This window comes from Megalops cyprinoides, chromosome 7, assembly GCF_013368585.1.
Source record: "Megalops cyprinoides isolate fMegCyp1 chromosome 7, fMegCyp1.pri, whole genome shotgun sequence".
Lineage (NCBI taxonomy): Eukaryota > Metazoa > Chordata > Actinopteri > Elopiformes > Megalopidae > Megalops > Megalops cyprinoides.
The window spans coordinates 17,496,087-17,640,265 of NC_050589.1; the positions used below are offsets into that span (position 1 = coordinate 17,496,087).

General features: G+C 44.3%; 1 protein-coding gene across 3 annotated transcripts; it reads right to left on the reverse strand.

The window, feature by feature from the left end:
• Nucleotides 1-3,782: 3,782 nt before the first annotated feature.
• sulf2b (sulfatase 2b) lies at nt 3,783-117,362 on the reverse strand. Of its 3 annotated transcripts, XM_036533485.1 has the most exons (23): nt 117,066-117,362; nt 96,020-96,100; nt 75,456-75,504; nt 31,255-31,491; nt 28,006-28,245; nt 26,232-26,383; nt 24,510-24,679; nt 18,240-18,390; nt 16,955-17,130; nt 14,501-14,629; nt 13,511-13,567; nt 12,868-12,997; nt 10,361-10,568; nt 9,202-9,460; nt 8,865-8,961; nt 8,213-8,307; nt 7,508-7,567; nt 7,214-7,383; nt 6,875-7,017; nt 6,103-6,226; nt 4,878-4,911; nt 4,466-4,519; nt 3,783-3,892 (listed from the first exon to the last, which is right to left on the reverse strand). In XM_036533485.1, the coding sequence occupies exons 4-23, from the start codon at nt 31,430-31,432 to the stop codon at nt 3,862-3,864; spliced, it is 2,658 nt and encodes an 885-aa protein (XP_036389378.1). In that variant the 5' UTR covers nt 31,433-31,491; nt 75,456-75,504; nt 96,020-96,100; nt 117,066-117,362; the 3' UTR covers nt 3,783-3,861. The 3 variants fall into 3 exon arrangements, with proteins under 3 accessions (XP_036389378.1, XP_036389380.1, XP_036389379.1); XM_036533487.1 differs by lacking the exon at nt 4,466-4,519; XM_036533486.1 differs by lacking the exons at nt 75,456-75,504; nt 96,020-96,100; nt 117,066-117,362 and adding an exon at nt 37,268-37,426.
• Nucleotides 117,363-144,179: the final 26,817 nt, after the last annotated feature.

A 144,179-nucleotide genomic window follows, 5' to 3' on the forward strand; every position in this document is an offset into this window, starting at 1 on the left:
TGAATATGTACTTGTGATCTCGGCATGGTTTGTCACTGACATGTTCAAATATGGTTAGTAGTGTCTTTGATTGTACAACATTTCATTTTATGAGATGCACTTTGGAGGTCGCTTGGGAGTGTCTGCTAAATGACAAAAATGTGAATGTAAATGAAAAACACGAGGCCCAGCTACTCTGTGGCATTGTATTGCTGCCAACTGGGTCAAAGCTATTAGACTATTCTTCCTTACCTAATAATAGACCCGTGCAGTAGGTGGGCAGCTCCTGCCCTGCTGGTGGAACGGAGGTTGGAGTCACATTCAATGCTACAGCACTATGCCTGACAATGAAACAACAAAGTAGGGGAGCTTGCCCCCGGACCTGCCATAGTTCTAGGTAGAATGAAGACAGTATTATTTTATGATGCAGTATGAGCCCCCTCAGCGATTTCTTTCTAAACCAGAAACTGGTTAATACCTTCACTGTCAACACATCTCATTCTGTTTTGCATGTTTGCAATACAGTCAACAACTATAGTAGAAAATCATCTACAGTTCCCTGTTAAAGTACACATTTTCACACATTCCAGTCAGGACTCCTCCAAATAAAATATACCATCAATGATGGTAACGACAAGCAACTTTGGTGCTTATGCAGGCACTGGAGGAATAGATACCTTCCACGGAAGGTGAGTCAACACTAACCTTTGTCTTATAGAAACATCAGCTGTTGAGACTGTAATGTGGGCCACCCATCTCCAATCAGCCCTGAATCTCTGTGGAAGGACTGTCATTGTTCCTCTGTGTGGGCACTTAAAGCAGCCATTACAGGCTGCAGTTAACCAGCTATTATGATTTATACCAAAATTGCTTTAACATGTTTTGATGGTATTGTGCACATACATCTAAATTCTCTGTCGTTTGTATCTTGATTTTTATTTGCGTATGCTCTTCAAGATACACCTTGTTTCTGCACAAAAAGTGTTTTTGTGTGTAGACCCCTAGTCAAAATGCCTGATTACCTGGAACTAACAACTTCAGAATGCTGTCGCAGAACATGACATGGGTTTGGGAGAGGTAACTTTTCTTTGACTTCTCTGACTAGACTGCTTCCTCAGCTTCAGGCTGAGATTCAGCCAAATGGATCCCTGGGAAGTGACTCTTAAAAATCACCGGGAACACAACTGAGTCACTGGGGCAGAGTGTAACACAGAAGTGGAGGTGGAGGCAATGGTCACAGTTTGCACAGACACACCAAATAACACCAAAGACCAGCTGTAGGAAGGGATACCTGGGCATTCAACACTTTATTCACAAACTAATAACTGCTATCAAATGTTCACTGGTAAACCAAAGGAAACAAAAATATATGTATGATAGATCTATGTACTGTACATGGCATTGTTATTTAAACTGCCTATTTTTTTCACATACAGCAGTCCCGTTAAAAGTGCTAATGAAAAGTCTGTATTCCTTCCTTCTTCTATTGTCTTTTTTGAAGGAAAGTAGGGACGTAGTAGTTCATGTCACAATGTTGTACAAAATTCAGTGAGGGGAGTTCTGATTGACAGAAAAAGGCTGTTAATTTAGGAAGTGCCTTACGACCAAAGGGGAAGCTATAAAAATCATAAGGCAATGCTATAGTTGTAAAATATTGTAATATCCATGATACAGAACACATTGTTGGATAAGTCATTTAGCCTCTTTTGTGTATTATAAAATATACTTTAACATTTACATTAATTGCAAAACATACATTCAAATACATACAGCAATTTAATATATTTGTTCAGACTGTCATAGCACCATGTATAGCGAGAACAAATAACCAGGAACAGCAATCTAACGTTAAAAAGAATGTGACATTTGTTAAATACACTTTTTCTTCTTTTTTTCTACGGAAAAGACGCACATAATATGAAATTGACTAATGCAATTACAGCATGTTGTCCGTGGAAACAGAGGTCCTCTTTCTGAGAATGAACCGTAAAGAAACAAAAGTGTCCTGTGTGTTTGTGTGACAGAGTGAATCTGATGGAGATGCTCTCCTTGTGACCTGGGGGTCACAAGGCTGTGCTCGTAGAAAGGGAGCCCCTGGGGGCTGCGACAGGCCTCACTCCAGACGTCTGCTTCAACCTTTGGCATTGTCGGTGTGCTTAGGACAAGCTCGCAGATGAAACAGCGAGATCGGACCTGGCCAGGCTTGTTACTTGGCCTCAGCCAGCCTGCTCTGTGTTAAAAAGAACCAGACATGGTCTTCGAGTGCGTCACCCAGTCCGCTGTTGCTGCGTGAGTAGTGCCTACTGGCTGGGAAACTTGGATATGAGCACTTTTTATTCGGTTCATTGACAGACCATCAAACACACAGACAGTAAAAAAAGTAAAATCCCGACACGGTACTTTGAGAGAGTGAAAACCAAGTCTTTTACAAAAAAGGTGGTTGTGAAATAAATTGCAACACTGAAAACAGATGGCACAATGGCACAGTGAAAAGAATGTTTAAATATGTTGAACGACTTAATGCCACACCAGCCCAAACCCAGCATTAGGGATGGCATTGAAGGAGAAATGCTTCCCCTCAAGCTCTGATTGGGCCGTGTTTTAGGGAGTGTTGGTAGAGGATGCATGTACCACTGTATGGGTCGTGGGATTCATCATCATACAGTGGGATGAGCTTGTACTTTTACCAGTGTAGGGCAGCTTGCCATTAGTTTCAGGGCCTCAGCTCAAAGCCTGAGGCCAGACCAGAAATCTGTATAATCAATGTGCCAATTATACTACAGAGAGATGCTGAGGAAAACAGAGGTTGCCACACAGATAATAGAAAAAGGTGAAATCAAGTATGAACACGATACAAAAAATTTACCGCGTAATCTGACAAATATCAAAAACAAACTTGTGTTTTTTTTGTCCCCCCCTTCCCCAACCCCGACATGTCCTGTATAACAATAGCATGTGCTGCATTTGAAGCCTTGATGATCTCCTGGTGAAGTCTCTTTCACATTTCTCCAAATTATAGAGGGTGTTGCTAGCAGTAAAACGCTTCCCTGGGACAGTGGACATTGGTGGCTATGGGAGAGGAAACCGTGCTGTCACTGTGGAGCTCGGTCAGTTTCGAGAAGGGTGTTGTGATGAGGAGGATGAAGGTGCGAGTTCAGGGCAGTGATGTCCGATCTGTGTCACGTTGCCAGGTTGCAGAGCCACAGAGCTTACGGTGCTCTGTTTCCTCTGCTTTATTTGGGGATGAATTACCCATATGGGTGAGGAGTGGGGGTTCAAATGGCTGCCCCGAACGTCTCGTCCCGGGCAAAGTCGCTGCAGTCGCAGGGAATGCTGTTTGTCCTCCGGCGGGCCGGCTGTCCCCTCCGAGGGTCCGCCTCATCCTCCTCCTCGTCCTCCTCCAGGCTGAGCTGGCCGTCCTCCAGCAGCTCGTTGAGGAGGGAGAGGGAGAGGGCCCAGTCCCCGCTGCCCTCCTCACCGGGGAAGGCCGGGGAGGAGGGGGAAGGGGAGGGTGCCTCCTGGCTCAGCCCCAGAGCGTCTCGCAGGGCCTCCGCCCCGGCCTCCCGCAGCAGGAGGGCGGGCGTGGCCAGGGTGGTCAGGTAGATGGCGGAGGCCGACTGGCTGGTGGAGGACACCAGGGTGTGGCCCCCTCCTTCCCCTCCCTCCCCTCCCTGGTGGGCGCGCTGGCGCCTGTCGGGGTGGTTGAAGTTGCCCAGCAGTGCAAACATCCTGTCCACGGCCCCTCCAAAGTTGATCCAGTCCTCCAGGCTCACGTTGAAGTCGAGTTTGAGATCATAGGCGTGCTCGTCAAGTCTGTACAAGGTTTCAAGTTCTAACCAGTTGGTCTCCCCGGGAAGGTCCAGGTGGAGGGGCACCAGGGCCCTAGCCCTCCCATCCTTCCCAAATCTGTCCTCTGATGAGAAATAACCACAAAACACAGAGAAGGACATGATTCTCATGGGTTAGGAGTTTCCCAAGCTTTCACCTTCACACGCCCATAATGTCCTGTGCACATTGTCCTAAACCCCAATGGAAAATCCATTCCACTAAGGTTTTGTGAAACTGCCCTATTTAGAACACTGGACACTATATTGGCATTGTTCATCCTTTATATGGGTATAGAACTGATGGTGGAATATCTAACGCCAGCCAAAGTTAATGAAAGAAAAGTAAGTGATCTGAAAAAACACAAGGCACATGGAGAGAAGAGGAAAAGAAAAGTGATTTGAGGCAAAGGGGGGGGCTGGTTCCCCCCCCTTCGGCGCGTGAGAACTGAACAGAGAGGCATGGCTGAAATGTGAACGACAGCACTAATCCACATGATCCATTAGCTTCATGCAGAGGGGAAAACAACAGAGAATGGTTATTGTGAACTGGCCAGATGTAGCATGCAGCTAACCAACACCGCCGAGTAAAAAGAAAAGGCAAGTTAAAGGAACGGGTGGCTGGCAGCGGTGCGCGAGGAGTGGATGGAGTCCAAACTCACAGCGATTTGGAGGTGGGCTTCTTCACTTTTGGCCACTTTCGACGATGAAACTGCCTGATGTACAAGCAACAATAAGACAAACCGTTACGCCGCCCCCTCAAGCGAAAAAGAGAGAAGCTGCTCACAGGTAGAGTAACCCCCTGTTAAAAGCCCTGAGCAATATTTTCAACAGCGAGAAATCATGCAAGATGCAGAAAAGACAGGAAACAACTGCTTCCAAAGCAGCACATAGAAACTTTTTTGTGTTCAAGTAAGAGTTATGCTTGTAAATGCAGTGTGTTTGAATAAATACAAAATCTGTGAATTGATTTTTAAAATACATTTTCTAGTTCAGCCAATCAGTACCATTGGCAAGGGTTTAGTGGTAACACTGGCAGTGCAGAGTGAAGTTTAATTTAATGAGCAAAGATACCTGTATTCATCAAAGCTGCTTCGCTCTTTACCTCCTGAAGAAGAGACAATACCATCAGTTAGAAAATAGAAACACAAAGGTATTACATTAAGGCACAGTCCCAATTCCAGCCTTAGTGTCCTTATGGCCAGATGCAAACTCACTGCAATGCATGATGTTTATAATTCTGAGTAAATTTTAGTAAGCATTACATTCTTTCAATCCCTGTGTGACATTTTGCACAGATCAGGGCAATCACCTGATTGATGATACTGTGTGCGTACTGTGAAACAGATATGTCTGCTTTAATTCATTACTCAATTTTAAGGGCAAAGCTCATTGCAGTTAGATTGAAACTGGTCCTTACAAAAATGTCCTATGGGACAGGCCAATTTGCTCAGTTTGTATGGGATTCTGGCCAATTTGCATCTGATCCTTACTAGTCCTGTAGGACATTTTTGTAAAACTGTTCAAGAGTAAATGAAATTAAGTTTAAGTAACAATAAATCAATGATTAATACTATCATCAGTTATCAATTAATTTTAATTTAGACTAGAATTATTATTTGTCAAAGTGGTTCAGAACCTAATTACCATATTCTGCCATTATAAACCTGGAATATTTCACATTTTCCACACGTAAATAACATGTGTTATTTTCTATTTAATCTAATAAGGTAATGTATTTAAAGAGCTCATTAATCACAGGAAACGTAGTGACTGAAAAAACAAAGGGAACAGAAAGCGAGGCGGGGCTTTGGCCTGGTGACTCGTGAGGATGGCGATGATGGGATGCCGAACAGACTCAGACTTCAGACTTCCTACAGTACCACTGGACCTGTGACCACCTGCTGCATGCGTTTCAGTGTGTGAGTGTGTGTGTGATCACCAGTCTCCAGGTTGCAGCTGTGGATTTACTGTGGGGTGTATGAGTGTGTGCTTGTTTGAGTAAGAATGTGTGTTTATTTGGGCATTCGGATGTGTGAATCTGTGTATGTGTTATGTGCTTTCATGTGTAAGTGTGTGTGTATGATTGTGTTTGCGTACTTGGATGTGTGATTTTGTGTATGTAACTGTAAGTGATTGTCTGTTTGACTGTTTGCATGCTGTGACTATGTGTGCGTGTGCGTATGCGTGTGTGTTTGTGTGCTTCGATGTGTCATTTTGTGCATATATCTGTGTGTGTGTGTTTGTATGTGTGCGTGCGCATGTGTGTATGTATGTGTGTGTCAGATGTCAGACTCACCGATCTCCAGGTTGCGAATGCGGGGATTACACTGCTTGTGGCCCTTGCAGCTACGCAGCTCCATCAGCTGAACGTGCAGCTGGTTGAGAACATGGCGGTCCAGTGTGTTCACTGCATTCATCAGCTGCAAACAGAGAAGAGTCTCAGACACTGCTAGCAGAGACAGGGAACAGTGACCCTATCCTAAGTGATGGTTAGTGAGGAGAAAGAGATTTACCTCAAAGGTACCTCACTTTGAGCGTATCATTAAGATCCTAATATCTGAAATAATGGTCATGGTCAATCTCATCTGCCTTTAACATGAATGTATTAGGGCAGAGAACTGATGGATACTAACCATGAGTTGGACATGTTAATGTACATGTTTCAGGTAGACTACTGCAGAGAATTAGAGACATCAGCAATTATTGCCAGTGTCAGACTGGTGCTCTTTCCATATTTTAAAAAAGGTAATATGCTCACGAACAATCAACACATGCTCTGATATGTAAGGGCTAGTCTTGCAGGAAAAGTGGACTGATTAGGATTCAGTGTTACCAGAAAGTATATGATTATGGACTTTTAGATGGAACTCCATTCTCATCTGCAGTTATGTTTTTTGGGTACCCAACTCAAAGCTGTGCTGTGTACTTGAAAATTGTGTTTTGAATTTAAGTTGTGTTTTGTATTTTTTGCACTTGTGTTTGTGCTTGTATTATGTTCTGTAAATTTCCTTGGATATGAGAACTGAAAACACAAATAGATAACAGAGAAATAAGCAAACAGAATGTACCTGGTAGGGATCAGTGTTGAGGTCAAAATACTCCAGGAACCCAGTGGCAAACTCGCAGAACAGGAAGTTGTGCGTCTCATTGATGGTCCTCATGCACCAGTAAGTGTTGTTGTTGGCGCTGGTGCAGGCACAGAACGGACCCACTGGGGGGTGGAGGAGAGAAAACTGTGTGAGGAGCACACATAACTCTCCTGTCAGGCTGGCATGTCAGAGTACACGCTCCATCAGCGTTTACATCCACATTCAGATACTGAGCAGAGTGACTTACAAAGAGAGTGAGAGTACGAAAGAAACGTGAGCATGCAGGTGAAGGCTGGCCACAGAGCTGCAGTGCCTTACTTGTCCAGAAGGGGGCGGTCTGCCAGTGCTGGTTGTCGTGGGTGAAGCAGGTGAGGCCGGGCATGCTGCAGGTGTCATTGTTGCGCAGTCTCTTCAGCAGCTTGCGCAGCTTCTTCCTGCGTTTCTGCTCCTTCAGAAGCCACTGTTTCTTGTCCTTGTCCAGCATTTTCCTGTTCAGAAATGGACAGCTGGGCATTCATATTTCAGCATCACAGGCTGTTCATACACAGACACATTTAGATATATAAAGATGCATGTTCACACACACACACACACACACACACACACACCTACCTGAAAGGGTGGATACTGCTTCCTTTGTGTCTGAGCTTCCCCTTGTGTTTAGATTGGTACCTGAAACAAAGGAACACACAGTGTTGTGGCAAGTGATGTCATAACAGGATCAGGGGTGTGTTCACAGGGTGGAGGGTGTCCACAGTAGTCAGAGAAAGCTGAGTCATTGTGAGCCACTGATACACTGCTGACTGTCCACAATCTACATTGTCTGTGTGTTGATATATAAGTTTTGATGTAGTAAATCAAGAATCTTTTAATGCAATAAGCTTTGTTTTTCAAAAAGCTGGTGTTTGACTTTGAAACTGTACTACCATTGGAAGCCACAGGGAGGAGATGTAAGCTTTGCAATACCTTACCACTATGTTGATTGTTTCCCCACACTGGTGTTTACCCTTACTGAACATCTGAATAGTATGGTACACTGTTCCCCCGTTATTGAACTGGCATATGCTGTTCAATATTAAATTAAAGTTGAAATTTAGATCCAGACAAAAAACCACTATCCTGTCAGCCTTTTACGAGTTGTGGTACAACAGCAGAGTGACCTATTGAACATCAGTGTCTTGACGTGACAGTGTGGAGAGTTGACTTTTGAAGCTTCACAGACACAGTGTGGTAGAGTGAATTCCATCATTCCGTTAATGAGTGGGGTGGTTCTGAAAGTTCCACCACAGCTCTGGTGGTGTGGTACTGCACACTCACATGTATCTGTTACAGTCACACTCCTCAGGCCGCGCCCTCTTCAGGTGACCTCTGACCTCACGTAGGTTCTTTATCTTCGTCTGCAAGGTTTCGATCTACACAAACACACACGCATCATAGATTCATGGAAAAGTGCTATAATGAACCTGTAATACATGTAATAATAATATAAAATATAGGCAGTAAATGTCAATTTAGTAATGAATCTATGATAATATATGATAAAAACAATGAGAAAATGGAGAAAAATATATAGGAGTGGCACTTTTAATCATGATAACATTAATATAACTTAGCTGGTTTGCAGATGCCCATATCCATGATAACATAAAAGATATGCACAGCTAGATATAGTAAGTATAGTAAAATAATTCCGGCTTGTACACTGTTGAAGGGTAAAACACCTGTGCCACACCCAGAATTACGATCTTTATTCTTGTGTCAGGACTACCTTACTAAACACTACACCACACTGCTACTGCAATGACACATATTCTGGTAATATAAGCGAACATTATTAAATTAGGGATTAGGTTAGACCCCTGCAGAAGAAATATTAATGACATAAATCTCTTAAAAGTTGTAACTGTGCTCTTTGCAAGCATGAATACACTTTAGATATGCATGAGAAGTCCAGCAGTGAATCCCCCACCTCATGGTCAATGTGCAGTTTGTGGTCCTTCCACGCCTGCAGTGACTTGTACAGCCCCATATCACACTTGACCGTGTCATTGGCCAGGATGGAGCACCTGAGGAGAACAGAACAACAGCACTGCTCAGCAGCCGTGCTGCTAACGGATACATCAGTCATGTACTGCGCAAAGAGATCCCTCTTGAGGTGAGAGGGAGCATGATCTTGATACATATCTGTGTTACACTGGTAGAAATTCTCTGGGATAAGAGATACCACAGCCTCACTGTATAATTACACACACATATATTGCTGTGCATGCATGCAGACACACACCCGCACACACAATCTCTCTCACCTGTGGGTGACTTTGATGGAGGAGGGCACGATGAGGCTGTTAATACTGGTTTTGGGGCTGACGGTCACTCCCATGCCACTGAAGTCATCGTCCTCTTCATCCCTAGACCCCAGTACTGTTTCTCTGACCTGGCTAAGGTTCCTGGGGGCCACAGGCTGGTACCCATCCTCCAGGTCCACAGCATACAGGTCCCCGTCCATCTCCAGGGAGACCGAGCGGGATGAGCGGTTCCGTGAGTAGCTCTTACTGGACTTCAGCTCTGCCAGAGTTTCAGGGAGGAGAGTGTTAAGTCAACACTATCTACAAGAAAACGTATTCATAGCTTATGAGCTCCATTACTCTTTTACTACCTACTGCCATTACTTTTATGACAAGGATAGGTACTTTATTCGTAATATTCCAGTGTATTTTCCTTGTTCTCCACTAGGTGGTGATAAAGATTTGCACTTGTAGTTATTGGCTCTGGTACTTGTCCTCCATTCCAGGTGAAACAAATATCTTTAAATCTCTATAAATAAGATCTGAGATTCATGGTCACGGTCAGAGAGAACAGTGTTCAGATTATCCTTTTTCCTGAAGTGTGTTCTTAAGCAGTCTTTTCAGCAAGCCAATGAAAAGTGCGCAATGGACATTATGCTTTCCCTCCTGCCTGACTGCAACTCTGTCTGCTTGCGGCTGCCATTGGTTTAATTTGCTACCTGTAATTTGTTAAGTATCATGTTGCAGGAAGACAGAAAGACAGTGTTTGCAAGAGCAGCCCAGTCATATGATCTTGGCACAAATCAGACATGGGTTTGGAGATCAACAATACAAAGGAGACAGAGAACATTGAGAGCATTACTTTAACGTTGTTAGCGGGAGGATTAATCAGATTTATAAAAGAACAAAGACCACAAATCCTCAGCGACTGATCTGTACCGCTGACCTTGGAGCAGACGGTGGCTACAAGCAGTTTCCACAGAGGCCCTGTCTGATCCCCCCTGCATTATGATTATTTTCATTAAAAAATTGTGTACAGTATTGAAAAGATTTATGAATAGAAAAATGGGGCAGTGTAGATGGAACAGGGAGATAGCGGCCAGGGTCTGGACCAGAGAGGGTCGCGGCGGCTCTTTGCAGCTGGATGCCTACAGGGAGTGCAGGTGCTCCGCTCACTCACTCTTCTTGGAAAACAGCTTCTTCTTCTTGAAGGGGCTCATTCGGAAGCTGGGGTAGCTGCAGTCGCAGCCATCCGGGTCCGCGTTGCGCCCGTAGAACTTGGACTTGATGCTGGGCAGGCCCTGCTTGCGTGTGGCGGAGAGGCTGGCCATGCCCTTACACTTGTAGAGGCGCAGCTTCCCGGTTGCATCCTCCACACACTGCCACTTCTACGGGGAGAGAGGGCGGGGGGGAGGGGGGGGGGGAGCGAGATGGAGGGAGGGAGGGATAGGGACAATCAGAGAGAGAGAGAGAGAGAAAGGTCATTTCCACATATAGACATACAATACACACAGACATACACACACACACACTTGTTTGCATTACAACCCCCTAACCTTTTCTATAGAACGAAGCCTTCTGTAGGTGAGAATACTTGTTTACTAATGTTTTTATTTGAAAAGAAAACTGAATCTAAGAAGTATATAGGTGAGAATTTGAGTCTTTCACTGAGTTAACGCCTGAATCAACTCATTAGTCGTATTTCCTTGAACGGTTCAGCAAATTACCATGTGATAGAGGGTGCATCTGCAGAAGCTCTCTAATTACGCTTTTAACTACAGATCTTTTAATCACACCCGGAAAGACTTACATTGCCAGTAATTAATTCCGCATGTTTTGCCCTACAGTGAAGAAAGACTAATAGAGATCTGTAGAGCAAGAGTCTCCTGATTGTAAGTCACAAATCACTGTTCACTGCAAGAGCTAAGCGCTATTTGAGCCAGGCCAGCGACCAGGATGCCGTAGCAGGTGATGTTACTGGATCAGTAGGGGGCACTCTTTGATCTGGACCAAATCAATGCAAATCAATGGTAGCAGTGACACTGTGCTGTAGGTCCTTGGAATGACACATTGCGCTGTGATCTTGATGCCATGACAATTAATGTAAGTCTTAACCCCAGTGTTTAGGCTGTATTCAAATCATCCTCAGTGGTAATTGACTAGATCATTACTGCTTTGCCACAACTTATGGTGAGCCTTCCAGAGCAAAATACCACTTTGTGTCACTCATATGCATGGTGAATTGGATAAGTTACTTTTTTTCTGTGAAAAATGCAAGACATTATTATCCACCTCATCACAACCAACCATTTTATATTTTCAAAATGATATATTCTCATTAGTGTTCATTAGTGGTATCAACGGTATGGTGGTAAGCAGAAGATTAGATATCTTTACTTGAAAAGATCACATTCAGCATATTGTACAGAAATACATTTGTACTGTCACCGTGGCTGAAGTAAGTCACCTGGCAAAGGGAGGCCTTTGACTCAAATGCACTCAAGAGCTCAGCTCCAGGTTTTTCGAATCCCTCATCCCGCATCAGTCACAATGAGCGGTGACACCTGTTCGCCTCTCAGCCGACGGCTGAGGAGAGGAGAGCGGGCACCGCCTGGGTCGGGGAGCGGGTGAAACTAATTGCTGGAATCTCTGCGGGTCAGTGGGAACGAGGAGGCTCTCCGAAACACGCTTGGCCTGACTTCACAGTCTCCATCAGCCATGCTCGCTCACTCAACACCCGGCTCTCTTTCTCTCTGGCCCTCTCTCTCTCTCTCCCCTGCTCATCCCCTGCCAGACTTGCGTTCTAACTTTCTGTCTCCTTCTCTCCAATTGTCTGAAAATGATCTGCAGCCAGTACCAGACACTCTTTCCCTTTGCATCGATTCTGTCCTGTCTGGTAGAAGATTATTTTCTGACATCCTTTCTTTACTTTTGTTTACTGCATTAACGTGAAAGCCTCTGATTCTGAGGCTGATTTTCTTTCACAAAAGGAGTACAACTGTGATTAACAACAGAAAAAATAGGTAATTGATTAAAGCCGAGGATCAAAGAGGGGGAGAGAGAAAGGTCGATTTGCCTTCATTCTGACAGCCTTAAGAGGTCTAGGTGGTGGATTTTAGTTAAGAGAAATTTAAATGTTCAAGTTGATAGATGTTTGAACTCAAGGGAAAAGAGCTGTTTCTTGTTCCCCCTCATTAGTGAGAACAGTACTCTTCATGGGTTTGGCACAGAAGTTTCTGATTCTCTCTGCCATTAGAAAGAGTTCTGAGACACGGTGTACCTGCATACCTCCCCATACTCACCTCAAACATCTCTCTTATCAAACCTGCAAAGACACCTGAATGCATGTCCCGAATGCTAGAAACTCCCCTTGAAGCTACTGTCCCTGACTCCAATTAGAGAAAATCAATTTCCTTTTACCACCCAGTGATCATGCAAACAGAGAATATGGGTCGAATGTTGGATTTCAGTCCAATTCAGTGCTGATAGTGTGATATTTAAAGCATGCCAATTCCACTGGACTATATAATTCAATAACAGGCTGTTAAAATACGAAGAAGTGCATTTTATAATACAAGATAAAATGCTGAACAGATGCAGGGATAAGATGTGAATACACACACACACATATGTATGTAAGTGTTTGTGTATGTGTAAGCATGTGTAAGCATGTGTAAGCGTATGTACCTGTCCCAGCTGTTCGCAGGGTGTTTGGTACTCAGCACGCTGACACAAATCCTTCACACGCTGGTACTTGGGTAGGAAGTTCTCTTCCTGAGCCACCTCCTTCCCATCATCCCGCTTGTGCAGCAACTTCCTGCAAGACATGAGACATGCCACAATGACCCATTGTAATCTACAGGACATGTCCAGACACACTGATTTAACTGATAAAGGAGTAGTACCCCCCAATGCAGTAGTTCCAATAAAGTACCCATATTCCCAGATCCCAAATACCAGCGTACTGGTATTTCTTCTTTATTAGTGTATCTATCTCAGTACCTTCTGTATCTGATTGCCCAGTACCTGGGAGATCATGTATGTGTGTATGTGTTGTGCTGTATGTTCAGCAATATGTAGTCTGATGGCGGTTTTTCCAATCGATCTGAATGAGAAAACCTTTCGAACAGAGTGGGGTTCCTGGTATTGTGATGCAAACTATTTTTTGAGAAACTAGTGGTGGATGGGAACCACTCCCTGCTGTGCAAAACCGTTACAGGAGATAAAAGGCTTAGCCCTGCAATATAGTTAATGGACCATAATATTTCCTGTTTTTTCAAGCCTGACAAACAGACACATTGTAAATGCACAATTATTTTTTACGACTTACCCTCTCTCTACCAGGAAAGAGTCTCTCCATACTTTCCCCTTCTTGTTAAACTGGAACCTGCCATTAAAGGACAAAAGACGTCATGGTGCTTGACAAAGTTAATCACGCTGCAGTGCAGCACATCCAAACAGCACCGCTGGTGTTGCGCTATACCATTCCACAACAGCAACACAATGAGACTGCACACCCAAGTTCATTTCAAATGAACAGAAGCCAAAGTGCCAAGTGCATTAAATTGCAGAGGTTATAAAAAAAAAACAAACAAACAAAAAACTACCATGAGTCTGCTGACCTTTCCAGAGCGGCGTACGTATATGAGGTATTGATCGGCTAAGGCTCTGTCTCTCAAATCTCAGTTAGGAGCCGATAGCAGCGAGCATGCCGCCCATCAAGGAGACAGAGGGACAGAACCGCCAGGGAACAGACCCTCGCTTCCCTCAGACCATTGCCGCCTCTCTAACCCCCCCCCAACCACCTCCCCCCCCCCCCCCCCCCAGCCAATTTCACAGCCAGCCAAGACAATTTATTTCTTATTACATTCAAGAGTGCTAAGAGAGGTCTCCATATTGGAAAGTTTCCGTTTTCTCCAGCCTCCCGTTCACACGCTCACATCTCCGGTAAAATCCTCTGAGCGCTCTACAGTATTACTACGCGCGCCAATGTCGAGGCGTCTTGGGGAGATGGAGAGGATTATTCAATGTTTGTTCTTAATGAAAGCAATATCCAGGCAGGAGGAACAGTATTGCCGGGGAAGTAATTTCAGTAGGTGCCATGGCAACGCAAATCCAAGCCAATCTGATCTTTTATTCAGTGCCATAGTTCTCAAAGTATGAGGGAACAATATAAAGCCTTAAAAGCTTCAATGTTCATGTCCATGAATGTTAGGGCGAGCCCTTGTCATAACATCATCGGAGACTGGCCCCTACACATTGTCAGTATTGGCCCTGGATACAGCCAGATAATGTGTCATTTGGCCATTTGTGTTTGTACCTGTTGACAGGCTTCTCTGTGTCCAGCAGCTTCAGGATGGACTTGCCGTCCATGTCGGGGGGGATATCCATGCCAGCAATGTCCAGGATGGTGGGGGCCAGGTCGATATTCAGCACAATGTGGGGGTTGCTGTGGGGAACAAGGAAGTTTGGTTAAAAAAAAAAAAGAGGACAACCAAGGTCACTAAAAACTGCCCTATCTAATCCAAGATGTCAGCTCCTTTCATCAAAAGCAAGCCAGGAATGAACAGAACTGAATGGTAACGGAGCACCAAGTTGTGAGGCACTGAGAGAGAAATGCAGCTTTGCTGCTAAGGGGAGGGTTATCTGCAAAGGTGATATATGTCTCCAGGAACATAACTTTCAGGCTCCACTGCGAGGGAGATTACAGAGATTGACAGTGAGCACTGGCTGAAGGAGATTATTGAGATTGACAGGGACCTCTGGCCAACTTGTGGAAGGGTGGTGGTGGAGTGATGGTCTGAGAGTCAGCCATAGGACAGACCTCTGGCAAAAGTGCTGAATAATGGCCACAGATACAGAATCACTAGATTAGTCACAGGTTCTGTTTGGGCTCTCGAGTGTATTGGTTGGTAAAGGCACTCCCTCTAAACGCTGGCCCAAAACATTGCAAGTTAGAGTCTTGGCACTGTCATTTGCTGACAGTGACCTGAAGTCATAGGTCATAAGTCATAAGTAGCAGAACATAATTGGCTTTGGCCCTGCTGGGGTTGGGTGGGTTATGTTAACCAGAGTATTCTTGTTGGAGCACCTTCTTGTGACTGGTTAGACACCTATGAGTTAATCAAATGATATCAGTGAGTGATACACCTATCCTACAATCAGTGTTCACTGTCTTCTGGTGTACTGTGGGACTGTAATGTGAAAACAAGTTGGTTGCAAGTGAGTGCATCAGAAGATTGCATATGTCTCCCGTGTGAGTGTAGAGGATATTGCGGTGAGGCTATCTTAACGTACATTTGGTGATGCTAAAGACACAGTGAAAAAAAGTGAGAAAAACTTTAAAAAGTTTTATATGACTTCTGCAAATCCATAATGTCTAAAATGACATCCTGAATTTACATACAGACAGGGATTGGTTGCTTTGCCTAAAATTATAGAGCAGCTTCTCCAATAGAAAAAGTAATGCATTCTGGTATTTCTATTTCTAATTCAAATTGTGATGGCTTCCCTTTGCACAGACAGGCCTTAATAGTACTGGGAAAATAAACAGTGAAAGGGAGCCTAATGCAGAGCTGTCTCCAATGAACCAGAGATTACCAGGCCTGATCTACATTACTCCTCCTCTACATCCCGTTATTGCCGCCACGTATCAACACACAGCTTGGCGATCTGATGAGAGGGAGAAGGGAGAGAAACAGCTTACAAGGTTGTGTGGATTACTCTGGCCTTTTTCCAAGACAAGGGTGTTGTGTGTGTGTGTGTGGGGGGGGGGGGGGGGGTGGCAATGAGGTAGATTTATTTTACAGTCAGATAATCCCTTCACCAAACACCAAACACAACCCATTGACTTTACCCCACCCTCAGTTTGCCTTGCCTGGTGGGACAGACATTCTCCACTTGCCATTGGAGCCCTTTTCACACCAAACTGTAAATCACCTCACGAATAATCTAATCTTCTTAGCCAGTGAACGGTTAGCAGAAACACCCCGCTAACCAAAGGTTAATGTTATTACTGTACATAAAACCACACAGGGGGCCACCAGAATCTGTGCTCATGTGTCTCGCATGGTTCTGAGACCCCAGTCGGTGTAATTAGGTTCAGCGCCTGGAAAAGCTGTGGGGTCAGGGTACCGATTTAATCAGGCTGGATGACCAACCCTGATCCTGGGTCCCAGGAGAGGTCAGAGCTTACGTGCCCAATTGTGTGTTGCTAAATTAAATGTAAAAAATCATTAAATGTGGAAGAATAAAGCAAATTGAGAAAAAGTCCCTCCCCGAGCAACACGGCAGATGTGGATGTCCTTTGGTTTGACTATAAATAGACTGCGGCCTCTCTCTCTCTGTGGTGTGGTAATCCTGTGAGTGAACCCGTGGGACAGGCCTGTGACTGTTCGGAGGATTTGAGATAATGCTCCAGTTGTGCGCACGGACCCTGACATTGAGCAGACAAGAATGCAGTTTCTGGGAAAGGGGGGTGGCAGTTGCAGTGCAAAATTGCTGAACTCTCAACCGTTTCTGAAGCAGTAAATTTGGTAAAAAACAGACTCAGGAATGGACACAAGGAGATGATTTGTGCAGCTTTATGGGGGAAGGAGTGGAACAATTAGGCGGTGTTTAAAATGATCAAGTAGGAGGAAGAAAAAAGCTGCTTAGGCATTAATAGATAATAAATAACATACAGGATGGAATTTAGCATGAAACTCAAGCTGTAAATTCAAAAAGCTTCTCATCCTGTTTAAATGACCGTTTAGACTGAGGATTATACACTTACATGGTTCCTGCCTCTACATTGGGGCCTCGTATGTAGAATGGCACACGGATGTCAAACTCATAGGGCATGGACTTGCCCTTGACCAGGCCGAACTGGCCGATGTGGTAGCCGTGATCTGCCGTGTAGATGATGTACGTGTTGTCCAGCTCGCCAGTCTCCACCAGCATGTTATAAACCTGAGGCAACGACACATGTGTTATAGACCCGTAAAAAGACAGACATTATGGATATACAATCCATAACCCATGACCTTACACTAAGAAATTCTAGAATGCATATGAAAATTGGCTGTATACTTTTCATATGACACATCAGACCCATACACAGTATAGTAGTTCACTGAAAAATCGCAGAAACTTTCCAAAGGCTCTAATAATGGACTTATGAAATAAGTAGAAATATGCACTTTTACAGAAACATCTCAATTTAGAGAGACATGGATTTAGAGTGATAAATTCTTGTCCACCATAATCCTTTTACTTATTATGGATAAAATATACAGCACAGGGAAAAGTCAAGCCGAGACCTAATCATGAGGGTTCTGCATTTGTTTTCAGAGCAGTCTATGCCTTTACGAGTGGTTGAACTGTCATGACCCCCATTCCAGGCAGCAGAGTTATGACGCTGGAAAATTGAAGTTACTCAGACACAGTTTGAGTCCAAACTGCAGGAGCTGTGAGTGTAATTTGCAAAATACAGCTGACAAAATACAACGTACATGTATGTGCTTCCAGGTAAACAAAATCATCCGGTCCAGCGAGCAAAGAGTGAGTCATGGTCCATCATTTTGCTGTTGGTTCTCCAAACAATCGCGGCTACTGTGATGCTCTGATAAATATGTGTACTATTCCAATTTTTATTGCAAACATTTTATCTTTGTGAAGCTTGTTTTCCCCCCACCGGAAGTTAATTGAATCCGATTTACGGGCCCTGGGGTGTAGTCACAAACAGTGCAATAAAGGCCCGGGCACATCATTCAGCCCAAGTGGCACTTATAGCCGCAGTGACATCGGAGAGAGCCAAGTGTCCCCCTCACTCACAGACAGAGCGTGAAGCCCATCCGGAACGGCTCTGATTTACAGACACTTAGGGGTGAGGAAATGAATCTGCTCACAGTAGCTTGCCCCAGCCCCCACCCAATCAGGAGCCGAACATTTATTAGGGTAAGTAATCTTCACACTCGACTGCCTCTCTGGCATCGCCATGACAACGGCACCGCTTGTGCTGAGGGAAGGGGTGGTCGGCAGGGGTGGTGTGCGGGGTGAAGGGGTGCGACGGAACTCACCCTCTCCACACAGTCATCCACAGAGAGCAGGGTCTGCAGCCTCTTTCTCTGCAGCATGTTGGTGAACTCCATGTGGATGGGCTTCATGGGGCCCGTGTAGCGCATGATCCAGTGCTTGTCCGGGTTTGGGGCGTAGTTGTAGCTCGGGGTGCTGGGAAGGAAAATGGAGGGAATGGTGAGAAATTTGAGAAGCAGGCTTCCGAAAGGAGACAATTTTTTTTTTTTGACAAAAAAAATGTTAAACAGAAAGTGAAGCAGTCTCAGGACACATTTATCCCTTAACCTTGGCAGAGGGTTTAATGAACCCTCGCATGTCCACTGAATATGGTTTGTGCTTCCCCTGCCTCCTTCAGTTTTCATCCAGCATTAAAGTGTCATCGTGGTCAGGGAGGCAATTATATTGTTGCTGCACAAGAAGCTTATTCTTATGCGTGAAGCTAGAACTGTATACTGGCCTCCCTTTTAATGACTTCTGTGAGCATGACATCTTTTGCATCTCCTTGATATTCAAGAGGATATAACATCTTGTAGTCAGAGGAGTCATATTGCCAGAATACTTGAGGGATGGGAGTATAGAGAAAAAAGGGCATCTCTAAGGTGGTTCTACAGCATGCCCTCCCTAAATTAGGGTGTTTCTTAGGCACAGGAGAAAAACAGGCAAGGTGCCAAGCTCCTGCCGCCCTCCCCTCGTCTGGTGAGACTGGGGCCTCCGAGTGAGAGGTGAAAGTGAGGAGGTGAATGTGAACTGCAAATGACTGCTTTGCTTGCTGTGAGAGGCCTATCGATGCAGCGGGACACAGGTGACTGAGTGGACGCAGCTCTGTGCTAAACGCCGAGCTCATCGTCATTCAGATCAGGCCTGAGTGTCTGCGCGGTTCGATGCCTGCATTTGGCAAGCGCATTGTCACCCTGGCCGCCCACCCATCCACCCACCCCCTCGTCTCAGATTGCAGATTGTGGAGCAAATGTAGCCCGTGTGAGCACAAGGACAACCCGGCCACCATCCCCCCCCCCCCCCCCCCCCCCCCCGGTTCGAGGGAACACCCAGGGAACAGAAATCAAAGGCCAGACAAACACAACAAATTATCAGTAAAGTGACCGACACACAAACACAACATTTCTCTAATTGGGGTTTAACTGACAAAGTATGAGAGGTGTGGTTGCAGGCCAGACGAAGTGGTGATTTTTTTTTTGCTGTGGTGTTTGCTGCAGGGATATTGCATGAAGGTGATGAATGACTACTGGTCCTGACTGTTATTAGTTTGCCATGTATTTATTCAGTGCCGCACTGCTCCTTCATCTCTCAGGGCCGGTGGTGGTAGGAACAGTCCGTTCAAGAGGTGGCGTCACAGCCATCTGAATTATCTCCACCAAACAAATGACTCTCCTCTGTCTCTCTCTGTCTCACTCCCAGCTTTATTGCTGGAAGCACATTTTTATTAAAGATCATCCCCCAGTCGGGAGTGAATCACACTGGCAGTGTCGCTATAGAAGAGAGCAGCGTATAACTGACAGTCTCCATCTTAGGCTATTTTAATCACACACTCTACAGAGTGGGCATATACTGCAGGCACCCAATGCACAGGGCTAATACTGGAAGGAACAGGAACAGAAAATACAGGAAACAGTTTCACCACCTCAGCTAAGAACACAAAATGATTGCTGAAAGATATTAGGAAAAAGATTTGTATTCATAACTGCAGAAGACACAATCCTTAAAAATTCACCTGAGAGACTGCGCTGTATTGAACCATGCTCACGTTAATTTCAATCAATCTGAAGCAACCTCGCAGAAAAATTGCGAAGAAAACTGAATGTGACCTTACAGGTGATGTTTCCCATTAGGTACAGGCCTAAGGCAGTCTGACACATATTTAGAAGAAGGTACAGTATAATGATATGTATTCACTGTCATGAGACTTTAGTCAATTTCAGTCAATTTCATATTTCATTTGGACATTTTAGAGAAACTATGGAGAGCCAATAGAGAAAAATGCTATTCTAGCCTGGTAGCTCCAATGTAATACAGCCAATATTCTAACATAACTGTATCCTCATAGACATGAAATGTCATTCTGGTGAATGCATATGTGCACAGATGTTTAAATTGCATTTCTGTGTTTGGTTTTTAATGGTAAATAAAATAATTATCTTAGCCAGCATAGTAGCAATTCTATTACCCAACATCAACTCAATAAATGAAGACTACCTGCTGTTCACAGCTTTAAAATACAGTAAGTATGCAAGTGACTACACTGTTTGTCAAGCCAATCAATGTTAAATATAAATAAAGCCATAACAGCTAAGGAAAAATGGATACATCATTCATTAGTTGTTTCATGGCAGTGCTTTATGATTTGAAATACATATTTTCATTTAGAGGTAAAATATCAAAGGATGAATGGAGAAAGAGAGGACAGAAGAGGGAAATATATTTTTTAAGAAGCAAGGCTTTAGTATGCTGCTATATTTTAAAATTTTTATTAAAAAACATAACCACGCCAACAAGGATAATTTGACGCGTCAAATTACAGTGCCATAACTGTCATCCAAAAATATTTTGATATTTAATATTATAAGAAATCACAGTCATTTACTGAAATGTTAATTTCTGGTTTATTTGAGCACCCACTTTGGCTCATATTTCTCATAAGAAGATATTATTCTTTCTAATGATCATGTAACATCAAGTCTGAGACAGAATCGTAATGGATTTACACCACCTCCAACATTCCGATGTTAACCTCTGTATGCACAAAGAGGTGTGCACACTCTCTCACACATCCCTCCCTCCCTCTCCTTCGCTCTGTATCACAAACACACAGTTTATTTCTCTTTTGGTTGCTAGGGAGATGTGCTCTCATCTAGCTGAAGCATTAGCCTGGGTAATCCCTACGAGGGGGATGCGTCTTTTTATGTGTAACAGAACTTAACACTAAGGAACCCCCGCTGTGACCTTTGTAAAGGCTGCTGTGCGAGCATCATCAGGTAGGATCAAGGTAGAAACCCACTCTCCACTGACTGCCAGACACTTCTCCCATGATGGACACATAGAAGCTTCACTCCTGCTAAAAAGCATGGCCGCCACTAGAGGCCCTCATGGCTAAGCTGCTTTACCAGATCCCAAACAGCGATTAAGGATCAGTTCAATTTATTTATCTCAGGTTTTCACTGATTAAAGGCAGATTTAACAAGCTCCAAGCGCTGCCCGTGGTAGGTTTTAGGACTCCAGAGTGATTTCTTGGCAGAGCCTTACAGTCCAGCAGGTTAAATCTCCCTCTGTCTCTGCTGCCTGCTATTTATTGCACAATGCATAATCCTCTCAATCCAAACAGGTTTCCTCCAAGTCTCCAGATGCTCCAGACCTGGTAAGCCATCTTTGCTTAAAAGGAAAAAAAATCTGATTGTTTGGGTCAGGGGCAATCACTAGTTTCAGAAGCAATCATCTTTTTTCTCTTTCCTTCTCAGAAATAAAGTTGAAAAGAAAAAAGGAGAGTGGAACAGAAAAAGCAGAGTTTTCATGGTGGGTTAGGGACCATGATGAGAATGGATGGGAAGCAGCATGTTCAGGTTGGTCTGGGGGAATGTGTTTTTGAGGTTTTTTGGGGGAGTTGGAGAATAGAGGTTAACAATTTTCCTCATTGTATCTTGAGGGACGTCCTGGGTGTGCACAGATATGATGATTTTTAAGCTGGGTCAGGGACGGTGGTTGTTACTGGAGAGAGAGGAATTACTGGAGAGCTGGGGGAAATGTTGGGTGAAAATAGACAAGAAAAGCATGCAGACATAACAATGTATGGGGATAAAAAACACCCAAATATGATTTTCATCCTTTGTTTGTTTTAAAGGTGGAAAAAAGGATAAGTGGTGGAACTTGCCCTTATATTCTGTGGGGATAAACGTGTGCTACCTAAATGTAAGAAATGGAAGAAATGGAGATGGAAGGATGGTGGCAGTGAAGCAATTAAAAAAGCAAACACTGAAAAAGCACTGAAGACAGAGTCTTTGTGATGTTAATGGACCTTTACTATCATGGGAAGAAGCAGAGAGAAAAACAGCTAGGCTCTGTAGGCTTTTATGAATCTTTCTCAAGTGGCCATTTTGAGAGGTCCCATTAGCCAAGAACACTACATTACTGAAGCTATCAAAATGTGCAATTCTTTTCAAAGTTGGAATTAAAAGCACCATCTAACCCATTTAAAATGACAATTTAAAATATGCCTAAATTAATCCTTGGTGCAAACTAAACTTAGATTCCTTGTTTCCTTTGTTGCTTTTTGAAAAGTTCTACTCGACTTTAAACTGCACATTGATACTATGCTGTCAAACACAAGGTAAGATGCCTTTCTTGCAGGAGTAGAATACTATGCTAAGTGTTAAGTTCTGTATATTTTAATATTTGAATTTCCACAAGTGAGCAGACAAGCATATTTGTAGAGGTGGACAATCTGCCAACAACGTCTGCAGCTCACACTCCCATCTCCATCTACCAGAGGAAACCAATCCCTCTCTGATGTCTTAGTTACTGAACATGAGTAATGAATCTGCAGTTAAATTTCTTACTGCCCCGGCGATATGGAAGAAACAAAGGGACAGCAAGGGGATTGGGTAGGATGAGATCATTGGTCTGGTGGCTGGGCGAGAGATAAGAGGCAGGGGGTCTGAGAGGCAGAGAAAGAAAGGGAAGGGTGGGGGCCAAACTGAGATGCTGTTGGGGCTATGATGTAACACCCCTGTTTACAACCACAATGCATTCCGACAGCATTTCACATCAAATTACCATGCAGGCTGGCCACGCAATTTGACATGCGGAATTTCGCTTTGCATTGAAAAGTGACTGCTCAGGGTTAAATCTCCCACACAGTGCAGGCACTGGGCTCTGGAATGCCTCATTGAGATGCCTCTCGGCCGCACATCTGAAAATCATGCACAGTACAGACAATTAACCAGCATTTCTAAAATTATGGGCTGTTGGCCTAACAATGACCAATGGCCTGCCCTACCATCTTGAGGGTACATAGGAAGAGGTTCTATTTAAAAATTATCCCAGGGAAAGTGTTTGATGTGACATACCAAGGTATTGGACATGTTTTAACATTTAAAAAAGTAATCTATTCTATTTCCAGCCCCACTTTCACACATGACATAGACACATGGAAAGCCTTCACAGTGACCTTTCACTACGAGCCAGCCTACCTTCTCAAAGCCATGTACCAGGATTTTATATGTGCGTCTGTGTGTGTGCGCATGTCTGTGCTCGTACGTGTGTGTGTTTGTTTTTTTTCTGATTGTGTGTGCGGATAAATTCGCCAGTAAGCTCACAAACCCACAGCCTGACTGGGATTATCATGGAGTGTTGCCGCCGCAGCAGAGAATGGCAGTACTGGTCCCTGGGGATTTAGCTGGAGCATGGAGACGGTGGGTGTGGGTTGGGGTGGGGGAGGGGGGGGGTGGCTGCTTGACTCCGAATTCTGAACCCAGCTGGTCGGCAATTAGCAGCAAGCTGCAGCGAAGAGTCAGCTGACACTGCCAGTAAATGTGCTGCTGTACTATTACCAATTCTGCCAAGCAGCACATGAGCTGAGGGAAGGGGGGGGGGGGGTGGCAGGGCATAAGATGGGGAGAGACAGAGAGATGAAGCAGGAGAGAAGGAGGGAGAGAGGAGGGGAGAGGGAGTGGTGCTGTAGCAGAGAGTGGTGGAGAAAATGCCGCACATTTGCTTTCTTTTTTGTAATTGCTTTGGCAAAACCATCACCTGTTTGTCCTTTCTCAAAATCACCTCTGAACTGAACTGAATTGCAAGAGAGGGAGAAGAGAGAGAGAGAGCCAAAAGGAGAGAGGAGGAGAGGTTCAGTAGACAGATGAAGGGAAATTGCACATTAACCCTGAACATGGTACTGAGGAAGATCAAAATGCCTAGAAAAGATCTATTCAAATTCATATATACACCATGGACAACATTTTCTGTGGACATTACCTCCATTCCTTACAATATTGGTCCTGCTTACAGAATCAGTCCATAGCATAGTTTTTTTTTTCTTGCAGTGCCCCTTTAACTCATCTCATAACCATCATGCTTTAAATATAGTATCATGAATCACCTCACTGAAGACATACTCTCTTGGACATGTTCATTCAAATATTCTCTTGCTTATCATAATGTCCAATTTAAATCAGATGTGTATGTTTGTGTGCATGCTAGTATACCCTAACATGCACAAGGGGTGAGTCTTTGTGTATGCTGGGCTGTCCAAGGAAGCATGGACTCACATGTGCTGTGAGGCATTGGGGAAGGCATTGCTGTACTGGGGTGCTGAATCCTCCGGGCCATGGGGAGCAGCGTGACTCAGAACCATCATGACAGGCCGGTGGGGGTACATCTTCTTAGATGAGCGGAAGTAGCTGATGCTGTCATTGGTGATGATGTCAGTAAGGTAATCCTGCAAAGGACAGACGCATGCATCAAAATGAAAGAAAAACATACTCTCTTGGCTTCATTGCTGAGGGCAGTCTGGGAGAGTCTGAACTTCTCATGACTGCCTTGGTCAGCTGATCTGCTCTCTCAACTCTTTATTTCCCAGCTCATATTAAATTTTAAGGCTAACAAAAAAGCCGCATCTGGAAATCAAATGCTTGCAACTGTGAGGGTTTCTTAGAAATGACACAAATCCTCCCCGGTGATGGTGCCAGTTATGGACGGAAATCAATCTCTCCGTGACCAGGTTGAAAACATATGCACAAGGCCTTTTTGCTATGGAAACCCCTTCTTATTGGTTGAAGGAATGTCTGCCACTGCCCAGGCCTTGCAACAATTGGCAGACGGCACAAGGGACTAAATTGGTGCCAGGTGTTTCTGATCCCTTTTGGCGGTCAGGTCAAGAAAATGCAGGCATCACATCAGGGAGGGGCTCAAATCGCTTTGTGGCAGAGCGCAGGCGCAAACAAACAAAAAAAAAAGAGAGCAAAAAGAGTGAAGAGGAAGGCCTTGAAGGACATTGATTGTGTCCTGCGGTGTTGGCCCGGACCCTTGGACAGGTGTGAGTTGTGGCCGAGCATTGCGCCTGAGGGATGGAGCTGTAGTGATGTGTAGAAGCGCTGCCCAAGCCTCTGACATGAGCAAGACTTTTTCCCTGCAGCAGCAGCGGCGGCGGCGGCCACTAAAGCGGAGAACGGCACAGTACAGCAGTCCAAATCAGGAAATGAGACTCAATGATTCATTTGCATTTTTTTTTCCCCACTCTAGAGGGTGAGATGAGACGTGCGATAAATCTCAGTAACTGCGGCCCTCCCGGCTAGCTCTGGCTCAAATGACTGCACATTACGCTGCAATTAGCTTCAGTTACAGCGCAGGAGAGGAACCCGCCACCGTGGTGCACGCGGAGCCTTCTGAGCTGGAAATTGGGGATCTGTGGCGCTCCCGAGACGGGGGGTTCAACGAGCGCAACATCGGGGTGAACTAATGAGGCGAGCCCTGTGGCCGACCCGCCCTGAAATCTGTGGGTTAAAGGGCCCCTCTGTGTGGCTTTGATAGCCCAGATGCCGCAAAGCGGGGATCTGCTGAGAGTGTATCTGTGAGGTTGCCTCAGACTGGGGAAAGGCTGAGCTCTATGAGCGCTAAAGGTACCAATCACATGCCCTACTAATGCATTCATTAGATTCTGAATGTGGAGCAGGGACACTGCGTAACGCGTACACACACACACACACACAAACACACACTCCAATGCAACCTGCAGGGCATGTGATTGGGGTAAGCGGCAGGAGCAGCATTAACAAAGCACACAATCAGCGCGGCTTTAATAAAACAAACTGGCAGAAGAGCATTCATGAATTATACGAGCGGTGCGGTATTAACACAGCACACGATCAATGCCGTATTAACAAAACAAACGAGCAGCAGAACAGCACTGCGGAACCATATGTGCCTATTAAAACAAACAGACAGAGCGCTATCGACGAAGCCACCAGAGGAACAGGCGAAAGGGAGGAGACCTTGTGATAGTCGAAGCCGTGCTTCTCTCGAACGCCGTTCCTGCATAGGGTGTAGTTGTAGAAGCGGGAGTTCTTCACCAGCCCCACCCACTCCCTCCAACCAGGGGGCACGTATGAGCCGTTGTACTCATTCAGGTACTTCCCGAAGAAGGCTGCGAAAGAGACAAGTTGAACTCACTGAACAAGTTTGAACTGACCTTCACTCCATCAAAATGACATTCTTTGAAAAACAACCAAAGACACACAATGCACAAATGTTATCTGAAGTGAAATTAGCAGAGAACACCAGGGTACCCACTGGAAAGTGTTTTGGACAAGAATGTGACAATAATGGAAATACAATATTCTACAAAATGTTTGTCATCATATGGAATACATACGTTTTTTGTGTATAGACAAAGTGCTCCACAGCGTTCATTAAATCCCTAAAACAAAACATTTTATTTAAAAAAACAACTATTTCCATGGGATGCACTCCTGTTAGTATGTTTCCAGTTCGATTCTAAAGAGTCCTACAGGGTCGGCAGGTTGTAATTAGATTTGCTACTGAGTATCACAGCAGCTCTGTGTGCGTTTCAAACTCCTGAGAAAATGGGAAAACAAATTGGTTCCGTGAAGGATGGAAAAGATTCATTACATCCACAGCCATCATTCTTTGTCTTTATTGACAATATCTGCAAAATATCTCTGAAATGGTTTACAGAGACGAATTTAGTTTTACCATTGATCACACTTTTGAAAATAATGGAAAAACAGAGCATGTTGATGGGGATAGGTTTGTGTGTGTGCGAGTGCGTGCATGTGCGTGTTTGCGAAAATTCCAAAACAGCGCATTTTCTTTTCATCCACATTTTCCAATTGCTTCCAGTTCTTACTGCTCATGAAATGTAGCTTTGTATGATGGCTTGTCAGAAAGAATCAGTATCTACTTAGTATAAGGGCCAAAGAATGTCAATAACCGAAGGGCTGCATCCACTGCAACTTTAAAAGAACTTAAAAGAAAATGACAGACAGCAGAAACGTACAAAATGTGCATGAAAGGAAGAGATGTTTGAAAGCTGCATGTTTGTTTTACTTCTTAATCAAACAAGGTGCCCTTGCTAAAGCCCTGAGCAGGTTTGTGGTTTGTCCTGCCCATTAAAATCAACCGGGTGGAATAATCGGTGCTTTTTGGGGAGCGTGACGGCTTTACGGAGGTGGTAATTATTTCTCATGAGGTGCAGAGGCAACGAGAATGAGGAGGTGCTCCACTGAACATTTCCTGTGGGGAGTCTGAGGAAGCTAATACTTCAGAAAACGCATCAGTAAGAGCGTATGGAATATTAACAATAGGAAAGTGCTGGGGTCACTTCTGTTCAGTTGCACCACAGAATGCTAAGCCTGTCCTGCTGTCCACGGTGTTTGGGCCCTATTCTAAAAAAAAAGTGCCTGGCATAGATGCCCGTCCTGTGTAGGTTTATGTTTTACACCGTAAACTGCTGTGACAATCTCTCTGAGAGCACAAAAGACAGTTTCAGTATTGGGCTGTTCTGACCATTCTCTAGTTTCTGCAGGTCTATGGCCATGTTTTTAGTGTACTTACCGCATGCTTCTCATTCATCTTGGTGTTTGATGTATTATGCATAATTCTAACATAAACAATTATTTCACTGGAGCTGCATGCGTGAATGCCATATGTAACTGATGGTAAGTTGCCATCCTGAGAGAGAGGAGTAGAGAGTGAGACAGAGAGGTAGAGAAAGAGAGGGGGAGAGAGGGTGAAAGAGTGACTGACCTGTGCGGTAGCCGGTGCTGTTGAGGTAGACCCCAAAGGTACGGGGCTCGTGCTGGGCCTGCCAGGAAGGGGAGGAGCAGTTCTCATTGTTGGTGTAGGTGTTGTGGTTGTGCACGTACTTCCCCGTCAGCATGGAGGACCGCGAGGGGCAGCACATGGGCGTGGTGACGAAGGCGTTGGAGAAGTGGGTGCCGCCCTGCTCCATGATCCGCCGCGTCTTGTTCATGGCCTGCATGGAGCCTGAAGGGGGGCGAGAGGGTGGTGGTGGGCCGGAGTCAGTATTACGGAGCCAATGAGGAAGAGATATCCAAACAAATCACTCAATCCGAAAAATACCTTGTAATCTGTTCAGCTAATTATCTGGGAGGAGGGAAGAAAGAGGAAAAGCCCCTCTCCCTTGAGAACAAAGAGGATTACACAAACCAAAAAAACAGGATCTTGACTGATTAAGACTTCAATTCATTCATTTTGTCTGGCTTAGTGAGATCTCGGCCGCTCACGCAGAGCTCAGTACACCTGAGGACACATGCCCCTTGAGAAATGCAGTGTGGAGAAGTGCCTACGTGAGCCTCTATGTTTTTGACACAGCCCCCCCGCACAACTCATTTGAGGTAAAACTCTCAAAGGTGCAACATTACAGACTTCAATTAATACCCTGTTGAATTAAAAAAAAACAAACCGACACAAATAATCCACGATTCTGTTTGTGACTCATGCCGGCCTGAGAAACGCAGCAACCTTGTGGTGTTTGCTCATGTCAGCGAAAGGGCTTTTCACTTCGTTATGGTGCTTGTGTTGTCTTGTCCTTCCAGGTGATTTGCGATCTCATGCTGTTTGCTTGTGGGACAAGGGCAGTAGTCTCGCCTGAGTCCCACGGGAGCTTGGGAGGGGGGGTGAGGGAGCCGAGGGGGCATCTGCACTGTTTAAAATGCTGCCCAGCACGCGCGCCTCTCCCACCTCTACTCCTATAGAGAAAGACTCCAACAGCAAGCTGGCAGGAAGGGCAAGCTGAAGTTTACAGACTCAGGAGCCTGCCTCTGCCTGACCTTTTTCCAATGCATTCGCCGCATGTTTTGCCGCCGAGACAAAAGGTCAAAACCGAGGGCTTGGTTTCAAAAGGCATGTTCCAACAGCACACCAGGAGCTCCTGACAGGCAAAGTGGATTTTTTTTTTATATAAGCGTACGTGAGCCTATTTCAGATGCAAGCCCTCGTCGCTCAAACCTGGTGAATACGATTCTGTTTGATTGAACAAAATTTCTTTGCATTTTAGATGCAGTGTGATAATTGTCTGAAGGTGAGAAAAGAGAAACTGTTTTTATTTCAGGCATAAAACTGAATAACATAAATTCTTGTTACAATGTAATTGTAAATTGCTATGGAAATCATTCTAAGAAAGGTGTTATTGAATATGTCTACTTCACAACATTTTTTTCTTTCAGTGAAATTAAATTAAAAGGGATTTGCAATGACAGGTTGGAGAGTCACTGCAAAGTGTGTGTGTGTGTGTGTGTGTGTGTGGGTTTTATTATGTACTTATAGAGAAGGCAGAAAGAGAGGCCTTCCAGTTTCAGGGCAGCCGCCAATTGTCAGTCAGTCCTCTGAGGCCTATCACATTGCTGTGGGTTTAGGGGAACAGATGCCTGACCATAAATTCATTGCTTTCAAGGGTCTGCTAACGGCCAATGAAGGACAGAATCCATCTGTAAATCTTCACACAAGCCTACCCTCACAACACAATCAGTGTTGAAGAACTCCGAGACAATAGAGCGGGGTTGTGCCATAGAGCCAACCCAGTTTGGTGCTGACAACAAGGGCCTGAATTGTCCACTCAATGCAAATTGTGAAGGGAAAACACGTATCTCTCCAATTAAAACTGAGTGGGTCGTTTGCTTAGAGTGGCGAATATGCGTTTGCACTTCAGGATAATGGGTGAAAATGTTGTATAATTGCATGCACTCTACAACAGGCTTTGCAAATTGCAGTTGTAAATTTGTACCAGGAACTTAAAAACCCTGAGGTTTTAGGTGTAGCAGCTATGCTTACGAAGGTTATCTTTCTTTTTATTTAACTTTGAAGTGCTCCTTAAACTCACTCAGTTTCTTCGCATGTGGTCAGATATGTCAGACTCAAAATGAATTTCTACAACTTAACACTGAGCTTATTCGAAATCTTTGTGGTTCCCTTCCCTTAGCTACAAAAATGAGTGGCACTGACATCTTCCAAGTGTTTTTCTATGCGGTGCTGAAAAAGTCTTTTGAAGACTTATAGGAACCATGAAAAGGGATGAAAATAAGCAAGCATTCATAGGAAATTGAGATGATGTATTTGTAGCATAATGGCTGATGACACGCCAAAGGATCTTATTCTAAAAAGGCGTCACGAAATGGCTGGCTTGTGTCTTTGATAATCGCAGCTGTGTAAGTGACTGACAATAATTTCTCTGTCTGAGGGCTTGAAAGAGTTAGTGCTGGCGTCAAACTGTGCTGCAATGAAGAATCCTGGTGTCGCTGCTGCTATCTGTCACACCCGAGAAGAAAGCAAAACAAATGTATTCTGGTTTCCTACATATTTCATTAGTGGCTGTCTGCAGATATGAGTACTTTCACATTTCAAAATGGCATGCATCTCCAGACATGTCTACCGCATCAATTAGCACGCGGAGGGCAGTGAGCGTATGACATTGTGGTCTGTCTGTGAGTGTATGGTGCTAACAGACAGGAGACACTGGCTGCAGCCTGTCATGTAAAAAAGCCCGTTTCGGCTCACCTACCTGGCAGATTACCCACATTACCATTTCAAATTTAAACCTAATTAATTAACCAAAAGGTTACCCATGTCAGTGCCAAGCGTACCCTTGAGAAAGACAGAGGCTGAAATGTCAGGTGTTGATAGTAGTTGCAAACAAAACAGTTGGCAAGTACTGATAAGTGAATAAATCGTAAAAAATTCAAATGAAAGAAGAACCTAATGAATAAAGATTTAAAGCTGTGTACACCCTGTCTCATGATAACCAAGGCTAGGATGGGTACTTTTCCTTTGAACTGACCACCATTTTATACTACTCTGTTTAGCATCTTTGTTGTAAATCATATTTGGATCTTCACTGCAAGGATTATATTTGATGTCCACATTGTCATTCCAGGCACAGACAACTTGTGAGGTGAGATGTGCTCATGCGAGTTTGGTCTGGCCCTCTCTGTGTACGGTGGGGCGACGGGTTATACACTGCGGAGGCCCCGTGCTCACCTAACTCGAGGTCCTGGTCGTCAGTGAGGATGAGGATGATGTTTGGGCGGATGTTGCGGCGGTCCCTCTGGAAGCGGGCCTTCAGGCGCTGGCTGGACAAGAAGATGGAGCCGTGGGCAAGGGAGAGGACCCCCAGGAGCAGGAGGAGGAGGCCCGCGGACAAACCTTGCCCCGCCATCGCTCACCAAAACCCTGCTTTTGCTCGCTCAGACTGCCACTGCTCCCCTCTCACTGTTCCTGTGAACACAGCAGAATGGAACACGGGTTAGGTGTTCCATTCAGTATGCAGTCAACATGGGAACAGCTCTATTCTCCCACACATACAACTCCCATTCAACATGGCTCCAGCACACATTCTGCTGCTACATCCATACAAATTACAATTGAAGGGAATGTTAATATTGATGTAATAGTCAGAGAGATGGATAACAGTCATTCCAACAGCGTGTTTGGCACTCTGTTCCCTGCTGTGGTTTCTTATAATACAATGCAACTGTCATGCGCGGACATGCTGTTTGAAGTTGTGGTGACTCACTCTGACTGAGCACGTCTGTGCAATTTGCTTGGTAATATGAAATACACTCTTATTTCAGTCCCAGCCTCCCTGGATCATACCCTCCCACTGGGACAGGGAGGGGGCAATGGGACGAATTCTGCTAACTGCTCATCATTCACATGTCCTGTCACTATGAAACAGCCCACAGGGTCACAATGTTGGTGGCGCTCTACATGAACAGCATTCAGGCCACTAGCTTCTTTATCATTTCATGCCTCCCGTGAGTGGAGGATTGTGTTAAATATGCTGCGGTCCAGCAATGTGTCATTACAAGGGCCCCTAGAGCAGCACCGCCTGCCCTGACAGACCGCTGTCTGGCCCAGTGGTCAGCCCAGCAACGTGTCAGAGAACCAGCCCTTCAAATGATTGGCATCTATGAGCTCATTTCCCGCCTCTTTACACATACCCACAAACACTGTTTTTAGCCCTCAAGCATCATTGTGGTGGGAAGGTGATTACACCTCCTATGTACTGCAGGACCGCTCCTTGCTCTTTGTGCCTCTCACACACACACCCACACACACACACACACACACACACATATTGGAGAGAGCGGACTCAAATAACTAATAAAATTTCACAAAATAAGTGTAACAAACCTTTGGTCTTAATGCCATAATGACTGCTACAGTTTCTCTCTGCTCCCAAATGATTACTTATTCACTGAAAACAAATTCACCTGGCGACATCTAGACCTTCTAATGCGAAAATGTGAGATTCTGACAGAGGTTGCTTCAGCGGTGCTGCCGGCTGCGCTTGGCACTAGCTTCATTGTCGCATTATTATTCAGCGCGTTCCGCGGAGGGGAGGTGTCGAGGGGTGCACGCCAGAGACTGGCAGATGCGGCTGGCCTGCTGCTCAAAAAGGCGTCCGCATAAACGAGCCATTTTATGCACACCGGCCATTTATCAGCCATTAATAATGCATTAGGAGCCGTATCCTTTTCATTCCCGCATGTAATCGTCAGCTGAGCACGAACACATGGCGACCAGGCGGGCACCGACGGCGGCGGGGATTGCCGAGGAACGCCGCCGGAGCGGCCCGACCGGCGGAGACAATGGGATGCAGAGAGGAAGGCGGGAAACGACGGCGGGAGGGGCGGAAAGGAATACGAAAACCCTGCTTCAGCACAGGAGCTCCCATCGTCGCTGACGGAGCTTTATCTAATGGGTGATGTGGTGGGGTGGGGGCAGGGGGAACGAAAGCAGTCCTGCTTAGTTCATGGAACCTGGCGTGGTGATGGGGTCTTAAAAGGATTAAGGGGAGCTATGTGTGTCAGAGATGATTCAACTGAACTAACCTCTGTGTTTTCTTTTTTTTTTTTAACTCCTTTTCTTTCGTGAGGTTGTTTAGCTTATCCTTACAAAATGAGAGGTCTGTCCACTTCAGTGAGAAGCCAGACCACTGTCTTCCAGATCTGCGGGATTTAGAGTAAACTAAGTTGGTCTTCCCAGAATGCTGACAACTACAGTTTTATAAAACAATGTTTTTCTTTGACTTGAGAAATACAGACTTCAACTTTGCTATCGCACAGGATGTATTGTGTCCAAGAAAACAGCCATTCAGCCCATAAGCACTCACATCACACTTCAAAAGCTTAGACTGACTGAATTGATATTCATTAATGCTTCCTTGCGCAGACATTTGTGTGAGCACAGCATCTTGCATTTTGAAAGCCACATTTACATCACAACAGCGGCAAATATATATTTTTTGCACCATAAAAACTTATTTACTCCTAGTGAATATTTTCCTAGTGGATATGTTCCTTTATATATTCCTTTATATGTTCTTTTATGAATATTTTCCTTTTTTATTAAAAAGGATGCTTTCTCATGCAACTGTCATTATGTTATAATACAAGAGTGCTAGTAATTTTTTATCATTAAAAAATAAAATCTGAACCATCAGGAAAATTATTTTTAGCCATGAGATTGCAAGTACAAATTTCAGCAAATGCAGTGGGCAAAAATGTACACCCCCTGGACAGCACTTTCCAGTGATATGATTCTATTACACTGCACACCCTGTCCTGCATAATGATGACCCTTCAGCTCACTGCGAAAAAACCTAAAATCCCTCCAATGCATTACACTACTTGGCTATTTTGATACTTGGAACCAAAAAAAAATGTTCTCTATGGAAATGAAGCAGTATTTCAGCCCAGTTAAGCGTAACCAGGAGACACATACAAAAGAGCTTCCAAATGTATTTGCAAATATCTGAATCCTTAAGTATCCATCTGTCTATCTGTCCATTATGCATCTGTGTAATTATTCCCAGTTTCAGCGTGGATTCGGGACGGGGGTTAACGCGCTGTGACCCTCTCTTAGTCATCCACATGGATGGCTGTGGCAGATTTGATTATTGAAGTTTGCGGGCCTTTATAGTTACACATCAAAGCGTCCCAGCTGAGCTCCCCCCGCCTCGGCACCGCGCTCCATTGATCGTCACCCACATTACCTGCTCCTGAGGGAGCGTTCCACGGATACAGCTCTGTTTCTATTCACGGACAGCACCTATAAAACACCACTTTCAATGCAGCGCCCAAGGTCCCCTGTAACCTTTGCGCAGTGCTTTCTAAAGCGATGCCTATACGTTCAACGCAAAGAGCAAAGATTCAGCTTAGCTCTCAGCAACATACAAAGCGAGCCCTGGGGAGGTTGCAGAGTTTTAGTGCTTTCTTTAAATTGACATTAAAGCTGTAAGTAAGAGCAGGGCAAAGTGGGTCTTCAGAACTATAGCTGTTTGGTTACTTTCCTGAGTGTATTCGTTTTACATGTGCTGACATAAACAGAGGCGGAGGAGGAATGGGGCTTTATCGCTGTGCGAAGACAACGGAGGCATCACTGGGATCAGGGCATTTTTTTTTTACCCTTGTCTCAGAGCTCTCAGTCATAATGGAGGAGAAGAAAAGCCACGTGGAACAGAGACACCGAGACAAGGTGCTAATGCCTCTGTCACCGTTCCCGCCAGCTCCAGCGCAAGCGGCCCAAGACGGCACTGTTCACTTCTGTTCGCGCGTCACTTTCGCCTTCGGGTGAGACGGCTTTCGCGGGTGACCGTCGCACCTGCACCTATGCCGCGGGAGAAACACCTTCACCCCATGTCCAGTGCACTTAAATGACAGGAGCGACATGACAGATGCATGAAGCAAACAAACAGACAAAGATGTGGAGCCATTAAAAAATGACTGAGGGGAGACCCCATGAAAATATTGGCCCTCTCCACTGTGAAGTCACACAAGAGGAAGTTACAAGATGATTAAATGATTTTTAACAGGCTGATTTTGTGACACCCACAGGCCTGCCCATGGAAACAAATAGGTCTTCATTTCAATTCCACAGTTGCCTTTCCTAATAGTTACGTTTGGCCTTATAAATTGATATCTTATAATGAGGAAAACTGCAAGTACAAAAACTGCTCCCAAATTCTGAAATGGCATTGCATTTAAAATATTATAATTAAGCCGACATGTTCTCTGACTTATTTTTTAAATTTCACAGCAATGTTCATCACATTAAGATATAACAAATAATGATAATACTGTCCAATCCGGGATAATAAGGTGCAAAAGCTTTGCTTCTTTTATTGTTAACACAGCAGTAGATAACAACTCATCTCATCCAGTCAATTAATTTAAATCCCTGCTTTAAATTGCAAAATGGGGTTGTCATTTGCTTAACTGTTATTTTTGCACAACAGTCTTAAGCAGCGAAACCCGTCCTATTCTTTGATTCCTGTGCAATCTACATAAAGCTACTGGTAAGCAGCACGGCACCCCGCCGAGCACATTTACAAAAGACCAGTGAGGAAAAAACAAAACGCCACGGAATGATCCCACACAGCCCCGGGTAGAGCAGCAAAGGCTTGTTAAACCTTCACAGTCACTAATGCCAGTGTTTTACATCTATTCAATGTGCGTCTACTGACAAAAAAAATAATATGATCTCCCGCCAGTGCCCCTGCTATCTAAAATAACCTCCATTTAAATTGTTTTCCTTTTCGAATAAGACATTTCCCCAATTTTTATTTGTCAGGACTATTCAGAGAGGCTGTTTTTTTCCCAACAGTTCAGGCTTGTCCTCACTGTACTTCAGCAACTCAGTTATAGTTTTGCATTGTCAGTGCTGAATTTTAAATCACCTCTCTTCTCCTCTATTCTTTTTCCCCTTGTTCTCTCTTTTTCGACTGAAAATGGTGAGGACTTACCTGCATCTGTATAATCCTTTTAAATTTGTAAATTGACAAAATTCTGAAACCTCTTCCTGGAGCTAATTTACAGACACTGGCCAGATAATACAACCAAACCAAACCCAATGTTACCCGCACTATAAACTACATGAATATAAGTAGTGACCAACTTTTTCACATAAGTGAAACTAAAGTATTACACCAACACGTTGAGGTGGAAATTTAAAGACATTGCAATAATCACATTGCTGAGGAAAAAAATGCTTATACATTTAAAATTCTATTTCCAGTGATACTACTATAAAATCGGATCCGACTCAAGATTTCTAAACTGATCAACAAGGAAAATAAATTTTTGCAATTAAAAAACCTTAATGTAGCTCCTCCAACCAGTCACAGGTGTACTTACTTAAAGGAAACCACAGCTACCTTAAAAACGGCACCCAGTCATTTCATATCTTTGTAATAGGTATGCACAGATCTACATTATATTAGCACTAAAGTAGAAGCAATAATAATGGCAATATCTACTGAAGCAGAAAAACTAATTGTAAGAGGAAGAAACAGAAAGTAGTAATATAGGAAAATACTCCCATGTATAGATCACAGCAATAAAATAAAAAGTGAAAAGAAAGCCATTGATAAGATCAGATAAAATGTGAGTTAACAGCAGAAAGTGGTACACATGTTGATGTTATTTTGATTACGCACACCCATAAGTCAATGTAATGCTGAAAGGCGGTGTGTCCCCCCTGCAGGGCTACAGCGCTGGGTGGGAGGCAGCCACACTCCCGCGCTACGGGCAGCGGAGCAGAGCCTGGGTAGGCAAGGACAGCGAGCCGCTAAAGCGCACCGTGGCTCGGAGGCTGATCCCGGGGCTTTGCCACGCACCCACGCGCTCGCTTCCCCTCCCGGCTACCCCCAGCTTCGACAAGAGCTCCCGCGATTTCACGCAGCGGCAGCTTTTGTCCCACGTACAATACACATGCGAGGCAGTCCCGGGGCGGCAGAACCGCACCATTTAGAACTGCTGTGACCCTTAAAGCTGTTAAAGCCCCAGCAAAAAGAGGCTAACTTTTCTAACTACACAGAAGAGGAGGGAAAAAGAAAAAAAAACTTATCTGCAAAATGTCTAAAAATACATTGAGTGGTAAAAAAATACCCAAAGGAAATTTTCAGCTGCACAGTGTCCAGCCGCACAGTGCTCAGCTGCACTGCCACTCAGGTACGGCTCTCCCCACTGAAGCCTCCGGTAAGTCCTACCTCATTGCACTGATGCTCAGGTCCTTCCCAGCGCTCAGTCTCACACAGGGCTCTGCACGGCAGGAGCGGGAAATCATCCAGAGCAACTACAGCCGCATCGCAGCGTAATCCCCGATCACAAACTGATAGCAACTGTGTCCCTCCACTAGTCGTTGCTCTCTCTGCATCTCTCTCTTTCTGCCCCTCTCTCTCCCTCCCTCCCTCCCTTCCTCCCTCTCTCGCTCTCTCTCTCTCTCTCTCTCTCTCTCTCTCTCTCTTCCACAGCTGTGTTCTCTCCGCTTTAATTTCTGCTCCTCACTTCCAAGGCATCCAATCTCTGAGGATTGATGTGCTCTAACCTTGGGGTCTGCTGTTTTCAATTTACCGGCCTAATGTCTCCCGACTCCACGCCCGGGTGCCCCCCTTTCCCTGAGCTCAGTCCGCCAGTTGTGCCAGCACTGGAGGAGGCATATATTTTTTAAAACAAGGGTTAAAAGAAATCCTGCCAAAGTACCAAAGCTACTGGTTTTGTCTGGTCCGACAGGAGCAATGTATCCCACTGAGACAATAAGCCACTGCATGAATTAATAAGCCACTATTCATGCACCACCAGACTATTTATGTTTTCATTTTCCATTTAGTCTGCAAGAAGGTGCACCTCATGACAATATGATTTCCATTTTACTCTCTAGCAGGCAGCAGTTTATAAATAAATTTATTTTGCAAAACACAAACAGAAATAAAAGGAAACTTCCTCATAACTAAAATGAACTAAAAAAATCACACAAAAAAGAACAAGCTTTCTGAGCTTTTTACAAAATACAAATAACATTTTGAACAATGTACAAATACATTATTTTAATTAAATAAATTTAATTAATTTACATATGAATTTTTCTGCTGTATTTATCTTTCATGTTGTATGTATTATACGTACATATTTGTATGTGTTTGTATGTATTTCTCTCTCATGAAATGATGTTTCAATGATTTAAATATTTCCTACTTTTCAAAAGTGAAATTAAAAAGAAAATAATAGAATTAGAATAAAACAATGGCACTATATGTAAGACAAGCCTAACATTCTTGAACACAACACAGCTAAGCACTCACAACAGCTAATTTGACAGCTAATGTCAAATTAACCCTTGCTGACACTGACATATTGATCCAATAGCAAGCAATTGAAAAACAAAGCCTTCATAATGATTCAAACAAAACTATCCACAAACACTGAGACCTCTGACACCCAAACACAATGAGAATCATCACATTTCAGACCTGTCTCGAGAGGGAAAAGAAGAATAAGAAAAACAATACTTAAAAAAAATAATTCCTCCAAGATAGCTAAAAGTGTGTCCTTACTTCATACTGCAGGACACAAAAAACTCTTTCAAATTGGCGAGCCTATCTTTTTTAATTAACTTTGTGCCTTTGGTTGCTTTATCAGGGCATATTAAGAATTTCCACCCAGAAAGAAAGAAAAAAAGAAAGAGAGAGAGAGAAAAAAAGAGAGAGACCCTTAAGAGATGCTAGGACGTCTGTGGACAGATAAGCCAGCGACCTCGGTGTGGACCACGGTCCTCGGCAGCGCACTGCAGGGCTTTAGCAGCCAGTCAATAACCCTGGATGAATCATTTGTAACGGCGTCGGATAGATTAACATGTAAATTTTTATTACCGTGCCGAAATGGCCTGCGCTTGCCGAGATTAATGCATGTATAATTGAGTGTTTAAATGATGGATGTGTTTTGGGCTCAACACGGGCCGGGATCTATATGGAACGATGTGGATTTAATGAACCTTTGGTGGTCCAATGGACGTCTGGAGCAGAAAAGCCATTCGTTTGATTGATAAAGTGCCAGTTTGAAATGATCTTCTCCTGGCAGAAAAGCTCATTTTCCCGAGCTTTGCGGTGGGTTATGGCACCTACGGATGGAACAAAGGCACCCGCTCCTGTCCGCTTTAACATGCAGGGGCCGCCTTGCCTACACATGTCGAATGCTGGCCTCATTGAAATGGACCGGGGGACGTACATGGATCCTCTGATCAAGGTGCTGAGAGAGCAGTTTCTGTGGAAGGCGATGAACGTCTGATCTTTTTTCTTGTTATTTCTCCTGGAGGGCCCATTCCTCCGCTCACTAGAGCACACAGCTGACTGATCTCCCAGTTCTCTGCACCAACATAAATATAACATAAAGTATATCTGTATCTGCTGCGCATATATGATGTATATATTTGCACCAACATGCATATCATGTTTTACATACTGTTTTAACATTCATATGGCATACACATCAGCATCAATAAATCTATCACATATTTCTCACATTAGCTGTGAATTTCCCTTTCATCAATATAAAATGAACAAGTCTAATTACATAATGTGTATAATGCAAGACTTCTAGTCCTTATGTTCCCCACAGCATTGGTTGTTTTATAATATATGCTATATATCCTTACTTCAGTACAAATGGTATGGAGACAACCTGTTTTTCAGACTATTTCAACCTTTTTCTAGCATCTTTATGGCTATTAGGGCATATTTATGTCTTTTAGGTCCAGATAGTTGTGGGTTGTAATTCCAGGTGGAATGCTGCTGTTGTGTCCTTGAATAAGATGCATTGCCTCACTTGCTCCAGTTAAAATCCAGTCATATAAATGGGTTACAGAACGTGTAAGGTGCAAAGAAACTGCAAGCATCAAAAGTCCTCTGGCTGAGGGCGACTGCTAAGCAAATAAGTAAGGTTACATAGGCCTTAGAGGGATTAAATATAATCCTGATCTCTGGTGTAATGAATTGTAATAGCAGATATTGTACACTAAGCCGACATGGCTACAGAACATTACCTCATAGATATCATCTCATCTACTGACAATGTGCCCATGGCATTTTCTGTACAAACTGAGTACACTTGAAGAATATGCACACGGCAATCCCGATAAATAAACTAAAAACGACCCCACTGAGGAACAAAGGCAGCCCACTGATTATACATAGCAGATGTGACTGCTGTTGAGGCAGATGTTGAGCAGTTAGTCTATGCTACCCTCATACTGTGATCACAGTCTCAGAGTCAGATGCCAAATACATTGTGAGTTTTTTGTTTTTTTTTCCCCCAAAATGTCTTTTAATGTTTGCACAGAGGGGTAGGTATGAGGTTGTGGTTCTGTGAATCTTGACATAATTTCAGTTGGTTGAACAACTTAACAAATTAGTGAAAAATGTGATGTTTTTATTTTGTAGTTAACAAATGAATACCTTTTTGCATAATTTTGTGGTCTAACATTGCATTTTCATGTTAAAATTATTTTTGTTTTCAAAGACCTTTATATGACTGTGTAAATTAAGCATTAATAAATGGCTATTTTAACATATTTGTACACTCATCTTCAATTCACACACCCCACCTGCTTTGGAACCTTGACATCTCTGCCAAAAGTGATATCAGAGAGCTAATGAGCACATTAAGAAAACACTTGTAATTATAAGAGCAATTATTTCACGATGCGACCTTTGGCATACAAGGACACATAGCTGTTGTGAAAGATAGATTACTGTGTTGGCTTTTTCCCTGTTCAAAGGAAACTAAAGCTGTACAGCTACTGAACTTAACACACACAGCCTTCAGAACCCCAGAGATTTTGGGATCTCTTAAAACAAATGCACTTCTAAAAAAAAAAGATTTCAGTTTGGTTTTATTTTTGTGATAGCTCTGTTCTTCTGTTGCCATTTGCCTTAGGTTTACACTTTGACCCCAGATGTATTTTACTCTTCCCTTGCTGTTTGGATGTTGTGCATACGGGTGTGTGTGTGTGTGTCTGTGTATGTTGGTGCATGAGTGTGTGTTTCTGGGAAAGACTCAAAGCAACAACCCATGGCTCTCACAGAAGGTTCAAGAGCAGGCAGATTTGTTACATGTACTGTATGTTTAAGAAGCTTTTTTGTGCTGCAGTACAGGAGAAGGGTGGGGTTCGGGTATTCATCTGCTGTGCAAGGAGCCCATCGCAGGGCGACACCCGACCTCAGGGTGCACCTCACGTTTCTGCAGGAAACCAATTCCAGCACGCCCTCTCTGACAACCAGAGTCAGCACAGCGATTAAGAACAAATCACACAAGAAGAAAGCAATCAAAAACCACTCCACGAACAGAATGAATAACAGCTTGTTCATTTCTAAAAAAAAAACAAAAACAAATGAACAATGATAGAGGCCCCAAGATCGAAATAAATAAATAAATAAATAAATACCTTAATCAAAGTTTCACAGATATGAAATATGTTTTGGACTTTGGGCCTCTCAGCAAGATTACATTTTTAAACAGTATTTCACAGATGAAGATGAGAGAGATTTAGAACAGTATGGTAGCTCACAAGTATAGATTAATGGATCAAATGTAAAACATTTGATGGAACAAGTCAACTCACAAACACCAGGCATACAGCTGAGGACAATTCTGCCAGTTCTGAAGGAAGATATTTCTGGACACATTACAGGATGTGCAATTAATATCACAACACCATTGATGATCAAATTTATTCCACATGAGTCTTCATCTGGATTGCCACACATATCCCCAGCTTTATAATACTAATTTGTTAGCACTGTGGAGAACAAAAAGGTTCATATTTGCAATCCAAGCTAGGATTGTAATTACATGTTATCTTTTACCTTGAAGCTGGACTCCCTGCAGAATGTCACTTTGCCCTGGGCTTACTTCCATATAAATCAGGGCTTCAGTTTGTCTCCTGCCCTAAGAAACTCTGGTTTCTTTTTTAAGAGAATGCCTGCACATTACATAATGAAGTTCAGATATACCTGTATCTTAGCTTTCACACAGTTCCTTGGTCTGCACACGTCCTTGCTCCAGAGCTCCACCATTTCCTGGAAAACTGTCTCACAGCAGACATTGGAAATAGTGATGGAAAGCACAAGAGACATCGGGGTAAACATATAGCCATCACTGTCTCTGGTATTTGTCTGGAGAACACCTTTTTATTTATTTCCATCTTATCCGGGAGCTCTTTAGGATTAGGCTCTAAATGATGTGATGTCTGTGGTGTTCTTTTTTGTTGTTCCTCAGATCCCTTGTGCCTTCCACTCTTCGTGTTCCTGCTCAATGCTCGTCTTTCCTCGTATTTCACTCAAAACCCTGGACGATACACGGAGGAATTACACTATGTTGATTCCGCGAAGCAATATCTTTCAATATATTTTCTTTGGCCCAGTCATAAATGAAAAATATCTGCTATTATTTACCACTGCTAGCTATATAGGCAATATAATGAGTGCTTGGAGGGGAGCGTGCAAAGCTGCCAGAGCGTAACTACATACACCTCAGCTGTTGTACAACCGGTGGTTCCCAGAGTCCTCCTAGTGCAAAGACTGTGCAAGAGAAAGGAAGATGGTAAAGCATAAAGAGAGAGTGAGGGGTTCACTGGAGGGTTCACAACCACAGTGTTGCCTCATGTATCTCTTCCCAAGCCAGCAAATGAAATTTGACAAAGCTCCAGTGAGCACAGGCCCCGGGAGACTGGTGTGGGTGGTGTTGCTGCTCTCTGAGCCTGGCAGCCTCACCTCCTTTGGTCTGGATGACGCTGCCGATCCCAGCTGCCTAGCAGGCCAGAGACAGGGATGGAATGGGGGTGGGGTCAACACAACCAAGCATGACTGGAAGGCTGGATGGGCCTTCTTCTTCTAAACAAGCCTGACTGAGGAACTTAGTGCTCAGCCAAGAGCAAAGTGGCTCCCCAGTGAAACCAACTGAGGACTTGTAGAATGTTTCAGAAGTCAGCTATGAATAATTAAACTTATATACCTCAATTGGATGGTATTATATTCCATTTTTACCTAAAAAAAACAGACATGATCCACATACCTAGAACAAGAAAACAAAGGTCTTCTTTCAAGAGCAATGTGAGAAGTCTGAAGCTTAAAGCTACAACAGAGGGTCTTGGGTTTTGGATGCACTTATGAATAGTGATACGAAGGTGCAGGCTAGAAAACCAAATTCACCTGCAGTGGTCATTAAGAATCAAAGTTTCAGCTTTGTTTCTGAGGCTATAGTTTTTTTGGGAAACTTAAAAATGAGACAAATGTAAAATTCACATCATATGAAAAGGGAATTCAAACACATGCACTCCCACAAACTCTTCTGTAAACATTTGTAAAGATACAATGGGGAGTCCAGACTTTAATATTCTGTTTCTAAAGGGCCTTTCCTGAACCTTCAGGAATATTGTCTAATTTGAATGTGTGGAATATTAATGAAAAGTGAAAAATGCCCGAGAGTTAAACATGGGGTCTTTTTATGTACTGAAGAGCAGGGTACACTCCATACATTTCTCATTTTATAATCCGACCTCTACTTCAGAATGCGTATAAAATATGCAGGAGCCCGATTGAAACACTGCCTTTTTGACAAAGCTCCAGGTCTGAGAATCACCAGATACGGTGAACTCTGCCATGAGCCCAGATCCACCAGTTTGGTTAAGAAAAGAATGCAATGCAAATTTAATAAGAGTACAAAACAAATTTTGACATGCACAATGAATGACAGGAACACTTATTTATTTGCTCAGTTTTTTTTTCCCTTTTAAAGACATTTTCAAATTTTGTGAATCGATAATCATGCCAAGGGCAGCAGGGTAGACGGAGCACTTTGGCTTTAGTTTTACAGTTCTAGTGGGAATATGTAAACTCACTTGGGGTCCTTTCAATTTACCAACAAAAAAAGGCATTCAAATTCAAATGGTTCCACGACAAGCCTCTTTTGCCTAACAATTCGTTTTTTAAGGGGTGTGCATATGGCGGGGGGGAGAGCGGTGGATAAAACATTCAGGGTGGGGGGGTGGGATGCCTGCTTCTGGCTGAGTACAGTTCCCCATTCCTTTTTGTCGCGGCGCCAATCTGATCAGAGAAACATCCACTGAGGTCAATCCCAGCTCCTCTGCCACACGTCCCTCCCATTACAGAGCGGAACATACGCTGCATAAACTTATGACAACTGATTCCACACTCATATTAAAGCACGGTCCGGCCGGCTAATGGAGAGGAGGGCCGATTCAGGGGCACGCCATTGAGTGTAACTGACGCCCCATTCTGGGTTTTGTGCTAATGTATAAATATGCATAACTGTGTCCAAGCGCTTTGTCACCACGGCCTTGCGCTGCACAATCCCTCAAAATGCTGCGCTCCATCAGTAATCTACAGTAGCTAGCAGGTGAACATGATCGCCTCCGCTAAAAGAACGCTATTGACTGAAGGGCTCAATAAACACGGGTCCGTTTGACACCGATGATTTGTCAGACCAGGGGAACTATCTGTAAACACATTTACATTGATGGCTCTGACTGATGCTTTGTGTTACAATAACAATCGACGTCGCCCAATGTGTCAGTACGGGAAAATTGAAGTGTTTGTTGGCCATCACCCAGACAGACCACTTAGGTTTCCTGTAATGCCCTGCGCATTTCTAATGGGGCTCTTTCAGTAATTATGAGCTGGTCTCAGTGTCGGCCCTATTCCCTCTGGGAAAAGGGACAGCTCTGGGCTTTCCCTGAAGGCTATCTGGGCCATTTGCTTCAGTGGGTTTTTAAAACTGGAGTAATGTTTGGTGACAGGAGTGCACAACTGCTCTGATACAATGAGGTCACACACGCATCATATCCAGTTCAGACTTTGGACAGCCACCACCTCCCCTCCCCCCGATACACTCACTGACAACCTCTCAGATAAATGAATAGTATTATACATCTATGTATTTAATAATACATAAAAATACAATAAAAATACACAAGTCTCTTTAAGGCCTTATTGAAGTTACTCTGTCAGGGATGAACCCTGTGGGACCAGGCTGGTCTGTGTCACTATCATTACAGATACCAGAAAGGAGCGATGTGTCTGGGTTGCTCAATTCGTCTGAGTGTGTTATGGCTGGAACGTCACAATGAGCTGGTCTTCATCTCGCAGCAGAATGTTAATTTTTAAAAAATGGTAAACAGCAGTGAGGAAAAGGATAGTGGGTGGAGGCTGGCTATGCCCCAGACTCCATGACTGTGTGTGTGCCCCCCATCCTCTCAGGAACAGTACACTGAGGGAGCTGGCAAGAGGTGCTTTCAATGCCCCCCCCCCCCCCCCCACACACACACACACACACACATACCCACCAAACATCCACAAGGCTCAATATTTCTTCCTCCCTCGTTGTAGTCAGCAGAGTTTCGAGCTGGCAGGTGTTTATGGCACGTTTGCAAGGCCAGAGGGCTCCTGCGGGATGAAGTTAATCTTCAATTCGGGACAGAGGCAGTCACTTACAATCAAGCCTATTGCCCGGGAAATGGAGCCGGCCTCTGGGTCTGACCTCACTGGGGTGAGCCCCACTGTGGATCCCACTCAATTGCAGCCCCTGACTGAGGGGGTCAGGGAGTTAAAATATAACCCTCTCACACATGGTGGGAGGGAAGGTCTCTGCGAGGACAAGGACAGGACAGGGAACATACTGAGAGTATGGCTGAGGACAGCTGAGGTCTTGGAAAACTACAGAACAAATTGTTCTCCAAGGGGATACAGCACTAGAGTGAAACAGAGAAGAGGACATACTTCTGTCCAGCTGGAATCCAGGCATCTACACACTAAAAATGTCCTGCACTCTGAGTTATTAAGGCTGGCTCATAGGCTATGCCATGTCAGACAAACTGGTCCTGGCTACTACTAACCATAATTCAACATGATGAATTCGGCTTGAAGCATTCAACGTGACAAATTCCTCGGATCTGACAAAACTCCACCCAGCAGGTGTACCACACAAACCCAATTTTCATCCACAACTCCCTCATGACCACCTAGTCAGAAACAATCTCCTCATTTGCCCGAGACTCCACACAGGTGTGTGTTAGCTACTGGAATTTGCGGGCAGAAAGGGGACATCAATGGTTGCTCCCTGCTGTGCCCCACATAAAACGGAACAGGGCCCTAACACTGGCTGTGCCAATCACAGCCAAATGAATGATCCTCTCACCCCTCATTGCAGCCATGTAACCATCGCACACAACAGTGCCTGTGAAAGCGATATTACGGACACCGCAGAAGGGTGGGAAATGAGTTGCCTCACCGATCGCGACCCAGCTGATGTCTCACTGACAAGCGTGCTGGAATCAGCAGCGCTCTTCCAGTGTTTGCTCTGTAAGCTGTCCAGTCATTAAAAAGGCTCGGTTACCACCAGAGGCGGATCTGTTCGCACAGAGGGGACAGGAGGAAGGCACGAGGTCAGAGCAGGCCTGAGGGAGACATGAGAACTGCAGGAAGCTTAGAGAGACAGACAATGAGAAGGACAGAGAAGGAGACAGATAGAGAAAGAAGAGGCTAGAGAGAGGGAGAGAAAGAGGGAGAGAGAGTGACAGACAGAGATAGCAATATGGACATGAATAGGCACGAAACTGAACAGAAATGCAGGGAATAAAGACCTGGGGATGGAAGGGGGATTTTTTCACACGCTTGCAGTGATTTATGTCTGAAAAGGCAGCAGAAGAAGTAGGACTGTTGCAGAGCTCTCGTTAGGAGGAGAGCTGATGAGAAATCCCCCAGGGAGACAGCAATCGCTCCAGTGCCATCCTGGACTCATCGCCCTTACACACTCTGACAGCTCTTTCTCCCCCCCCCCCCCCCCCAGGCCCCAAACACACTCTTTCTTCTCACCTGCAATCATTAGGCCAGATCCTGCACAGCTGACTTGAAAGGTTCCTGAGAGCACCGCTCAGACAACACAGCCTCACTGACCACTCCTCGCAATGTAGCACTGAGATCCATTATAATGATTGGAAAGATCATTCTTTTTCATTTGTATGTGTGTGCGCACATCTGTGTTTATTAGTATATATGTGTGTGTGTGCATTTCTATAAACATGCACACATGTGTGTGTGTGCGAGGCTGAGGAAAAGATTAAAAAGAAAAAGTTTCCCTAAGTCAGCTTATATAGGACATGCATTATAGATGAAATCTACATTCGCAGTGTATATCCTGTCTGTATCCATTTATTCTTTCCTGATAAAATCCAATTTATCTTTCTCAGTGAAAAGCCCACTGCTGTGCGTTTACTTCCTAACAATGGGCAGAAATTAGGAGCTGCTCACAACTATGCACTCAATTTTCATCAGGGCAGGGACAAGCAAATGGGATGGTGATTCACGCCACTGTTCTTGGAGCTGCACCAATTCAATGCATGATTACGGATGGCGGAAAAAGAGCAACAACAAATAAAAAAAAATCAGGGGCTCAATTTTGATTTCTTTCAGTTATTTCAATTCAGGGGGCCTGTCAGCTCTTGTTTAACATGGATTGCTGAATTGTTTGAGAGGATCTTCCATTACGATTTCTACGGACAAACAGTATTGAGTGGACTTTTCATTCTTTTTGTTAACGTTAAGTAGAGCCTCAATTTTTAATCTGACTGGAAAACTGGTGCAGCATCTGTATGGTTTTTGTAGACTACCGTAGCTGCATGTCTGAGGGGCTGCCTGTCCATGTGGCTCTCAGGGAGCATTTCCTCCTGCTGGCCGCGATGAAAAGAGCACTGTGCAACTTTCTCACAGCTTGGCTTGTGAGTCATACTCGCCCGAACCTGTTTTTTTCTGTGAAAGTGATTTTTTTTTGTATTTAAACTCTCTGACAGATCATTAATCCTCCTGAGTGTGTTTACAGAGAGAAACATAGGCTGAGGCGGTCCAGCTGTTGGGGGAAGCGGGGCAGCATCGTCAGGGAGCTGTTGCCTCACCCCACAGACATGCCTGGAAGATTCCACTCAGCCCACCTTATCTCTGCGCTTGGTTTACTTTTGCGCACTAATTATGTCTTAAATACTTCAGAGGGGCTCGAGGAGGATGAAAAACTGCAGGCTTGAGTACTACATAAATATGAAAGAGTGGCTGCTTCATACTAGAAAGTGCTCAGATCCCCTGAAAGCCAGGCTATTTGAGGGTGTTTTTTCCCTCTCTTTAAAAAGAGAATTTGATCCAGTGTGGTGCCTCAGATAGCACTGATTTGGGTATGTGGCTAAAAAGGAGCATCGATAAATGCAACTCTGTTTCAGGCTCCTTAGGGGGAAAAAGAAAGGGAAAAACAAAGGTGGGAGACCTTTTACGCGTGTGTCTCCATGGCATCTGTGACTGGGCTTTAATCATTTCTCTCCTGGGTCCGTTAGGCCTCACTAAACCCTACCATCACAGCCCGGTCTACGTGACTGCTTCTAATGGGCAGGTGCTTGAGCTGAACATGGCTAGTTTACTGGTCGGTGCCCCTGGGGAGCCTTCACTCACATAGAGGGCGCATGTGTGTGTATGTGTGTGTGTGAGAGAGTATGTGTGTGGTTATGGGGGGGGGGGGGGGGGCTCTTGTTTGTTCATCTTTTGGACTGACAGCTTCTGGCTCTGCTCAACTCAAACTGGTGTCTGAGCATTAATGAGGCCTTGCCTGTCACCTCCTGCTGCTAACAGTAACAGCACCTCAGAACCCACACCATCTCACTTCTTCGTCCCTGGTGCAGGGGGCTCGTGTGATTAACACCAGATGCATGGTCTCCAAACTCTGTCTCCAAGAGGGTGAGGTTTTAGGTGCACATGTACATTTTCTTTAAGCCACAGGGTTTCAAGACCACAGTACATGGCCTCAAAAGAGAGCATCCCAGAATCATCCCAGAGTATACAGGGCCTAACAGCACTGCAAAAAAGCCACAGCATTTTCTAGAATTTCACTTTCAATTTAAGGGAATTTCTTCCCGGGTAGTGAGACATCAGACTCAGTGACACCAAAAGAGCCTTCTCCCCCTGCTGCACGCTGGGAGTGAAATCTGGTGTCTGTGAAACCCCGCTACAATTTTTAAGGGAATATCTTTTTTCGTTCTGTTTAAGCACTTCATTCCCACACCCTTCCTCCTCTAGCTGTCCTCTGCACGGAGCCTGTAAATGCGAAAGAAGAATGACAACCTGCCACGTTTTTTTAAATGATCTTGCGGCAATGGCTTTGACATTTGTTACAAACGCCCCCAACTGTCGCTCCCTGTTACTCCTGCTGTGTTTGCACTTGAGGTATAATTGTGCTCCTCTCCACCTCCATGCACTTGATGCACAACGCAGCTGATACAACATAGCAGGGCTGTGTATGGTGGTCCTTTGGGGCTGGGGGTGGGTGGAGTACTCTGGGTAAATACCACCAATGGCAGCCTCTGCAGGGACCACAGATGGCCTTATCACCAGGGGAACAATTATCCTCTTGTTTCTGCTACATGTGATCAAAAAGAAGGTATAATGCCCTGACACACTCTTTCTCTGTTTCATTCTCCCTCTTACACACACACACACACACACACACACACAAAACAGTTTGACTGTGAGGGCAGCCCGGCAGGAGAAAAAAAAAGACATCTGCTGCTGTTTTGTAACAAAGTCATTAACAAGACGGTGCGAAAAAGACCCCGGCAACAACAGCAGAGGGAACGAGTCAGTGCTGGAAGATATGTGAACGTGAAGCACCAACAGACCTGCTCCCCTAACCTTGGCCCGCCGCTAGCAACAGCGCCTCCACGCCAGAGCGTCAGCCCCCACTCTGAAGGGGAAGAGACCCTTTTTTGTTTGCCTCTTTTCTCTTCGGCTCTGGTATCCACCGGCAACCAGCGGGAATGCGAGGCGGTGTGGTCTGTGAGCTGTGGTGGGACACGGGGAATCAGAGGCTGCTGCCTGGGGGGAGTGACCCCCGGGTCAGAGCGCTTTTCCCTCCCTCTGCCTGGGCCACGGCATGGGCCCTCAGTCCGGGTGAAAAAACGACAAGACCCCCCACTGGCCGCAAGATGTTTCAGCTTGGCCTCCGTGGCACAAATGAGAAGAGTAAATCTCCCACATACTGCGGTGGGGGGACAATGTTTGTTGCAGCTGTGAGGGGTTCTTAGCTCCACGATTCACCCAAGTGAAATCCGCTCATGTTCCCATTCATTAAAGACGGTATAAGACCATCAAATCAAGATGTCCTGCTATGACATGTTCAGTGACCTTGACAGCAGGAGGCTGTGAGCTTAATCCTCAGTTGAGCCATACCAGACCAGCCTCTCTGCTTGCCACTTAGCTCTGTGGAGATGGATAGTGAGGACCCTACAACAAACTGCGGGCTGGGTCAGTGGGTGTGCTTCTAGGTCAAGTTGCTTGCCACCATGGTCCAGTGTCCAGTGTGTTCAGTCTTGAACATATCTTCTACTCCACCATGCTACTAAGGTGGGGTATTTCTAAAGGTTGAAACCTTTCATTCAGGGTCCATCATGTTGGTCAGTGAACACAAAGCTCTACCAAGTCTTCTTTGAACTCCAGCTGCTGGATGGTAGCGTTAGGTGGACGACACCTGATCCAGTGCAAGTTTCTCTCCCCTCCTCTCCTCTCCCCTCCCTCCCTCTTTCTGATGCGCTGTACTTTGATATTTCATTACAGTCCAGTGCAATTGTCTTCCTGCATGAGCAGCACTTCTCTCTTCCCGAGGCTGTCAAACACAATTATGTTCTGTGTCCACAGCGACTGACAGCAACCCATCAGCAGCTCACCGGCTTCAGCTGGGGGAGGGGCTGTTTTAATGATCCGCCAAAAGCAAATCCTTTACACCGCAGCGTCATGCTGGATGCTGTGAACTAAACTAATTACGACAGTTTCTGCTCACTTCAGTCAGCAGCTGGTGAAATATTAATGACACTATAGAACAAAGTTGGCTTCTTGTTATTATTTCTCCACATCATCTTTCTGTAGTTCTTCAAAAAGCTATGCAAGCTGGAGTAGATAATGAAACAAACAGGCACGCACACACACACACACACACACACTCGCACACACACAGATGCTGCCCACAGTGACTGTGCTTCCACTTATGTATGTTATGCACCCTGTGACCCATTCATACTGCAGGATTTTTACTGGACCAACGGGGAAAAATACTGATGAAGGCCACAAAAATACTGTTCAGCTGTTTTATCTGTTAGTACTTCTTACATTTTTTCTTAACAGTACATCTCATGTTTAGGCTGGCAGACTAAACATTGAAGAAAGGTGCTGAGGTGGAGGAAGACATCCACTTATTTGCTGGTATTTAAGCTGCTTTACAAAATCAATAGCACCCCCCCCCCCCCTTCCCCCAATCCCTGCTCTGTATCCCTCACTTCCCTGGGACAGTCCCCTCAGGCTAGGACACGGCCCAGTGCCGGATCAGGACAAGCTTGTAGTACAAGGTTATGGCATGACAGCAAATACAGTAACAAAGCATCCGATTATTGTAATCATGCACTGTAATCTCGCTTCACATCAGCCCAATTTTGATCTAATACCTTTATCACAAACATTTGGAACATACAGTGCATTTTAAAATAGCACTTTGAATGGGTAAGTAATGCCACAGGCATTATAAAATGCATTTACAGGGTCCTCTAAAGGCAGAAAGATGGTAAACAGTAACACATATTTCAGTTGTTCTGGATAAATGATGCTTCCTGTCACTAAACCAGCCTCCCAGTGCTGTTCCTGTTAATTTCAAATACTCTGATTCACAGGACACCTGGTTGTTTAAGTTGTTATTGTCTCTTTCTGTCTATCACAGATGACACCGCACCCTTGTATTACTTGCCCATTTGTTTTGCTTTAAATACAGTGCATTTCTGTGTTCTAATCAAATTAACTCCAAGGGAATAAGAATCACTAATAGCCTATTCAATGACGATTACGGACAAGGCTGTTGTCTCCTTTCAGTAAACAGGCATGGTGAATAAATTAAGCGAAACAAAATCAATGGGCAGAAATAGCAATTACATACTGGAAAAAAGTCTATAGCTTCATTATCCGGCATCTACAAAAAATACCATGATGTCACCACTGGTCTCTGTATGGGGACATGTCTAACTGGAACTCAGCATCATCTGAAGCAGTCACCTGCATACAAAAAAGTGGACCTCAAAGCAAAATAAATTAATATACCATTGTCAATTAGAGTTAATAAATAACTCTAACTGTATGTCTACAGTCATGGGACACACAGTTTTTGTACTCATGTATGTTAGAATAAAAACTATGCAGAAAGGGCTGATTTGCACAGAATGCATTATATTTTCACGTTATTTCTGCATATGCATTGTACTAACAATTTTGAGAACACTGTGTGCTGGCTGGGACAAATCAGGGGATCATTCCACAAAACTTGCTGGAGTATGTGACCTACTATCTGCAATGCGCCAAGTCTTTGTAGTGCATTCCACAACAAAGTATTGCTGCTGAGTTTGTTGGTTTTCTGGTGAAGGACTGTAAGCAGCCATTTTCCAACTTAGTAGCTCCTCCCAGGTCCTAGATCCTATGATGGCATGTCACTGTACTGAACAGCGCGGCTTTTCTCACTCTTCTTGAAATTTCCTGGGTACACCATGGCATGCTAATGGTACAGGGTATATGCATTCATTCTATGCATGAAATCAGTGTCCATGCTATAGCTGTGGGCAGTCAGTCAGCATTCGAAGGAGGTCAAGAAGTAATTTATTTATGTTTTTGCCATTGCTCTACTCTGCTTGAATTTTCACGCTATTTGAATTTCAGTGCGCATGGTTCTCGTTGTGAATAACCCCCTAAATCCTGCATAAAAATATTTGGGGATTATTGTGTGACCCCCTGTGGGTCACTGGGGACTCTGCACCGCCACAAATCTCTACACATGTATCTTATGGTGTCACCAAAGTGGCACATGCGCTGAGCATGGAGTCCATGGCCTACATACTGCACACTTGGAAAATGCAGCGATTAACTCCCGCACTGAACAAACACCTAGTGGATTCCAGGGGTCCGGGAGGAATCACTCCCCTCTCATTCCTCTTCCATTTCTCCTCCTGCAGGCAAACAGCACAAATGCTGTATTTGCAAGCATTCAATGAGGCTGCAATAACTCTGCGCTGGTATCAAATGAATAGCCCATTCTCAAACTTGCATCTTTCGCAGTTTATATTTCCACAGGCACTTGACAGAACTTTGGTCACAGGTCATTTTTTTAAATGAGCCCACAGCAGTTACCACGGAAGAAGGAGGGCAGGTGCACCAGGACAGCTGGACTTATGGGGCTTGTTTCATACACCCTGTTACAGTATGATCTCTGCCTCTTTCGCTTTTCTCATTTGCATTTCAAAGTATCACGTATCACACTGTCTACTTCATGACAATTTCCTAATAACGCATATGTTTTTTCCAAATGAAACATGAAAATGAAAAATACATACTGTCTCCATGTATGTACATATTCAAGCAGCATAAGGATGAGTACTGAGTCCATGAGCCCACATATACTGTAATTTAGCAGCTACCTCCCTTTCTGAATATACATCTAGTGGATTTACACGGTCCCCCAAGACTCACTTCCCGTCTGCCACATGCAAGCAATGATGAGCCTGCGATTTCTTGCTGGTCATGATTTAATATCCCATTTGCAAGCCGGCATGTTGGGTGAACCGTGTTTCACCAGCCTGCATATGGCTTTTGAAGAGATGAGCCCCTTATTGACAGCGCTGGAGAGCAGGAGAGTAGGATGATGTCTCCTCGATGCTCCCTCCTCACTGATCATAATGGCTGTGCCGGGGTTCCGGTTCCTCACTCTTGGGGCCTTCTTTGGCTGTGGTGACGTGGCTGCCTTTTCTAAGTCCTTGAGAGATTGATGAATCCATTATTTATGGTACCGGGCAATAAATCTCAGTGTTGAGCCCTAAGTGAGCACTTCGCGCTACTTGGCTTCTCACATTACACTGTTATTCATCATGTTTAATCATTCATTTAGCCTGTTGTCCTGCGGTGGGGGGGGGGTGATTTTTTTGGGTGCACACACATCTGGGACACACACACTGTCAATTCCCCAGAGGTGTGCTGGCTGTTGGAGCCTCATGGGCAGTTAGCCCCCCCTGAGAGGCTCTTGAAGGCAGTGGCCGGACGTTCAGAAATGTCAACAGGCTGACAAAGAGCATTATGATAAATGGAGAGGAACTCTCAGTACGGAAACGATAGGATTATAAATGGCGTATCGGGCAGGGAGGGTCCCCTCGGACCACAGGACACAAAGCGATCATCTCTTTTCATTTGAGCGGTGGGGAGGACAAACCCAGAACTGTGAAAGGCTGGGCTTTCCTCCTTTGTCAGTTTTCGATGAAATCATGTCCTGCGAGGGACCATGATAGGAGATGACATTCACCACACCCATCCTTCAGGGAAACTCTGTAGAAGTGGGGATTGGAGCTCCTCATTCCAAAGAAAGTGGATATAATCTGCATTTTATGCTGTATGAGATACTGAAACACATCACTTGCTACCCTGGAACCATCTTTGTTCACTCCTCTCACTTCACTTCAGCATACTTCAACACTTGAATCTTGATAATAATTCAACCATAATAATAACTGTAATTCAACCGGATGGTACCTGTTATTATATGGAACTGCACTGTTGACTGCAGCTGTCCCAACTTAATGCATATACAAATAATAATCGGCTAAACTGAAAGTGCAAGAATGGCAGAATTATAATTGTTTCAGAAAAATCACTGTTTTTCAGTCTTTTCCTCTTAACTGTGTAGGAATTTAATGCACAGCACTGTAGAATGACTTCGTTGATGAAGTAGTGATGACACCACCTCGCATTTGTGCCACCAGTGCATTATAAATCATCAGCTTAATTACGCTTGCCTCCATCTCTTTTTAACCCTGTTACAGGGCAGGGTGACTCTCGGCCTTGGTTTCTCAGATTCCCCGCTTCACTGCAGAGACCCATTCACAGCATGGGTGGCACTATAGTGCATGCATGTACCCATATCGCTGCGTCTTGTCCTTGCAGATATGAACGGGGTGCAGATTTGTGTTATCTGCTGCTAAGCGTGCCCTGGGGTGCCAAGCCACTCGTTCTGCTCTATCGCAGCCTCCTCTCCACTTTAATCCTCTCCTCTCTTGGCCTATTGTGACTAGATTACCAGGCTCAATAACCAGGCCTTCCTCACAGTACGAAGATTACAAGAGGAAGAGGGACTAGGAGCACAAAGGAAAGAATTAGTGGAGCTTGAATGCTCATTCATCTGAACCCCTGATTTCAGAGCTGATTAGCCCTGATGGAGCAACCGGGTACTAACTCCATGCATTCTGTCATACTGATTTATTTACAGTATTGGTTTCACTGACCTTGGTGAATTGGAGTTGTTCCATTTATGTTGAGATAAAGCAATTGTATTTGTCTGATCTAAATTTAAAATCACTGAGCAGGAATGCAAGCGATGAGAAACAAACCAGGTTTTACAATGCCCAGAAGGAGTGAATAATAATAACAATAATAATAATAATAATAATAATAATAATAATAATAATTTCAACAACAGTGCACAAACACACACCAGCTACTCCATGTGTGATAATTTTGGTCCACCAAAAAAGTTCCACAGGTAATCATGCAAGCTAGACACAGAATCAAAGGTTACACCACAGACCCAAATATAGACTTTACTTCTGAGAGGGAGTTCAAAGCTGAATCATGTTTGCCTTCTTTGGCAAGCCCCCGAGCTAAAGTCCCTGTCCCTACCTTTCCTCTCCGCTGGACGTCACGGTGAATTAGGATGTCATGGCAAGAGTCCAAGTTAAGAAAGTCCTGCCCAGTGAGACCTCTGGCTAATTGCCTGCACAGTAACGACCCCCAGGCTGCAAATGCCATCTCCAACAGATTCCCTCCTTCTTCTCTGGCGCTGGAGTATCGATATTGTATCCCCTTTCAGATACCTAGCAGGCTTTTAATGACTGCGCCAATTAATAATGCATCGCTGGACCTCCTCAGGCTAATTCTAATTGCTATAATTTGTTTCTCCCAGCAGAGCTGAGGCTTTATATGTAATCTATACCTGCAACTTCAAATTAGCCAGTCGGGTAGGCACAAGCGCATGCATGCACACGCCTGTACATACACACATATTGGTTTGAAGACCTCAGCACATTCAAATGAATTGGTGTTCTAAAAAAGACCACAGCCACAGCCAGTGTCGCCTGATTAGAAGAATGATATTTCCGGTTGTTATGCCGACGGAAGCTGCAGGGTGGGGAGGGGGAGCCGGCATGCCTGGCAGCCCAGGGGAGAGGGAAAGACGGCTGGAGTCCTTGTTTGTGCCTGAGCCACCTGGGCGCCTGGGAAACCAGATCCACCTCCCAGGGAGAGAATGAGAGAGAGAGAGAGAGAGAGAGACAGAGAAAGAGAGAGACTGGAACAAGCTCCGCCTATCACCACATACACCCTACCCCTACCTGGACTGTCACCCCCTCCAAAACCCCAAAGTGACTACATATGTCCCCTCAGCTCACCCTGCCCAGCCAGCTTGCCTAATACGATTATTTATTCTTTTTTTGTTGTTTTTTCCTGTTCATGCACCCCTGTTTGTTCATTAGGCTCATTTCACCAAGACAGCTTCTGCAGTCATGCAAGAGCACTGGAGCAAGACGAATGCAATCCTCCGCTACACTCGCACACAGCCAACAGCTATTTTTCACACTAAAAGTCACACGGTGCACCACAATGAAGTGGGTGCCAAGTGGAGGATAGATGCAAGTCCACTGATGTCATGATGACTCTGCCAAGTGACAACTCACACGGAGTCTGAATGGGAGTCAGTTCTGACCTGAGGGGATACTGCATTTACAGCACATTACTGCTCATGCCTTTAAGCACGAAGCTGTGATGAGAAATCAATGTGTGTGTGTGTGTGTGTGTGTGTGTGTGTGTGTGTGTGTGTGTGTGTGTGTGTGTGTGTGTGTGTCCTGAAAATAGAGGACAAACATAAGGAGCTTAAATAAGGATGAGAAATTAAATAAGCCCCCTCATTAATTCCACCATGTCTCAGTTTCCAGACACTGAGCAGGATCTGGTGACGGCTCTGTTCACAATGTAAAAACATTCTGTACATTTCGAGCTGTGCGGTCACTGCATTTGCAGCTCTTATCTCCCCAACCTCCTCCGTTAGGCCACAGCTGGACTGAGGGAGATGTGGCTGTCACGTGCTGCGCTGGAAGCAGGTAGGAACAGACCGCGAGGCCTTCGGTAATTAACAGGACTGCGATGGCTCTCTGTGGTTCCTCCTCCTCCCCCTCGCATCCCCCTCCATGCCACGCCACTGCGAGTCTGCCGGGCGCCTGTGCTAATGAGTCCCCGTGAAAGGGCCGAGTGCTCCCCGGCGAGCCATCTCCGAACCCTGCCCTCCGCTCCCGCCTGGCAGCGCCCTATAAATCCTGCAGCACCTCCCCATTAGAGCGCCGCTTCCTCACTGCATCCTCTCCGACGCTCCTGTCATAAATCCCGGCCCGGGGGGGAGAGGGGGGCGTGATGCGAACACGGCCCCCGCTGCTCGCCCCCCGCTCATCAAGGCCGCGGTGTGTTTACTCCCAGCCGGGCGTCGACGGAGGGATCATTTCTCTCCAACCCACCCGTCCCCCCTCCCCCCCCCCACACCCCCGCCCTCCCTCCTCCCCACGCTGCTGATGAAGCAAAGCTCAGACACCAGGATGAATAGGTGCGCCGAGAGACCCGGCTAAAAGATGCTAAATCATTGATATTTCAGGACACTTCGGGTAGTTTATAAAAACGAGAGCTGCTCTCAGATGAAGCCGTGGAAAAATGATCTATTCGGCTCCATCAACATCCGAAAGTGCCACGCTCAACACAAGTGGCCTGCCGCATGGCGATTATCAGCTCGGCGGTGGCATTGGTCAAAGAAATACACTGCTCTGAAACTTTCCGGGCCTGTTTAACTTCAGAATGTTTCGGTTAACAGTTTCGAAGAACAGCAACTGCTGGCTTTGGATATGTGTGTGACTTTGGGTTTTTGTGGCTTCACTGCTTCCCGCTGAAACATTCTCAACCTGCAATTTAGTGGTTTGGAAACTGAATTCCCTCTCTGCGCCTTTGGCCGTGCTCAGAGATGGTGCTGCAGAAATGTTCCTTTGAATATTCAAAGGCAGTGGAATAGGTACAATGTGTAATACACACGAAAGAAGGGAGCAGTGCTTTGCTTATTGTTTTTCACGCAGTGTTGTTGGGCTTCTGGCCCAGATTTAAAAGGCTCCTTTGAACATGTCCCTGTGTGGTGGTGGTTCAGTATAGAATGCCGGAGGCAGTGGGCAGGCCATTAGAGAGAATGGGAAACAGTCATCCTGGAAGTGACCGGCTTTATGAACTCTCCTACAAAGCCCACCATTTGAAGTCACGGTTTCATTTTAATAGTGCTCGTAAATTCAGGGGCGGGGTGACAACCTCTTACCCTCCCCATGTAAGCCGCGCACACGTGATTCCACTTTCCACTACCGTGACTGATCCTTTTCATCAGCCAATCACTGCACTGGACACACAGTTGTGTACGTTTCAATCTTAGTGATTTTCTTTTTTTTATGGGGGCGGAGATGTGTAAAAGTAAAATAATAGTTGTATTAAATTGGCAGATGTTACTTGAGTGAACATGTAGCAGGGAGTTCAAGAAAGAGAGAGCAGGTGAGATAGCGAATGAGAGAATAACAGAAAAAAGCAGGTGAGAGAACAAGTGAGGGAGAGAGAAAGCAACAGTTTCTGAGGGAGAGTCTGAGGCGCTACATAACCTGAAGCTACCAGTGCAATACTTTGTTGGGTTGTAGCGAAGTTGAACTTGCAATAGAAGCCCCGTGCCCCCAGGGAGCGCTGCTGAGTAGCTGTCAGAGAGCTGCAGGTTACTTCTGTTCCCTGCCCAGCTGCCTCATTACAAGCAAGAAACAAGTCAAACAAGTCAGTGTGCACCAGGTGGATGATGGGAAGTGCTGTAGGCCTGAGTTGCATGGAACCGAGCCAACTGCACCGCAACCTCTGACCCCGCGCTCCCGTCTCTCCATGCCACCTTTCATGGCAGTGCACATCAACGCGTTGGGTAGCTGTCCTCGCCGTCACTTACAAGATGTAACAAAATGCCCACCTGGCCCGCTTTCCCAGAACCTCTTCAGCCAACGTCCCAATAACTCTGCTCGGTGTTCGGGAGAAGGGGAGGCACAGTAAATCTGCTGGATTTATGTTGCTCGCTCAGAGAGCGAGAAGAGAGGGCAAGAGCGGGAGCAGAACAGATTGGTTAGGGCTTTTCCCTCACGATACAATGAGCTGACTTTAATGCATGCTGACACAGGGAAGATTTTATTTGTGCTTGATTGTTGTCAGATAAATGAAATGCGCTCAAACTTGTTGGTAGCCGGGCCTTTGAAGAGGCTGTGGTAACCCTGTTCTGCGATGGGGGAAATGCCACGGTCCTCCGGCTATGGTTTATCCAGCTCTCAGTTGGAGCGAGGAAGGATGGTGTTGTGGAGGTGGGGGAGAACTACGGGATGGGGCTATTGTACTTTTCCACAGCTATGAACATTAATGTCCTGACATGGTCTTTCCCCTGCCATATACATACATAGGTGACTGCATGCATAGTGACTGCTCTGTCATAGCTTCATTACCCCTGAGATGGAGGTAATGAGGGTGAGCACATTATCTTCTGTGGTGCTTCTGCACTACTTGGTGCCAGGTGTGCCCTCTGGGCCAGATCTGGAGAGGAGAGCACTGAAAAGTGGCCCAGAGGACCAGCGTAACCACTCAAGCTCCAAGGCCAATCGCCACCCCTGAACACCAGCCTCACAGTCTGTTGCCCTCTAATGCTGCCGGGGAGATGGCTTGAGCCTGGGATAACACAGTGCTGAAACAGAGGCATGCCAGCATGCAGAATCTATCTGCAGTGAGTGGAATCTCCCATAGGAAATAATACAACAAACAGACATCCACACCTGCATGCAGGCATGCCTGCACACACATACATGCATGAATGGATGCACTCACGCATTCATGCACATTATTTTCCAAGGTGGTTTGCCTCTTCACTGCAGGAACATCTTATAAGAGCTTTTGACCGTAGACCGAGGCAGGTGGTACAGGGGGCTGGGGTTCGTCACTCCCGAACAGACACACAGCCTCTCCCTGCTCTCCTGGTACAGTCTAAGGTGTTGTCTCTTGGGCTCACCCCAAACCTTTGTAATGGGACACCTGGTGTGTTCCAGAGAGGAGGAGGAAAAGTACCGGTAACTTTGACACTGTGCTTCCTCTATCTAAATCCAGCAGGACCGGAAAGGGGTAGAAAAGGGGATGTGCTGGCCAAAAAACAGCTCCCTGAGTTAGAAATGTACTCATCCCTAGAGTCTTCTATTCTGTAAGTCTTCCACATAAAGGGATCTGAAGGTCACACAAATAAATGACAGGGTCACAGAGCTAGTGTGACAGCTAGGGTCACATGTGCCTACAGGACCTACCCTCCACAGACTAAGTGTGTGTGTGTGTGTGTGTGTGTGTGTCTGTGTGAGAGCCAGAGAATGTTTGTGAATACTGTATGTATGTGTGTAAAATGAGTGGAGAAAAAGAACGAGCCTGTGTGTGTGTGAGAAAGAGAGAATTTGCGTTTTCAGCCTGGAGAAAATCAGACCAAATAAAACAGAACTGACATGCATTACACATGCTGTATTGACTGGGCCCTGGAGATGTGTAGCATTGCGACGCGAGGGTGTTCAAGCATGCAATAACAATCACGCCTTCAAGGAGCCCCCTCACTCTGTAATACAAATGAATAAACAAGGCCATATAAATCATACTAGAACTGACATGTAGTTAAATGAGTGATATTGCCACCAGAATATTATGCATTTAATTTATTCATGCAGTTCAGCTGCACAGAGATTAAAAGGATTCGAGCACACTGTTTAAAATGTGTCCTCTTCTCTGAACTGAGGGCACTAATGCATGGACACAATTACCAAGCTCATGCAGTAATCCTGCATGCTATTTTGGGAAGGTTTGCAAGCAGAGGGTTAAGAGAAGAATCTTCCTTGTGACCAGGTCCCCCTGGGACTTATGATTTAGTCTGCATTGCAAAACAACACAGTTAGTATGGGCTGGCTTCCCTAACATTTGCTATAAATACTGCTGTCTGGTATCAGGTAGCTGTGCATTACCTGAAAAATAATGCTTGCACTAAAGGACAGCTCCTCTATAATTATACTGGTGCTGCGGTTGTTGGCCGAGAGGGGGAAGGAGGGAAGGAGGGAGGAGGCGGAGAGGGATGGAAAGTGACAGAGAGAAGGAGATGGAGAGAAGAAAAAGGTGGTGGAAACAGAAAGGGACAGACAGCAGGAGAAGAAACTATGGGGGAGAGGATGGTGGTGGAAATAAGGATGTAAAGAAAGCAAATAAATAGACTAATTTTAATCACATAGATGGGGGAAGAGAGAAAAATATGGAGGGGCTATTTTATGCCGTGCTCCATTTGCCCTTGTCATGTAAACCCCCCCCCCCCCCATTCCCTCCCCCAAACAAAACCACAAACAGTGTCAAACCCAGCACTGATGCATGACTCAAACATTTCAAATTAAGCTTACATTAGCTTCCTGTCAAAACAGGTTGGCCAGCAGTGTGGACTGTGCATATTAAATCCTCATGCAGCTTCAAGCAGCTGCACAGAGCCTCAGTCCATTGAAACAGATGACACATACCCCCCCACATAAACACACACCCACACCCACATACATACACCTGCACAGACCCCCCAAACATTCATATGTACATACACAGTCATCCACCTATCCACACACAAACACACTCGTGCACAAATATATACACTTGACTCTAGAAAGTGTCTCTCTCAGCTTGGCAGTGTAGTCCAAAAACAGGGCGGTAAGATGCACATCTCTCTGTATATCTGGGACAGGATATACCTGTACACAAGCTACTGGCATTTTACTGTTTAATAGCATCAGCTCTTATCTACTATGGGGAGCACAACTGTAAGTTATTACATTTACTAGAATCAATATATCACATTCCAGATTTATTATGATATTCTATAGTGAATCTTTACGAGTGAGGTATGAGATAGAGATTTATATACCTTGTGATTGATGTACTCCATTAGTCATCGCGACAAAACCGGCGAATTTGCCATTCAGCTTCAGAACACCACAATTGTGCTAAAGTAAATGAATACATAGCACAGCGGAGAGCAGCAACAATGACTGCAGTTCTTCTGAATTCCAGTGATCCAGGGTTTTCATAGGTTTTCACTGAGTTAATATGAACTTCAGAATCAGTTCTGACAGACCCCTGACAGCATGAGTGATGGAATCAGGGAGAGGACGAGCTTGTCTGCGTGTGCAGTAAAAGCCTGGGAGACTGAGAGCCTTCAGGCATGGCCCAGTAAAGTCACGCTGCAAGGGCAACCACGCTGACGGGTTATGGCCACAGTGATCACCATGACTGAGTGGAGTCCTTGCTGACAAAATGAAAATGCATCTTGTTAACACGATTATTGTCAAAAAAAAAAAACATTGCCTCTGTTGAACAGGGTTTCAAAATGAAATGTCCATTCACTGAGGTCAACATGTTTTTTTGCCCTCGGAAATAAAAATCATAAAAAGTCAGTATTGGCCAGTGCTCAATATCTTTGTCATTGACATTCTTTATTCAATCATGTCTTTCAGGACCTGGCGTATTTTAAGGTGTTGCAATTGTACTCTGGGACTGAAGAAGAGATGTTGTGGAATCGGATGTGTATGACCTATACCTAGGCAATCACCTGTATTGGTATTTATGAAGTAAATGGGTGTCTAGCTTGTTACCCAATTACGCTGGTGCAATGCACATGCATGCTTATAGTATTAAATGAAAGAACACACTTGTACTGTAGGAATAAGGAGAAATAATCAGAGTCAGCTGAACCTACTCTGAGACATTGTAAAGTAGGGGGGAAAAATTCCAAAAAGATAACTGATTTACCGTGAACATCTTTCTCAGCAGCTAATTAACAAATCAATTTTGAGTGATTGGGACTACAGTGACAATTCCGTAAGTTTTTCAAAATTCTCTTGAGTTTTCTACTCATCTCAGATGGTGTCAGTTAAGGTTTGACATGTATGTAGGGGTAAGCATTAGGAAACCCTTCCCATTCCAAAGTGCTGGTGATTATGCAAAAACATCAAACAAGAGTTCATTCCTACTACACTGACTTTTTTTTCCAGGGAGTGGTTAATCATGACACTCATTTGAAATGTACATATTAGCATCCTATTGGATAAAAGGCCTGTCATGCTCTCTGAACTGACATATTGCTGAACAAAGCAGAGAAATCACACTTTAAACAGAATGTTTGCAGGGAGCAAACAACCAGAGCAATCGTTCAAACGGCCATATAATAATCATCAGTGATTGGATTATTTGACTTCACTTTCATGGAAGGAAGCCAAGCCAAGACTTTGACTGTGAACTGTGTTTTAAAAGATGACCATTAGTAGTGTCAGTTTATACAAATATTTACAGAATTCTAACCAGTTACTCCCTGCATTTGTGGTATGCTGTTTGTTGTGGAAGGGCAACGATTTTCAAGGGTGTGCATTATCAACATTTATTTCTGTATAAGGCATGAAAAAAACATTATAATAGTAATTTTGTGGTTTAGAAGTTGGGATGCCGATGCTGGTTTTTGGAAGAAAACAAGAACTGTAATTTATACGACTGTAAGTTTTCAAAATGTACAGTACATGCCAGTATGGTAGCAGGTGTGAAAGCAAGGGAGTTATAATTAGAGCAATTATGATTGGAGCAACAGGGTCCTGCAGCAACATACAGGCCGGATAAGTTGCATTAACAAGCCTAATCAGTTAGGTTACCAGAGAGTTTGCTAACTAGCTCAGTGAATGGATAGCTAACCAAATCAACAGCAGAGATGAACATAAGTATAATACATTGTGATTTAGTCTTTCATTATCTATCATTGTTCAGAATCTCTGCTGTGCTTAGTCAGAACCCTGCTGTTTACTTAATAAATACCAAGATAGGTAGAGCAGAAGCTAAGTCAGTGGTGTGTCAAATCTGTATTTTCTCTCTTCCTTCTTGAACTGACTGAATGCATATTCAGCTTCAGACTGACAGGTTAATATTACTGGCATTATAAATGGTAATCCTATAAGAAATGGTCATGTTTTCTATGATCATATACTGTATCTGTACTGTGCAGAGGGTAGCTACACCTTTATAACTTTCGCTTCATCAATTGCAGAGTTCCTTCAAGCATCATTTTTTTTTTTGCTCGGCCCTGCAAAGATAGCAAATTAATTTAAAACATAAACGTGTGGGCATATGGGCATATAGAACTATGTTTAGGTGAAAAATCTTTCCAGAGTGACCAGAGAGATACAGCCATTCCTCCCTCCCTCACACATGCTTCAATCAATAGAATGGCTGTAATTAAGAGAAAAAGAGTCAAAAATGGCTTTTTGACTCCGATATTTGTTTATACGCAACAACAACAATAGCAATAACTTTCAAACCGGGATATCTAAGATGAAAAAAACTTGGTGGACAGCAAATGACATGCTAAAAGAAAAAGAAAAGCACTGGGTTTTAACGTTTTCTGAAAAAGGCCAGCTGTCATGTTCATAATGTTTGTGCTCCCAACCTTTTGAAACGAGATGAAATATCAAGCCCAGGGATGACACTGATATTAAACAGCCCTACCATGACGGGGTATGGACTGACCCAGATCTTTGGCCCTTGCACTCAGTGTCCCGGAACAATCGGGGCTGGATTACCAGCCTCAGTATAAGGGTCCTAACTGAGACTCATTACATAATCAGCGCGGCTGGACTAGTTTCCCATCAACCTCTGCTGCCCCTGGGTCACTCCTGCACAGCTGTTATAGGTTGGCCCTGGAAATGACACAGTGCATTTACAAAAATATTGAAAACTGAATAGTGGGACTGTGTGTGTCTGTGTGTGCTTGGTTTTGTTTTCCCATATATCCTTAAAAAGAGAATGAGAAGAGCCCTTGAGGATTGGAAGCGGAGCTTACATGCCTCTTCTGTGCATTCCGATGGTGAGTTATGACTATTTTTCCAAGCCTCACATTGCATTCACAGAAAGGGCTTGTGCCTTCGAACAGCCTTAACCCTTTCTGAGGAGCCCAGGGGTATGCGATAGTTAAGAGGAATAAAAATTTGTGATGACTGGGGCCCCTGTCTTAACAAATCACCCTGGCTAACTCACATAGCCACCAGCCTGAGAACTCAGCCCAGGAATGATCACAATCCTGTCACTTGCTCTAGGGTGAAGATTAATGATGGCAAATTGGCAAATCATAATTACCATTCACTCTGTGCTGTCATGTACTGCTGCAAACCGGATTAATGGCGATATTCAAAATAATAATAAAAAAAGAGAAAACTTTATGACATTTGCGTTTTGTTGCCTTATTGTGTGATTTGCTGCCTGTTCATAAGAGCAATGGCCTGTTACAAAATACAACCATTAAATTTTATGTACTGTTTTTCTGTTTCATTTAGTTTAAGATGGAAACAAAAATTGAACTCTTAATTGTTACATATCAGCATGGTCAAGCAGAGCACGAAGAGTTCAAAAACCGCTGAACTGAGGTCCTTTACCCAAAACTAATGAAACATAAGGCAACTACATGCCGAATTAAATATTATTTTCCTTTTATGTCTTTTCTTTATGTCTTTCTTGTTCCCCTTCCTTCCTTTATGCATCTTAACCATTTCTTTTCTGTTCTTGTTCTGCTCTGTGTTTTCTGTTCATAATGGTGCAGCTGTATGTGCCACTTTATGGCTTCCAAGTACCCAGTTATTAGAGCACCACGTGACAGAGTGCAGCTCATTTCCTTAAGACTAATGGCAGAATAAGTGTGTGTGGAACCGATTCTCCTCAAAATCATGTACTGTTACTCACTACAATCCCCTATAATGCCAGTTATCTCAATGCAGTCCACCTCAAATTCCTTTTCTGAGAGTCATAGAGGTAATAGTACAACCACTGAGATGACACAATGACAAAAAAATTGTAATTGTAAAGTCACTTAAAATTCTTACATTTCAACCAAAAACTAATGCCAATCAAAGGGTAAGACCAAAAACAGTAAGATGAACTGGAAAAAAAGAAAATAAAATCAGTGCAACAGCAAAAAAGTGCAATATTTAAAGCACAGACTAATGCCAGTCAACAAGCTTGACAGATCAATCACCCTGCAGCCACTCTTTATCCATTTCTATTTTTATTACAACATCTTAAAATGTAAAAGATTGTGTACTGCATACCATAAAGGCTCACGCATCAGTATTATTTTTATCACTTTTTTAATGTAAAGTAACACCAACTTGCTAAAATGCCTCAACAAACAAACCTGGGCCATGAAACGCAACATAAACCGGAACTGCAAATCAATTCCAAAATAAAAATTCAACAATCCATTATGGGGCTGCCCCTGTACCGACAGCGGTTTTATTGGAGTGTATTAAGTTAACGACCCCAGACCTTCAGCCCATGTGACGGCTTCATAAACACACTGTGGTCGTACCGCAGGGACAAGAGGAGGCCGGACAGGCGCCGCTCCTCAGAGGCGGGACACCCACCCCCGCTTGCCCCTGTGCAGCCAGGCCTGGAGTCCCGCCAGACGAAGCCCCCCGCGCCACCGTCTCCGGCTCCCATTTCATGCTCCACTCGGACGGCAGATTAATGGCGAGCACTGCGACTCACATGGCTTCATCACCGGAATCCCCCCGGCGCAGCTGAAGGACAAAACTAGCAGGGAGTTCAGTCTCTCTACACCCACTGCAGTTTAAAATACGAACCCCTCTCTTTAGTACATTTAGACTTAGGGTAATGTACACCATCTCAGAATTGGTCTGCTTCATTAGCTCTTGAACATTTTTTTTTTGGTAAAACAATGGAAGAATCATTGGGTCTAAAATTGTGAGGTTCAGCTGACAAATTTGCACATTAAAACAGAATAGCCTGAACACATGAAATATAAAAAAAGAATAAATATGCACTGTTCAATAAGGAAAAATTAAAATATCAAGGAATAATTCTACAAAAACCTGTTTAAACATATTAGTGTTAACAGCATCAAAAGAAATGGCTGTCAAACCAGCCATTTTATTTACCTCAACAGAAAAAAAGAGGTATAATAATACCTAATCCGTACCAACAAACAAGGAGACATGAGTAATTAAGTGAATTTTTGCACAGTTACTTCCTTAACTTTAGAACTTTTCTGTTAATGAACTTTTCGAACTTTTACAAACCATTTGGAGAGTCCAACCCAGAAAGGTTTTTACTAAACTATATACCATATGACCATCAATTTCATAATCAGCATAAAGGTGTTTCTGGGTTTCACTCCCAATTTTGAATCACTTCAGAACTACTCAGAAGACTGAGTGGAATCATTTGTCAGATGTCAGATGTTACTATGCTAATTATGTAAAGATATCTTTTGTACTGTATCTGGACAATAATGGGCCTCATTTTTGAATCATGTGTAGCGTTAGTGCTAAATGTGTTAGATAAATTGGCATTTATAGAACCTGTGTATTCACATTTATACTTCTACTATAAATTCCAACTAGTTCTAAAATTGTGCTCATTCACACAATGCATTATTTTGCATGGAGAACACCTCTAATTAGCCGCATATATGGTGAAAGCCTCCGCCTTTGACTGTAATGCATTCATGTGACATCACCACCATGAAACACAATGCTGTGGCAGTGAAAACAAATCAAAGGGAATTTGTCTGAATTCGAGCTGGAAATAACAGTGTCTCGGGTGTAAGCTGAAAGGGCTTTGTCTGACGGTCTTGGCAGTGACATGAAAAGTAAGATTAAGACTGCTGCTTGGGCTGAAAATTACAGGTGCTTTTATTTCGGCTTCATCAGTGTGCTGGGGACACTGGGAAATAAAAAAGAAATGGTTCGGTCTGAGGTTGGATGCAAGACACCCACTCAGCTTGCAAGAGCAGGGCACAGTATTCTTTGAATCCTTACACTTGAGCAAACACTGATGGCGTATCGCTAATGCAGACACAACTACCACAGTCTTGATGATTTGTTGTACTCCACAATTAGCAGCAGTCTAATGCCTTTTCACTGCTGTATCTGCAGACCAGACTAAAATATAATGTTGTGAATTTATTTTCAACGTTGTTATGCTCAGAAGAATTTGCAGTCTTGGTGAAATAATTTTGGGATTGATTTTGCTGTCTAATAGTTAAAAGCACATCTTTTGTTTCTGATAAACTGATTAGCCACCTCATTATTTTGATTGTTTATTATTGGGTACACATATGCTGAAATATATGCTCAGAATATTATGCGGCTTTCTGGTGGCAGACTCAATTCATTAGAATGTACAATGCAGCTCGGCTGTGCAGAAAATGTATGCAGTTAGTGTCTAAAGGAAACCGAACTGTGATTCTGCTGTGCAGTCATTAATAAGGAATAAATGCATACACTTCTGCTGTATTTTAGCACCCAATTGAGCATGGCACCATCTGATGCATTTTTTGGAAGACACATTACAATTTATGTTATGGATTAAAATTCAAATTAATGGTATGGATGCAGTGGATAATGGCCTTTATTCAACCATAACAAAATGTTTGTACACATGGTTTGGAGTGTGCATACATTTCCACACAATGTTCTGTTTTGATAAATTACATATTATCCATGAAAATGTGTGCGCATAGTTGAGAATGAAATTTGTGTATGTGTGTGGTTGATAAATGATGTCTTGGGATGCAACCTGAACAAATGCTCATAAACTCCTCCCTTAGCTTTATGAAGTTAATTGCAAAATTTAATTAATGCAATCACCTATTTAGCTTGCTCCATTTCTCCTGCTTAGGTGCACTAAATTGACAGCTAGTTAAAGCTAGACAGCCAGTATCTCTCATAATAGGGTCTATTGGATTTTTTTCACTCATTTTATTTCTAACTATAAAAGGGTGAGAACAAAATAGTTTTCACCTAAGAAAGGCGGACCCCACATCCAGCTTATCTGAATATGTATTAATAAACAAATTAGTATATACTGCAGCAAAGATGTGTTTTCATCCACAGACATTAAAGTAACAAGTTGTAACACCATGACTGGGTCGGAAATTACTAGTACTCTTTGCCACTCAGTCATTTATTAGTCCTTTAATGGCCATTAATCGCTGCTTAAACCCATTAGAGCAATTGCCTTATCAGTTGGAATTTTCTAGGAGCAACATTATCCTTAAATGAGAATCCAGCTGTTCACACTGCCTCAGCTTTTCCACAGAGAACGTTATCCTTCAGCCGATTACAAGCTCCTGAAGCCTTTGGAACTGAGAAAACAGATATGGGCCAGGACCCTGCCTTAGTGTAACAGCACATAAATCCCTGACAGTAGAAGCGTCATGCTTGGAAAAGAGATGTTGTCTCAGGAGGAGAGATGGAACATGGGGCTCCCTCAGTGACACAGGGAAAATCCCCCTTTTCTCAGAGCTCAGGCCTGCCTCTGAAACCATTAGACCACAGCTACACAGCCAGGCTTGCAGGCACATCGACCCCCCCCCCCCCCCCACACCCTGCCCCATTTAATTAGCATGGCCATGATGTGCCCTGGCAGTGCAAAGCAGCAGTTGAGGGTTTCCTGTCACGTGACTTAGGAAAACACTCGGTCAAGCTGGGGGGGGGGGGGGGTGGGGGGGTGTCTTAGTCAGCCGCATCTCTGGCCATATGGCCCCACCATTTCCCTCAAATCATAGCACCTGCCAAACAGCCTTCAGCTGGTACAGCCAGGCCAAGGGGGTGACGGACACAAACTTCCCTTCACTACACACACACACCTCTGCACAGCAGCCAGTTTTTCACAGAAAGGATGCAGGGAGGAGTGGCAGGTGGATCATGCATCCTCACAGAAGATAAATGTGGTTGTGCGAGGCTGGGGGGAGCATCTGCATCAGCAAAGGAAACCTGGGTCACCCGCTGCTATGGTTGTCGATTCAGTTTTTAAATTGTAACCTGCTCCCTCTCGCCCGGATGTTCGGCTCAGCAGAGCCGAATCAAGCGCAGGGAGGAATGCGTCCCCATGCATCCCATAATGCCTTGCCAGGGGAGAGTGTGGCCATCTCTTGGCAGTCTTGAACGTTTGGCAGTGGCACAGTGGTGTTTTGAGGGCTTTCTAGACCGGCACACGGACTAATATTGACAAAGCCTGGTATCTCCTGCTGTCAGGCCATTTTGTGATCGCGGAGTGGAAAAAATCAATTAGGCGCGCTCACAATGGTTGGGTATTCATTTTTTTTCTCTTCCTCTTTTTCTTTGAGGGTGGTGGTGGGAGGGTGAGGTGGGATGGTGTTTTGTGTGGGCGGTCTGGAAAATTTGCCCGGATAAAACAATGTGTCACGGCAGCCACAAGAAGAGATATCAAACCACTTTGTGAGGGTTCACCAGTAGAAGTGGCACTCACAATCCACCAAGCTTACAGTGCACTGAAGCCAGTGTGAGCTCAGTCAGGATTTATTCAGCATGTAGCTTGGATCGAACACAACAGAACACCTGAGACCATAATAAAATAGCTTGTAATGATAAATTATCTCATAAAATCCGAAAACAGATAACATTTTGCAGTCAATGCGTTCCTCACTATAATGTGAGTGGGTATTGTACACCACAGCATGAGAACAGATGCAATGGAAACAAAGTTGAAATACGCATTAAATGCACAAAAAATAGGTACCAGAGGAGTAATTTGTATCAGATCAAAATCTTTGTGCTTCTGCCATTGTTAAGTTGGAACATCAGGGTGAGAAAGTCTGCCTCCTTTATTGCAGTTTGTAAAAGTTTCATTTTTCCCAGCTGGCTGCTGAAAGTCTCAGAAATAAAAAGCTCCTGGCAGTGGTTTTCAACTCTTTCATCGAAGTCAAAAGTTCCAGAAGTCTAACTTTTTGAACAATTTAAAAAATTGAAATAAAACAAACAATGATTAAAAAAAACACATGGAACAGCTAAATGCCTGATTAATGACCATGTTTTGACGGTGTTCCTTGGGCTTGTCTAACTTCCTGTCATTTTTACAGCTTCCCCAGCTTTGACCCTCTCCCTTGAATTGTGTTCCGGCCTTGGGTACAGCAGCCCTGTGCCACTCAACAGCACAGGCAGGAAAGCAGTGAGGCCCTCCTCTCCTTATGCTCATCTAACCCACACAGTCACAGAGGCTGTATAATCTGCTCTGAACTACTGCGCTGTGAACCCAGACACTTTCATCTCCATCCACACCTCCCCTCCTCAAAACTCTGCACTGCACACACTCACACACACACATATATATACACACACACACATATATACACACACACACACACACACACACATACAATATAACAATTCATACTAATCAATAACTAGTTTGTAATTGTGTTTGTGTGTGTGTTTTGCTTTAACTCACAACTGAAACAGCTCAGGATAAGAGACGTTTCTTGAAATGCTCTTCCTTCTGTAGAGCATCTGCTGACAGATCTTTTATTTTGTATTGCAGATCAAATCCTGAGCTGCTGGCTCAGAGCTATTACAAAATCAAGCCTTTCTGCAAGACAGGATTACTGACACATACGTTGGAATTACATGCCTCCTGACCATAGACTATAGCCATGATAATAATAACACCAGCAATAACAGTAATAATCATAATCTTAACAAACAATAGCTTTCTGTGCACTTCATTAGCGCAAATCCAAATGGCACTCAAATTTTCCAACTGGTTTTTTGTAGACCAATCAAGCAGGCATGCAAGCCACTGAGGAGCCACATAACAGAACCAAATAAACATTGTGTGACAGTGTGACGTTTATGTATCCCTTCGAGAACTCATCTTGATGTGGAGCAAAGGTATTTTTCAATAAACAGCCTTCCCAGCATATTGTTTAGTGAGGAACCACCCTTTTTCCTCTGGCTATTTTTGTCTACCGTTGCCTCTGATCTGACGATTTTATAACAGGTAATATAATAGACGGCTGAGTTTTACAGTACAGTGGCTTTTAAACCCTAAGGTTTGATTTCTAACTTTTATCTTGTTTTGTTTTCCCTGCAACAGAACAGGTTGTGCTTCACCACTGGCATGCACATAAAAAAAGGAACTTCTGCTATGATAATACACATCTGCACTTTAAATTTGAGGTGGAAATCCTGATCGGAACAGAATGACCAAACCCAGGGGGGGCTTCGATGTGGACTTTTTTTCTGTCTCAGGCTCTGGCCACGAGGATACAGAGATAAAAATAAACAGATGGTTTTATTCACGCACGCTCAGGATTTAAATTGAACTGAGTGGGTCCGTCAGTACAAATGTATTTCGCAGAAATACCACCGTGGGGGAAACAAGATACAATCCCTCATGTAATGGGAGTCCCATTTAAAATGCAATATGGAACAAGTTCAGGTCTTTTTTTGAAAAAAAAAAAAAAAAAAGATCATTAGAAACGAGACCAGGGCAAAACCTGAGATGAAATTTAGGAATGGTATTCGGGCGGGGTTTCAAGATGCAGTATCAATAACAGCTGAAGGAAATGCACTGTGCCTTTTAGATTGAATTAAAATAAATAGCCATCATTTTCCCACCAATTTAAACCAGTCACAGAACAGTGGAACTGCAACTGTTTTTCATACATGTAATTACAGCAATTGGGGGTTATGCAGCTGTGTACATGGGTTCACATCTGTTTACTGCTGCCGGGAATGTTAGAGTGCCATTGCCATGGACACATCGGAACTGGACGATTTCCGTTTCAACAAATGGAACATCGGACAAAACCTAAGAGAGGCTTGATGTTAATGAGTCCTTCATAACAGCATGAATTTGTATTTTTTAGTTGCAGGAGCATTAAAGACTATAAATATTTACAGTGCATACTGCCCCCCTGAATTTTTGAAATAAAAGAAGTAGAGCGTTTTCAATTTTTTTAAGCAGAAAATATATGGATGACACTGCAGGTGCGTAAATATAGACATATATACATATATGTGTATATATTACCATTACCATTATACTGCTGTATCCCAGTCAGTTGGATTCTATTTTGCGTTGAGAGGAAGAGAGCGGGCCATTATTATTCTGTCTGCATCCGCGGAGTGCGAACAAACCCATGAGCGAGCAAGCAAGCGAGAGACAGAGAGGTAATGCATCTCGTAACAAACACCCTCTTCACTTTCATTCCCACAGGAGCCTGCACAATAATGCCCATTATCCTTTAATCTTTCACCAGGGTGAAAGGGTGCTGACATTTCGTCAGGGAAGGAGAGGCAGCCCAGCGCCTCGCTCTCCAGCCCCCTGTTCCATCCCCCCTCCCTCCTCCCCCCACCGTGGCCCATGGCTGCTCTGGAGATGATGGGGAGAGCCGCACCGGGTAGATGTGCCCCCCGTATAGAGCCAGACTGACCAGTCAGAACCACAGTCAGAACCGGGGAGGGAGAGTAGTATGCGCTTGACCCTCTGAAGCTCATCTTAAGCAAGAGGGAGACTCTACACCAAGGTGTTGCCTTCTGGGGGCTTGAGCATGGCCAGATATCGTAACAAGGCTGCCAGCTTTAATTACTTTTCACCCTCTGCAGATCCCGAGCTCAGAACCGGGAGCCGTGATTGATCATTTTTTTGAAAGGCCGTTACGGCACTGCAGCAGCGGAGATTAGCTCCGGGATCCATCATGATTTGGCAAGCCTGATTTGGGAAGCACACATAGGAAATGGAGAATTTGATGAAGTTGTACGGCACGCGGGGGGAAAAATGCACCCAGCGTCACAGCAATCAATGGTCACACAAATGAATCCATCTAAAATGATTACAGATAAGCGTTCTGCAACAAAAACAAATCCAGCATTTGTATTGTCATGATCACACAGCGTTCCTCTTGTCCAGCAGGCCGTCTGTAGCCATCTAACACGAAGCAATGAAGAGCACTATTACAGCCCATAATATACTGCTCAGGTTTGGAAATCAATCCAAAGCAATTCACTGCTGGCCTAAGTAATCTTTCCTGGCACCCGGCTAAGTGACCAATAACCCTGGTGGAGGCAGATAAGACCATGGGGTTATGCAGCAGCTGGGATCAGTCGTCCCCCTCTCCCCGCTGTCCCGTCCAGACATCATATTTCCACATTTGTTTTGGCAACGCCGAGGGCCAAGACATACTGTGTCCCCTGAGTCGTGAAATGGCCATTGTTTTTGCGCAACAGCCCAGGGTCACCCAGAACAAATGGAGGGCTGACGCCCAGCTATCACTGTCTCATCTCAAACTTTTTTGTTTCCTAGTTTCGCCTGCTGCTATAATCGGACACCACCAGGGTGGCTAGGGTGGAGTTCTCTTACGCCGAGATGACACATGGTGACCCAACAAAACACAGCGCCTGAAACGTACAACCTACCGACTGCGAATGCTCACCCTGTCCCAGAGAGCTAAAGCACAAACACACTGCCCAACCAAACCGCAAAGCTGAGCGCAAACTGTGAAAAACACACAATAAGGCTTAGCCTCAAACACATAACCAGTACAATCGCAGTCTCAACACAATACAATCCACTTTCACATGGGCTCCAGTGACGGAAATGACAGAAATTTTCTAGCATTCTTTTTGTCTCATTATCAGACAGCGCTTCCCTAATGAGGCAGGGAAATTAGATGTTTGATTGAAGTTCCTGGAATATAAGGATGTGGATTGATACCATTCCTACTCCAGCTCTCCATTCCATAAGGCCGTCTGTTTTGCCTGTTTCTGGTTTACAGTAAAGAGCCTGCCTGTCTTACTGTCTCCCCTAGTGCCCTTAGGGTTCCACTGTAAATGATCATTATGACTGTCATCATTATTTCTGTATTCTGTACCTCCACTGTATGTATAGGCAGCTAGGCAACAATGCTGGAGCACATCAGGGCCATCAGCAAAGGTGCTGTTCTGTTTGTACCATCCAGGGCCCACACTTGGACTCTGTGAGGTCAACAGGGCAACAAAGTGTTTTTGAGTGTGTGTGTGTGTATGTGTGAAGTAGACTGATCCTGAAATCCTGAAAACCCTGTTAACTAATTGTTAACCCTGTTAATTTTCATCACATTGACTTCACTATCTGAGTACGTGCACACGCACACACACACACACACACACCACACACACCACACACACACACATTCACACAGAGGGGAATATCATGGATGAGTCTTTTTAGGGGTCAACACCCAGTCTTCGGATCGCTGACATCATCCATGTGCTGGCCCTACCTAGAGGATTCTACAGAGAACAGTATATCATACCTTGTCGTAATACTTCAGACTCTTGTTTTCAGTCCCCAGTGAACAAGTTCTGGAAGAAAATGAAAAAAGCAGATTAGAAATATATTCCTCAAATACTACGGTCCATCCATTATATTGCAATTTCACTCTAAACATGATAATGTCTATGTGAAACATTGCCAATAGACAAAAATCCCCCTGACATGTATTTAGTGTCCCATTTTCTCTCACTGAACAGCCTGGTCGACAGGGTCAGCTACTCATTCTCTGTCACACATGCATGGAGGGACAGGGGGTGGCCACAGATGCCACTATATGAAGGCACAGGTCTGACCCTTGTGCCCCCCAGCCTCCCCCCCCCAGCGCCTCTGATGTCATCTTTATCTCCTTATGGGGGAACTGATCCGTGAGAATGCGAGCTGCTTTTCTGACACGGTGACCCGTACCGGGACCGCACAACGGCGCCCGCACAGCCAAGATGCACCGCTCACTGTGGAGAGAGAGCGGTCTCACAGCACACTCCATTACAGCCCTGCGACAGGGATGCTGCACTCCACCATGGCTGCCCCCTCACAGTTTCAGACCTTAAACTGCGCGTCAGCCTGGGACTGAGACTGGGATCTTTCCTACTGGAACCTGGCACCGCAGAGCACAGCACAGCATTGTATTTTTGTCTCTGTAAAAAGGGAACTTGTGTCTGTTAGTTGTTGTTCCTGTTGCTTTGTTAGCCGTGCTCCCGGCAGAGCAGCCTCCTGCTCAACTCATTGCCGTGCTGCTGCTCTGACCCCCGGTCCCTTCGGAATCTGCAGATGAACGGCTCTCGTTTCCTTCCCCTGCCGGAGAGCAGCTGCTGAGGACGCAGCACAATCTTTAGGAGCTATACACAGCGCGTCCCTCTCCGCGCTTTCATGTGAGAGCTCACCTCAGATGTAAAATTCATCCAGCTCATACATAAGGTATGAAACACGCCTCGCTCCGTGACCTTCAATGGTTACAAAACCAAAGCAGCCACAGCCAGGCCAAAGGGAGCTGCTTCCGAGCCGGCTGTTTACTTCACTCCCCTTCACTCAAGGAGAGGACCATTTTTCTTCTTTTTTTTGACAAAAACAATTCAAAACAATGTCATCAAAGGGCCCCCACAGTGAATAAATCAAATGCAGACTGGCATAGAGAAAAGAGACACAGACGCATGCACAAAGACACACACGTGCACAAACAGAAACACACACACACACGCATGCAGACACACACACTGAACATGTGTGACTTAAGTCTTCATCTCAAGCTCTCTTATCTTGACAGAATGGGAAGATAACGGCTCCTGTTCAGAATTGGAAGTAGGTCTTTCTTAAATATGCAGGGATGAGGTGACAGGTTACAATTCCCCGTAGTCAGAAACGGAGTGCTTTCCATTTTTCTTCTCTCAGTGCAAGGTGAGATAAAGTTCTGCCAGTATAATTAATGTATACAATGAATATGTATTTATACGTTAATACACTGCGTGAAGGGCATTCAATTTGGATGACCCATTTCGTCTAGTGCAACTCACTGCAGAAGGAGGGCAGAGTGAAGCAAACTTACTGTTCAAACTGTCGAGTTGTGTGCCCTCAGACTACAGTGTAGACTCATGATAATAGTGAAATAATAATCACAATAATAGTGCATTTGTTTACAGCCCAAATGACCCCCCCCCCCAGTGTTATCAGGGTGTGTCAGCAGTAAAACTCAATGGGGTAAGACACATGTTCTGAAAATCAGCTGAGGATTGCCATGTCCTGGGAAGAATCATCTTAGCTTTGTCGGGCAACTTGAGCAACCCGCCTCTGAACCAAAAGCTACGGTATGTGTGTGTTATTTCTGAGGGTTTTTCCAGAGTGGGACAGCCAGCGGAAGGTTAAATGTTCTGCATGGACGGGGTTAACCTGATGTCTGCATAGCGTTGAGGGGGAAGAGGAAATATTTCTCTCCTGTGCTGCAGGCTAAACTGTACATTTCTCCCTCGGTTCCCGAGCATTTCTCTGTGTCCTGGTTTTTATGACGATCACATGAAGGTGCTCTGCGATTCTCCTGGCGGTTCTGTCACCCATCCTGTCCTGTCCTGTCTTGGCCCGCGGCGACAGCAGTGATAGATGACCACGTGACTAGTGCCTACAGATGACCCTCTTCCTCACTGAGTTCTCTCACTGCATTTCTCACGAGGCTTGAGTACCATTACTGTGAGGTTCCAGATCTTAGATTCACACAGCTGCTCTGAATGGTCACTGTGCCATTTAGTCCAGTGTTTGAAAATCTGTACACGCATTCTTTTCTTCGTGACAAAAAGTCAAACACAGCTGATTTATATAAGCAATCCTATTCTGCTCTTTTCACACACATTAATATACTGCATAGTGACATTAATACAATGTACATAAACATTGGAATTATATTCAAAGTATTCCTCGCCATACCAAAATTTCAATTACGTTCATCTACGCAAGACTGCGTTGTTCAGCCACGTTTTACGTCTGAGTTCATGAACACATGGCAACATCTGCTGAACATCAGCAATCCAGCATGTAACAGGGAGGTGACTGTACTACAAGTTGCTCTTGATAAATTCCAAGGTGTGGTATCACCTGTGCAGAGTCATCAGAACCCATCTACACAGACCGGTATGCATGCGTCTGCACGGTCCTATTGGTGGCTGTCTACACAGTCATATAAACAGTCGACAGCATGGCCGAGCCAGCAAATATCTACGAAGTACCACAACTATCTGAAAAGATCCACAAGCATCCATCTGTGTAGTTCAATGCATTCCCAACTGCAAAGTCTAATCAGTGCCAACCTACAGTCACTCGTCTGTGCAGTTCTATCACCAGTAGTCATATTGTGCTGAATCCAGGTAGGCCTTTCTTTAATCATCCAGCCTTCACCATCAGTAATGCACAGAGGCATTTGGTAGGCATCCACAATGCATACAAATATGCTCCATAATAACTGATCTAATCTGTGAGTCACAACATTTTTCATTTTTTTTTCTTGCTCGGCTTATTTACTTTTTCTCAAGGTTACTTTATTAGCATTTCCATTCAACCCTCCAGCACTCCTGTTATCTTAACCTCTTTGACTGACAACATGCACAGTTATTAGTCTAAAGAACTTTAATTATCTCCTGTATAAATTAATGCTGTGTTTTGTGAGTTGGTAATTAAAAGGATAGCAGCCAATCCTCTCCAAACAAAATGTAATTTAAAAGGGATAGCTAATTGCTTTCAGACAGTCTATATGCAACCCCTCTTGCGTATCAAACGGTGGATGAATCGGCCCACGTTGGAGATGTGAAAGTAAGAACCCTGGCAACAAGAAGGTAATAACATCTCCACCCAGCGATGAACCTCCCTGCCATTTGTCAGATCTCCGAGATGTTGGCGTCTCGGGAAGATCTGTCTACGCCTCCCTGTCGACATTTTACTGCAACCCCTCCCCTCCAGCCCGCACCGCCAAATCTACATCGGCCTGTGCAGTTTCCACGGGGTGGAATTAAATGAGTTACTTTAGATGGAGGAAAAAAGAAAAAGGGATGAAAAAAGAGGGATATTGATCTTCTGTCTGTGCGGCTTTAGGAGCGCTGTCCGGGCGGATGTGTAAAGAGGCTCTCGGGGAGCAAGGAAGCTGAAATCATGAGCGCACTTTTCTCCTGACGGTGCACACCAGTCACCTCTTAATAAATGGCTCTGGAACTCACGCAGCCACTGCAGCACAGCTCTCCTGGTTGAGTGGGGGCCCTCAGTACGGGGGCACAGCGCATCCCTGATTAGATCTGGCAACCCCTACCCTGCCTGATGACTGGACAGCAGCTCAGCTGACGGCCCGACACCCCACAGGAGACGAGGAGTCTAATGCTGCTGCCAGGGAAGCTGCAGTGAAAAAGATGTTCATTCTTATAAGGAATGTTCTTAATTAACTATGATCAGATCCATTTGTAAACAAATTCAAATTTTGGATGAAGGGAAAAGAAACGAAATCAGAATCGTTACCATGCATAAACCAGTGACAAACACTTAAGCTTTGTCTACGGATTTGTATTCTGCTGGTGCTGTGAAAACCTTGTCAATTATCATCGATAGGCATTACACATGCGATTGAAAAATGTTTTGCATCCTGCCAATTCAATTAGACCACCTTCACCTAACAAATTATTCTTCTGCGTACCTATGATGCTGTGGCAACCGTTATTGGCAGAATGGACTGCAGCTGTTCAATAATTCCACTTCAACATTCTCTGCTCACTGCAAAAACATTCAGACCGATATTCTGTAAACCACTGAACTGAAACATGCAGAAATAAAGACAACGGCTTTGAATGAATCTAAGTAGGTAGAAACATAAGAGTGTGATACTAATGTAATAATGCATCAAAACCATTTAATTGCCCTACAGGGACTCATCTGCAACAGAGCAGCACGTATTATTAATGTCTGCATAGAGTGGCAGTAAGGTGCAGCATGTGTCTGTGCTGTAAACAAGTCCGGGATTCTCCGGTGCGCAAGAGTGGAGGGGGTTTATGTGGGTAAGCAGTGAGGCTGAATGTGTTTGTCTTGGTCCTCCGGAGGTTTGCGTGGTTCTTCTCCATATCTCCCCTTCAGGTCCACGCCTCAACGGGCTGCTAATGACGCCACTTCAGCCCAACCCCCTCACCAGCTCGTACCTGTTCCTCCAAAGGGCACCTTGAGCAAACAGAGACGCTCTCCCAAAGCTGTGTACCCCCCTCCCCAGCCTCACCTCTACATAGGGTCCCTGAGGGATGCGGGACAGGAGGTGGCCTGCACAAACAAGCCTCCTGCTCCAGGTGGTTACCTTCTGAGACACCCCTTCTGGGTGCATGTGGTTCCCTGTTCTTCCTTCTTTTTTTTTTTTTGCAAGTTTCATAACCTCACACCTTAACGCAGGTGTCTGTTTGAGTAACTGGATGTGTTATAGGGTGCAACAATTAGGGGAAAGGTGCCCTGACACATACCAATGTGCTAGAACAAACATTTTCTTGTTGTTGTTTTCTATGGCAACTTTCAAAATGCTGGAAGCAGGAGGAGAGTGTGTGTTTGAATGCCCTTTGTGACAGGGAAACTGTAATTGGGGATATATTCAGAATAGCCACACAAATTTGTTCCTTATGATGGTGTTTGCTTGAGGGTCTAGTTAAAAATGTAGCCTTGTAGTCTTGGCAATAAGTTCAAGAAGAGCAATTAAATACACACATATAAGCAGATAAATAAAAATAGGAATAAAGAGAGAAGCTGTGTGTTATTTGATCGTAAGTTTTTCTCCGCACCACTGTTAAATAGCTTTGGGTGCCTCCGTTATCTCATAATGCTAAGGAACAGAGCCCATTATATTCCTGCCAGTGGTCTGATAGGTCCTTGTAAACCATGAAATACATCTGTGTTGCTGTCTTACAGAAATAGCTAGAAAGGACAGTGTATTCTGTTAGCACAGAGGGTAAAAGTATATACAGAGAGAGGGAGAGAAAGAGACAGAGGTAACAAGGGAGCCAAGGGAATCATGGTCTGTCCTGCCAGGTCATACAACAATAATTAAGGTTTAATTCCTGGGCCAGTGATGGGGATGAAGTTCCATCCCAAGGATTGTGTAGGTTTCAGATCCATCCCAGGAGCCCAGAACCACATTGGTCTCACCGCAGCCTGATGCTGGATTTGGCCACACCAGAGCCCCACCCTTCTGCCACACACAGGAGTGTCTCACCAGCAAACCACTAGAGTCTTAGGGTGCATTCAAGTATACAGCTCAAGTTGCATTCGATGATGTGATTTTAACCTATGATTACTGCGCAAAACGCACAACAAAAGTTGAATCTGCTTGAGGCCAGTGCTCCTCGGATGCCATATGGCTGCCTTCTATATCATTTATGTTATTCATGTAGCTCACAAAACTCCATGCAGTACACCAGAAATCCAGAAGGTAAACCAGCAGAGAGTCCAGAGAGAACGATGACTCACCCTCCACTTATCATTTATTTAGTGCTTGAGACAATGTATCATGCAGCCAAACATGATGTACTGTAGGCTGAAGTTGGGTCCTAAATCTGCCCAGATGCAAGAAGGGAAAAGGGAGGGCAGGGGATTTAACATGGTTGTGACTGAACTGTAATCCACCTTGTGCAATGAAGCAGTTTGCCCCTGCTTCCTTTTCAAAGAGATCCGTGGCTATTCACATTTGCCACTTCATGGTCCATATGTAAATAGCTGTCAACATCAATGCCTAAAGCCCAGAGTTCCCTTCAAAGCAAACATACGTAACATGCAAACATGACCTCAACAGTCTGCAATGCTCCACAGTGAATGTAGCTGGTGGAGTGGTGGTTAAAGCATTTTACTCTGAATTTACGGTCACGAGATTGGAATTCCAAGTAGGACTCCACTGTTGTACCCTTGAGTAAATATGCATGTGGGTGGCATGAAGTTCTTTTAAAGTAAAGAAAAAAATCCAAATGGGTGCAAATGAGGAAATAATGTAAAAGTGCAACTGTGTGCATTTGCGAGCCAAATAAAATGTGGTCACATAACATGCAGTGATCCCATTATCTGAGGTAACAAACAAAAATGTGATGGCTCTTGAGGCTCAACCCATCTCTTACATGCTTCCATGACTGGTGAATAAAGTAGGACTTCAGCAATCAATATCAGATAAAACATTCCTACCAGCAACTTAGGTTACACGTACAGATGCAACAAAGTGACAAGATAAGATCCATTTAAAACATAGATAAGAAAAAGAGTACAGAATGAAATGTCTAACTTGTTGAGGTATGACTCAACAGATCCTCAGAAGAAGAAGAGTTTTTTCACTCACCTACAGATATCTAAATGCTGTTTTCTGTTCCCACCACTTGTCAGAAACTAACCAAGTACTTCCATGCTTATTTAAGTTCTAATCATTCTTATTACCATTTTCTTCCACGTGCCAGTAAACCTCTCAGCGAGCTAGCGAAGATAATAAAAATAAAACTGCAACCACGCTAACAGGAAATTAATTATATCTCCAAGCCTTCCTTGTTTTTTTTGAGGACGTGACAGGCATGAAAAAAACCCCCTCCTTGTTTGCTTTAATAAAATGGCGGCATATGCTGCCTTGCAGTGAGGGCCTTTATGTGACATTATCACAGCGGATCGGTGAGATGGCCTCCTTTATGGGAGAGCCAAACCCAGCCTGCAGGTTTGTTCTGAGAGAAGGCTGCTGAGTGCTAATGCAATCCTGCCTCTAGCCCAGCCTTCACACTGACAATAATAATCATTCTGACACCAACCTGGATTACACGGCATTAAACAACTGAATGCACTCCAATTACACCGCTCTTAGCCTTTGAACCTTGCTAATTGCTTAGGGGATGATTACTTATACTCACAATTAGAAACATGTTAAACAACTTGTCCAAACAGAGAAATGAGCAAGTAGGTGGTGAGTGAATGATGACTTTTCTTCTCTTTTTTTTTTTTTTTTTTTTTTTTTCCTCATGCCTCCACCGCTCCTCCCAGTTTCTCTGGACCCTGGTCCCTGTAACAGTTTTATAGCAGCAGTAATACATAGATTTATGCTACAGTCTTTATTGCAATCATCCTACCCTTTATTACTGTACTAAAATTCCTCATTAGGGGCTCCTGTGCTGTGAGTCGCCAAAATTTCTGTCACACTTGGTAGGTTTGGAACACAGAGGTAGAGGATGGGAACCAAAGTCACCCCGCATGGAGGAAGTAAAAGCCCTCTTATGGTGGGAGACAGGCAGTGGCACTGTGTCCCCGTCTCTCATGCAAGACGTCAAGGGGCCTGCCTGTGCTTCGCCTGTGTCACCCTTTGGAGCCCTGGGCCAGAGGGGGGGGGGTTGTGTCACAAGGTGCTGCTATGTCACTCACACTGCCTCCACTTCCCCACTTCTGCCCCCTCTCGGCACCTGCAGTAGGCGACAGGAATGTCTTTCATAGATACAGTCTCCTCACAGCAAGATTAGGTCCAACTAAGAGAGACATGGCACTGTTTGTGGGAGGGTGACATACGGGTGACAATAGGTGTAAAAGGGTGGTGTGTCAGCGGAGGGGTGACGAACGGGTGACCCTCCATGGGAAGGGGTGACATCTGCGGCAGCGTGGGCATGGGGAGCACGGGACCCTCGCGAAAGCTCCCCGCGCCCGGCAACAGCCGGCGGCGCTCAGTTTATTACGCGGGAACTTTGCATTATGGATTTTCCGACACCTCCGCTTTCCCCCGGCTCTGCTCCCTCCGCCGTCCCTCCGCCTCCCCCTCTCCAGACACGTTTTCCGCCCTGGTGGCGACGGTCTTGGAAACGGCCTGCAATTACATGACCTTTATCAGGGCAGCCGCGCGGAGGGACCAGGAACCGCTCACTGCAAGCTCTCCAGATGCGGTGATAACGGTAATCAGGGGGGAGAGATAGCGGCCGCTCTTCGCGCCACTTGATGTGTTTGTGGAGATAGCTCCTCACATCCGCTCCCTCACACACTCCACCCAGGGGCTCACATACTCAGCACACAGACTCCTTTTGTGTCTCCTTCTACCTCAGTGATTCCAAAACTTTTAACCCAAATTCGGAGAGCCAAACAAGACGTGCATCCCTTCCACATATAACACTTTGCTGCTGGGACAAATTGAAACACAATTAGTTCTACAGCTGAAGCTGTGCTGTTGGGTTTTCAATGGTGGTAGCTGTATACAGTGTATGGCTCAGATTGCTGGTGGTCATAAGTTCTGGGACATATGAAGGATAGTGGCTGAGGGAAATGTGATGTCTGTGATTCTTGGGCTTTGACATTTCAAATCTGATTGGCACCAAAATGCTACATGCTTCATTCATTTCTTTGTATTTTTGCCCTTTGCTTTCCTCCAAACCAATATCTACCAAGGAAAATCTTGAGCTCCACAGACAAACCCTGCCTCAAAACAAAGCCAGTGCTGGAAAGAAAGGTTAAGCAACATCAAACAGGTTCTGATCTCATGAGCTCCATCCAACAAGACTGCTTTTTTCAGCTGTTGCTATTTCTGATTTTTACAATGCAATACAGCTGTACCGTGCTGTCGTGTTGACAGCGTCACAGCCATCCGATACGCACTGTGATTGGCCAAGGGGGCCCCAGTCCGTGCATAAAACCCACCACCATGCCAAAGCTCTGCAGTGCCAACTCCATTTCCACAGAAATAAGGGGCGAGCACCGTGCAAAATGCAGGCCTCTGGAACCAGACAGACGAATGTTTCAAAAGCAATCAAAACCTACAACCCTAACAAGCACTTGGGAGCACTTAATAACGTTACGGTTTGATTCTTCTCTCAGTCCCATGGTTCAGTTCACTTAAACCAAAAGCTAAGATGGCACAATCTTTCAGCTGTTGAAATAAAATTCCAAAGAGGCATCCAAGCTGTATTTCGTACAAATAATACTCACTGAAGGAGAAACCTCTGACCTAAGATTACCGGGGAATAACCTCAGGCATAAGGGCCCAGCTCAAACTTTGGAAATCATCGCCACGCAACCTTTTCATGGTATCTACAGTACAAAATGATCTGCCTGTAAGAAAGGCATTGCAGTCTGCTCATCCTCACCGTGACTTTGTTTACGGTGCACCTCTGCAGTGGCCGAGCGTTTGGAGGCCTTGGGGAAATGTGGATTCACAATGGCCATTAACCGCTCACCCCCCAGAGACTCGGACAGCCGCCGCCTCGGCCGCACACCTCCTTTCATCTCCGAGGAAAAAGGAAATGAAATGCCATTCAAAATGTCAGCCTTATTGTGACTTTGCCGCACAGCCCTTGGCTCAGTATAAACAAAAACAAATAAAGCCGCACCGGTATAGGAGCGAAGGGGTCCAAATGTAATCTCGATGCTGCACTGAGAATGAGATAGGAACAGAAGTGCTGTGATGTAGCTGTCACCGGGATAAAAAGTGCAGATGCCAGGGGAGCACTCCGAATGCAGTGCTCTGGACCAGAGGAAAAAGCTCAGAGCAAAAAAGGTATGAAATGATAGGAGAGAAACAATTTAATAACAAAACCCTGGCTAAATGCCTCTTCTTTAGACAAGTCCATAAGTAACGCATGGTCCCTCGAGGCAAAAACCATCACCTTTAAATAATATCTGCCTTTTATGACACCAAGAAAGTTACAGTTTTTGCTGACTGTATGATATTGTTCCAGGAACAATCAGAAATTTATCACCTTACATCCAATAATTTCTGCAGAAAAATGCTTTTCTTTCAGGTAAAGTCATGACAATTGCAAAGCTTTTATTATGATATATATCACGCTGATCAGGAAGACTATTTGCATCACTGTTAGAGGAGGGATATGGGTTTTATTACTCCGCTAATGCAGTAAGAGAAAACTGTATAATGAAAAACAGCACTATAATCTGTTCCACATCTACTCTGAAATTAATCACACAGATTCCAGGCTGTACATTAAATACAACTTAGGTTTCTGAGAGAGAGGGAGGATTATATTTCGAACTGGAAAGCAATGTCTTCATTACAGTGCTTTTCACATTAATGTAAATACTGTATGTGTATTTTTTTTGGCAATGCACAGACATGCCTGGGTTTGGGCTGTGGAGAAAAACAGCAGCAGGACATTGGCTGCAATACTGCTCCACAAAGCTGATGTCCCATGTGTCTAATCAGACCAACCCCATTCAGAGTCATGCGCCACTCTCCTCAATCAGAGCCACGTATTAAAGCTAGAGTAAAAATAGCCATAGGTCAATACAAGACAGGACAGCAGGGTAGAAAAAGAAAGAATGAGACAGAAAAAAGTGTCTATGACTTCAGCAATAGTCTATGGAGATTAATAAGTACACATGACCACCTGTACCTGTCGGTTTGATGGGATATGGGGGGGGGGGGACTGTTCACCTTCATACTGGATTATTAGGGACCTGGGAAAAAATCAGGAACATCTCCACATGAAATACATTGTCAAATGAATGCGTTTTACAATATAGGCAAGACTTCAGCGACAATTTATTACAACTTACTGTAAAAACTGGAGTATGAACCAGTTCCTCCACAAACAGCCCTCAATCTCTAATTGCCGTATGTCTTGTTCCTGTCCTCCCTGAACACAGCTATGCATGGGATCTCAAACGGCAAAAAGAAGATGAAAAATCTCAATGTGATCCATGAGAACGAAACTACAACTTGCACAGTGCAAATATACTGGAGTCCACTATGAAGGGTAAACCTGCTGCATATACAGGGCTGTCAATCCAAGAATCACTGAGTGCCCGACACAGACAGACACGACACATGCTAGATGAGAGGGGGAAAAGACAGCACTGGGCAGTTAGGATACTGGATGCAAGATCAGAATGTTGTGGGTTTAAATCCTAGATGAGACGTCATTGTTCGACCAGTTGAAGAGGGCACTTCTCCTAACCACCAGCTGACACCCAGTGAAAGCTACACTGTGGATTAGGTTTGCACTTGATAAGAAATCATTGTGATGATGCAATGAAAAAATAGAGTATGCTCTTTCATGACCTACTGAAACAAGTTTAGTAGGGAGTATGTGGGTGTGTGCGAAATAGCACAGGACACACAGGGGAGAAACTAAAGCAAAGCCATCCCTGGTTCAGTGCTGGCAACTCTGAATGAATAAGGGCTGTCTTCCTCCGACTCCTCTCCAGGCTCTGTTGTTTTGCACGCCAGATACGCCTCAAGGGGGTAAAGACTAATGATACATTCAGTATGAAAGTCACAGTGCAAGCCGATGATACCTCTAAAACCCCCCCAGGAGTAATGGTACCAGAACTTTTTTAAGTATTCAAAGCTGATCTTCAGCGCCAGCGAGAATATATTCTCTGCACTTTAGACTTATTTCAGTTGGCCGGGTATGCATGCCCTGGTTGGCCATTGAGTAGCGTGGATGGGTAGGCCTCTTCTTTTCTCGGTCCAGAAGCGGACACAAAGAGCTCTCTTCCAGTTGGCACTTAACAGGGGGCACAGGGTGAGAGGAGGGCACAGAGGGAAGAGGGAGGTCCAAAGCATGGGAGGCTGGTGAGCCCACACGCTGCGCTTCAACATACAGACACGTGTGGGTCTGCGGCTTGGCCAGAGCCAAGTATGGCCCATACTGACATTCAGGTGCCTTAATGAAAGTGGCCATAAGCCAGTATGAAGGAGACCAGTGTACAGACAGAATGCAGAGGCAGTGTGAGGAGCAGCAGCCGGGCTACTGATCCGCTGAATCCTGGGTCTGCCACCTCTGCAGCACGCTACACTCAAGCATGTTGCTTGCTAACAGGCAGCACAAGAATCGCCCGGGCCGAGACTCTACTTAGAAATGGGTCACACACTTTGTCAGATGTAAGCTATGCACCGCCTAACTCCAGCAGGGGATAACGGAGTCTGCTTAGCAGATAAATAATGTAAAAATGGTAATGTAGGCCTGCTGGTAAGTTCTGGGCAGGTGGAGATCTGAGAGACAGAGGAGAGGCGCTCGAGCGCAGCACGCTGGATTAGATTCAGCCTAATGTAATGATGAGGAACAGCAACTTCTCCCGCGGGCGGAACGTGTGCGCGTGGAGCCGGCGCGAGTGAGCAATGTGAGAATACAAGGGATCTGTTTTCCTACAGCGAGGTAATATGCTTTATCGTACTCTAAGTAGCTGTATAAATCTGAATGCAAAAAATAAACATCACTCACTTTTACATAACGTGGACAATCACTGCGGCTTTAAAACCTCCTCTGTAAATATTGAGGAAATAATTCATACTCACCCTCCCTGCACGGAGGATGAAAACATGCTGTGTGCAATGTGTGTGAACAGGTTTACAGCTGCGGCAAGGGGCCAACGACAATGCATGCGCATTTTTACCAAAAAACTTAAAAATAGAGTGTCTTCACTGTTAATTACACTTTGGCTTTGGTTGGGTAATAAGGACAAGACACAACATGGGGGGAGAGACGCATAATGTCTGAGTGAATGAGGCATCAGAAAAGAAGACGTTTCGTGTACAAGTAATGACTAAGTGCCTTGGCCCAAACAATCACTATATAAAAAGATGTTAAAGCTGGATCAGTATTCATAGATAAAATCCATTATGCATTAATAAAGGAGTGAAAACAGCAAGGCTGAGACTGACAGTAGTCCATGACCGTTAAAGAAAATAAGTTAACCCCTCAACAGACAAACAGTCAAAGGAGGACATACATACCACAGGACAGACGTATTGCACCTGCTTTGACTGAATGAGCTCCCCGCCAACCCTTCCGTGAGAATGGAAATTAGTTAACGCCGAACATACCGGGAGGTCACAGGCCGAAAGCCAGCTTGTCGGCGCGGCGTCATGGAAACGGATGAAACTGTCAAACCGACTGCATAAACGGCTGTCTCACATTCGTCCTGTTCCAAAAACCCCTTAAGCCGTGGCTGTCAGGAGGCGCATTAAGTAATGATGACTTCTCCAGGGACAGGTGGGTGTGTCCCAGAACTTAGACATTATAAATCCACTGAAAGGCTCTCCGCAGACTGACGGAGAACGGTTGCCGTACGATGGTCTTAAAGACCACAGCACAACGTCACGTTCTGCTTTCTTCATCAAGCGCTGAAGAAATTTCTCCCACTTCCTCATCTTCGCTGCGCAGGAGGGAATACGTGCGCCTGTGCACTAGCTCATGTGCAGCTCAGGACGAAGGCAGTCTTTTTGGGTTTAGAGATAGACAGCCTGCCCGGGGAGGACCATAAAAATCAATAAAACTATTCACTGTGTGAAACCCACACCTGTCTTGCTGGCTCCATCAAACCGGGAGGAGAGGGAGGTCACTTGATTTATTCGAACGAAAATATTACACACTTCCTCTTTCCTTTCTCTGGTTTGTTGTGGGCACTGGCATTCGTCCCCTGCCCCTGCTGGCTTTATAGGAATATTTTCAAGTGTTGCACAAATAAGAACAAAAAAAGGTTGTTTTGAGGTTAGCGGCAGAGCAGCGGGTGAACATTCAGAGTCATTTCGTCCAAATGAGGCCTGGCAGCCTTGGCTAAACATGTGGAAGTTCAGGCACAAAAACAAAGAGCAGGGCTTAAATGTTCCCGCACTCTGTCATTTAAATGACTAGAACTGTGCCTGGGGAATGCGGCACCTTGCATCATCCTATGTTTGGATAAAAAGGGCGATACATTACGCTCAGGCAGAGATGGAACACTTACTCCTGGGAGAAATCGCAACTGTTGAGTGTAATTGGATTGAGAATAAGCAGTTCCTATTTCAAGCTGCCAATTATTAGACCTTTTCAGAGGAGACAGCGGAAGGTTTTTGAAACAGATTAAAGACAAGATTAGGGAGACCTATTCTCAGAACCTATTCTGCATACCTTCCCAAAGCACATAATTAATTTGCTGAATCAAACCTCCTCCAGGCTCCAATGAAAAGTAAGCAATTTGTCAACCGATTGCAAACTTTAGTGGGGAGATGACAAGGAAGGTGGGGCATAAAAAAAAAAACAAAACAAAAACAAACACAGTCCAAACCCCTGAACCACAGACCAGCACATTTCACTTAAAGCACAGTCAGAGAGAGGAGACAAGGAGCCTTGGGTATGTGATGCGATGTGTAAATGAATAAGGCCAGAGAAAGGTAATTACTAACGATTTATTTTAGGGCTCTGGTGCTGTTGATTGATTTTGAAATCATGGTGCCATATTAAAAGCAACCTAATAAAGATGAGGCCTTAGGGGCTCTTCTGGTTTCCTTTTTATGGACATGCGTGCACACACGGGCCGTAATGTGGACATAAAACTGACCTGACTGACTCGCGCTGCCAAGGAGACCGACACGGCTGATGAGGAAACACGGAAGGTCATATTCATAAATCGGTCCTGTGTGTGTGCGCAAGTGTGTGTCCAACTCTCCCGTGTGTGTGTGTGGGTGTGTGTGTGTGCGTGTGTGTGTGTGTGTGTGTGTGTGTGTGTGTGTGTGTAAATGTGTGAAAATACTTAGATTTCGTTCCGGTTACACTGACATTTGGGAGGACAAGGCTGTGCCGGTAGGGTGAGGTGGCTGGTTTTCCAGAGACAGGTGTGTAATCACTGTTTGTCTTCTTTAATTACACAGGCACCTCTCAGAAGCCTGCTGAAATGACAAAGTAAATTACCGGGGGGCTAGTGTCCCCGTGTAGTCTCCAGCTCCTGCATCCAAACAGCCCCATATCTCAAGTCGCTTCCTTGATCCAAATGCATCATATCTAAAATCCTTCCCCCCACCACCTCCCTCCCCTGACAATGCACTCCATTGGCCACCCTGTGTCAATCCTACGCACTGATTGCCACCATTTATTGTGAGAATCATTGCACTGTGAATAGGGGGTGGGCAGATGGGAGGGCAGGTGGGAGAATGCAGGGGTTTGACTCAATTGCTTTTCTTACAGACAGTTCTTTCCTCTGTCAGATAGGTCAATTCCACAAATCAAACACTGGGCCCAGGCAACAAGGACTCATGTATGGCAGCAGAGTGGCCTAGTGGTTAAGGAGCAGAGCTCGTAACCCCAAGGTTGCTGGCTTAGTTCCCAGACAAGGCACTGCTTTTGTACCCTTGGGCAAGATACTTAACCCATATTGCCTGAGTAAATATCCAGCTGTGGAAATGGATAACATGTAAAAATTTGAAACTATGTAAACTGGTCTGTATAAGAGAGTCTGCTAAGTAAATGTAAAATGTAAAACCGTTTGAGTCCAGTGTGCAGATTAGGTGTTTCACAGATGGACAGTAAAAACAACAGAATCCAACTGAGTAACAGCTTTTCATTTTGATTGTAGTCTGTAGTCACTTCTAGTCAGATGTGACTCACTCCATCCATGGACCCTCTTTCTACATAGATAGTCAATTTAATAATCTAGCTTAGAGTGCTGCTCCAGTGGGATAAGGAATTCATTCAGCATGCACTAAAGAGGGCTTGTTCTAAAGCCTGGTTGAATATTCAACATTCCACTAGATAAATCCACTACTACAGGACTGATGAATTCTTAAATTAGATCCTCATCTTAACCTAAACATTTAAGTCCTTGAAAACACTTGAAAACGTACATGGTCTTGGTGTACTGTAATAGTAATCAATGTGTGTGATGACTACTGCAAGGTTTGCACCAGAAAATGAGAGCAAAAATAAAACTGACCCAATGTGCTAAGGCCGCTGCTGTTCCTGAGAGTGGGAAACAGAATAACTCAGCTAGAGCAACATAGTTAGTGAACTCATATACAATACATTTTTTATGCCCACTTGATGCAATGAGGAAACTTGTTGTTACCTAAAATACATGACCCACACTTTAGTCTCAAACTTCCAGAACTGCACAAATAATCAACGGCTGCAGCTGTAGGGTTGTGTGTGGCCCACACAGAATTCCATAAATCAATAGCCTCTGAAACGCAGGCCTTTATAAAGCTGCAAATTCTAGAGCCCCCTCTTAAGAGTGTGAGTGAGAATGTGTGCGTGTGTGTCTGTGTGTGTGTGTGCGCATATGTGTGTGTGTGTGAGAGAGAGAGAGAAAGAGAGAGAGAGAGAGAGAAGCTTCCTCGGGGAGATAAAGACACGTGGGCGTTGCGGTGCAGTCTGGCCCCAGCAAACTGTTAGAGCTGCGCCGTCACTTCCTGCCTTTTTTGATTGGGATTTGGCTCTATGTTCCAGACTAATACCACTATCACCAGAGAAACAATGTTGGCTCATACAGGAAACACAGTGACCCTCTGCCCCTGTGTGCACATGCTACGTGATGGGGGGAGTGTACACATGCGAGAGCACAGGTGCGTATGGCCGCGCGTGTGTGTGCAGCGATCGAGTGCGCAGGTATCCAGTGTCGGGCGAGGGCGCGTGGTGATGGATGAGCCGCAGTGACTCACGGGCAGCCCCAGCGCCGCGCTACGACCATGATAAATGGGGCTCCTGATAATAAATCTGTACATGTCTCCACGGCAACACAAACAGAGCAGCAGCAGGGTCACCCACCCGAGGCCAGTGACAGACCCCCCCCACCCCCGCTCCCCAGCACAGTGTCCCCCCCCGACATTCTCTCATGCAGCTGCCAGGGTCTGTGGGAGTGTGAAACATCAGCCCCCCCCGGCCTGTTACTTCAGTGCCGAGGCACACCATTGGACACGCCGTCCGCTTGTCGCTCACTGCCGCCTGCCTGTTTCGCGCCTGATCCGTCATATCCCCCTCCCCGCAAAGAGGTGCCTTTGCATGTTATTCAGCCGTGTTCATTATCATTATCAAGCCAAAAACTTTTGCCAAAAAAATCTGCCCTTCCAAAGTTACCCCCCTTGGCACCACTCCTCTCCCACAGAACCACTTTTTGCTCTCTTTTCGTGCAGGCACTTTGCCCTCCTCAAAAGCGTTCCTGTCGAGAGGCTCAGAACCAGGAGGAATGCGTCCATGGCTGCCTGCAGATGTTTGTGGGCTGTGGGCTAGTTAGTGGGAACATCTCCTCAGTCTGTGAACATGCTGTGAAAACCTCAAGCACCATCATCTGGATTTAATTAAACACCCCCACTCCCCATTCGCACACACACACACACACACACACACACACTCCTCTCTTCTGTTATCCAGTACAGAGACGTCAGACACACAGGCGAGGTGCTAGCGGGACGACCATCTTTCAAACGTTTCTTTCAAATGCAACTTGTCTTAAAATAACCATAGAATGGATGCCTGCCAGAGTGAGGAATACTGCAGCAGGGAAAAGGGGAATTTAATGGGTATTAATTTCTAAATGAGGCATATATCATTACGCTGTGAAGTGTTTACTGCTAAAGCCTTGCAGTGGTAAGACTTACACACATGCACTCACCACAGAAGGAATTCCAAAAAGATGAAATTGATTCTGTAGTTTGCAAAAAACTTCCCTCCTGCTTATGGCAAGACTATTCACTAGTATTGTTGGTTTTCTCCAATGGGTGAATCTCGTTTTCACTGTCTTCCACATTCCTAAACCATCAGTGATGTGGCAGACAGAACGGGACTAAAATAGATTGCCTGTGACACACCGGTTTTAAATCACTCAGCAAAGTTCATCTAGGTGTTTGAGGCAAGTGAGGCTACAATAAATTTTATGACTACGCTTCTTCTTATTTTTTTTTAACTGATGGATGGCTGCATCACAAGTCTTTCTTTGTAGAATCTGAAAAACTGGCTATATTGAATGTATGGCAGATTTTTTAAAGTAGGACGGCTGTAACTAAAAATAGCTATAAAGGACAACATTTGAAGCATAGGACGGGCGCGTGCTTGCAAATCGCACATACACTTGTATTGAATAATATGCTGTCAGTTTCCTAACAATGCATGACTGCAGTCCCCCATGTGAACAACAGATACTTTTCAGCGTATGCCAAAGATATCATTAAACAAATCTCTAAATGATTGCTGAGGACAAGATTAGATGTCTCATACATATATCTTATCTGAAAGTCAAAGTGAATTATTCATATGTTTCCAGACCTTGAACAGGGGCTCACAATGGAAAGTGTGCTATCCCTCATATTGGCGCTCCATTCACTGAGAGCCTTGCAGTACTGAACATTATCTTGGCAGTAACTAAAGAATGACACAATATGGCATGTTCCAGTCTATATGAAGATATTATAGGAAGATACGACAAGACAATACTGCTAGGCTTAATATAACTCCATATTACTTACAATTATATTAACATACAAATAAATTTTGCTTTGTACAATGGATGCACAAAACATTTTCTCATAACTCATAACTACTGTAAATGCAGACAATAGAAATGCTATTCAGCTGCAGTACTTCAGCTGAAATGTAGTGTAATGGAATGCAAGTCACACGACCAAAACGAACTCATCTTGCAGGATTAAACAGTATTTATGACTCTGTGCCGTATGAAGGGCAGAACTTCGATCAGACTCCTGCTCTGGATGCCACATTGGCTGTAATGCGAGATTGCTGTGACTGAAACAATGCTTCGCTGCCCCGGCTCTGGCTAATTTGTTTTTGTTTTCTCCTTCTCCCAGAGGAAGCGGGGCTCCCTGGCCTTGCGCTGGATCCCACGTGGTGATTAGAGCTGGCCTGCCCTGACCGGCGTGGCCTCGCGCCGACGGTTTCATTATGCAGCCCCCCTTCCTCCTGACCCGCACCACTCCCCTGCTCTGCCGCTCATTTGTCAGTCTGCGCCAAAACTGGTTGCCTTTCGGGGGGCGGGAGGGGGGGGGGGGGAACAACAACATTCAATGTAAAAAAACACATAGTATGGGAATGAATGCACCAGACGTTCCATTTGCATTGCCTGCTGGGATGTTGGCCTGCTTTCTGGAGCACCTTTCCAATGTACACACACAGTTCTCTCAGGGGCTTTGATATAGAAGACGCAAGGCACTCTTGGAGGGAGGGAGGCTTTTACACTCAAGACAGTGGAGGGGGCAGCCATTTCTCTGTCTTTCTTTGTCACTCTTTCTTCTGCTTCCACACTTTTATATGTTGATTTTTCTTTTTCTAGCAATAACACGACTGTTATCTCTTAATACAGCTGTTTGACAGCTAGAACATTTAAAGCTGTGTGTAGAGTGCATGCTGTTTTGCTCTCAATATGATGGTTATGACAAGGAATAACTGAGGAAGGATCCAGATTTCACATATCAAAAATTCACAAAAAGAAACAGAAACATTGAGAAGATTAAGATTTCATCACAATTTATGATACCAGTCACAGCGAGCACGCACACGGAGCCCCACTGGTGTTGCACAGATCAGCAGAAATTTGCATGTGACCGAGGTCTGGCCTAAGACAAGGTCAAAGGTCGCTGACCCTTCATTTTAGTGAGGCCATCCTCACCCTGTCTCCAAACAACCACCCAGAGTGTTGGCTGTGAGATGGCCTCTTCACCCCCTCTCCCTCCCTGTGCTGCACACCGTGTCCAGGCCTGGATGAAGTTTCACAAACACCACCGAGGGTGCGCTCCCAGGAGCTGAGAGGGGCCTGGCTGGCCTCCAGACAATGGTCTGGCGTGCAGTCGCAGAGGCCTGGTCACAGCCGCACGCACGGGCTGTCCACAGTGTGCGTGGTGAGGGTGGCGACCCATGCCGTGGCTCCCCGTGGGGTTTGTGCGTGTGCGCGTTGCACTGGGGCGGCTGAGGTAACCATCCCCTCCACCCCCTGGAGCACATTGTTTGCGGTCAGATCCCATTCCTAATCAGGAATGCATGGCTCCACTCCCATCCTCCCCTCAGTGGGGTCAAGCTGGGCAGGGACAGTGTGTCATTTCCACCCCGTGCCCACCCCTCGCACTCTGTTCTCTCCTTCACAATTCTCTGTCCCCTCCCTTTCCCTCCCCCACCACCTCACCACCCTCTGTAAATTTGTACAACATCCCCACCCCCCACCCCCAATGTGTTAACTCTGACTAGGAACAGATTCTTGCTGACAAATTGGTGTCTTTTCTGCCGGGCTGCAGTCTCAGCCGGTACCCATGACACTCGCCCAAGAGGCCCCCAAAAATAAATCATAACGGGAGGAGGGGTGACAGCGAGTGGCTCCAGGAACAGCTGGCGCTTCTCCGTCACTCACCTTCCGAGCGAAGGTGCGGTGCTCAGGGAACCATGGGAGCCGACGCTGGCTCGAGGGAACGGCACGGTCCACGGCGCGGCTCTGCAACGAAAGCACAACCAAAACAACATCATTTCAAATCAAGGATTAGAGGAGTCAGGGGCCCAAAGAAAATGTGGACAAGTTTCTTTTTTTCTTCTTTTTCTTCCTCGGGGCACTTTTGGAGATAGCGGTTCATTCAATGGTTCACTTCGGCCGGAGCTCAAAGCCGTTCACTTTAAAACAAGGCGGAAAGAAAAGGAGGCGGGGGGAAAGGAGCGGCGCATTTACAATTTTGCCATCAAAGGCCCCACTGTGTTCGCCCATCTCTCTCCCGCTCTCGCTCGCTGTCTCTGTACTTTTTTTTTTATTTTGTTCAGATCATGCGCATGTCTCGAATACTGATGCCTGGGTCTGGGAGCTGCGATTGGACAAAAATGACTTTCTGGCCTCTTTTCATCCTCCACTTTGTGTTGCCAATTCCCACTGGACCATGCGCGCTGAAATAAAGCTGGACCAATTAACAGGGCAGGGCTTCGGGATGGCAAAACAACCCGGCGACAAATGGCCTACGCTTCAAAACCTCTAAAGGGTCTGAGCAGAAAAGAGGGGGGAGAAGAGATGACAAGTTCATTCAGAGCCTCCGAGAAAACAGCAACAATTACAGCACGGAGCTACGGCCCCGGGGTTTAAGGAGAAGGCTTTGGAATTTGCAGACGGATAACAACTGTATGGGAAAGCATCAATGGGGAAATCTCCATCACCTACCAAATGTTAATGCCATGCTGTCAATCATTCGGATTAAGTGAAAACTTGCCAAACTAATACATATTCAACAGTTGCACTCCATTCCAGCAAAGGAAGAGAATATATAGTACCTGGACTTTGAAACCAAAGAAGAATATATGATGCGGTGAATCTGCCTACAGTGGAATTACATTTCTTGCTACAGCAGTAGACAAGACATTGACTTGACATTGTCACGGTCCAAACTTTAGGATCACTTAACAGTTCAGATCAGCAATCAAGTCCCTTGTTCGCCAAAGCTGGCCATCAGCGTGTAATTGTTCAGCACTGAATTGACATGGGAGGAAGTGAGTGCTACATTGAAATAGTCTCTTTCATGCGGAAAATAGACAGTGCCCTTTGGGTTTCAGTATCAAAAGGATGGTGAGTTCGCACAGTCCATTACCGCCACTGGTAAGTGGGTGAGGGGCAGTACCTGCTGTGGCCTGCAGGGGGCACCATGCAGTGCTAGATCAGCTCACTAGTCCCTGCTTGCTTCAAGATGTGCCTCGCCCAAGACTGGGCCGGTGGAAACCTACTGGCCAACGTAGCTGCGCTTCCCACTGCAGTCTTGGTGACAGCATCACCTACAGATGTGACACTCCTGAGTGAGTGACCTCGGTGTGAGGCTGCGCAGAAGTACAGATCCAAAAAGCTGTCTCTCTCTTGCTCTCTCTTCCCCTTTGTCTGTCTCTCTCCTGCTGTGTTCTCGTCACTCTCCCTCTGGCTCTTTTCCTGTGTCTCAAGACCTACAGGGTTCAAACTGACTTCATAAGTATGTTAGGAATAATGCTGTGTTGCCGAAACATTTTTGGGTACAAAAATATCAGACTGACTCTCCCTCAACTTTCACTGTCAGAATAAACAAGGATAGCAGAAATATAAGGAAGTAAATTAAAAATACATTTTAGAAAGTACAACTTTTCCTTTTCCTAAAATATATAACAAACAGACATTATGGATACATGTCCTATTTCTTTGAGCTTTAGTCCTTCTCCCTCTGCCCCTGTCAGACTGCTTCCCCTACTGTGTCTCTCTGTTTCCCCTTCTCCACTTCCCACTGCCTGTCTCTCCCTTGTACTTTAAATTTTAATTTAGTTCTCGCTACCTCTCTCTGAGGAGAGAGCACTGGGTCATGCCTGACTCCTATTGCCCCCTGACCAACCACAGTCCTCATCCCACATCCCACATCCCACACAGCTGATTAACCAAAGGTACATAAGGAGAGAGAATCCTACAGACTCCTATATTAAATTGGCCATATCCTGTGGTAGGTGAGCCTGTCCTATGAGGCATACGTGTAAGAACATGAGGGACCAACACATTGCACAGTGTCTAGAGAATAAAGATTAAAGCTAAAAAAAAGGTTCTGATGATGGTTACCTACCACATACTGTAGATACTGCAAACCGGTCTCCTGACAGTGCAGTGTGCTGTTCCCTGTGCCCTCTCCCATGCTGTGTAGAGGTACTTGGTTTAAGGAGCGAAGATTAAAATTTACACCCAGCACAAGGGTGCTTCCATCAGAACGAATCCCCTGTGTCTTTATGGGGGACTGGAATGACACGTTTCTCATTATGCAGAGTTGTGCCTGATTTATGCATACATTCATATTTTATCTGGTGTGCCTTTAATCACTCCACAGCAAACTCCTGTTCGCATAAATACACTGGAAGTGCAATTAACATGTCTGCGGTTTCCCCCCATTCAATGGAATTAATTCGGCATTTAACAAATCCTGACTAATTGGTGCTGGGCCATTGGAGCCACTGTACATCACTTAAAGAAAATCTGACACATTAGATGGCAGCAGTAAAAATGCAAAAGCAACACTTTGCAAAATGATCCCAAGCGTATTTGCTGGATGGACTGATTAGGTACATTTTTTTTTCTTAGAGGACACTTTTCTATTTATATGCCTAAATACTTTCCCCAAAAAGCGCCTTTTCTTGGCCCGTGTCCTTGTGCTACTAATTGCGCTGCGGGTTTAAGCGATGAGAGCTGACATGCGTCTGTCGCTCTCTCTCTCTCTCTCTGCCCAGCGGACATGCAGTCAGTTGCAGCGCCGCTCAGCTCTCCCTCTCTCCTCCTTTGCTGAATAATTGAGATGGCTTCAGAGCTCAGTAAGATGAGCTGATGACGCTCGAGTGCAATGGGCCCTTTAGTCTGGCAGGGTTTAATACACGCACGGGCGATCCGAGGTTTGATAGCGGTGTGTATGCGAGTATGTGCGCGCGCGAGTCAGTCGGGAGGGAGTGTTTGCACCCGGGTGTGCAAGTGTAAGCATATTTTAAGTAATTTTCTCTGTCGGCTTCTAAAAACCCATTACCGCCTCAGCCGCGTAATTATTTCAATTAATTAAAGTGAGCCTTTTGCAGTCGCCGATCATAAAGAGAGACTGCCTCGGAGAGAACTCATCCGTGAGGCCGAAATGGGCTCCGTTCAAATAGCACGCGCTGAGTGCTATTGCGAAGTGCACCGGTTTCAGGAAAAAAATGAAATCCCCTCTGACTCAATTAATGCACTTTCCGCGTATAAGCACCTACAACGTGTATTTCACAGACAACAAAAAACAGACAAGATCCATTAACCCGTCTGGGTGAAAATCAATCCGACACCATAAATACACAAAACACAGCTTTACATGGGCACTGGCCCGACACGTGTATTCAGCTCAAAAACGAGCGGCGTTAAACAAAACATAAAAGCACGCGCACAAAAAGTAAAGTTCCACAGCGATTTCAATTTCAATTCTTTTTTAATGTTTCGCACCATATATCAAGAGCCCTTGAAAGACGGTTTTGTCTTCGGTTTTTCTCGCCAAAGTAATGACAACTGAAATTTGCAGAAAAGTATTTTTAGAAACTGAAGAGCCTTAACTCATATTCCTTAAAACAATGAGATGAAAAAAAAGCCCATTGCTTTCAGTTACAATAACTCCACTGAAGATGTAGGGAGTCTCATGAGTAGGTGTATCACGTTTCAAGAACCACCAGCATAGTTCAGTTGTTTTATTTTCTGAGTATGGACCAAGGACACTCGGAACAACGTGGAATCTCGCTATGCGTGCAACGTTTCTATTCCCGATCCACTACTTGAGCAAACCTCGCTTTGCCAAATCACCCAGCGGATGCTAGGATTCATAAATTGTTATTGTCGGTATGTTTGACGCCAAAACTGCCTTGCCTTAAGCTTTCTGTGAAATGTAGTCTATTTCATTCCAGACTTCCGTTTGTATCAGCATGACATTTTGTTTCTTAAATTAAAGTATGGAAATTTAAGTGGCACTGTTGCCGAAAGACCTACTTTGAATGACGAAACTTGTCAGTAGTCAATTAAGAACTTTGGTTAATTTTAATGTAACTGTTCAAATGACGTTTCGTTCTGATGCCCACTAAATTTATTTGCTCTTTCGGTTCAAATTGGAAATGTAATTAGACTTCATGTAAATCTTAACCGGCAGCTGTTTATAATTTTAAAGACATATTTGGTAATAAACAGTGTAAATTCAAGGATTAATTCAACACTAGTAATTGCAACAGTTAGCTATTATTAAAATGTGTCACAGGAAATCTTGATAAACAGTTTTCACAAACCCATAAAATAAACACTTGCAGTACAATTTTCTCTAGCTCTTTTTGTGATTTTTTTTCTTTCTTTTTCAATCACATCAATTATATAATCTGTGAATTTCACTGCATGCAGAGCATGCAGATTTCTGAAAGACCCATTACTGTCAATAAACGTTCAAAATGAGTATATATAACAATATTAGAATTATCTACAAACCACCTGGATTTAAATGACTGCAACCACGAATCAGCAAACTAAACAAGCACATCCATGCAGGCTGCTTAAATACACCACCTAAAATATCAATGCACTGTCATCTTCAGACACAGCATTTTTCCACACCAGTGGTGATTTCTGAGTTATTCTCCCAAACTGCAAGTCCAGAGCTGCGCTGCGGTATTCCTGGCCCCCTCGCTCCTGCACTCCTGAATTGATTCCAGGAGAGATGGAACCTTTGGGCACCACAGTTTTCATTCCATCCATTATCACTCCCTGCCAATTTATTCTGCAGACCTTTCTTGCACCCAATTAGAGTGCGCCGGACCAGTCCTGAGGAGGATATTTTAATGAATGCTCTTCTCTCGTCTCTCTCTAGGATAGTGCAACCATCAAACAATGTTCAAGCAGAATGTAATATTCAGTGAACAATAACTATGCCCCTATGACGCAGTACACAATGTGCTGCAGGGTCCACAATCAAAACACAAGTCGTCTGAATTCGTTATGGATTTGTTATGGACTGCTGCTTGTTATGATCAGTGGGGCAATGTACAGTGCCTTACATACTGTATAGATGGCATTAGTAGCATTATTATTCCTTTTCGATTGTCTGGCACAGAGGGCAGAATCCTGAAAGATCTGGCATATAGACCTGTGATTTTTAACAGCACTAATACAGGGTGCAGGCAGACAGACCGGGGCTTCATCACTGTGTTCAATTACAGGTCAGGACACCTTGAGCCGCGTAATCCCCTGCTTAAGCAGACTGAAAAATCCAATTTCAGACATCCGTTATTCCACAAACCTTATTTATAAGACATCCAAGCCCTCCAGAGTTCCTTCAGAAGATGTAAGGAAGGGGGAGCGAGATAAGCAGGACGGGAGGAGGAGGAAGCAGGGTCCTCTCAGAGATGCAAAGCTGGAGAAGAGATCATTCTTCCTCCAGAAGAGAGGGGAAAGGGAGGAAGAGGAGGCTGTGCCCTGGTAGCACTCGGTGCCCCCTGCGCAGTGAGCACCTGCATATGCCATTATGAAATCCTCTCTGCTGTCCTTCAACACGCTGCACATCGCTCCCCCCGCCTCCTCCATGCTGCAGTCGCTCAGCAGAGCGAGCAGCTTGTTGATGAGAGCAGTAGAGAATTAGAAGAGCTCCCAGGGGTGACCTCTAAATCAGCAAGACATGGTAGCAAGAGCAGCCCAGTTTGTAGACTTGAGGGTTTTGTTTTTTTTTACATTCTCACAGAGAGATGAACTGAAAGATATTACACCAAAAAGGACAGAGTACAATTCTGAAGCATCATCAAGTGATGTACGTGTTACCAACCTCATCCTAGGCTTCTGGCAGCCAGACTCTCTAGGACTGAGGAACAGGGATATGCTATTTTGCTGTAGTGTAACAATACATAAAGCAGCGCGGTCAAATGTAATGTATTGTCCGTCGTGGTGTTCAGTAGCGGAGACCACTGCATCTTACATATGGAGTGCTGAGCTAGTGCAGGTTGCCCTAAAGTGCAGCAAACTGGTGTGTACATTGCTTTAAAGGCTCCTGATCATTTCCTGTGAAAAAAAAGCTGTAAAATATGTCCGTTTCAAGAGAAGCCCCACGCAATTAAAATTTCACTACAAATCAGAGCCGTGAGATAAGCAGGATGGCAGAGTGACAGAACATCCCTTCATTAGCTGCTAGCCTCAAGCAACACACATCAAACCTCGTTTCAATGTTAACAAGGCAAGGCGAAACAGGGATCCGCTTATACCTCACAGGCATCGCTCCCGTCTGGCCGGCACGGCCCCACCGTGCCTCGCGATAGCTCTGTCAGCAGCGTCTTTTGTACCGCGTCTGTAATTACACAAATTAGTGTGTCTCTCCTGTAAAGATTCTCTCCCAAACCCTAATCCCTGTCAATCACAAGGTGCCTTTCATCTCGGCCCCTCTCTCTCACTACACCCTGTAATGAATTTAATCATGGCATCAATAAACCACTTACTGCAGGGAAGTTATCTGAAACCGGGGATTGATTTATTCCAGTGTGAATCGAGCAGGAGCGCCTCGTATGGTCTGCAGGCCTGTGGTTGGTGTGAACATGCCGCTGAAACCAGGGGCTGAGAGAGAAGCATCCTGGGAAGGGGTGCACTGTACGCCTGCCGATGCTGCTGAGAAGATTGCCTCCCAACGGTGATTTACGCTTTTCAAATGGCTCGCTGGCAGTAACAGCCTCAGCCCGCAGCGATTAGTCATCTGTTTAGGAAAACCTTCGTGTTACCTTGTCAATCAGGATGAGCGCCACGAGTCTTTGGGCCAGTCGGCTGAGAAGTCAAGGCACAAAGGAGGAAAAAGTTACTTTTCCTCTTGTTTTTTCTCTTTCTCTCTCTCTCTCTAACTTTTGCAAGTATTAGTCTACAGATGTTTGTGCAGTACTTTTTTCCTAAAACATTAATACTGCACTTTGTTTCCCCTTCAGCGGGGAAAGCTGTTCAGTTTTGCATGCTGAACACGTAGGGTCTTTTAAACATCACCAGTCTGCTTCTCCCTTAATCATTCTCTTTAGACTCTAACTTTTAGAAAATATTCTGAAACAGCACTTTGAGTCGCCCTCTAATCACCTTGCAATATTTCTGACGTGCGCCTGATGCTCATTGCTTATTAACCACACTGATGCACATCTCGTCCTTTGGCCATTTGCCATGGACCTGTTGATGACTTCACTGCATGTCTGGATCACTCGTATGCTGTTCTCTTTGAAAATGAAACCCCCTTTGAATTTTGTCACATTTAAAATACTGTTAACACCACAGCTGTCAGGATTCATTTTTGCCAGGCCATGGCTCAAGAATCACACAAATGGTTTGAGTGGACATGATAAAAATACACTGTCTACACTGAGCTGGATTTTTACAAAAGAGCCTATTCTACATTTTCAAATACATGAGTGAATGAAGATACGGACTTGTCAATGATATTGTTATGTAATCTGTCTAACAGGTTACATTTAACATCAATACTAATGTTCTCACTTAAGGTTACTCTATTTTTTATTTGTTAAGACAGTTAAAATTGTACTACTAGTATACAGTACTACATTATATACTGTAAAGTGGCCCTCTGTTGTGTAAGGATAAATAAAACCTTAAAGCTTATGTTTTATATTGGTGATGCGAGTGGAGAGCACACTTAAAAAAGAAATGACTGAAAAAACTGCATTTACACTTCCATATGTCCATCCCAATTTCCCTCATTTCCCCTCAAAGTTACATCTGAGGAGAAAAAAAAATATTCCCCTGAAGTACTATTTCCATCTTACGCAGTCCTCAGAGTGCTATACTGGAGGCGCAAGGAAACAGTGCCGTTTCATGCGGCTGTCTAATTCTGCTCCTTGCGTTTTCTCCCAGGTTCCGGGTGTAGACAGTTGAGTGGCAGGCCCCCTGCACATTCTCTTTACTTCACAGGAATAATCAGCCAGTGAACACTGATGAGCAAAATGCGCAATCTTGTCAGGAAGACGGACAGGGGTGCAGGGAAAAAATACCCTAATCTGCATTCCCGCTGTTTCTGAAAACCCCCATGATCCATTAACTAATTCTTATTAAATGATACAAAGCCGCAACAATGCACAGCAATGCCTGGAGTTTTCTAAAGGAGGGTGTATTGTGTGTGCATGTGTGTGTGTGTGTGTGTGTGGGTGTGCGAGCGTATGTATGCGTGCGCGTGTGTGTGACTGTGCCGCTTTTCAAAGCAAAACGGGCCACTGTTGCCTCCCCTTCGTGGCAGTTCCCAGGCCACTGCCTGTCACAGTTGGGCTCAGAGGTCACAGCGGGTGCAAGCAGGAACCGCATCCAGGTCAGAGCAGCTTTAATTCAATTTGCATTGTGCCTCCGAAGCAAACACCCCCACTGGTTCTCACAGCGCGACTGATTGTATGCATGTGTTTTGTATGTATGTGGGGGCGCGACTGTCTATGGGCACTGCGCTAACGAACTGAAAAGGACACAGAGAAAGGGCCGGGCTAGCTCTGAACCTCTGCAGGAACACGAGAGGGCTCCTGTTTGGGGGTCCCGGGACAAAAAAGTGCAGCTGCAGGGAGCCTGTGCTTTGAGCTGGTCTGAAGCCCCGAAGTTGAATTTGTTACCAAGAGGATGCTCTGAGCCAGGGAGCCTGAATTGCTTTCCCAGCTGCTCTTTTACAGTTTCTCGCCTCCTTTTTAGCACCCGGGCCTACCCAAAACAGCAACAACAACAATACAGCCCCCTTCACAAACATGACCGGAGTGCGATGATGAATCTAGACCGCCCAACCACTGGTACAAGCGAGTCTAAAGGTCAACTTTATTCATGAGCCTTGCGCCCGTTCTCTCATTCCTCTGCCGTACACCCTGTTTCCCTGGGCAACCCACATGCTCTTTCGTTATCAATATTCCGTCTGCGCGTTTTTTCTAAACAGCGAGCTGGAGATGTAAAATATTTACTCTGTGGTTGCAGGGTGTAATTGCTTCTTTCTCTCCCTTGCTCTCCCCTCTTTCTCTCTCAGAGACAGGACCCACTGTTGTTCTGTCTAGCTCAGAGGTTGCTGATTAAAAATACATCGTGCACACTTCACCGAGCGCAAGATTAATGAACGGCAGGTCTGGGTGGATGCGGGCGGCAGCTCCGTCGTGACCGAGGGGGCCCTGCCACGGCTCTGATCAGGGGCGGTTATTGATGGAGTCCCGGGTTCCAATCTCCTGATACTGGGGGCCCAGCCCAAGGAGCACTGTCAAATAGGCCTACCCATCGACAGTGTCGTCTGACACACTGCTCAGTTCTGCGCTGTATTGGCCTACAAGGCCCAATCGACAGAGCTGTAATTAAAGCACATTAATCATCAAACCCTCTGCTACGCCACGGCACTTCATTTACCGACGCGGCTAAGAGAAATAAATGTGCATGAAAATTAAATTGAGTCATTAAAAAGGAGAAAGGCAGTCCTCAAAAGTTAAGGAGCCGGGCCGCAAAATTGGACTCAAATGACTCAAAAGACACTGATAACCGCTTTTGGCAGGGCTCCTGTGCAGGCTCACACATACCCCTTTCAGCTTCGGAAAAAGAGGAGGAGGAGTGGACAGCTCAGGGACCCGGGGATGCCGTCGTGTCACCTCGTCATCATTGACACATAAAGTCCCATATGGGAGACTCCAGGGTTCATCACTTTTTGGCTGCTCGGTGAGGACAGTGGCGAGTAGCTTGGTCTGGTGTCAGGTAGCACGCACGTCCTTGACTGTAAATATTTATCAGCAGCTGAACAGCGGCAGTAAACCCCTCACGCCCCCACGCTACGCCCAGCGCGCCGAAGGGGCAGGAGCCTCAGCGGAGTCGGCACGCGTGGGCCTTGCAGCGCAGTCGCCCCAATGAAATATTGATAGGACAGATTCCCATTTGTCATGATTTATTTAGCCTTCACGCAACAGCTCCTATTGAACTTTGTTTCGCTCCTCTCTCAGTGTGTGTCTTCTCTAGTCATTAAAGGCTCTTCAGCTCGCGAAAGCCGCCGTCCTTGTTCCCTTTTATCACACTTAAAATCCACCCCAGCGGGCTGCCTTTTACTGGCAGCTGGGACATAAAAGCAGAGACAAAAATCATAAACCAACAGTCCCAGCCTGTTCTTTTTTTTTCCCCTCCTCCTTTTCGCCATTGTGTTTATTATATACGCCCTTACTGCAAGCTCATTTCCCCTCTCTGGAAACACCTCCAATTAAAAGGCATTTTTCACTTTTGGTGCCGCAGCTGCTGATCAGCCACCAAGCACCTTGGTGCTGTCACTCTCCCGAGAGGGGACCATAAGTTACAAGTTTCGGCTTCCATGAATGAAAGACTTGCAGGGAAAAAAAGTCACATGTGCCTCGTTCTTCAGAAGAAATTACCTGAAGTTGTGGAACTAATTACTGGAAGGCAGAGGCAGCCATTCCCGCCTCCCCTTGATTCTTTATGCTCTGGCAATTTCATTAGCGTACTCGCTGACCTTTTGAGATAAATGGAAACAAAGTGCCAACTTCTGTACCTGAGAAGAGGGAGAAATGAGTTCGGGTTCAAAGCTTTTTCTGAGGTAAATTACTCCTGCCGCTTTTGTGTGTGTGTGTGTGTGTTGTTGTTTTTTTTAAACTGCTGTGGCATCCACCCACGCCTCTCGCATTTCTACTTTTCCCCTAGATCTTTATCTAAACACAAGACCTTTAAAAAAACAAAGCTGCCACATATAATGATACACAGAAACTTAACCCAGATTTGCATAATTTAGATTTGTTTGATATCCGTTTTGCCAACTTTAAAGTGGCCACATTTTGAACCAGGACTGATATTACAAATTCCCTCCTGTTCTAAGAAAATGTCACACATGGCCCTGTGTGAAGCTTTTGATTCACTCAAAAAATACATATTATATATATGTGTATGCGTATATATAAACAAAAAAAAACATTCCAACAGACTTGAGAGGAGACGGGAGAAACACTCAGTCTGCAGGTCTTGGGCCACAGCTCACAGAACATATGTAAAAAATAAGATGCAGGAGTTGCTCATCTTCCATTCCATTTAAGTTCAAAACTCGCGAATCAGCTCACAGTCTTCTGTAGATAGGAAGGTGCAGAGGAGGCCCAGAAGTGAACGTGTGATTATGTGCTTGTGGTTGGGACAGCGTGCGAGAGAGGGACTTTCAGCGGAGCGTGAAATTAGAGCTTTGCAGGATTTACCTGGTGGCCTGGATCTGTGGCCAGATAGAAGGAGGAGGCTGGCTCGGCTTTGCCTGGTGCTCCAACAGCACGGTCCAGCTGATTCTGTATTCCCTGCTTTAACAGGACTGAGGCCTCAATGTCCTTCTCACGGGGCCTTCAAACACACACAGCACTCACTGCGCTACATTGCAGTGGAGCCCCACAGCAAGCCTCCTCGAACCTGCCATCTCCTACTGCCTCATGACCCTACACACCCAATGCCTGGCTCACGGAGCCGCTGACATAACCCTCTGAGTTATCTGTCAATATATCCCACGCACGCTATCCACGGCTGCGAGAAGCTCACAAAAAAACCCTCTCAGCCAATACCAACTGCACAAAACCTCTGCAATCTCACTGACTAACAGCAGGCACCGCAGCAGTCATAAGAAAAAGCACTGCTTTGGGCATTACAACAAATGAAAGAGGAAGACAATCTACATGAAAATCCTTACAGTAATAACAAGAAAAGAAGAAAGGGAGAGGAGAACGTTTTTTTTTTTTACTCGTGTGAAATTAGCTCCGAGGCAAGCGTCGGCGGACCGGCATCCCGACCTCCCGACGCCCCCATCCTGCGTGTTGCTCTCGAGCCCTGTGGATAAGAGCGGGGATTGAGCTGCGGCTGCCGTCTCCTCCCGCTTGCTGTTGCCACCTTGTGCTGTGCCCGGCCGAGGGGAGAGGCGCGGGGGTAGGGAATGTGAACAGCATTACTCAGCTCTTCATTCCTGAGGCGACCACTGAAACTGCCTCTGTACAGCGTGGCACGAAGCCAGGCCCGCGCTGGGCCAAGCGCTGAATGATGCGCCATGTTGGAAATGTTTATGTTGGCGTGTTAATAAGTAACATTCTGTGTTTTCCCAGGTATGGCCCTGGCTGCTGAGAAGTAAGAAGAAACAGAGAGCAAGAGAGATTCGCTTACTGCGCGCACGCACACGCACGCACATGCACACACACGCACATGCACACACACGCGGCCGTTCAAACTGCTGCCTCACCGCCGCTGTCGCCACCGCGCGCAATTAAGCAAATTAAGCAATTCAGGGGGACCTAAAGAGACGTGATCGGGGCTGCCGGGTCGGCTTCGGCCTGGCAGACGATCAGCCAGCGCCGTCACCTTGAGCCCTGTCATTGTGACTGATATCCACTTTCTGTCGCCCACCAGGGGTGTTTGTGGTTTTGTGAGCAGCGCTCAGTCAATATCACCTTCCCCCGTGTTGTGAGTGGAGGGACAGCTTTCAGCGCCTCTCGCTCCCCAGCACAATTAGGCCCCACAGTAGCGGTAGCTGAGGAGATTGCTCTTGGTCACAACCACAGTTAACACATTCACCGCTGCAGACCAGCCTTACCTTATCACTTATTAGTCAGGTTGGGTTTACCATAGGGCTGCTCGATTAAGGCAAAAATTATAATCACGATTATTTTGGTCAATACTGAGATCACGATTATTTAACACGATTACTCATTGACTTTGGAAACATCATGCATTTACTGTACTGAAAAAAAACTTATCTTTTTAACAGTGGATTTTCTTGAACTTTAAATACAATTCAACTGAAAAGCAAATAAAAAAATAAATGTATATAAATAAATATAATAAATAAAGATACATGTTATATATATTATATTATATACATATGTATACATATTAATTTGGCACAATAATCGTTTTATCTCGATTATCTTGTTTTCATAATCGTTGGAAGCCAAAATTGTAATTGAAAATAAAATTCAATTAATTGCCCAGCCCTAGTTTACCACACTACCACACTAAAGCCATCTATAGATACATGTGACTGTGGATTAATAAAGATTTAACAAATATTTACATGATCATAAATATCACTATTGTTTTTGAAAGGGCACTTTGAGGGGCACAAATAATATTTCCTTCTTAAAGGTAAAAACTGCTGTTCAGCTGCCCAGTTAAAAAAGTGGGCCAGACTGCAGGCATTTGCACAGACCAAACTAATCTAAACTCAGATGGCTGAGAATAGGACTGTCTTTTCCAAGTTTATAAAAAGTGGGCCAAAAAATCTTCATGTAAAACAGTAAAGAAATTAGAATAAATGACGAATGAATCTCAAAAATAAACTATCAAAAAATATTTGTCTGTAAGTAAGCTTTGACATTTTTTTAACATTAACGTTGAGAGCAAGTTTTCGACAAGAATCAGCTGACACACAATGATAAGACTCAACAGGACTGTGACAGTGGCTGGATACGCTCTGGTTTCAAAATGTGGCACAACCCTCACTTCCTACAAACATGGCCTTCAACAATCAAGACACAGCCCCATTCTAACACTCTTGCAGTACTTGCCAGTATCAAGGCCATACCCATCATCTCCATTATTTATCTACTGCTGTCATTTCCTCAGGGTGCTAAAACCCTGAGAGATCGCCTTTCGATTTGAAGACAGGAGACAGCACGAAATAGCTGTGTGAACATACACAGCAGCAGCAATATTGTGCAACAATGGGTTTTTTTTTTTTTTTTTTAGAAAAAAAGGAACAGTCTGAATGTACCACACAGCTACAAGGGTTAACAGGAGCGTGGCTTGTGCATACACTCATTCTGGTGAGCAAACAAAGACTGAGAGAAGTGGATTAATTGACACACACGCGGTGTGCTTTTGGAGCGACTGAGAAAAGTAAAACCCAAAGGGAAGTCCAAAGCTTTTCCCATATTGTTCGGGTTCAAACAATGTTAAAATGCCTTCCCAGACAAATCCAGGAAGTCGGCTCCTTTTCGGATGTTTAAATCCCGGATCAAAACTGATCTGTTCCGCCTCGCCTACCCCTGATCGCTTGGACTACTTTCAGTCATCTCAACCGAAAAGGAGAAGGCCGTTCGCGACTTGCATGTGTTTCCTGCTCAGAAGCACTGCGGTGAATTGACTAAGTGGACCGGTTGCTTGTGCACTCCAGGACATGCACTGTACTATTTAGGTCTTCAGCACTATGTCGTGTGCATCTAAAGCCACATCTGCCCTTTCTGAAAAGAATTTTAACCACTGAACAATTTGTAACACCAAAAATAACAAGCAACGAGTCACTGTTATCAGACCAGTGTAGCTGATATCATCAGACAGCACTAGTTCCTAAGAAAAAAGCACCCCTTAAAAAAATCCCCTTGCAACCACAAGTTTCGCTCTCACTGTGAACAGCAGTGAAGATAACTGTGAATCAGGTCCCTTTTGGTTTCTTCACTCAACCTGAAACAAAATTGATTGCTTTTTTTAAGTAGTAAAGCAAGGCCACTCTAGCCAGGGAAAACACAAAAGCTTTGATTTCTGGTCTCACTTCATCAGAACTTTCAAATGTCGTCAGCACACCATTATGCGTGGCTTTCTATTCTAAGGCATCGATTCAGCAGACATAACGCTTTAGCTTTGCAGGATTCAAATGTGCATTCTGCAGATGAATTCAGGTCTGTCTTTCAGATCCGAAGGCCGAAGCCATGACCACAAAAACCCCGCCCCGGACACGTCCACTAAAGTAAGAGCGCGATGGTGTGATCTGTGATGTGCGTCATGTTCGTCAGACAGGTCCAAATGCCGCAGGCTGGAATGACATGCACGGCTCTCGTCTCTCCCCTGCTGCGGAACGGGGAGGGGTGAGATTGGACACTGAGCCAAAGCCAGACCCCGCGGCTGGAGGTGCGGAGACGAGGTGAAGGGGGGGGGGAACAGGTGGGCTAAACAGGGGCAGAACCTCGCAGCTTCCAGACAGCTTCCTGAGGGGAAAGGAGGGCAGTTGATTTGAGGTTTGCGTTGGAGTGCAGTTTAAATAATGAATAGGTAAATCATCAAAACAAAGGCCCCCAGGCAGCCTCCAGCACCCTCCGGCAGACCAGCGGAACGGGGCTTCGCTCTTAGCAATGAGTCACTCTGTGCGCCCGATGAGCAGACATGAATATTTCAGCCTCCAGATCGCGTGAAGAAACAGGTCTCGCAAAAAGCGCTGTGGTGAAGTCACTCTGTCTGACCCACTTCAAGGCACAGCAGGACAGAGTCATGTTTCCATTAACAAGATGATTTATCATAAAATGAGAATGCACAAGGTTAGTTCCCCTGAATATGTTTCATATAATGGCAAAAAAAATTCTCAGTCAAATTGTTCCTGGGGTTTCACAATTTTTTTTCTTCTGAAGGAAAAAAATATGTGTACTGTTAATTAAAAGAAAAAAAAAGCTTTTTTAAAATTAAAAAATACATTTTAAAAATGTTATTCTATGAAATTCAATAAATGCATTAATTTTAAAGGTGTTTTTGTAGAGTGTGCAAGTGAGCCAAATGTCCCAAATATGGTGAAAAAACTACCATTGTGTGACTGCCATCTATATAAAAATTCTGCAACGTCATATTGCGTGTTCGTCGCTAGTCAACCTTGCGGATTGCAATAAGAACAATTACATATTTCAGTTCACAGTGTCTGGCATCATGAAATATTTACTCTTCTTTTTCTGGGTGGCTACCTAAAGTGCATGGATATTTTGTTCAATTGAATGGATTTGCAAGTATTTGTCTGTGTATTCCATTTCACAAACAGCGAGACTCTGAGGTTTTAAATAAAGCTCAAGTTTATTTATGAGTAAGAAACCTAAATCCTTATCCTACAAAATACATATCGCTCAGTTTTGTGGGCTGAGAAGGTTTGGGAAAAAAAGGGTTAACTCCATTTAGTTCCTTTCCTCAACGGAGGGCTGCTGTGAAGAGCTTGCTTAACAAAACCAGGACAAATCCCTGTACAAAATTCCAATGCACAAGGAGTTAGAGGGCTTAGGGGAAGTGGAGTGGGGGTGCAGGAGGTAATGTTAAACAGGCTCCACCAATCGGTGCCATGTGAAAGGAATATGAAGAATGCCTCATTGGCACACAGAAGGCCTTTTTACCCTCTCCTGGGTCAGGAAGATTTACTCTCCCTCAAACTTGCAACCCTAACCCCCCCCCCCCCCCCCCCCACACACACACACACACACAAAAAAATGTGATTCTCTCATGCATCCTCTGCAAGAAGTCGCACCAGAGGGACGAACAAGGCTTGCTCTCTCTCCTCCTAAAAAAAAATAGTAACATGGCAATCTCGTCACAGCTGTTCACCCACCGTGACTCAGATTAATCTGCCCCAAGAAAATTAGACCTGACTCGGTTTCTCGTGTTGCAGGACAATGCACTGCATTGTCTGCCTCCTGTTTTTGTCCCGGGAGGGTTCTGGTTTTGAAGCAGAAGAGCTCTTGAGATTGGGGGAGGTGGGGAGGGGGGGGTGTGTCCCCTGTGGTGCCCATGGGCCCTCACCTCTGACCCCTCCTGGTAACGGCCTCTCCTCGTCAGCGGGGGGGGGGAGCAGGTGAAAAGGCCTGATTTACACTGGGAACTGGAGTTTTGCAGGATGTTCCACCCTTACTGTTAATCCCCCACAATGTTCTGCCCATACCGTTAATCCCGCCTCTTAAAGAACAGGAGCACATCTGGATTTTGATTTTACACTGAAAAAACCAAAACAAAACAACAAAGACAAATCTACTTCCCCAGACCCCTCAGCCTCGGCCTGAAGATGAATTTGTGCAGCCCCTGTGATTCAAAATGTACAACAAAAAAAGGACAGCTATAATTTGATGCATCCTAAAACACATCAGGGTTCCTGACAAGCAGTTTAAACTTTCACCTGGCGTTAGTGTTGTGAGAGCAAACAGACACCTAAATGCTGTGAAACATAATCTGCTTCATTGCAGATGAAGATATTGAGAGTAACCAATAATAACTACATATCACAGCAAACAAACAGTAGGAGACCTGTGCCTGTTCAAACCAAATCAAGACGCCTGAGCATCAACTAAATTTACTGCACTCAACTTCGATGAGATTGAAGCTTTAAGACTGCAGTGCATATACAAAAGTGTGTTTCCACTGCTTGCTAATTTGTTTTAAATTTTAAACCCTGTCATTTTAACACACATAAAAGAATGAAACTGATTTTCAGATAAGAGGGAACAAAAAGGAGAGCAGCATTACAATCCATGAGAATCTGCAGTAACTGGATTTGATGGATTGCCAGAATGCCCTGGGGCAGCTTTGCTGGGCGTCTCATGGTGCGTGAGCCGGGCTTTACCAAGGGAATATCTGCCAGTGACGGATTCCAGTTGTTAAATCCAATATCTTTGGACACCATCCCACCGAGAGGCTCCTTGCCTGCGTCTACCTAACCAAACCACCCCCTCCCCCTGCCCTCCCCCTGCAACTGTGCAGTTAGCGCATCCGCGCATGAGTGCACCTACGCACAAACACTCAAACACAGAGGCCATCAGGGCCATGAGTAAGCACAGACCTCCAGCGCTCTCGCAGGGGGAAGAGACTATGAAAAACAAGCACAAAACCAAAGCAAAATGAAACAAACAAACAACGAATACATGTAATGTTATATTCCCCTTTGACCAAAAGCCCAGTTGATTATGAATATGTGGAGCGTGATTCTGGAGTTAACGTAGTAACAATGTTGGTGAGCCTCGGGTAAACAACCGCGCCAGTTGACAAAGGTCAGCTGAAACCGCCAGTGAAACGCAGGCTGCTTCCCGCCGCACGGTGCCACTTCAGCTTCTGATCATTCTGATATTTACAAACCCGAAGTGGCAACCTCTGTAAAACGGCCAGTCCGTGACGGCGGACCAGCCAGCTGCTGTAGGCATGAGGCCCAGCCACCAGGCGAGAGGTGCGGTGTGTCTGCGGTGCTTAACCTTGGTGAAGGAGGACGGTGCCAGCGGGGACTCTAACCTCGTGCTCCCGAGTCGTCTGGGTCCATCTCCTGGCCACACTGGACTCATTCACCTCCACAGAGCAGACACCGGCGTCAGCGGCGGGGGGAGGTGGGCAGTCCGTGCTAATGTCTTAATATCAAGTGGTCACAAGATGTGCAATATGCCACATGTTACCAAGACAAACTCCACCATTTACAATTAAAGAGTAATTTATTCCAGACCATATGCTGAGGCTGCTGGAACAAAGCTGCAGGAGTCACATGCTGGCCATTCCCTGTTTGATCTGGTGAATAACTGTCTGTCAGCCTGCGTCTACCATCGGCAGGGGCCAGGGGAGAGGGAGAGAAAGAGATTCGTACACTAACCATAATTTATTACTTATTTTATTGTCATTATTGTTGGCATGACTGTATCTTAACTTTTTCCTCTTTTTACCATTGCAATGCCACACTGCTGATCATTGCTTGTTCCTGTTAATTACTAAGCACTAACGATGTGCACAGCACAGCTGTACCAAAACGCCAACACAGTATCTGAAGTCAAAACTGAGAGAGAAAAGAGCTGAATGAGGCATCTGGTCAAAAACAAACCAAAGTCAGAGAGGCAGAAACAGAGCTATTACAGTGAAACTTTGCGAGCTGAGACTGGTGCACATCATAGGAAATCTAAAACAGTCTCATCTAGAATGTCGGGTGTGAGCTTAAAAAATCCTAACAAATAGTGTTATTTCATCTAAAGATAAATCAGATGGTAATACTGGGCCGTTGTGAGGAATGCACTCCGCTTGGGGGAGGAAAAAGAGCTATCTCTATAAGCGGTATATGAGTGGTGAAAGTAAATAAATCTACAGTGTTTATGGATCAATAAAGGCTGACGGGGTGCTGCTCCCTGATGCTCACTTCCTCCAGCGTCTGCTCTTATCATCTCACGGAGGATCTGGCTGAAAGGTCACATACGTGTGCAGGGGTGGGTGACCTTGGGACCGGGAGCAGCAGTGGAGCAGAGCTGCATAGATCTCATGTCCCCTTGCAGTCCGCACAGCCATTTAAAAAAAAAGCCAGTCTGGCGCTCAGTGCTGTAATATAATTTACACGGCATTACGCGTATAAAATATTGTGTTGTTTTTGGTTATGCAAAAATTGAAAAACAGAACCTGAGTCGGTGGTGTCTGTTCGGTTGGCATCAGGAAACTGTGAAAAGGCTCGGCCTTTATGTGAAGGAACGTACCACGTCTTTAAATGGCATTGTCTGAACATGGCCTTTTTATGTCAGGGTAATATAATATCACTAAGACTATCACCTTTTCCAAGACAACAATGAAAAAATTAACTTTAGACTTCCCTGCACTGGTTGTAACGCTAGAGCAAATGTCACACTTTGCACAGGCAGTTCTTTCCTCTGCGCTTCATGCGCAGTGGGTGTGTTCCACTCGTGAGCAAACTTTTCAAACCCCCAAAGTCCCAGAAAAAATGGTTATATAAATAGTTTTTGAATGAATATTGTGTGTCCCCCACCCTCACGCACCAGCGAGGAGCCCGGGGCAGCCGTATAGAGGATGGGTGTTGTCAGAGGGAGGAGGGTGCCGACAGGGCCGGATGGCTGGCTCTGTTTGTGGATGTCACACGCTGGATGTCTTTATATCGTGCTGCCTGGCCTGACCTCCCGCGCGCCTCTGTATCCCCAAGCAGCTGACAGTCCAGCTCTCCCCTGCTGGCCTGCGGCTCAGCTCAGACACCGGCTCGACCCATGCAAGGAGTCAATGATGTATGCAACGTGAGTCACAGCACCACGATACTGTATCTAAAGTACGACTGAGCCATTCCGTGCTTGCACTTCCTTTTATTGCCATGTTTTTGGACTTGGCAGAGGGGATCACAGGCACCGCAGCTGTCTGCAGTGCAAAAAACGAAAACTTCCTGTAATCTTGTGCAACACAGCCCATGAGTCATACCAGTCCTTGCTAAATTCTCTCTAAATCCACAGACACCTTTAGATGACAAAATAAACTGTGGCACGTTAAATTCAAAACAGTCGATGACACAAATTAAAAGAAACCCGAGTAAACAAACTATTTACAGCAGACCTGGGAGAGGAGAATGGCGAGAGGTTCTTCTGGAGCCTCTGCGCTGACCACTGAGGTCCCTGTGTATCGGGCCGGGTCCTTGTTTGCATTCCTGAAGATGAGGTAAACCTCTACTGATGAGGCCAGACTGGTGCCACTCAACCCACACTCGGGGTTGTGCTTGTTCGTCTGTTGGTCATGGGAATTTGTAACCAAATGTAAATACCCACAGCAAATACAGCCCAGCCATTCTCAACTGCAGTTGTCAGACTCCCAAAGTCAACATACATGTTCACCCCAAGGCAGTATGCATGACATGAGTTCTGGTGACACTTCTTGTTTTTGCAAAAATTATATATAATATATATTAAACATATATAATTATATATATATACATGTAAAACATATTATTGAATATTATATTAAAATTAAATATATCTAAAAACTCCATAGGCACAATCTTCAGGCCTCCATAAACTATATGAGCATCTTAAGAGCAGCACTATATGACAAACAGAGAACACAATGGATGCTTCCTCTCCTGTAAACTGCCAGCTTTGCAGAGTTTTCCTACTTTGTACACTGAGTAGCTCACATCGCCATAAATCTCCCCAATCCATTCAATCAATTCAACATCCAAATGCAACTGCAAGCAAACCCCGAAAATTAACTGACACATTCACTTTAACAAAAAAGAGTGAGGTTCCTTTAAGAGTGAGAGAGAGAAAGGAAGAGAGCGAGAGAAGTCCGTCAGCCCGGCACTGCTTAGCAGCAGCACTGCACTGGCTCCTTAGAATTCCCAGTCTGGTTACATCAGCGCAGCCAAGAGCAGCAAGTGAAAACGCGTGGGTCCCAGGGAGAAGCAGGCGAGTAAAGTAGGGCAGAGTCACTGTACCTTGCAGCTGTGGTCCTACGGAGCTCGTCAGGGACAGCAGGTGTCCTCCTGGGCAGAGACTGATTGGAGTCTTGGGGTCAGACACCCATCACCGCTGCCCTGTCCTCTCACTAGCTGCCTGACAGACGTGACTGACCACCACACCGCAAGCCTTCAGACTTTGCGAAAAGGCACAAATATAGATACACAGAGGAGCCAGAAGGGGGTGGGGGAGGGAGGAGAAAAAAAAGCAGAGGTCCCTCTCTACAGTTTCATTTCCCTGGACTCTCTCTTTTGCTCTCTCTCTCTCTCTCTCTCTCTCTCTCTCTCTTGCTCTCTTTCCCTCTCTTTCTCTCTCATTCAACCAGCGGCAGTGACTGAATCAGGACAGCCCGAGCCATCTGTTGAAACACGCCTGCCTCTTTGCTTTACTTACTCACTCACTCACAGAGCGAGCGAGAGAAAAAGGGGAGGGGGGCTGAGAAGGAGGGAGGACCGCGTTGCCCGTGCCCAATCTGAAAGCAGAGCACTTTCTCAACACAGTAGGTGGAGCCAGGGAGAGTGAGGGAGAGCGTGAGAGAGAGAGAGAGCAAGAGGGATCGATTTTAATGGTGAAGGAGGGAGGGAGAAGCGAGAGGGAGAAGGGAAAGCTTGGCTCAGACACTTTGTATTCATGAGGCTGGTACCTTTCAGACTTAATGGCCTGTGTAAGCCTGTGTTAGACAGAAAGAGGGGAAGGGAGGTACAGGAGGTACAAAGTTACGGAGTGGAACTTTAGTCAAAAACAGACTCTCGCACCCACACAGGGAAAGGCATTCATGTAGCTCACAGCAGCACACTAACACACACAGAAAAAGAAACAATAAATAAAATAAGCCAAACAGAGCAAAACTGAAAAAAGCACACAGATGAAGAGGAGCCAAAAAGATTTTCCATTTGTAAATTTTCCCCGCTTCACACTGTTTGCTGTTGGGAGTTTGTAGAGCGGCACAGTCAGGGAACGTTTCCCCCTCCCTTATGATAACAGAAATCGGACAGGATTCACTCACTCCTGCAGCAGAACCTGCCCACAAAGCCCAGGAGAACAGGACCGCTGCACTGAGAAGTGTGGGCAACACGGCATCCATACATTTACCAGCTCAGCCACACAATTGCATTTCGCAATTCCCCTGAAATCCTGTTTATCCAGCTCTCACCAGAGCGACTTTTACAGGCACTCCCATCTGGTCCGTGTCTCAGAGCCAGGGTTTTAACCACCGGCAAACCCCGCAGTTCCCCCTGTAAAACAAGCATGGGAAAAGCTCCCGCTCCGCGGCTTTAACAGACAGGTCCAGCCTTCAGGTCTGAGCTGCCACTTAACTGACACTGTCTGTGGTTTTGAATTTCAAGCAGCATTAAGGTTCGACATTCCGAGTGCAAACGGAAATAACAGGGATTTCACTTTACTTGTTGTGGGGTTGAGGAAGGAGGGGAGTGGGGTGGGGTGGAAGAGTAGCTTGAAGTTGCTGGTTTATTTTAGATAAAGGTGAAGTGTATCATTGCTCAAAGCCACTTCTTCTGATCTTCTGATCTCCGGATCAGAGGTGGAATACTCTCCACATGTGGAAATTAGATGTGGAGAAGAGAAAAGTTTTACTGATTTAAATCCAAATGCAACTTAAAATTCTGAATGTTTCAGAGGTTTCAACAGAGCACCTCAAAATGCGTACAGCGTGGTGTTATTTTATTTTTACAGGCTCCAAACTGCTTTCCTGCTGAAAAATCCACTAACTTCAGTGTTAGAGATGACACACTGCCTTTGTTGTGCATTGATATTGCAAACAGGGTGATAATGTCCCTGGCCAGATTACTACACGCATCTGTCCCTCCACTATCCGGTGATTAAAGTGAACCTTTAGTTTCAGTTTCAGAGTTCAGCTGCCTGTGTTAACCCTGAGACTCTGTCCTCTGTACTGTTGCTTTGTCAGCAGGAGCAGCACAAACACATTCACACGCAGACACACGTGCAAGTGCCCATGCACACCTGCATACACAGGCATGCACACAGACACAGATGCACGCATCCACCCACCCACACACACACACACACACACACACACACACACACACACACACACACAAACATGGCAGCGTTTCGTCTGTCACAAAACATACTTTCACACATTCATCAACATCCCAGTATTTTTTCCTTTTCTTATTGCTTGCAGCAGCAACAGAAATTGTGTGCAGTTCTCCAAATGAATACCCTACCATCTCCTATTTCTAGCAGTCAGATTTAAAAGAAAACCACATTTCAGGTAAAGGTTGACAAATCAATCAATGTCCACAAGACTAACAAGTGATTAATACTTTTGTTCTTTTTGCGGGTAATTTACTTGCAGACATGAGGTGAAAGCATCAAAGATTAATTGTGAGCGCTGCCCCCAATCCATTTGCAATGCCATATTTTACATCTTGCGGTCTTTATCCACATGGATTCAGATGGATTTCTTTGCTTCCAGTAGAAATGTACAATATTCAGTAGAAAGATACAATACCCAGTAGATACATACAATATCAAATAGAAATGTACAATATCAGTGGCCCATGTAATCACTCTACCAACCATTTCCCCATAAAAGCAGAGATTAAGTATGAAGAGGCTTTAAAAGAAAACCAGTCCTTGTTCTATTATACTCATTGAAGTGTTTGTGACCACACAGACAAAACACTCAAAAAAGATTCTAAATTATAGGTTCTGACGTCAGAAAATATCTGGCTTGACCATCTTGTTTTTACTCTGCCAAAGCTGTTGTTCTTGGGCTTCTGGCCACACTAAGTGGGTAAGTGAAGTCCAGCATAACCTACAAATAACATCAACAGAAAGTATAACGAACACAGAAAAGAACTTCTTAAAAAGATTTCAAAAGTTTCCAGGCCAAAACTTGGTCAACCAGGGAGGAAAATAACCAGCTGCCACAGACAGCCACTGCATTTTCAGATCCTTACAGGAATGTCATATGATGTGGACATTTAGATCATTTGCTCTCTGTGACAGCATTTTTTCCCCTTTGGAAATTCCCACAATCCTGAGCCTTTGGTAAGTCACCAGAGGTATCTGAATTTGCTGTTGGGAGCAACCATTTTGATCTGTCCTTAGAAGCCCTGACCCAGAAAATAAACAGGTGGAGAACAAAAAACACCAGGCAAAGTCCAGCTGACACGGTGAAAGGTTAGGAAGTTCCCTCGTTCCTTATCACAACCAACTGAGGAAGATGAGCTGCTGCTTGTGACGGGTGCAGGCGGACGCACGGGCACCCCCCCAGACTCACTGTGGCAGATGGGTGTGAGGCGGAGGCACCTCCCTGGATGGCACTTTACCCTGTGGTATTGATCCCCACCCTATAGCTGAGGACCCCGTGGACTCCCTGAGCAGATGGCCTTCTGGGAGAGCGGGGCCCACTGTCACCGAGGCAACGGACTGGAACCGCAGACACTGAGCTACTGCGGCTGTGTAACACCCCAAGTCGCCCCATTCACTCACTGTGAATTGCAAGCTGGTCCTGTTTATCCCCATCCATGTACTTCATCCTGCTGCTCTGACTACTGTCATGCGTTTCCCCATATTAATTATAAATGGGAGTACACCAGACAAGTAGCAGTCCATTCTGATTGTCATACAATAATGGCAAAGTAATACTTATTCAACAAAGGATCAAACAAAATGTAACACCACAAGACAAGAGACAATGATAGTCCACAATAAACAAATGGAATGCTATCCAAAGGATAAACTTCATCAAATAAATATTTTACATCTGAGAGACAATTACACAGAAGTGAATTCTACTCCAGATGTGGACGTTATGTGAAGTGATTAAGCGCACTGTAATAAATACTTACTTTACTTAAATTAAAACATGAGATATGTAACTATACTATAAATATGAATATATGAATATGAAGACTGAATGTAGTACCTGGCTTTTCAGAGTGAATGGTGTAACGCCAGCTTCATCAGCACATTGAGCTGTGTGTGTATGTGCATTCTCCTCTGCTGTCCTGCGGGTCCGTGCGGTGGAGCTCTATCTTCACACAATGTCACTCAGAAACACCACCAAAATAAACCTGCCCTAATCCACCAATTAGCCAATATTTCACAGCTAAAGGCTGGGGGGGAAATCCCTCCTGATAGCCTACGGACCATAAATGATCTCACGGATTACTTTACGGCTGCTGTCTTCATTCCCGCTGTCTTCCACTCCTGGGTTGTTCATTTTCATAGCGCATTCTCTGGTTCGGAGTGAGCTGAAGATTGGCAAGGCACAAAAGTAGGCTAAATCAAGACAAAATTAAATAAAAACTGAAAGAAATTAAAGAACAGAATTATAATGGTGTTCATTATCGTTCGATACACACCACCACCGCAGCTAATGATGCTGTATGCTTTTAACAGTGAAAGCATGTTCATTCTCAAACAAGGCACTTTGGTAAAAAATTAATTTTGCCTTAACTTGACACTGGAATTACTTCCCTGCTGACACATAACATCCACTTCCCCACTATTCCTAGGAATGTAAAATTAACATTGTTTACACAACATTGTTTGCCAGGTTGTACATTTACAGGACAAATGTCATTTTAAGCACAGAAGGTGTTCACTGAAAGGTGTCCATATTGTTGCTAACCAAATCTAATAAAATCAATTCTACTTTAATAATCACATTCCAAAATGTATCAGTGTGCATCAGATCACCCAAACCACTTGAAATTCATAGAAGTTCTGAAAAAGGCCAATAGACTAGATTATCAAGTTTATGATGTTGGAAGGTTAAAAAGTTCAGTCCACACAGAAACTGTCTGCCTGCCTGGTTATTTTAGTCTTAGATATCTTCATCAGAACTGCAGGAAACAAACTGTTTCAGAGAAACCTAAACAGCCGTATCTGAATGAAATAGGCCTTCTCCTTCAGCCCAGTTAACACAGACCAAAGGGTCCTGTTTCCCTGTTTAAACAATAACTGGCACGCGAAGCAAAGTCTCTGTAAATGAATCCTTAAAAAAAGTCATTGTTTTTTTATGCCTTCCCATTTTATATTCCAGATAGACAGGAAGGTCGGGATGAGAAGCTGTGTTTAAAAATTCATGGTCAAATTTCTGAGTCAGGCCAAATCGCAAGTAACATAAGACCGTCTGTTCCACTATATCGAGTCCCAGACTAGGCTCCCTTTGGAACATTAGATTGAGAGAGGAGAAAGCTGGTGCACGGCAGAGCGCTTCCCACGCAGCCCTGGGGTTCTCGCTCCACTCCACACCTCTGTCTCACTTAGAAAAGATATGTCATTAAGACAGTTTATTCAGACTTATAAAGCTCTGACACTCAGACAGGAGTACACTAATCTTTTGCAGGGGTGGGCTGGCCATCTATGGAGTACTCAAGTAGAGCAAATGTGGATGAAGGCAAGGATCTGTGAAAACTGGAACAAGGCTTGGGATTCATCTTCGCGAGGGAAAGGTCAGATTGAATCAGCCGATAAATGTCCTTCACAATTACATTTCACGGGAAATGATATCAGCGTCTCCTGGCTGATCCATTAGTGAAATCTGCCCCATTCCATATTCCGCTCAGAGCAGGCCACAACACGTCCCCAACTTCTCAATACCTCAAGAGGTGCAGAGACAAAAATATCTGATATATGCATTAACAAGTGTCAATGTTGAATTCAATACTTCTGCAGAATGCATTTCTTACCCTCCTGGTGATCACAGCAGACAGATGAGTAAGCCATAAGTGTCCCATTATGTGCCTGAAATAATCATTTATGTTTGAGACATGTAACTTCAAGAAACAAAACTAAATTATCACAGCAATAGTGTCACATTCATATGAACAAAGTGAAAACAAACAAAACCCAAAATGCCCTTTATTTAATTAACTACGTTTGGCCACATGTTTTGATACTTTGTTTTGTCCTCTTCTTCTTCTGATAAAGAGATAATTGGTTCCTTGGGGGACCATGTCTCCATATAATGAATATGATAACATTAAGGCATCTCCAGCTTTGCCTCCTTGCTTTGTCTTTTGTAATTAGGAGCAGGCTATGCAGGTCTGTTTTCAGTGCAGTTTGGGTAATGACACACAGTGTTGTGGTAATCACCCATGAAGATCAAGACGTGGAATCTCAGATCTCAGATGTTTCAATGCTCTTCTTCTTATAGCATTATTATCTGACTTACAGAAAAACACAGAAAATTCCACTAATGCTAAACTAGAATAGTTAGAAAACTGCATTTGGTAAAAATACACTTGTGTTCAAAAAGTGACTTTCTGAAAACTTAGGAAAGCTGACAACCAAATGAGCGTATTTTTTAAAGATGCATCATTAAAAAGAAACAAAAAAACAAAAACAAAACTAAACAAAAAAAGATATGTTCAGAATTTAGAGCTGAGCATTGGTTTCTCTCCCCCCTACTCCTTCCCCCACAACCCCCTCCCATACTCTGTCTAATCTGCCAACCCCAATAGACGTTTGTGTTGTGTCCTGCTGGTACATTGTCCTTGGATGAGACCAAATTACCAATGAATTTCTTTCTCGCACAGTGTGCACCTCACGGATAAAAAATGTTTCCTTTCATCGCTGTTTGTAAAAGTGGGGATATTGTGCAAATTAAACAGACCCCCCTCACAGAGGCTCTTGCTTTTCCCTTTTCTTTTCTTTCCAAGGCTGCACCGCTGCCTTCCCTTCAAAATTGTTCTTTTTGTGCTTGTCTCATGCTCCTGAAAGAGGAAGTCACATCCATCCAGACCACCCTGGCAGCCAGACACCACCAGATCGCCATAGCTACCTTTGGAGAAGCAACTGCCCATCACCACACAGGGAAGAATAAATGGAAATGGTTTGAATAATGAGTTGAAGAAGGGGGTGGGGAGAGAGAGTGAGATGGGGGAGGGGGGAGGAGGGGGATGGAGGGGGTCCACCAGAATCTAAAAAATTTTGTGTAGATGAGAGAGCTAGATGTTTCTGACAATGTGGCAGAGTGCCGCAGCCTGCAAGCAGTGTCAAAGTGTCTAGAAACTGTGGGTTAGCACTGGAAGGAACATTACCATCTAAAAAAGACCCATTAGGCTGTGCTTTGAAGAGGACAATTACGTTCTATGTAAAAGAAATATGATTCAACGCCATTGGACACATTATTTTCAGATCTCCTCAAATTGGGCATGGTTATTTCAAATACCTCACCTCATGCTGTGAGGCCCATGAATAGGAATCAGCAGACTGTGGGCCAGCAGTTATTAATGTGAATGCCACTTATTACTCTGAATGCCAGAGAACCGACAAACACATAGCCAGAAATGCTCTGCGGTGCCCGTGAGCCTCGCTCCTTGGAAAACAGGAGCCCAGTGAGGACTGTGGGCGGCTCCCTTCCTCTTTTATGCTGAAATGACTTTTCAATGCCACAAGCACTCCTGAGTCTGTTTATGAAAATGAGACGATCATAATAGTTGCTGATTTTCATGCTGTTTTGACACTTCTTTGTTCATTGAAAAATCCAGGGAACAGATAAAAGGAGATGACTACATAGCCACAGGAATCGACTCTATTATTTTTCTTGTTGTCTTAATTACATAAATACTAATTGGCTCCATTATCTTCAAGGAAAAATGTAATTATTTACTTGTTTATATATAAACACACGCACATATATATGTGTGTGTGTGTATATATATATATATATATATATATGTGAATGTTAATAAAGTTTAATTAACAAGTTTAACTTTTTAATTACATTTGCTCTTATTGCACGAAGAGATTAAACAAATAACGTAAACCTCAACATCATAACACAATTTTAAAGAGCTTTGGTAAAGCTAAAAAACCCTTTTTTTGGAGGACCTATAACAGTGATCTAATTTGATAATGGACGTTAGAGTTCTAATCCCTCTCATGTGCTTCTAACTCATGCCATGGGTTGCTCTGACTTGAAAGGGGGCATTGCCAAAAGTCATTTGTTCACTGGCTTCCACAGGAGCCACTTAGTTTTTCCCCAGTGAAAACTACTCATAGTTACAAACAAAATTTAAATCCGTACGTCAGGGGTATGTCATCAGTTCTTTGAAATACAAGTCCAAGATCCCTCTGCTTCACACCACTCTGCTGGATTGTATGTGCTCCTGTTGCTGGATTGCATGTGTGAATCCACAAACATATATGAAAACAAATTAACACACAGCTTCTCATCTACAGAATTGCCTATAAAATTGAGAATTACTGTTTACCCAGACAATTTCATTGTCCTCCTTAAGCAGGTTCCAGTTTTTCTAAATGTACCTGTATGCATATATTAACACAAGCAGGCATTACATCCCGCGCATGTTTCTGACGAAAACCAGAAATGATAGCTGTGTGATAGCTTGTGTCTTTATGAGTACTACCTCACAGAAACTAACAGCCCGCACTAAACATTCAGGATATGGGTGCAATTATGCTTTGCAGTGCTTCTTGTTTGTAGAATAAATGATAATATAAAAAAAAAAGTTTTTGATGGTTCTATGTTATTTTCCTATTATCGCCTCATTATTTTTCTTTACTTGTTAAATTAATGTTAATGAGTAGACATTAAATTTCATAATAAGACTAGGGCTGGGCTATATAGCCGTTGTGATATATCTAATAGCTATTTTTAGCGCAATAACAGCTATCCCTGGTATGAGGCATTAGGTTTCTTCTCGTTTCTTATGAGGCCAAACCTGATGCAGGAGCACACCTTCAGTTTTCGGAGGCCATGTGAAATGCTTCCGGGGGAAAAAACGGCACTCATATCTAACGCCACATACCGGGGATAGCTGTTATTGTGCTAAAAACAGCTATTCGATTTATCGCAATGGCTATATCACCCAGTCCTAAATAAGACATTCATATACAATCAACAATAATAAATACCAAGAAAGTAAGCAAAATGCAAATATATTCAGAGGGAAAACCAGCCTGTGTTTAACGACAAAGAAGAATAATGACTTGCATTAATACCATGCATTTCATTTAAAGGTCTCAAAGTGCTAACCGATGGTGACATGGTAACTTATAAAGAATTACACAAAGGGTTTTATTAATACATAACTGTAGATGAATGTACGTGTGGCTGATAGGTGACATTACACAAAATTTGCTGAGCATTCCAGTTGCTGGAATTTGCTGATCATCCCAACTAGCAACCAGCTCATGAAACCAGTTGTAAGAAACTGCCAAGCATCAGTATTAGTACCTTTTAATTTAATGTGTAGGACTTGATAACATCGGTCATAAAATTCTAATAAATCTAGATAATGTAGTTGGCTTTGGGGGAGGTTTGCATTCTTGGTTGTCTTGAAGGAGCACGGTGTCAACTGGACAAACTGTGAATACATTAGTAGGGACAAAAATAGGCCCCTACAGCTCACTCCACAATGTTCTTTTCTAGGCCCTCTACTTCAATCACTCGAATTGCTGCCTATTGGAAACTGTACATTCCATGAATACGCTGATGATATGTAAATGTATGTCTCAATAAGTGCATGTGAAAATCTACCAAATATGAGACTAAGAACATGCCATTGTAACATGGGATGAATGCAGACTTTTTAGTACTATAGTCAGATAAAACAAACACATGTCAAGAATGTTGCTGGAAGGATTTGAACTGAGGCCAAAAAAAGATCATATATCACCTGTCCTTCTCTTCAGTAGCTTCCCATTAATACTGAGCAGACTTTAAAATTCTGCTGCTTACATACAAGTTCCTGAAAGGAATGGCTCCATCTTACCCATGCTCATTATTCTATACAGTCCCAGTAGACCCGTATGGTCTCAGACACCTGGCTAGATTATCCTCCCCAAAATTTCAAACACTAGAACAGGTGGTAGGGCTGGTAGTTACAGGGCTCCAAAATTGTGGAATGGCTTGCCTCACATATGCAGGATTCAGAAACTCACCACAGCCGAGGCTATATCTATTTTTCTCATTTTCTCACTTTGTCTTGTGAAGAACTTTGGGTGACAAAAAGTGCTAAATACACTTTATTACTGGATGCTGGATAAAAGGCCCCCAATAAGTGGCAGGGGAGGGACAGGATTTCAATAATAAGGGGGTCAATTATTTAGTCATACCACTAAAATTTACAACTCTTCACATTTTACCTTTTACTACTTTGAGCAGTAGTATAGAACCTTGGTTAAAGCCCTATCTGAGAGACCTCCACCTCTTACGTCACAGTGTCCCTGTCTCTGAAGAACTGGGTTCAACTTACTACTACTAATTGCCTAGAGGGAAGAGCACCCTCTTCTGGCCCACCAACTCCAACCTTGTTTTCCAAGGTCTCCCCTAAAAGGTTCTGATCAAGCTCAGACTTGCTTAGCTTCAGCAAGTGAAGGCCACAGGGTGGTTTAGATGCTGTTAACTTAAGCAGCAGCAACAGCAGCCAAGAGGGTGAATCTCAAGGTAACTGAATCCATACAGAGCAAAATTTGGTCATAAGACACACCCGTATTTTTGTACCATTTTGTTACAATATAGTATTCACTAAGCAGTGGAGATGCCCAAATCCATTTTCAACATCACACAGTACATATTTCAATTGGATGAAAATAAATATATGACATATTTTTATGGACAAATTTTCTTATATACCAAATGATATAATATAATATAATATAATATAATACAATATAATATAATATAATATATACCAAACTGATCAGCATTACTGCAGGAGCCTTCCTCCTGGGATTGAAGCCCACAAGAATAAGGTGCAGAATCCAGGGAACTAAATACAACACTGCCTGCTTCCCCGAAACTCATATCAACACTCTATGGATGAAGTGCACGGAAATGAATTGTTCCCACGCTCTTTTTTATAGTGATATAACACCACATGTACACAGACACACACACACACACACAGTAATTTCACCTTAATTTAACAAAAATATTTCCCCTGCCAAGAAACACTCAACCAAGTCATTTAAGGGAAAGGAAATCAAACAGAAAGCTCAATCAATAATGCCACCTGCCAGGGCTAATGACGTACAGGACACCTGGCAGAGCAAATGGAACCAGCAGTGCCACACATGCCAGCCACAACAAGGTTTATTATTTTACAGAACTTAATTACAGATGTTACAGCATATTATAATAATCACACATGGTTTAAGGAATCCATTATGATTTAGCAGCAAAAATTAAATGTTCTACAAGGCTTTGAAGAATAGGACCTTTTATGCAAAAATACTTTCTTTAGTTGTGGGAGGATGGTAAAAAATATGTACTGACCTGTATAAAAACCTGAAGCCAAGTGTCTACACTCCTTATATGAGTAAATAAAAGTATTTCTTTCCATAAGCATAGAGTGAATGCATTTATGTAAATTTACATTTTTATTCTACCATTTTTATTTATGGTATATAAAGTCAGTTTTCAAATTCACTACCTTTATATACACCACTATATACATGCTTGCAAATGCTATGCTGATGCCAGAAGGTTCTGATTGTCTAGGATGTAATCTTGAAGCCTGATGTCTATGGCTCCTATCTGAGTCAGACGTAATAGGATTCTTTTCCAAAACATCCGAAGGTCATTATTTCCATGACTCATGAGCGTGTTAAACATTATGTTGTCTTTCCATGAGCCCTGATGTATTTAGGATTTATTTTTGTCCTCAAGTCACTGCCCAATTTTACTTATAAATAGTTAATATGGTATTTATGAACAACAGGTTACATCCAGCGACCAGCCGTATGCCTCGGGGCAAAGACATAATTTATTAATGAGTGCTCAACCTTTCAGCAGATTGATCATTCTCGATAAGCTAGGTGGGACAAAAGGAGGAATGGACAGAAACAAGAAAAGAAAGCGGATCTGCAAAAAAAGGGAGCCCTTGAGAAGCAGAAGGGGAAATAATGGAAAGATTACTGCCCAGAGCTGGCACTCACCCTCAGACCGCACCAGCCCACTCAAGGTGTCAGTCAGCCTGTCAGCACAGCATTTGAGAATTCTCCACTGACCAATTCCACATTTATTTGCTGCTGGCTGTAGAAACTCAGGGTATCTCATACCTACCAGGCCAGATGCAGAGATGCAGTGTCATATCATATCACTTTGTATTCGATGCATACAATGTATGAGTCAAAACAAACATACCAGTAATTACCAATAGCCTTCACTTCATGGGACTACTTCAGCTTTCTAAACCTGCAGCCTTTTTAAAGCTTGCAGTCATGAGCAGACTATTACACTGGATGAGCTTCTACTGTATTGAAAATATTTTTGTTCTTATTTTCTGCTTCTGTTTTTTTCAGCAGGGTTCCTATATTTCATGCACTTTCAGGAAAGGTGAACTGAAAAACAGTTTCCAAGGTACAGCTTACATCACTCGATGCCTGGAGTCATTATGTGGTTATCACATGTGGTTGTCAGTTTCAACAGCAAACACTGGAACTTGCGCACAGCATACTGTACTGTGCATTCCAGTCTGCGGACTGGGGGGTGGGGGGGGTGGGGGATTGTATGTCTTTTGGACAAGTGTGGACGATTTCTTCCTCAACTATGAGCATTGCAGGGCAGATAATGTACCATGATGGAACGATATCACAACGTGAACAGACAGTCCTATTGTTAGATTCCTCAGCACTCGCATCCCCGAGGCCTGACAGGCATTGATCTGGGAGACAGTTGATCATATTACCTCTTGTAGGATGCCATGCGAGTCGGAGGGCCTGTCAGAGAGCTTACAGAAATACACTCGTACAGATTTCCTGCTCCCACAGTCTGAGCTGCCGCAGTCAGGCTTGGAGCGCAGACAACTTATCTTCTCCAGAGTTTTCGCTTCCTCTAAATTAAAAACAAAAAGTTACATCTCCTTTACTCATCTCGGCTGCCACAACAGAACTCTCCCACGGTTATACTCTTTGCCGTCCTATACCTCATTCCCCAGAAAGGCAGGTGATTTTTTTTATTGTTTTTCTTTAAAGATACATAGCGGAAAGGCTCACGCAGTAATTCCTGTCAAAACAGGCCTTGGCCTATATGGCAAGGCCACGAGGAGAAATGATTGCAGAGATAAATCTGAAAAGTCTCACTTCAAGGCCTGTGCACCGCCATCACTCTCTGCCACAGCCGTAGACTGAGGCCAGCCGTGGATGGGGCATTGCGATTTGTGGTGTCAGAGTGGCCATTCCTCAGAGTGAGCAAACAGCGCACTTTGACAACGTGGGAGCAGGCCAGCAAAACAAATGTCTAAAACACCATGGGCATTCATGTATGCCAAATGTATGTGTGTGTGTGTATAATTTGTATATAATTTATATATAACATATATTAAGCTGCTGAATAACTGAATTACTACAGGAGTGTTAATGGCGAAGAATCATTTGAAAAGATTATGAAAAGATTCATAAATCAGAGATTGACTCTGTTTAGTGAGACTTGCAGGGTGTTCAATGGAGAGCGGTTCAGGGGCTAAATGAGTACCCAGTCCTGTGTATGTTGACAGTGTGCCTCTACCTTGATAATATATATTCCCACCAGTGAATCCAAACCTGTTTGGTGCCCCGACATCCCCCACCCCCACCCCCAAAACTATGCAAACACATCCTGCTGTCCATAAATTCTCTCCCTGCTGCTCACTTCAGAAAAAAACTATTTTGAACAATTATGGCATTAAAAATTGACTGCATCCAGAGATCAGGCTAGCGCTAATTAAAAGCCATACTGTGTGAAATTTTAATTGGGATTTATGTCAGGGTGAATGATAAAGGGCATTGAGACTGAGAGAATTTACACATATAAATAAACAAATGAATAAATAAACACTGTACAAAATTTCTGGCACACTAGGGACATCCTCCTGCGTGGCGTGTCCATGCACCTTGGCACAATTAAACAGCATACATAAACAGCTTATGGGATGCTTAAAATTCATGTCAGCCAGACTGGAGCTTTCTTTAAGGTGGATGGAATTTTAAACAGAAGTACTACAGCAAATCTGGAAAACTCTATTGCCTCTGCCTCATATTTCTTCATGCTCCCTTTCAGTTACTAATTGGTGTGAAGCCAGTGTTTTCATACTGGTTACATCTCATTAACAACAGACGCATGCGTGCGCACACACACGCACACGCGCGCACACACACACACACACACACACACACACACACACACACACACACACGCACACACACACATACACACACACACTGTATATAGTAAACACATAGGTACTTTACTATTGGGGAAATTTCTATGCAGTGTGTGGGATTGTATTAGCGCAAGGGTGGCAGCAGTTCCTCTCTGAGTCACAGTCAGATCGGGCTGTCAGCACACAAAGGTCACAGAGGACATGACTCATGGCCACCCTTCACTGTGGTTCAAGCGGCCCCAGGCATGCAGACAAAAGCATATGGACAGTCTGAGAAGACAATGTCATAGCCTGTGTTGCAAGTATCTTTCCAAAACTTCCCCAATACCTTCCCTGTGCATTGACAGTTCCCAGACTCTGTGTTCTTTACCAAATACTTGTACTTGTAACTAAAAAATTCACATAAAAATGACATCCTAATCGCAATCAGTTTATCTTAATCACGCACAGCAGACTACTCATGGCATGGATGAGAGCAATATACGGTGCTCCTCAAATTGCACGGAATTGCACTGAAATTGCACAAATTTTCAACAGCAAGTATGGAAATTAAATCAGAAGCAACCATCTGTATGGTATCTCATTAAGGTAGAGATTTACTGCCTGTGTAAAAGCCACTGTCCCCTCCTCACTGCCCTCTTTGTACTATATATTGTAACTTGAATTTTTTTTTAGCAGAATTGTGTGTGAATGTCTTGGATGCTAAATATCATAAAGCTAATGAATAACAGAACAACATGGTCAAGATTTAGACAGGACAGGCTACTTTTACTAGACAGTTACAAGGCAAATGTGCATGGCCTTGATGTAGTTAACATGACACCAGCTTTTCTACCAACTTTTTCTATTTATCCCTTATTTAAGATCCTCAGTCACCTGTAATCGATTCCTTATTAACTGTGGTTTTCTTATGTAAATATCATATTTCATTTTGATACTTTGTTTAAATATGTAATTGTGTTCCTGATGTTTTTGCTGTGTTTGTGATATACAGTAATTGATCTCTGATGCACTTTTAATTACACTCTGGATACAATGCATAAGGCTGCTAAACAAACCGTGTGCTTTGAACAAATATTGCCATTTTATCCATTCATCTGACATGGCCCGTCAGGCAAAAAGCAAGAAGGGAGAACCATTCAGTTGGCTGCAATTATCTTTTAACTACCCTCTCTAAACTCTTTCGGAAACGTATAATGTCCAACCATTCAAATCAAATTCCACACAGCACCATTAGCGTGTTTGTGTGTAACATGGTTCTAATAGATGTCTGATCTGCTTGAAATGATCTCAGCAAACTCAGTTCCAAAGAGTCAAAAAGGTCCTCTCATTCCCACTTATTAGCTGCTAAGGGGATGATTCAGACTTGAGATTAGTGCGCATAAACCCAACTTAAGTGCTTCCGCGGGGAGTTGCATGCCTCTGTTGCACTGCAACCCGTCCGTGAAGGTAAATGGATAAGTCATTTGCAGCGGTGGCCATCATGTGTAACAACAACATTGTTGGTAACTAGACAGGCAAAGTCAGTGACAAAGAAAACCAAGTTTCTATTTGACATGTATGGAATTTTACATTTGAATCAATGCACCCCATTTGATAATCCTGCAGAATTCTATCAATGACATGCTGAATGGTTACTGCTTCTTTAAGCATGGCATATTATTCTCTGTCATATGAAACTCGGAGGCACAGATTGCAAGACACATGCATTAATGAACGTCCAACTCAACCGGTATGACAGATTCATTTGACACCCCTAACAAGCTCTAGGTTGCTCTAACTAGCTAGCTAGTGAACACAAAAGGAAATACTTTTATTGCAACACATTGCAGTACAACAGTGTCATTTGAAAGGGCCACTAGGTCACCAGGCTCTGGACAGGGAGGTGTGATTTTCCAGGGCAATTTACATTTATTTGTTACGAGATACCTGGGTGCATAGATTAAGTCTGAATCCCAAAAACTGAAAAATAGCTACATGAGATATGCAAAGAAGCATAAGCTAAGCTCAGAGCCCTTAGGTCTGAATCAGCCTCTGAATTGTAAGTAGACTCCCTATTGTTCTTGGAGGGCTACAGGGTAAAAATAGTGCATTGCCCTAACCAGCATGGTAAAACAAATGAGTATTTGCAAACTACATAAGCTCTCATTTCCCTCTATGAGAGTTTGTCTTTACATGTCCAACAAGGACGTTGCATTCCGTGTGTAAAAACAGTGCTACAATGTTGTCCACGCTGAGCTGCTGTCATTCCTTGTTTCATCTGTCTTAATGGACTTGATGTTTCCCAGCTTATTTTATGTATTACATATCCAAGGTCAATCAATCAGCGTGGGCAGAGCTCCAGGAGAATAATCACTGATGCCTCCAGCTTCCCCTCTGCCAAATGTCTTTCTTTGTGCTCTCTTGTCGATAAAAGCACATCTGATACAGGACTGTGCTGAGGAAGAAACTAAAAACAGCAGCATGCCGGGGTGGTGATAGACTCTCGGCAGCAGAAATGGTTCTGTGACAGTGCAAGAAAGAGGCAGCAGGAGAAAGACTGGGAGGGGGAATGAATGGGGCAGGGGACAATGAACCAGGCTGGGGTGGAGCTACTTCCCTATGGCAAGATGTCACTAGGAAGCGGGTACGGTGGTATTGCCTCCAGTAGCAGGGGACTACCGAGAGAAGTGGCTCTGTGGTGGGGATCCACCAGAAAAAAGGCTGTAGACATTAGGGCAAGGAAGAACCAGGGAAGTAATCCAAGTAATCCAAGGGATGAGGACACAGGTGAATAAGGAATGGTTTTAGGATATTACATAGGGAAACAGTATAGCAGAAGATATTCTGTATATTGGATAAAGAGGATATGTGGAGAGACAGGGTGCATGGTGGGCTGATGCACCGATCAAAGTGTCAGGGAGGCCCTGCATCAGCAGACAAAGACTTGGCTAAGGTGGAGAACAGTAACATAGAAGCAGCAGCCCTGATCTCTCTCTTGAAGAGAATAACATGCTGTTTCCTCTGCAATAGGGTCCTTTGCCATGACTTCACCAGCAAGCATCGCCATCAAGACAGCACAACCACCCGCCCCACTGGAGTACCATCAGTACACAACCCCACAGAAAAGCCCCTTTGTGTTTTAAAAAAAGAGTTTAATAAAATGCTGGATTATTGAAGGAGGGTTGAGATAGCGAATGAGGGAAAAAAAAAGAAAACAAAGAGGGCTTTTTTCCCTCCCCGAACACTTAACAAATTTGAGCTGATTCTGTAATGTCATCCACATGACAGTGGTTCGGCCAGCTGCTTTTCGGCGGCATGGTGGAGCACAGGCAACCGGGGAAAGTGAGAGGCCTTTGCTGAAAGAGACTGAAAGAAGTGCCGCAGGGCAGGAGAGAAGGAGAGACTGACCCCCCCCCCCCGCCGCCCACTTCTTGTTCATGGCTGATGTCTTTGCTTCTTTTCCGTCTGGAGCAGCCCCCCTCCCGTCATCACCCTGGAAAGCGACTGTGTGCTGTCATGCTGTCTGCGCAGCATCCGAGTGGAAGCACACTGTAGGTGGGGGAATAAGGCACGGCTACCAAAGGGGAGTGAATATCTTATCTCCCCACTCAACAGAGGAGTTTCTGCATTGTAACTGACAGACATTCCTCTGTGGGAGTTTAGGCTAAATATTTACTTGACTTTCAGTGACGACAGCAGGAAAAGCATGCTCGGCTGCTGAACCTCACTCGGTGTATATCTGCCCACTAGTTCCGGTGTCAAGTGGATATCTGTAACATTTTGGGAGTGCTAAATCTTAAGTCCCAAATGTATGACTTAATCAAGTGGCACCCTGCACTAGCTGCCTCTATGAGGATGTACGAGTCCAATTTCAGAAAGTATTCCAAAATCATTTTTTGTGAATGAAGACCAAAGACGATAGCCAAGTGAGGCTTACAGAATTTTCCTTAAGTTGTCAGCCCCAGCACATCAATAAGAACATCGCCTCACCCTCAACGGGCCAGTTTAGAATAGAACCAGAGGAACTGTGTGTGCTGGGGTGAGGGAAAAGAACGTCACCGTCTGGAATGAAATCAAAGTGTTCAGGGCCCAGACAGGCTTCAATGTCCTCTATGAAATACAATCATATAACTGAGCTTCTCTAGAGAGCAGCCCTGCTGTAAATCTGACAATACCACTCTGTTATTCCACCAGACCGCTGGGGAGAGGGGAGAAAGGGGAGGGGAGAGAGAAAGAGAGAGAAAGACAGAAGGAGAAAGAGCGAGAGAGAAAGAACGGACGAGGAAAAGAAAGAAAGAGGAATAGAGAAAGACTGAGTGAGTCAAAGCAAGATGGAGAGAGAGGAAGAGAGAATGCAGGTAGGGAGAGAGAGAACTATGATCCATTCATACTGCAGCCACTCCCAAGCTCCTTGGCACCAGATGGTTGACCCATGGAAACACCATTAACAAACAGGGATAAAAGTAACAGCTGTCTGGCAAACCACACGATCCCCGAAATTATCTTTTTCAGAGTACTTCTGTTATATGTAAAAAGCACCTCCCCAGGCAGGGAACACTGACAGCAGGCAGTGTAATTTCACCACCAGTAGTAGACGGCTGTACACTCCAGCTGTGTGACTGGGCACAGATCTGTGCAAGTGGGCAGTGCCACACCGCCCAGATCTCGGCCCGTCAGTCATCGGCCTCGCCCCAGTGAAACACGTCGCACCTGAGACCCCCCACCAGTCTGACGAGCAGGCCCTGCAGAGAGGGGAGAGCATCGGCTCCATGTGCAAAAGGGGCCGGCTGACACGCTGATGTTCTCTGGCTAAGCGGCAAAGTGCCTGCAGCTCTCCTGCCAGCAGTGCCATGCCCTTGGATTCGGCACAGCCTCGGCCGGCGGGATGTCAGCCTGACGCAGACGGGTGTGGGCACGCTCAGTGCACTCTCTTCCAGGACATCACCTTTACCTCTCAAGCACTAAGAAGCCAGATGTTCAACAAAAAGAGGGAGCTCTTCAGAGGGACCTTAAAGCAGGGGACTGTGAAATGACATTGGTATCAGGTGGTATGTAAATACCTTGCTTTTTAACAGCTGGCAACAGCGGATGGCTTATCCTTTTAAAGGATGTAGCTGTTGGTGGTTTTACATATTTTATATTTTCAAAAAAACAATGGATCATGGCTTAAAAGATTGAACAGATCAAAGTTAAAAAAAAAGTATTGCTGGTGGTCTGTCTGACAAAAATTGCACCTTCAGGTTCACATCATCAGATGTTTATAAAAACAGATGATCAGAAAGAAAGCAAAAAAATCTGAAAACCACAGGGCAGAGCATTATTGTAATTTGGAGGTTATGGAACGGGTACTGAGTCACTGCTACGTCATGCTATGTGACAATTTCAAGGATCTGAGGAGGTGTACCACTTTGTTTCCTCATGATGTGATGTTGCCAGTGCTGAGGGAGAGAGAGAGCACTAAACCTAGTGAGCAGTGGGAACGGAACAGCGTCACCCTCACCATAATCTAATGCAGACTTATACTCAACCCTTTACATCACTGATTAAGAAATATCGTCTTAAATTGACTTTCTGCACTAATTCTATAAAGAGGTCTTGGGTTGGGTGGCGATATCCTTAAAAGCATTTGTTCTGCCTTACATTGAGCCTCCAGATTATAAACGCTCTCATTCTTTGGTATTTTCAACAGGCTTTTAGGAAAAAAGACATGTTGCATAAGGGACATCTGATAGTTTGCCTACCTCTTTATTTTAAGCTCAGCTAATTCTGTCTTGCATAAGATCCTGCATTATTGTTGTCTTCATCTCTCAGTAATCGCCATGGGATTAAACAAAACGTTTTAGCAAGTGCTACATTTCAACTTGGGGGTCAGGAAAAAAAATCATCACAGCACCTACCTTCTACCCTCATTTTGTTTTTTCCCCTTCCTGCTTTGAGCATCCGACGCTGTGAATGAGAAATGACTACAATACAATACTAAACGGGACTCATCTGTTATATCAGACCGCTGAGAAGATGTATGGCTACCAGATGTCTCTTTCACCCTTTTCTGTGTTTTATTTATTTATTTTCTCTAAATGGAATAACCAAGTAAAGGTGAAAAGACCATATTTTTCATTTAAATTGTGTTTAATAAGCTCCATAGGAAATCTCACTATGTGCGGCTTCATGGATCCATTAAAGATGGAAAACAATATTGAACAGAGCATTTCTTAAGATTGGAAAAAATAACAGCATACATTTCCTTGTTCTGGAAAGGCTGCCACTCACAACCTGGTTTCTCCTATTTGGGTTCTTTTTTTGCATATGATGAAGGAAAAGCTCTATTCAAGCAGGGCAGCTCATTGTTGCCCCTAAATTCAATGTCATTTCTGATTCCTGCTCGCTCAAATTGCTACTCAGAGACCTGACTTCCATTTTCATCAGCCTGGGATTGAAATGGAGGGGGGTGGGGGGTTGGTGGACCGACATGTTTTCCCACAGCAGGGCAAAGCGAGGGAATGGCAGATGTGTTTGCACAGTATCCACAGAGACTGGCACTGAGAGGGTCATTCACTCTGCCCATTGACACCCCCGCCACCCCCACCTTTTCTCCCTTTGTGTTTGACTTTGTCTCTATGCGGCTTTTTAATTAAGCCTGTTTGTTTTGCCCCCATTTTGTTTTCGATCGTTCTCTCTTTCTGTCTCACTCCCTCGCTCTCTCCCTCCTCAGGTTCTGCTGTAAAGCCACGTCTCCCTCTGCGGCGAAACAGTTTCTGTCACAGCTTTTCTCCTCGCTGGGACGAACCGGGCAACTCCGTGACCCTTCCGCATGACCCGTTTTGTCGCTGTGCCCCTCGGTCCTACCAGCCATCAATCAACCCCCTCGGGATTCGTGTTCTGAGCTGCTGCAACACTGCGCTCCCGGTGTTTGGTTTGATCTGGTTCAGTGTTCCTCACTTATTCAGACCTGGTGATGCAAGGGGTCCAGTCCTCTAATGATCTCCTCCTTAGGATGACAATCTTGAAACAACTGTGCCTGTAGAGCATGCATTGCAGCAGAAACCAAAGAAATATGTATGTGTATGCATAAACACACACACGGCACACTCACATACACATGCATGTGAGTGTGCCATGTGCATGCATGTGTACATCTTTGTGTGTCTCAGTTGTGAGTATGTGTGTACGTGTATGAGTGCTCCACAGCGTGTGTGTTTGTATTTTTCAAAAAGAATTAATTCACTTGATCTAGCATGAGCCCCCACCCCCAACCCTGCCAGAGAATATGACAGCAGTAACCACTGTCTCTGTCTGACAGCACTGACCACAGCCTATTACAAAACACCCACGCAAGATCAGTCATTTCACACAACAGCACAAAAACACGTACCTTCAAATCATTGCGAATCATTTCCTGGAATTAATTTTCATCCTTTTTCTTCTCATTGAGTTATTGTTTTTTCTTTTTTTTTTTTTTGAAAAGGAACATTTACACTTCCCACACAGACATTCCACTCTAATACTGTATGTCACAAGAGCAGAAGTACAAGAGTTTTGAGCATTCTATTATAGTTCAGCACTGTAAAGATGAAGCTTTAGAATATAATATATAAAAAGCCTCCAACAATGCTATGTAGCCTATAATGAGAATGGTTATGAATACATTAGTGAAATCTCAGGGTCATTTTAAAACCTTTTAAAGAGGTAAATCTGCTTCAAATTCTGTCAGCAAGGACATGCTGTTAAAATAATTATCAGTAAATGTCAAAAAAAAATCACAGGGAGACAGAATAACAGTCTTATCATTTAGGTACAGAAATACATACAATTAGCATGGATTATAATAATACTATGAAATGGCAAAAATGTTATAATTATGTCCCTTTAATATAAAAAGTAAAAAAAAAAAAAAAAGCTAAACAGACACGGTTCTGTGTAATGCCAAACCATTATCTTCTAGCAATTACAGGGCACTCATATTCCTGCCCTCTCAGCTGAAAGCACCAGTCTCCCTCACCCTCACCTCCATGCACAGATACTTTCACTCAACAGATAAGCCATCAAACCATCTGTATTTATGTCACGTTTTCAGTTTTCCCAAACTTATTCTCTCCTTCCTATCTATAAAGAAAATGTGAAAGTGTATCAGCATACCATTTGTTATAGCATGCTCTGCACTTGCTAGTGTGTTTGGGTTTCCTTTTTTCCTGGCAAATCGCACTAGTTTGTTCAGGGACTGGACCCCGGCACCACATGTTAGTGCTAGCCATGGGCACATATCCAGTACAAATGAGAGCAAGCAGGAGGAGTAGGGGACTCGTTTTTTCCACTTGGACCCTTAGAAGCTCTAAAATGAATTGGAGCAATTTGTGTGCATGCTCTCGATCCTGAAAATCCCTCACCAAAAAGGAGGGAGTGAGAGGAACAAGCATTCATTTGCCTCTTTCAGCTAAATATTGGCACTTCAATGTGGGAGTGACCACAGCTCCACAGAGGACTGTGGTCATCAATGCACAGCATGCATAAACAGCACCAAAGTGTTTTACAATAAAGGCAGCATGCTCTGGGCTGTATGAAATAAAGGCTGTTGTTTTAATGGTGAAGCTGAGTATAATTAAAGACAAATCTTTGGAGAAAAAATACTGAAAAGGTAATCGTTGATAGTGAAAGTCCTGCTTTTTAATTTGTAAGTAAGTGCTCCATACCAACAATGATACATAAATGGTTTGTTATTTATATTTTATTTATTTTCACTGTTGGAAGCCCATTCTTTGTGTCATTGAGTCCCTCTTGGTTTGTGTTTCCATCTAATAGCACACAATCACACAACCCTTACAGTCCTATTACAAGTCACAGTAGTCAAACGAGAATTAAAAATCTGTCAACACATTTAGTGTCTGCATGTAAGAGCATTTTTCATAGCATAAATACCATACTAAAATGACAGACAACCATTATAAAAACTTTTCAGCCCTATTAATGACTATTGCCAAATCTACTATACACCACATTATTTTTACTTCCTTGAGACAGGAGACATGGTTGATTGGCTGTGTAGTCTGTAATATGTATATTGTGGTAGTTTTGCTTCCTTGAGATAGGAGACATGGTTGATTGGCTGTGTAGTCTGTATTATGTATATTGTGGCATTGGTTCTGCTGCCACAAATTGTTTTCACTGGGACAACTGTCACTAAATGAAAAGATAAAAACAATTGTCCCAGTGAAAACAAATGAAAATCACACAGATCCTAGCTACCTATTCAAGTCAACACTCTCTAATACCTAGGCAGATAGTGCAAGCTAGTAGCTGACAACTTTGTCAGCTCTTGTGTATTTACAATGACTTTTCTGTAGTTTAAAATCCTTAGAATCCTTTGAGTTATGTGTTCATCATGCCTTTCAGGAATCTTTTATATTGTATCTAGCTACCTACATCAGTAAAACATGTTGTTGTTCTGTCATGTCAAAACAACAAGAGGAAAGTCTTAACATAATACAAAATGTTGAGCTGTAAATTTCAAACACACACAGGTGTGGTAACTGTCTACCTGTCAGAAGTTTAAGCAGCTGTGCATAGCGCTGAATCTTAATACAGTAGCAATATATATTTTTTTAAATATTTTTTAACAGTTAAAACAGTTAGTTAAAATAATAAAAATGTAATTAAAATAGCTAGCTCATAGTATAAAAAGAAAGCTAGATGTTTAGCTTCTAACAATAATTCACACACAGTTACACATACACAATATTCAGATGCGGATACACAAATACAAATACTGACTGATTTCCGTTTTGGATTTTATGAATAACAGCCCCACCCATAAGTGACTCATAGCCATTCATGATCATTATTAAGACATTATTAAGAATATTATGAATTTACAGTATTTTTTTCACTTGACTTGAGATAAACTATTAAAATATCGAATCTACCATGAGCACCCAGAAAACCCCTTATAATTTGGTTGACTATACATGACACAGCAGCTACGTGGATAGCATGCTAACTAGCAGGTAACTAACTAGTTAAGTAAGTGGTTTAAAACAAATCACAAGGTGTATGTAACTAGCTACATTAGCAAGGTGGCAAGTTAGCCTTGCTAGTTCCACAACTCACCACTGCTATCAATATCCAAGAAATTAAGGGACGTGGCTTGGGCTGCAGGAGGAAAAAACATAAATTTCCACAGTTTAGCTGCCCGGTTGATCGCCTAGCAACAGTGCCCATTTGTTGTGTTGAGAATTCCACTATTAACAAATGGGGAAAAACTGAGTTTTAAGGGGCTATAACTAAAATCAAAAACTGCAAAAATGTTCCTCAGGACACCAAATTGGTCATAGTAAAGCAAGTATGTGTGTAAGTGTAGCTTCACAACTATAGAACAAGTTGCACTTTTATTGTTAGAATAACCATACCCAACAGTGTAGAAAGGATAACAATAATTTTGGCTTGTTTCACATGCAGACAAGAAAAATCCCCTACAGTACAGTTGCAGAGGCTGTTAATTCTGTTTTTTTTTTCCTGAAATGGCATTGGCGGCCCATTTATATGTATTTTTCTATTAGATTCTTGTATGGTCTTTAATGAGCCCACTCAATAAACTGGAAATGTAGTTATTGAAAGTCAGGCTTCAAAAGAGTAGACAGTTAAATAAAGATGTTTATTAGTGTTTAAGCGGGGCACGCTTCTCCCAGTCCCAATAAATTCTCACACTAAAACTCAGTTGAGAGTACTGGCCTCAGCTGGAACCAGAGAAGCACAAGCCTACTTGGACAAGCCACACAACTCCCTGGGTTGACAGTCTCTGCTTTCAAAATGCAAAAAGCATCCCAGGTTGAGACTGCACTACCTGTGACCCTGGGAGCAACAGCACAAACACATTCAGACGTCTAATAATGTATACAAATTCCTCTCACATTACGTTACATTTTGTTTGCTTAGCTGATGCCTTTATCCAGAACAACTAACAGCTTATTATTTTTTCATGTTATCTACCTATACAGTGGGATAATTACTGACAAAATTCAGGTTAAGTATATTGCCCAAGAGCATAAAAGCAGCAGCCCACCTGTGAATCAAACCAGGAACTTTGGGGTTCTGGTTACAAGTTCTACAAGTTCTGCTTACCACTTACCACTTCAACACACACTTCTGCATTTAACCACACTACCCTTTATGAATCAAAAATAGAAGTGTTTATGGACATGCAGTATTTTTCAGGGGAATTCCAGCAGCTTTTTCGCTCTCTCCAAATAATGTTTGCATGTTGCCTTAGTGTGCGTGGAGATAAGGTGATGAAAGCTGTGAACGGGTTGTAAAACTGAATGGGAAAACACCATTCTTGGCTGATGAGACGGGGGAATGAGAATGCTGAAACTGTCGGCTCCTTCACAGTAGACTCTTGAAAGCTTCAGGAAGGGCAGAGCCTTGGCAGTGCCTGGCTAAGGCATATACTGAGACGCATAAAGGTATTTGCCTGCAAATTCTGATCCGATAAAAGGTCACCAAATATTAATAAACACAGGAGAAGCAAAGAAAAAATGCGACCAAAACAGGACCGAGAAATGGCCAAATGATATGGGACACATCGGTGGTGGAATAGGTGTGGGTGAAAACTTGTAGATCAACGTGCTTTGTAATGGAACTGAGTGTCAGCAACTGGTTCCATAGTCTCTCCATCCCTCTCCAAGTGTACTGAAAGCAAACAGGTTGATCGCTAGACTCAACTTGAAAGAGGTTCTGAAAATGGAGAGAGAGATCTGGGATCATTGAGGCTGACGTACCTGAACGTAACACAAGGATCTGAGCTGGACCCTTTCAGACACAGCACCACTCCTCTGACAGGCATTAAATGATATGAATGAGTCCAGTTCAGTGATAAGCAAGCCTGGACTTAATGACCGTATGACACAATGTAGCCGCCTAGCTGTATTTCAAGGCTCTTGTTCTACCCATTTTCCTTTTACGGTGAGAAGCATTAGGGGAAATTGGCCAAAGCAGTACCAGCTACACTGCTCCAGCAGTATCCAATAAACATCACTTAACAGAGTCTACATTTGGAATAAAAAAGACTAAACATCAGCCAGAAATAGTTTTAAATCCTGGTATAATAAATTAAATACTCTCTACTGAACAGTGTGCACAATTTCTTTTCTTCCAACTAAAAAAGTGTTGACAGACTTCACTGAGCTTCATTTCATGGTTCACGACTGAGAGCACTGGAATGCTGGAATCTGGGTGTTGGTGCTGTACCGTACACAAATCATTGTTATTTTGTTACAGAATACCCCCACCCAACAAAGCCCATATCCCATCGGCAGGGTGAGCATCTAATCTTTCCTCTGGGTGGGACACAAGGAAAAGGGTTACTCGTGCATCGAAGTTACACACTCTCATTAATGTGCCCTAGTCTACACACAGGTGTTTTTGCTCTGGCACTGTATCTGAGCACGTAAGACTAAAGAGCACTACTGTAGTGACAAACATGTACCGACAGTTACATGGCCATTAAGATGTGCTCTCATGGCAGATATCTATTGGGGGAGTATCTCCCTATTTGTCATATCACATATCTATGAGCGAGAGAGAAAAAAAATTAAAAAGTTACTTAGCATGTCTTCTACCGGACTCACAGGTTTTTTTATTTTCCTTTGGGAGTGTGGAGGAGGTAAAGGGCGTACCAGTCTTTGATTTGATAAATTACTCTGTAGCGTGCCACAGCACAGAGGAGTCTCGGTTTCACAGGAGTCATACCTCCCCTCTCCCTGTGAAGGAAGGAATGCCACAGTGACAGGCCAAGTATTCTCAGCTAAATTGCTGGCATTCTAACCACACCTGAGCGTGAAATCAAAAATAACCCCCGGACACAAAGGGAGGGTTCCTGTCTTATTGACAAAGGTATTTTACCAAACATCCTGTCCATTTACAGTACTCTGCTGCCTTTCCTTTCCCCCATAATGCTAGTATATTCAAGGTGCAAAAAAGGGGTGCGATGCCAAATTTCCACCCACAAGA

What these genes read in the sequence shown, in the direction of transcription:
- sulf2b (XM_036533485.1), bottom strand. Translation starts at nt 31,432, where the DNA reads ATGGCGGGGCAAGGTTTGTCCGCGGGCCTCCTCCTCCTGCTCCTGGGG. An exon ending in CAGCACCGGCTACCGCACAG is followed by an intron (nt 26,384 to 28,005) that starts GTCAGTCACTCT and finishes TCTCTTTCGCAG; the next exon opens with CCTTCTTCGGGAAGTACCTG. An exon ending in ACGGCTTCGACTATCACAAG is followed by an intron (nt 24,680 to 26,231) that starts GTCTCCTCCCTT and finishes TGTCCTTTGCAG; the next exon opens with GATTACCTTACTGACATCAT.